We start from the raw sequence: 122,946 nt of genomic DNA on the forward strand, positions 1-122,946 counted from the left end.
ATTGATGGAACAGTAGTGGAGAGGGTAGCAAGTTTTAAGTTCCTCGGCATACACATCACAGACAAACTGAATTGGTCCACCCACACAGACAGCACCGTGAAGAAGGCGCAGCAGCGCCTCTTCAACCTCAGGAGGCTGAAGAAATTTGGCTTGTCATCAAAAGCACTCACTAACTTCTACAGATGCCAATCGAGAGCATCCTGGCGGGCTGTATCACCGCCTGGTACGGCAACTGCTCCGCCCACAACCGTAAGGCTCTCCAGAGGGTAGTGAGGTCTGCACAACGCATCACCGGGGGCAAACTACCTGCCCTCCAGGACACCTACACCACCCGATGTCACAGGAAGGCCATAAAGATCATCAAGGACATCAACCACCCGAGCCACTGCCTGTTCACCCCGCTATCATCCAGAAGGCGAGGTCAGTACAGGTGCATCAAAGCTGGGACCGAGAGACTGAAAAACAGCTTCTATCTCATGGCCATCAGACTGTTAAACAGCCACCACTAACATTGAGTGGCTGCTGCCAACACACTGACTCAACTCCAGCCACTTTAATAATGGGAATTGATGGGAAATGATGGGAAATATATCACTAGCCACTTTAAACAATGCTACCTAATATAATGTTTACATACCCTACATTATTCATCTCATATGTATATGTAAATACTGTACTCTATATCATCTACTGCATCTTTATGTAAACATGTATCACTAGCCACTTTAACTATGCCACTTTGTTTACATACTCATCTCATATGTATATACTGCACTCAATACCATCTACTGTATCTTGCCTGTGCCGCTCTGTACCATCACTCACTCATATATCTTTATGTACATATTCTTTATCCCCTTACACTTGTGTCTATAAGGTAGTAGTTTTGGAATTGTTAGCTAGATTACTTGTTGGTTATTACTGCGTTGTCGGAACTAGAAGCACAAGCATTTCGCTACACTCGCATTAACATCTGCAAACCATGTGTATGTGACAAATAAAATTTGATTTGATACTTCTCTGATAGGGCCTCTGTCAGTCTCTATGGGGGTGCCACAAGGTTCAATTCCTGGACCGACTCTCTTCTCTGTATACATCAATGATGTCGCTCTTGCTGCTGGTGAGTCTCTGATCCACCTCTACGCAGACAACACCATTCTGTATACTTCTGGCCCTTCTTTGGACACTTGTTAACAACCCTCCAGATGAGCTTCAATGCCATACAACTCTCCTTCCGTGGCCTCCAACTGCTCTTAAATACAAGTAAAACTAAATGCATGCTCTTCAACCGATCCTTGCCTGCACCTGCCCGCCCGTCCAACATCACTACTCTGGACGGTTCTGACTTAGAATATGTGGACAACTAAAAATACCTAGGTGTCTGGTTAGACTATAAAATCTCCTTCCAGACTCACATCAAACATCTCCAATCCAAAGTTAAATCTAGAATTGGCTTCCTATTTCGCAACAAAGCATCCTTCACTCATGCTGCCAAACATACCCTTGTAAAACTGACCATCCTACCGATCCTCGACTTCGGCGATGTCATTTACAAAATAGCCTCCAATACCGTACTCAATAAATTGGATGCAGTCTATCACAGTGCAATCCGTTTTGTCACCAAAGCCCCATATACTACCCACCACTGCGACCTGTACGGTCTCGTTGGCTGGCCCTCGCTTCATACTCGTTGCCAAACCCACTGGCTCCATGTCATCTACAAGACCCTGCTAGGTAAAGTCCCCCCTTATCTCAGGTCGCTGCTCACCATAGCAGCACCAACCTGTAGCATGCGCTCCAGCAGGTATATCTCTCTGGTCACCCCCAAAACCAATTCTTCCTTTGGCCGCCTCTCCTTCCAGTTCTCTGCTGCCAATGACTGGAACGAACTACAAAAATCTCTGAAATTGGAAACACTTATCTCCCACACTAGCTTTAAGCACCAGCTGTCAGAGCAGCTCACAGATTACTGCACCTGTACATAGCCCATTTATAATTTAGCCCAAACCACTACCTCTCCCCCTACTGTATATATTTATTTATTTAGCTCCTTTGCACCCCAATATTTCTATCTCTACTTTGCACATTCTTCCACTGCAAATCTACCATTCCAGTGTTTTACTTGATATTTTGTATTTACTTCGCCGCCATGGCCTTTTTTTACCTTTACCTCTCTTATCTCACCTCATTTGCTCACATTGTATATAGACTTATTTTTCTACTATATTATTGACTGTATGTTTGTTAATTCCATGTGTAACTCTGTGTTGTTGTATGTGTCTAACTGCTTTGCTTTATCTTGGCCAGGTCGCAATTGTAAATGAGAACTTGTTCTCAACTTGCCTACCTGGTTAAATAAAGGTGAAATAAAATAAATAAAATCTTATACGTTTTGTTCTATGAGATAATATCAGTCAGTTAACATTACCTTTATGAATTATGAAGCCTTTATGTGCATTTTTTAAAACTAAAAATCACACCACAATTCACAAAAAGTTACGTTTGCTGAAAAAGTTTATAACATAAAACTAAATGTAGGGTGAGTATTGGTTAAGAAGGACACTTAAGCTTTGTAATGAATAGCTTTGAATGTGTACAATAACACAGCCACCAATCAATGCCTGTATGTTAGTAAGGAAGTATGTGATATTATTATTATTTAAATTTTTCGTAATACAAAAATCAACAACTTACATTGCTACATCAAACATGTCAAACAAAACAAAACACAGGTATTAACAAGAAAGTACTAAAACATTTTTTTAAAGCTATAAAAATACCAAAAAATACTAAAAAATAAACATTTCTCGTGCAATTGTATTCAATCTGAAAAATCTCATTATTATGATTCAGGAAGATGTTATTCTTGCTATTATTCATGAGGGATAATGTTTTAACAAGATGATTAAATAAAATAAAAAATATGTGTAATTTTGGTATAGAATTCTGAAATGTTTGTTTGTATATAAAGTATTTGGCAACAAGAATTTAAAAAATTCACAATAATTTCAATGGTCTTGTTATCATTGCAGTAGTAACATATTATATCCTTCATGTCAAAAAACATGGGTAGTGTTCATAATGGTAAATAAGTATTCTGCAAGGTTTTCCCCAAATACTGACACAAATTTACATTCACGGAACAAGTGACTCAGATTCTCACTTTCTTTTTTAACAGATAATGCAGATATCATCAATACCCACATATTTGGACAACATAAAATTACATGGATCTATCATATGTAGAATTTTAAAGTGCACTTCCTGAAATTTGTTTGGTATACAATATTTGTAGGAAGTATACGAAAAGAAAAGGGTTCACAATGGATGTGACGTGGGTGTGGTATCCCGTGTAAAGACACGTGTCTCTATAGGGTACTGAGGTAAATAATGTCAAGGTTATACAAAACGAACAAAGGATATTCAGTGCATCATTACAACATATTTGTAATGGGATGTAATTGTAAATCAAAATGACTGTAAGTGGTTTTCTTACTACTCTCACCTTTTTAGAATATTTACAGAGAGTGTCCCAGTATGCCAATAGCCTAAAGTTACTGTCAAACTGGAACACTCCCCTGGGCAATTTTAATGCAGAAAAAATATTTGGGGGAATTATTAAATAAATGTTCTCTTAACAGAAATCCATTTTCTAAATAGGATAAAATGTTAAATTTCATATTCCTAAAATCTGCAATCAGCTAGCTTGCTAGATAGAAAAAGCTAGCACAGCTGCATTTTACTCACCAACATATTACCTCACCAACATAAAAAATTAAAACTAGCTATATTCCTAACTTGTACCCCCGCACATTGACTAAGTACTGTTACCCCCTGTATATAGAGTCATTATTGTTATTTTAATTTGTTACTTTTTGTATTTTAAAGTTTTACTAGTTTATTTAGTAAATATTTTCTTAACTCTTATTTTCATTAAAACTGCATTGTAGGTTAAGGGCTTGTAAGTAAACATTTCACAGTAAGGTCTACGCCTGTTGTATTCGCATGTGACAAATACATTTAGATTTGATTTGATTTTGGTTGATTTTGCTGTATTTGACTCTGGTGACAATAAAACAGTCATTGAAATTGTTGAGGGGTAAGGTGTTTCTGGTTTCATTCTACAAAATGTCCATTAGAGTGTATTATTGAGAATGTTGAGCTGATAGGCCAAGATTGAGTTAATTTTGTTTTATTTAAAAGCTATATAATTACATATAGCCTACATCATATAATTATAATCAAGTATGATCATCATAATAATAATAATAATAATGATAATAATACATGATAAATCTTAATGTTCCACCAAAATACAAAAGGAATGTTTTAATACATAATTTAAGTTTATCAGTTGTTTTGAGCGCAGCATTATGCAGAAAAGTGTAGTTTTATTGTCTTTTACTTTTTGTTTTGTACACCAGCTTCAAACAACTGAAAATACAATTTTTTTGAATATGGAAAATATATTTAACTTTGGTTTAGATTTATAGAGGCTGCTGAGGGGAAGATAGCTTTTAATAATGTCTGGAACAGAGTGAATGTAATGGCATCAAACCTTGTGTTTGATGTATTTGATACCATTCCACAGATTCCGCTCCAGCCATTACCACTAGCCCGTCCTCCCAAAATAAGGTGCCACCAACTTCCTGTGATTTAGATGGTACAATGATTCTCTACACTACACTTGCTTATTTTCACACATAAACTGACATTTGTATTGGTCACATGCGCCAAATACAACAGGTGTAGTAGACCTTACTGTGAAATGCTTACTGACAAGCCCTTAACCAACAATATGGTTTTAAGAAAAACAAGAGTTAAGAAAATATTTACTAAATAAACTGAAGTAAACATTTTTTAAAGGTAAGTATAAAATAACAATAACGAGGCTATATACAGGGGCCCCCGAATCAATGTGCGGGGGTACACATTAGTCAGGAGCCATGGATTACAGGCAACATCCTCACTGAGCTAAAGGGTAGAGCTGCCGCATTCAAGGAGCGGAACTCTAACCCTGAAGCTTATAAGAAATCCCGCTATACTCTCCGATGAACCATCAAACAGGCAAAGCATCAAAATAGGACTAAGATTGAATTGTACTACACCAGCTCCAACGATCTTCGGATGTGGCAAGGCTTGCAAACTATTACAGACTACAAAGGGATGCACATCTGCGAGCTGCCCAGTGACATGAGCCTACCAGATGAGCTAAATTACTTATATACTCGCTTCGAGGCAAGTAACACTGAAACATGCATGAGAGCATCAGCTGTTCCAGATGAGTGTGTGATCACGCTCTCCGTAGCCGATGTGAGTAAGACCTTTAAAGAGGTCAACATTCACAAGGCCGCAAGGCCAGACGGATTACCAGGACGTGTACTCCGAGCATGCGCTGACCAACTGAGAAGTGTCTTCACTGACATTTTAAACCTCTCCCTGACTCAGTCTGTAATACCATGATGTTTCAAGCAGACCACCATAGTCTCTGTGCCCAAGAACACAAAGGTAACCTGCCTAAATGACTACCGACCCGTAGCCCTCACGTCTGTAGCCATGAAGTGCTTTGAAAGGCTGGTCATGGCTCACATCAACACCATTATCCCAGAAACCCTAGACCCATTCCAATTTGCATACCACCCCAACAGATCCACAGATGATGCAATCTTTATTGCACTCAAAACTGCCCTTTCCCACATGGAAAAAAGAAAACCTATGTGAGAATGTTATTCATTGACTACAGCTCAACGTTCAACACCATAGTGCCCTCAAAGCTCATCACTCAGTTAAGGACCCTGGGACTAAACACATCCCTCTGCAACAGGATCCTGGACTTCCTGACGGGCCACCTTCAGGTGGTAAGGGTAGGTAACAACACATCCACCACGCTGATCCTCAACACGGGGGCCCCTCAGGGGTGCATGCTCATCCCCTCCTGTACTCTCTGTTCATTCATGACTGCACGGCCAGGCACCACTCCAACACCATCATCAAGTTTGCCGATGATACAACAGTGGTAGGCCTGATCACCAACAACGATGAGCCAGCCTATTTGGAGGAGGTCAAAGACCTGGCCGTGTGGTGCCAGGACAACAACCCCTTGCTCAACGTGATCAAGACAAAAGAGATAATTGTGGACCACGGGAAAAGGAGGACCAAGCATGCCCCCATTCTCATTGACGGGGCTGAAATGGAGCAGGTTGAGAGCTTCAAGTTCCTTGGTGTCCACATCACCATCAAACTGTCATTGTCCAAACACACTATGACAGTCGTGAAGAGGGCACGACAAAGCCTATTCCCCCTCAGGAGACTGAAAAGATTTGGCATGGGTCCTCAGATCCTCAAAAGGTTCTACAGCTGTGCCATTGGGAGCATTGTGACTGTTTGCATCACTGCCTGGTATGGCAACTGCTCGGCCTCCGACCGCAAGGCACTACAGAGGGTAGTGCATACGGCCCAGTACATCACTGGGGCCAAGCTTCCTGTCATCAAAGACCTCTATACCAGGGGGTTTCAGAGGAAGGCCCTAAAAATTGCCAAAGACTCCAGTCACCCTAGTCATGGACTGCTCCCTCTGCTACCGCATGGCTAGTGGTACCAGAGTCTAGGTCCAAAAGGCTTCTTAAAGCTTCCTGAAGACTCCTGAACAGCTTATCAAAGGGCTACCCAGACCCCTCTTTTACACTGCTGCTACTCTCTGTTTATTATCTGTGCATAGTCACTTTAACTTTACCTACATGTTACCTCAATTACCTTGACTAACCGGTGCCCCCGCACATTGACTCTGTACCTGTACCCCCTTTATATAGCCTTGCTATTGTTATTTTACTGCTGCTGTTTAATTATTTGTTACTTAAAAAAAAATGTTTTTAACTTAACTTAACTTTTACTTATTTAAAGTCAAACTTTAAGTTTTAATTTAAATTTGACCTTTATTTAAACTAGGCATGTCAGTTAAGAACAAATTCTTATTTACAATTACGGCCTACCCCGGCCAAACCTGGATGACGCTGGGCCAATTGTGCATCGCCCTATACGACACCCAATCACGGCCATATGTGATGCAGCCTAAATTCGAACCAAGGACGACATTGACCCCTCTTGCACTGAGATGCAGTGCCTTAGACCGCTGTGCCACTCGGGAGCCCTTTTCGTGTAGTCCACGATCATCTCCTTTGTCTTGATCACGTTGAGCGCGAACTAATAGAATTTTAGCAACCAGGAAATGCCGGAGCGGTTACCACATAGTGCGTTTTTAAAGTAACGGTTAATGTTAAGGTTAGGGTTTAGGATAGGGACATCCCTAGTATCCAGGATAGCGCTTACCGAACATCTTTGCCAGAGAGGCTCGTCTACTTTTACGCGCATGCGCCATTCTCTGACTAAACGAAGAAACGAAGATGGCGTCAGCTCCTGGTGGGTTTCGTTAACGGTCTTTTATTATCTGATTTTGCACGAATACATTACTTATTGTTGCATATCAAAAGAAATAATAATTCTGCATAGTTACATCAATGTTATTATCCAACATTCAAATCTAATGCGAACGTTTAAATCTGTACAGTAGTCGGTAGCTAGCTATTAAGCTAGCTAACGTTAGTAGTTAGCCAGCCGAATTGACCAGTTTGGTGAATTGACCAGTTTACTACTGTAGCTAGCTTAGCTAGAATCTAGGGCAGTAGGCCCTAACTAGCCACGTTGTCGGGCGAAGGGTACAAATTCACCACACACGTTTATCTGCGTTGTTAATTCGTGCCTGTGCGTATGCAATTCCGTTGGTCATGCGGCCTTGCTAATCTAGCCGCACGTCGTTTCTTTGTCTGCAAATTGAAACGTGTGGCTAGTTAAAAAAAAAAAACGTTTGCTAACGTTAGCTACGGTAGTTATGCAAGCAAAGGCGGGATTTCCTCCACTACACAACGCCGGAAAACGGCCTCTAGTCGGACCTTACTTAGAGGGAATTCCAGTTGTGCTTTGTCTATTTAAGGTCTGTTGAACTTGAAATACTTTCCATTGTGTGCGGTTGTTGGCAATGCAAAAGGTTTACGCGGTATTATTGTCGAGCAGTTCCATCTCACGAGTCCCAAACTGAATTTGATACTAGGACTGTTGCTGAAAGTTAAGCCTAGGCTAGTAATTTATTTTGTTATTTTCTTTTAAAGATTACAGTTCCTACAACCAGGCCAGTGCCCAGCAGGGGTAAGTCTTTCTACATGGGTATTGTGCTACCAGACTATTCAAATCAATGCAGTGGGATGGGTGTTTTGTGTAATTAGTTAAATTCATTATGATTTACTAAGACGCCAACATCAGAGATGGGTACTGTATGATTGAATGCTCTTGTGTCCCTGCAGGTATGGATCCTATGCTGCTCAGCCCTCACAGGCCTATGGACAATCTGCCCAGGTGAGTTTTATTAGAAGTAATTTATAAATTATTCAAACTGGAATAATGGTCAGTGACCCACATTATACCCAGATCTCATGACATGTTTGCATACAGCTCGATCTAAAGCACAGGAAAACTTGTACCTTGGAAAAGCAGACTTATTCTTCTATAGACTAATAGCTTATGGCCTTTTGTATTTCAACAGGGTTATAGCCAGCAAGCATATGGGTCCTATGCCCAACCAGCTGCAGCTGAGACCGGTTACCCACAGGCAGCACCCTCTGCTGGTGGCTATACACAGCAGCAGTATGGTTCCTCCTATGGGCAACCAGCATCAGGTCAGTTCCAGAAACTGTATTTTTTTGGGGGGGGGGAATTGTCCATCAAATGACTAACTATTGACCTCATGTAATGTGAACATTTTCTCCTCTATTGCTATCACGTTCCAGCTGGGAGTAAAACAGGTTTGACACAGATTCCCTTTCATGCATCTCCATCCATTTCAAGTCTTCAATGCCTTGATGGAGTGATCCATATACTGTATTTAGAATCATATGTAGTAGACTATAGTATTGTTAGTAGACTAGATGAACCCTGGACATGCTAGATTTCTTTGACATTGTATGTACTCATCCTGAATCATAATTGTAACAGACATGTTAGTGATACAATACGATAGTCCCTTCATAATATTATTTATCTAACACTTATTCTAATACTCTTAATCACACAATGGTATTCTGTGCCATAATATTCTTCATCAGTTCTCCTCATGGGCACTTTTGTTTTTGAAGTCCTGTGTATAGAGTGATCCAAATAGGCAACAGATTGCTTCATTCATTTGAGTAGTTCAGCCTCTGGTCTAAAATCCCAACAGTGTGTGCCTGGAATTATCCATCTAAAGCGTTTTAGTTAAACCATCTCCTCTTTGTCCACAGCTGGGTACCCTGCTGCCCAGCCCAGTGCCCATGCCTACTCCCAGCCCGCCGCGGGCTATGGAGCCAGTGGATATGAGAGCGCTGCTGCTGCTGCCCCCGCTGCCTCTCAGCCAACCTATGCATCCCAGCCAGGCTATGCAGCCCAGTCTGCCTACGCTGGCTACAGTCAGCAGCCTGCCTCCACTGCACCTCAGAGGTAGGCTAACTAGTGTTACATTAAGACCTAAGGGTATATTACAAAGCAGGATCAAGGAGTTGGCCATCTAACTTGCCAAAATATTCAGATAACTTTTTTATTTTATATAAATTTGTTTGAAAAGGGCATGTTCTAATTGATTGAACAATTGAACAAACTAATAGACTTCTAAGTTTAGCTATTTTAATTAATCATAAAATCTGTAGTTATTTCTGGTTGCTTAACTAATTGATTCTGCTTTGTAGTAAATCCATCTGGGTGTAATGGAGGTCGTTGTGCAGTTAGTTACACAATATTTTGTTAATGATTGTTCACATTAGAAGACAAGTTGCAGCTGGCAACTTATAAGAACCATCTACTGTGTAGAGCGTTTTTTTTCTCCCCAATTTTGTGGTATCCAATTGGTAGTAGTTAGTCTTGTCTCATCGCTGCAACTCCAGTACAGACTCGGGAGAGGCGTAGGTCAAGAGCCATGCGTCCTCTGAAACACAACCCAACCTAGCCGCACTGCTTTTTGACACAACGGACATCCAACCCGGAAGCCAGCCGCACCAATGTGTCGGAGGAAACACCGTACACCTGGCGACCTGGTCACCGTGCACTGCGCCCGGCCCGCCACAGGAGTCGCCAGTGCGCAATGAGACGAGGGTATCCCTGCCGGCCAAACCCTCCCTAACCTGTCGCCCCATGGTCCTCCCGGTCGCGGCCGGCTGCGACAGAGCCTGAGCTCGAACCCATAATCTTTCTTGGCACAGCTAGCACTGCGATGCAGTGCCTTAGACCACTGCGCCACCCGGGAGAGATGGTTATGTAGCGCTCTTTGACCTGTTCAATCCCTGCCTGTCCCTAATCACTTTAGTTACAGTGCCAGCAGCCAGCCCGCTGGCTACAGCCAGAGCAGCTACTCTCAGCCAGGGGGATATGCTGCACCGCAGAGTGGGTACCAGGCCCAGCAGGGAGGCTATGGGCAGCAGCAGAGTGGATACCAACAGCAGCAGCCCCCACCGCAGCAACAGGCTCCTGCTGCGGGCTATCCCCCTCAGGCCTCGGGCTCCTATGGGCAGCCTGCAGCCAGCCAGTATGGACAACAGAGCGGACCTCAAAGTGGTTACAACCAGTCAAGCCATTATAGTAAGAGCATCAGTCTCCTGCTATTTCAACACCCATGCCTACCTGCTATTTATTGTCATAGTCATGTGATTTTTCCCTCCTTTTCCCTAACCTTGTTGTTATGCTATTCTGTAGATAACTATGGGCAGGAGGGCAGAGGCAGCTCTGGCTACTCTGGCTCTGAGCCTGCTGGGTTCCCAGGGTCAGGGGAGAGCCGTGGGCCTCCCAGGGATGGCTATGACAGGGGCGGCATGATGCACGGTGGCCGGGGCCGTGGGGGCATGGGCCGTGGAGGCATGGGGTAAGTGAGACTCCTTATTGCTTAACTTAACCTCCATCCACTCTTACAAGTGCTTCGTCAAGGCAGAGCAGGGCTGAGTCTGAAGTTTCCCTAAAATGTAAGTGGGCCCCTGAGATAAACCCCTATAAAAGGATGACAGACAACAAATTTATTAGTGGGGGAAGTCAAACTGTTCACTTTTGTGTAAAATTAAAGATATAATGCCTACAGAAAGTTATATGAAGGGACCCTCCATAAATGAGTACTAACTCTCAGCCCTGCCATATTGGCCAAAGGTAAGAAGGGAATATGTTTTCATGAATCAAAGAGTTGGGACTGACGTGTGAACAGAGAGCTGGACTCGTAAACTATTCAATCGGATATCCTTTGTTGCTGTACCGCAGCATACCATCCATAGCATTGATTATGGTAAATCTATTCACAAGGCTTCACAGGGTCACTGCTGTGGGCACACCTCACCTTCTAAAATTATTGCTTTGATGTTAAATACATTTTAAGATGGTTTAAGAACGTATCATTTTCATGGGTATTTATTCCATCCTCTGGTTTTCCTTTTAAAAAGCTGATCCAGAAGGTACAGTATTTGAGAGTATGCACTATGGAAGTTTAGTTAAATTAACTGATAATTTTAGGTTTTGGCTTGTGTTGACTATTGTTTATATAAAGGTATTATTTCACATGAATCTATGACTTGCTTCTTCAAACCACAAAGTTCTTATCTTTAAGCTAGCAAACCTTTGCAAAAAAACACAATATTTTTTCACATTGGTGTTGGGAGGTGTGCCCCTTTCTGTCCAATGAGGTAATTTCTGGACAACATTTCTGGCCATTTAAGGGACCATTTTTGGCTCATGACCTGTGAGGAAGGTCTTTTAAAATAACTTTTTGTTTAATAAGCAAGATGCTTTGATTACTTATTCTAATAAAAAAAAATTGCATATTAAGTTGAGGTCAATGCACATTTGAGGTTTTTTGTTTGTTGGGAAAACCGATAAAATACATTTCTTCAGGGTACATCCATGCAGAACCAAAGTTATCCCCCTTATAGGTTGTTGGTACTGTACTTGCCACCTGTAGCCTTTCATGTTTAGTTAAAGCTTTCTCAGCATTATGATAGGACATCGAGAGTTTGAGTCAATGTTGATTCCATTGAGTATCAGACGGCTCAAGGTAATATTCCTGTAATAAGAAAAAACGGATCACATGTTCACTAGGTCACACTAGACTCCTATCGTGTTCAATTGTGTTTTGCCCTAGGCTTATATTACAGTAATAGGTTATTCAGTACATGGCTGTGTGTGCCCTAAAAGGATCATCAAAGTGAATAATACTGCTCTGCCAACAGCACAATATTTGATTAATTACATGTCACATTTTTTCCCCCCTCAATTAGATAATGTTATTGAATTAGCCCTGTTTTAAAGTTGAAAGTATATATCACAACCCTAGCTCTCAGCTGACATTGGTTAAAGTAGTCTAGAAATGTAGCTTCTCATCCATATGTTACTCATTCATTTACTTTCATACAGGATAGTTTTTTGTTCAAAATGTTTTGGGTCTGGTTTCCCAGACTCAGATTCAGCCTAGTCTCCTGAAAAGAATGCTGAGAATGCTTTTTAGCCTTTGGACTAGGCTTAATCTGTCTGGAAAACCACCCCCTTATGTGTGTTTTTGAAATGTGTTTTGGATTACAAATGTTTTGTTTAATCAAATGAACACCTTTTTTAACATGCTTTGTCACATTTACGCTACAGGTAACACAGTGAGAGCCATGTAAACCCAGCTTTATTCTATAAAGTGCCTGTACTCACTAAAGAGCCAGCATCTTAAACAACAAAGGGGTTAAACAACAGAGATTTTGGGTTCCGCCTTAAATCCAAGAGATGAGGATGGTGCTGTCTAAAGCGTGCTGGGAAACTCAAATTATACTATACAAATGTAACTTATTACTTTTACAGCATAACATTGTAACTTGGTCAAATTAAATTCTGTATTAGAATTGTGTAACTTCAAATCATCTTTGTAAAATGTACATGGATTTATTTTATTTTTTTCCTCCCCAAGGTGGCTATCACCTGTTTGTAATATTTCAGATCCATTGCATTTGACCACTTAAATAAAAAATGTTTTTTTAGCTGGTTTCTTCAACTGTAAAGTGGACATAATGCATAATCAACTTACATTTACAGTTAAATATGTGATCTAAGCATTGTATTATCTCCAGGCTAGACATTTAGCCTTTACTTGTCTACATATGGAATGCATCTGAAATCGTTTTCCTTTGTAACAAATACCTGGGATTATGTCCCATATTTCCCAAACGTAACAGATTTAGCACCCCTTGGCTACCTCCAAACTATCCAGTATCTGCTATTGAATGCTGTCATTAAGAAGCCATTTAGTAAAGGAGTCATGCCACGTAGTTGCTGTTAATACCTTAATTCCCAATTAACTGGATTGCATAGACTGTATAGGCATGTTGGGGGGGTTGTTAAATGAGCTAGTCAGAACTGTGTCTGTCAACCTCCCCAAACGAGCCACGAGGCTCCAGACATGGAAGTGGCTGATAAAAGGGAAATCGCCTTCATATCTCCATTTATTCCCCCATAGCGTCGCCGGAGACAGAGGTGGCTTCAATAAGCCTGGTGGTAAGTTAACGAGTATTACACTGGCTAGTCCACTCCAGACCTTTACCTACTAGAGCATGTACGCTCTGAGCATTTACCTAAGCCCTTACATTACATGTGTGTGTGTGTGTGCAGCGTTTTTTGGGTAGCCAAATATCTATATAGGTGGCTATTAGGATGGATGGAAATAGAGGAAAGGGGTACTTTTAACTCATTTTGGTTTATCACTCACTGCGGTAACCTTGAAAAGCAAGGTACTTATTTTACAATGACAAGTTAATGACAAATGCCTGCTGCTAAGAAATGTGTCGGGTTTGGAAAAATGGTTTTGCATTTACAATTTCATGGAGCAAACTCCTGGTATTTTTTTGGGACTATCTGTGGTGGCATAAGAACTTTTCTTATGGCACACATTTTTATACGGAAGGGTCTGAGGTTTTATTTTACATCATTATTAATATACACTCAGTTGCCAGTTTATTAGGTACACCCATCTAGTTTGCCCCTTTGCCTCCAGAAATGCCTGTATTCTTTGGGCCAGGGAAATGTTGCTCAGTATCAAGGGACCTAATGTGTGCCAGGAAAACATTCACGACAACTGGCACAAGCATGTACTCTTGACGGCAGGCAGGCTGGGGCCATGGACTCATGTTGATTTACACACAATCCTGACTGCCATTAGCATGATTCAACAGGAACTGGGTTTGGTCAGACCTGGTAATGTGTGGTCGTCTCCTGCTATAGCCCAGCCATGACAAGGACTCACTAGTGTGTTCCAAGATGCTGTTCTGCAGACCACTGTTGTACTGGGTTATTTGCCTGTTTGTGGCATGCCTGTCAGCTTGCATGATTCTTGCTATTCTCCTTCGACCTCAACGATCTGTTTTTGCTCACGTGACTGCCGCCAATGTTTGTTTAGTTGTCATACCAATTTCGGTAAACCCTAGACACTCGTGCGTGAAAAGCCCGATTTATGCTGGCCGTTTCTGAGGTACCGGAACCGGTGCACCTGACACCTATGATCATACCACGGTCAGTCTCTTAAGTCACTTGTTTTGCACATTTCTAACGTTCAACCGAGCAGTAACTGAATTCCTCTTTGCTTTATATAGCAGGCTACGGCCACGTGACTCACTGTCTTGTAGGAGCAAACCATTTTTTGTGAATGGGGTGGACTCCTAATATACTGGTTACTGAGTCTTCCACTTAAGAGGGGAACATGGTTTACCACAATACCATTTTCAATTTTCCCAAATGTCTGACACCTGTGTTTTTGGAGGAGTGTGTCTGGGTTGTCACTTCAAATTCTCTTCAGCAGTGGACCTGAGTGGCACAAACTGACTTTTCTTTGCCTTTTTCTCTACCTTGCCTGGTGGACAACAGGACCCATGAACAACGGGGCAGAGCGTGACATGGGTAAGTAGACACCAACTGACCATCAAACCTTCAACGTTTATCTTACTGATTGGGCAGTATTGCATCCACCTGAAAGTCTTTGTTGCGTTCATCTTGAAAGGGCTTTGCCTAATGGCGTATGCTATGAATCTGACATGAAGGACAGTATAGTGGCCGTGTGTTCAGGCTTGTTTTAAACAGTAGTTCTGTCTGTTCAGGGCGCCCTGAGGAGCAGGATGACTCTGAGAACAGCACCATCTACATCACAGGACTCACGGAAAGCGCAACTCTGGAGGAGATGGCTGTTTTCTTCAAACACCCTGGACCTATAAGGGTGAGGATATGCTCTGAAACTAAATAATTTCCATTTAAACCTGTATTAGGTCTCATACATTCCATTTGTTCCCCTGTATTCATCTAGCATCGGTATACCTCAACTGCTAAATTGTTGCCACAAAAATGTCTCTTTAAAACTCAAAATTGTTTGCATAGTCAACTTACACACACACTTACCCCACCAGACATGTCACCAGGGGTCTTTTCACAGTCCCCAGGTCCGGAACAAATTCAATGAAACGTATAGTATTATAGAGAGCCATGAGTGCATGCAACTCCCTGCTATCATATAACACAAGTGAACAGAGAACCTGGTTTCAAAAAACATAGGAACACCTCACAGCACAATGCCTCTCTCCTATACTTGTTGTGTGTATGTACACATACACTACATGTTAATGTTTTTAAATGTATGTAAATTCTTCTGTCTTTTCGTGTTCAGGCCCCAGTAAGACTAGATGTCGCAAATGGATCCTAATAAATTAAAACCACACTTTTTTTTTTATAAAAAAAAGTATAATTTGGGATGGAAAAACAGTGTAAATTACGATTACTGACGCAAGGTACATGCCCGGGGGCCCCGATTGGGGTCCCCATTGGATGTTTAATAATATTTAAGCAAAATGCATAGAATTGTAGAAAATTATCTTTCACACTACAGAATTCTCAGCTCCATGGAGAAATTTATAGAACTGCAGGAAATTGTCCAAGAAAAGGCACATTTTGCTCTCGGCTGCCAATTCCGGACAGATTCAAGTTGTGCCCTCCCCCTTTCACAACCGTTGCCGCCACGGCATTAATAAATAGGGGAAACACGGCATTCCTTCAGTCTTTCCCAAAGAATGCTTTTATAAATGGACACTGCTAATCTCTTGTATTGTTCTCATTTTAATTGGAGGATTGAACAGTTTTAGAAATGCTATAAAAAAGAAAAATACAACTGCAGATAGTTGTCAATGGTGTGGTAGTTTGACTTGAGTGATTCATTCCTCTGTTAATGTTCAGATGAACCGGAGGTTGGGCAAGCCTGCCATCAACATCTACACAGACAATGATTCGGGGAAGCCTAAGGGAGACGCCACTCTGTCCTACGAGGAGCCCCTCTGTGCCAAAGCTGCTGTGGAGTACTTCGATGGTTAGTCTCACTGGCCCTGTTAAACCTACATCAGCCTATTCTCTGATGTTACCCTTGAACTGTCCAGATTAATGCATACATGTACTGTAGAATACAAGAAATGACCAGTAACCCAAGCCTCTCTCCATTTTCTATTTATTCCTGTTTCCTTCTGTTCATGATCTCCACAGGGAAAGAGTACCAGGGAAAGAGGCTGAAGGTGTCCATGGCTCGCCGTAAGCCCATGATGGGTGGGATGAGAGGGGGCATGCCCATGAGGGGTGACATGATGGGCCGTGGAGGACCTGGAGGTAAATGTCCAACTTTCTTTTGTGGGACTTAAATTTTCAGTTTTGAACAAGAAGGTATTGTCCCACGTTGCCATGACCATTAAGTGAAATACTGAAACGACCTCTGGTGTTAGGCATGATGGGCCGTGGAGGGGAGCGTGGAGGTTTTGTCCCACGAGGAGGACCACGTGGCATGGGCAGAGGTGGACCAGGGGGGCCGGGTGGCAACATACAGCAGAGAGCTGGAGACTGGGAGTGCCCCAGCCAGTAAGTACCTCAAGAAAAATGTATTTTCCCATTCCCCTTTCTTAAATGTACAGTTTTTGTGTATAACGTGTAATGACTGAGTGGTTGTCTTCCTCAGGGGCTGTGGCAACCAGAACTTTTCCTGGAGGATGGAGTGTAACCAGTGCAAAGCTCCCAAACCAGAGGGCTTTGGGCCCCCTTCAGGTACGGCTCTCACCGGCACAGCAGCGCTATTGTCAGGGCCTGATTCATAACTAGACAGGAATCATTATAAGTGTTATTTGAGCAACACGGGCTGATTCCTATTTCATATCTTAATGCTTGAAATGTAAACAGACAAATCAAACCGGTTTATCACCTTGACTTCGGGGTCCATGCTTAGCAGTTGTACTTGATTCGTGTCAACTCTGGGGAAACATGGAATCATCTATGTGCAGCAGTCAGCTCACTGTAATGAAACGCTTTGGCATTGGAGGACTTGTTCTGTGTTCACTTGGAATGCCACTTATGTTTAGTCATATTTCCCTCCCTGTGAAGTACTCCATGATATGAAGTTCAGTTGTCTTTGGATGTTTGGAATTTCCTGGTACTATCATTACCAGCAGCCCAAATTCTATCAACAGCGATCTACACTGTGTAGCATACAATATGTCTACAATAGTCTGTGGTGGCAAGCTAAACTGGGCCTTGTGTGGTTTTGTTCAGGTGGTGAGCGAGGCAGGGGTGGCATGGGGATGCGTGGGGGCAGAGGGATGGACCGTGGCGGACCAGGAGGGCCCGGTGGTCCTGGCGGCTTCCGTGGAGGATGGGGAGGTGACCGTGGCGGTGGCTTCAGAGGGCGTGGTGGAATGGACCGGGGGGGATTCCGAGGGGGTAGCAGGGGAGGACCACCGATGGACAGAGGAAGAGGAATGGGGAGAGGAGGAATGGGCGGGCCCCCAGGCAAGATGGATATGAGGTAAGGGGATATGTTGGACTGCTTTCATCATACTCAAATATTATTTGCTTACTTAATGCATGTTTGTTAGACACTAAATTATGTTTTTTCCTCTCATAGGGACCATCGCCAGGAACGCAGAGACCGACCCTACTAAAAGAAAGCAATTAAAATGTTCCATCTGACGCAGGATTAGATTTTTAAAATGAAAATTTTAATTTATGATTCCATATTATAAATGGTTATATAACTGCTTTTGAAATACTCTGCAGTTTCATTCAACTCCTAGTTAAATGTTTTGTTTTTAGTTTTGTTTACCCTTGGTTCAGTTATTTTGACTTGTGCATGTTTATTTTTGCATTTCTTAGATGTACAGACAGATTTTTTTGGACAGTGTATTGTAAAACATGACACGTTTCTTTTTTAATTGTAATTGCTTTTCCTTCCCACAGTTGTGTAATGAACAATTTTGAAAATAAAATTTCCACTCCTATTTGATGCTAAAAGAAGTTCAGATCCATTGCTGTTATGAGGCATCGTGATTGGTTGACTGTTTGCATTTACATTTTCAACTGTTCTAGAGTGGTAGGAATTATACAGTATTTGACAGCTCTGCTCCTTCAGCAGGTTTCTCTTAATGAATTGTCCACTAGGAGGCACTATGTAGTCTGCAGCTTTGCAACAATACCAGCACGATAGATGCATCCATTTTCCCAAGAACTTTGCTAAAGATATTGGGTGTCAGGACTTCTCTAAGCCATAGAGGATATATAACTGGTCTGTGACACTTCATGTTGTATTTGTAATCATATACAGTGCATTCGGAAAGTATTTGGACCCATTTCTCCATATTTTGATGACATTACAGCCTTATTCTAAAATGGATTAAATAAATAATATCTACACAGAATACCAATACCACATAATGACAAAGTGAAAAGATTAAGTATTACAAATAAACAAAGCCTTATTTAGATAAGTACTCTGACCCGTTGGTATGGGACTTGAAATTGGGATCAGGTTTGTCCTGTTTCCATTGATTATCCTTGGTGTTTCTACAACTTGATTGGAGTCCCACCTGTGGTAAATTGGACATGATTTGGAAAAAGCACACCCATCTTTGACAGCTTGTCAGAGCAAAAACCAAGCCGTTAAGTCAAAGGAATTGTCCGTAGACCTCAGACAGGATTGGGTTGAGGCACAGGTCTGGGGAAGGGTACCAAAAAATGTCTGCAGCATTGAAGGTCCCCAAGAACACGGCCTCCATCGTTCTTAAATGGAAGAAGTTTGGAACCACAAAAAGAGCTGGCAACCCGGCCAAACTGAGTAATCGGGGGAGAAGTGCCTTTGTCAGGGAGGTGACCAAGAACCTGATGGTCAATGACAGAGCGCCAGAGTTCTTCTGTGGAGATGATTGTCCTTTTGGAAGGTTCTCCCATCTCTGCAGCACTCCACCAATCAGGCCTTTATGGTAGAGTGGCCAGATGCAAGCCACTCCTCAGTAAAAGGCACATGACAGCCCACTTGGAGTTTGCCAAAAGCCACCTAAAGGACTCAGACCATGAGAAACATGATTCTCTGGTCTGATGAAACCAAGATTGAACTCTGGCCTGAATGCCAAGCGTTACATCTGGAGGAAACCTGGCACCATCCCTATGGTGAAGGCAGCATCATTCTGTGGGGATGTTTTTCAGAGGCAGGGACTGGGAGACTAGCCAGGATCGAGGGAAAGATGAACGGAAAAAAGTACAGAGACCTCTGATTAAAACCTGCTCCAGAGTGCTCAGGACCTTAGACTGGACAACGGCCCTAAGCACACAGCCAAGACAACGCAGGAGTGGCTTCGGGACAAGTCTCAATGTCCTTGAGTGGGCCAGCCTGAGTCCGGACTTGAACCTGATCGAACATCTCTGGAGAGACCTGAAAATAGAAGTGTAGTGACGCTCCCCATCCAACCTGACCGCTTGAGAGGATTTGCAGGGAAGAATAGGAGAAACTCCCCAAATGCAGGTACGCCCAGCTTGTAAATTCATACAAGAGGACTCGAGGCTGTAATCACTGCCAAAGGTGTTTCAACTGAGTAAAGGGTCTGAATACTTATGACATCTAAAATTAAAATTAAAAAAATGTATACATTCCCAAACATTTCTAAATATTTTTGCTTTGTCATTATGATGTATTGTGTGTAGATTGAGGGAAAACTATTTACACATTGTTACATTAGCCTAATTTTTAACAATGTGGTAAAAGTTGAGGTCTGACTACTTCCCGAATTAACTGTATAATGACTAGTGAATGAAGAGGTACTTGGTCAAAAATGACTGAACTAAATTGTACATTTGCTGGTGAGAATAGACATCGACTGCCTTCAGGCTTTTTTACAGAATTGCGATGACGTCTTTGCAAGTTATTTTCATTGTTTGAGAAACCTCTCAATCATATCAAGAGGCAATGGATGTTATTAACCAGATGTCAGCCTCCCCTGGCTGTGACTTATACCACATTTCTTAATGCATCTGTTCAGCATATGTCCAGACATTCTCAGAGCACTTTTGATAATCACTCTTCACTTCCCAATGAGAATGAATTGAGCTTTGTTTAAATTTAACAGTTGGGTCCGCTTTTATAATCCAGTCTGTTTGTATACCTGTAATCACTTTTGACATCACAGACAGGGTGCATTCATTGTACTTTGTTGTACGGTGTCCTGGTTATCAAATTAAATATGAACGCTCTAAATGCTCCAGCCCTAACTTCTCAAATGTCTAATTTCCAGTTAAAGAGCAAAGCCCAGTGTTTTGTGTGCGGGTGAAGTCCGGTCACAGCTGATGAGAGCTCTCTGATGACTGGGAGCCAGTTGCTCATGCTGGGGAACTGAGCACGGTGTGTGAGTTGTCTGTGTCACAGAAAAGCTGATTCATCCCGGCCCAGAAAATGATGTCATCCCACCAGTCTCTTTCTCCTCCCTCCACCACCCTCTCTCTCTTAAAGAAACAACTGTATTTTTCAAATCAAAACAAGGCCCTCCTTTTTCCATACTGAAATTCAAATCATCACATAACAGCAGAGCAGCATGTGCAGAGACAAAAATGGTGCAGCTGTTGTTTCAGACAGTGCTTGTCTGGCTCTGCCTGTGAACTGGAATAGCAGTGGGATTCCAAAATGAAGTTTGAATATAAACAGGCTAGGTATCAAAGTGTAACTACTAGGCTTATTTCATATTGACACAGAGCGACCAATACTATAGGTCTTCTATATTGAGATGCAACTTGGGAAGGAACTTTTTTCCCCCTGCCCTGACACTTCGTCTGATGGATGTGTATGTGGATACCTGCTCGACAAACATCTCATTCCAAAATTATGGGCATTATTATGGAGTTTACTTACTGCTATAACAGCCTCCACTCTTCTGGGAAGGCTTGCCACTAGATGTTGGAACATTGCTGCAGGAACTTGCTTCCATTCAGCCACAAGCATTAATCGAGGTCGGACACTGATGTTGGTTGATTAGGCCTGGTTCGCAGTCGGCGTTCCAATTCATCCCAAAAGTGCTCAATGGGGTTGAGGTCAAGGCTCTGTGCAGGCCAGTCAAGTTCTTCCACACCAATCTCGATAAACCATTTCTGTATGGATCTCGCTTTGTGCACAGGGGCATTGTCAAACTATTGCCACAAAGTTGGAAGCACAGAATTATCTAGAATGTCATTGTATGTTGTAGTGTTGATTTCCCTTCACTGGAACTAAGGGGCCTAGACCAAACCATGAAAAACAGCCCCAGACCATTGTTCCTCCTCCACCAAACTTTACGGTTGGCACTATGCATTGGGGCAGGTAGTGGTGTTCTCGCATCTCCCAAACAAAAATTACTCTGTCGGACTCTGAGATGGTGAAGTGTGATTCATCACTCCAGAGAATGAGTTTCCACTGTTCCGGAGTCCAATGACGACGACCTTTACACCACTTCAGCCAATGCTTGGCATTGCGCATGGTGATCTTAGGCTTGTGTGTGGCTGCTTGGCCATGGAAACCCATTTCATGAAGCTCCCGACGAACAGTTATTGTGCTGATGTTGCTTCCAGAGGCAGTTTTGAACTCGGTAGTGAGTGTTGCAACCGAGGACAGACGATTTTTACGCACTCGGCGGCCCCGTTCTGTGAACTTATGTGGCCTACCACTTCGAGGCTGAGCTGTTGTTTCTCCTAGAAGTTTCAACTTCACAATAAAACCACTTACAGTTGACAGGGGGAGCTCTAGCATGGCAGAAATTTGATGACCTGACTTGATGGAAAGGTGACATCCTATGACTGTGCCACGTTGAAAGTCACTGAGCTCTTCAGTAAGGCCATTCAACTGCCAATGTTTGTCTATAGAGATTTCATGGCTGTGTGCTCGATTTTATACACTTGTCAGCAACGGGTGTGTTTAAAATAGCCGAATCCACTCATTTGAATGGGTGTCCGTGTGTGTATGTATGTATGTGTAATAGATATATATCTCACTGATTTCCCCAGAATGCTTAATGCACATGCTCGTCTGAGGGACGGATTACATCACTGGTAGAGAGGACTTCCCTTATACTGCTTTCTCCTCCTCACCCGGTTTTACATTCAGCTTTCAATTCTACATAATGAACCACAGCTAAAATTATTAGCCCAACACAATCTGCCTAAATAGAATTACTTTCGCCTCCCGCCAAAGATCTCGAAGGCACAGCAAAACTAAAGTGGAGTTAGTGTGTTGATAATCTTTGAAGGCTAAACTGTAGACTTTTCTTGGTCGTTACATTGTAATATTAATTTCTGCTTCCTTTGGAGTAATCTGGATACTAATTTGGACCAATTTGTCCTGTAGTAAAATGGGCATGCCTGAATTTGATGCAGTCTTCAGACGTAAGCTGCCTGATGACCTGCTAATGTTTCCTTGGCAGGTTTTGTCTGCCTTTTCAAGCCGGAGGAAATAGACTCGCCTCCCTCTCTTTTTTTCTTGCCCCGTGTCCTGGTGTTGAAAGTGATTTGGTGTTTTAGCAATGTCATAAACAAGTGTAAGGACAGATGGTGAGGGTGTGTTTTTTAAAACGACTAGGGTGTCATTAATTCTACACTTTTGAACTCGTTCAAAGTGTAGGCAATATTACAGCTCTTGTTCTGGGGGATGGTTTCGATTTGTTTCTTTCGACAAACGTCGTCCTTGACAGAAAATTTAGACAGGTCAAAGGTATGTAAGAATGAAAATGTTTTTTATGAGAATGAAGTTGTATAATTGAGTAAATCTTGGTCAGGAACATTAACCACTCAGTGAGGTCATTGCGTCATTTGAAATATTGTCAAGATAGTATAATGATGGTATTTTCTTTGACGGCTTATGATGTGCATTTAAAGACGGTGATCGCTTACCCGTGGTCCGTTAATTCTCGATGTCATGTTTTTTCTCACCATGTCAACACTTATGTTCTTTATCTTCTTATGATAGCTGTAGCCTAATGTAAACATGCGTTCCACCCTTTTATCAGTACACTAACTTCACGAGCTGATATTACATTATTATAGGCTACTGCAGGTAATAATGTAGGCCTTTGTAGCCTAACAACCTACTTGATCTTAAATGCCCACAGCTCATGTGCCATATCCAACGTATTAATGCGCATCTGCATGGTACAGTGTGACAGGTTGTCAATTGTCAACTCTGCAATTGAAGGCTATATCCTACGCAATAGGTGTTTCATTCAAAAAGAATGGCTACCGTTTTTCAGTGGTATAAACCCTAGGCTATGCTATATTATTGTCAAGCGGTGGATACAGGGTTAAGTTTTTTCCCCCTTCTACCGGCGCTTATCCCTCATAATGGGATATGCCACTGTATCGCTCTGCCTGTCTCTTGTCTAAGCTAGAGCCGGTCAGCATGCTTATAGCAGGAGGCGGTGCAATATGGGCTGAGCAATTAATGAGCGGGGGACGATGTTACTCGGCAAGGGAACTGTGAAGCCTGCCACTGGTCAGTGTGGAGTCTTTATATTGAGGGAGACTGCGAAGAAGTGATTTGGACCATCCAGGCAAACCAGCAACATGACTATCGCAACGCATTGTATATTCACCGGGGTAGGATCTAGGGCACCGGGAAGCTTTATGCATTGGGTGTGTATCCATCTGTAGCTAACCATACCGGTTTCTCTCTCTCCCGCAGTTGGAGTTCGGTGAGAAATAGCGATGCTATCATTATAGGAAGCTGATATCACGCAGACATCCGGAAACGCATCCACGCGCCACGGTTTTCTAGCATGATGTCAATATGCTTTAACAATACAAAGGATTCATTCAAGGACCTCGATTGAGATGCCGTATATGCGCGTTTGTCATGGGTGCGTCGACGCGGTTAATTTGCTCTGCTCCATACGGTTTTGGACTGGGTTTATGGAATGATCCAATTTGGAATGATTAAATAGCCTGCATTGATACATATTCCGACAATATGGCTGATCAGAGTAACATCCAGTCTGCTGCTTCCAAAAGCATCCGGCCGTTCAAGTCCAGCGAGGAATACCTGTATGCCATGAAAGAGGACTTGGCCGAGTGGTTTAACACGCTGTATGACCTGGATATAACGGCGGACACCTTTATGGAAGGGCTGGAGACTGGCTGTGCCCTCTGTCGGCATGCCAACAACGTGAATCGCGCAGCGCTGGACTTTCAACTGGAGTACCCAGAGGCTGCACAGTCATTGAGGATGCCAACCAAGGATGTGGTCTTTCAGTCAAGAAACGTGGTTCCTGGCTCGTTTTTGGCTCGGGACAACGTGTCCAATTTCATCGGCTGGTGTCGTCAGGAACTGTGGATCAAGGATGTTCTCATGTTCGAGACCAACGACATAGTGGAGAAATGCAACGAGAAGAACTTTGTGCTGTGCCTGCTGGAGGTGGCGAGGCGTGGCGCCAAGTTCGGCATGCTGGCCCCGATGCTGATCCAGCTAGAGGAGGAGATCGAGGAGGAGATCCGGGACCAGGAGAACCTGGGGGAGCCCAGCCCAAGCCTGCTTCCAGTAAGCAGGGCTTTTGTTCGGAAAGAGAGTGTGGTGGATGAACCCGAGCCTGCCCCCTATGCACATTGGCAACAGAAACAGAGGGTGCTGTGTGACATGAGAAACTTAGATGAGTTGGTAAGTAACACCTCTCAGGTGTATTGTTTCACTGATATACCTACAATTGAGTTTGGGAAAAGGAAAGGAAAAATGACTGCACAGAATGCCCTCCTATTACATTTCCATAAGTGTTTAGTGTGCCTAGCTGTTAAGAGCATTGGGCCAGTAACCGAAAGGTCGCTGGTTCAAATCCCCGAGCTGACTGGGGGAACAATCTGACGTGCACTTGAGCAAGGCACTTAACCCTAATTGATCCTTTAAGTCACTCTTGATAAGTGTCTGCTAAATGACTAAAATTTCAAATGTTGGATGCAGACCATTCTTAAATACACTGCTCAAAAAAATAAAGGGAACACTTAAAACAACACAATGTAACTCCAAGTCAATCACACTTCTGTGAAATCAAACTGTCCACTTAGGAAGCAACACTGATTGACAATACATTTCACATGCTGTTGTGCAAATGGAAGACACAACAGGTGGAAATTATAGGCAATTAGCAAGACACCCCCAATAAAGGAGTGGTTCTGCAGGTGGTGACCACAGTCCACTTCTCAGTTCCTATGCTTCCTGGCTGATGCTTTGGTCACTTTTGAATGCTGGCGGTGCTTTCACTCTAGTGGTAGCATGAGACGGAGTCAACAACCCACACAAGTGGCTCAGGTAGTGCAGCTCGTCCAGGATGGGACATCAATGCGAGCTGTGGCAAGAAGGTTTGCTGTATCTGTCAGCGTAGTGTCCAGAGCATGGAGGCGCTACCAGGAGACAGGCCAGTACATCAGGAGACGTGGAGGAGGCCGTAGGAGGGCAACAACCCAGCAGCAGGACCGCTACGTCCGCCTTTGTGCAAGGAGGAGCAGGAGGAGCACTGCCAGAGCCCTGCAAAATGACCTCCAGCAGGCCACAAATGTGCATGTGTGTGCTCAAACGGTACAAAACAGACTCCATGAGGGTGGTATGAGGGCCCGACGTCCACAGGTGGGGGTTGTGCTTACAGCCCAACACCGTGCAGGACGATTGGCATTTGCCAGAGAACACCAAGATTGGCAAATTCGCCACTGGCGCCCTGTGCTCTTCACAGATGAAAGCAGGTTCACACTGAGCACATGTGACAGTCTGGAGACGCCGTGGAGAACGTTCTGCTGCCTGCAACATCCTCCAGCATGACCGGTTTGGCGGTGGGTCAGTCATGGTGTGGGGTAGCATTTCTTTGGGGGGTCGCACAGCCCTCCATGTGCTCGCCAGAGGTAGCCTGACTGCCATTAGGTACCGAGATGAGATCCTCAGACCCCTTGTGAGAACATATGCTGGTGCGGTTGGCCCTGGGTTCCTCCTAATGCAAGACAATGCTAGACCTCATGTGGCTGGAGTGTGTCAGCAGTTCCTGCAAGAGGAAGGCATTGATGCTATGGACTGGCCAGCCCGTTCCCCAGACCTGAATCCAATTGAGCACATCTGTGACATCATGTCTCGAGGTCTGGGAGGAGATCCCTCAGGAGACCATTCGCCACCTCATCAGGAGCATGCCCAGGCGTTGTAGGGAGGTCATACAGGCACTTGGAGGCCACACACACTACTGAGCCTCATTTTGACTTGTTTTCAGGACATTACATCACATTTGGATCAGCCTGTAGTGTGGTTTTCCACTTTAATTTAGATTGTGACTCCAAATCCAGACCTCCATGGGTTGATAAATTTGATTTCCATTGATCATTTTTGTGTGCTTTTGTTGTCAGCACATTCAACTATGTAAAGAAAAAAGTATTTTAATAAGATTATTTCATTAATTCAGATCTAGGATGTGTTATTTTAGTGTTCCCTTTATTTTTTTGAGTAGTGTACATTCTCCCATATCGAACAAAAATAACTATCAAATTTACTAAAACAACACATCCCCAGCCCTTGTCCAAGAAAAAAACACATTCAATGTTGTTTCATGGTGCAAAAGCAACCCATGGAACAGTTGAATGCAGTCCTGACCTATAGGAATGCTCTCCCAGAGTTAAAAACATTACTGTGCCAGAAGTGAGGTCCCTTTTGTAAAAACTAATCTCCCTGATATGTTGACTCCCTGCTCTCCTGTGTGTGTTTAGAGTGCATGCTGCCTTACTGTGTGTTTGCCTCCTAATCCACACATTCTCTCACACACAGGCTCTAAAAGGCTGTGTAGGTAGGTAGCTGGTAACATTTTAAGGATTCCTCTAGGGAAATGTCACTTCAGCCCTGCCCCTACGAGGTGGTTGGCAATCAGGGGAGCTACTGCTCCTTCTTATTTGTTCATGTGCTTCTTATTTGTTCATGTGGAACAGTGCAGCTGTATGGTAAGTATTATGGTAGCTGGACACATTCTGACATCAGTGTTATACACAATCTATTATCCCTTTATAACTAACTAAGATGCTTCCATTTGCATGCAGATGGGGTGTAGTGTGTTCCCCCTGGGCTGTCTTAAAGCAGTCTTATACACCTCAACATCCAGTCCCACTGTGTGTGTGAGCATGAGAGAGGCATTGTTAGAGACAGAGAAACTAGCAGGCAGACAGGGGTTAGCTGCTGGAACGCGTGCTTAGGTTACGAGTGGAGAGGAATTCATATTTTGGTGCAGATGAGCAGAGTGAGGACAATGCCATCCTTTCACACCACAGATAGGAGTGGGAGGTAGACATAGAAAGGGAGAGCCAGTCAGCAGTCAATACTCATGCCCACTTGGCCCTCTGTAGTCCTTCTCACATGGCCAAGCACTAATTGCTTGATCACAACCATGAACACTTGCTTCTGAGGGCATACAGAGAGAGGTACTATGCTCCCAACCCCTGACCTAGTACTAGTGCCCACATACACTCACTACCATAACTGGATACGCTGATATTACTATTACAAACTTTAATCTTGGTTGACTGCTGATGTTCCTATGAGAATGTGTGAGGGCAAGGGGGTGAGACATGGTGTCTTACCTCATCACCCACCCACACCACTAAGGGATAGTGAGGGGACACAGCAAGTCAAGTGCATGTCCTTTTTCTAAGGGGCCGTATGACTCACCGTGCATGCTGAGTGAACTTCATACGATTCAGCTACCCTGAAAGCCTCTCTCTGTCTACCTGAATAAAGTGCCTGGATGCTGGAGGAAAACTGCCTGCATCAGCAACATGAGGCTCTCACAGTAAAAAACCAGGAGGGCACAGAAAGGGGAACACACCAAAGCAGCATTATTAGTTACAGTCCTGCATAGTACAAGAATATAGCATTACTATACTGCAGTGTTCCTGTAAATGTGCTCAAGCATCCTGTTCCAGTTAATGCAGCTCTTTGAAATCCCATTTGGTCTATAGATCTGCTCATACAGTATTTGATTTCTCTTTTGGAACTGACCTTGTCTGGATCATAGTGGCATTGAGGCAGGCCAGTCAATGCTGGCCCATATCTGGACTAAATGGACCAGCAGTAAATTAACTGAAATCCTACTTTTGTACAACTGGAGGTGTTTTGATCCAATAACAGTCAACAAAGCCAGCCACTGAATATCCACTAACCCGCAAGGCATTATGGGTCATCCACAACCTTAGTCACCGGTATTCTCTGCATTGCACTTGCCTCGGCCTTCCCATACTCTTGTATTTCCAATATAGATACTTCCCAGGAGATTGGTCTCTGTGTAATTACTGGAAACGTCATGAGAGCTAGATGGGGAGGGAGAGGAAGTAAGTTGAAGGGCTTAGTGATATTATCATTGGTCCACAGCTGTGTCACCAGCCGTGTTTCCAGTGTGCAGAGCAGTCAGTCATGCAGCCACGGCTGTTTTCTTGCATTGTGCTGGCCTTGTGGCGTGTCAGGAGCTTGGCCCTCTCTCTCGCAAGTCTTTTATTTTGAATAAAGGGAATTTTCATTTAAAGCTCTAAGCCCCTGGGTTTGAATAGTGTCTTTTGGCAAATCAGTGATAATCAAAACTCTATTTTTGAACGTTTGTCACTAGTTACCACAGCCACAAAATCAAAAATGTCTATTGTAAAAATTCATTAAAGCAAAAATGATAATTTTAGAAAAACAAGGTTAGGGTTAGGCATAAGGATATAGGTGTGGTTAGGTTTAAAATCAGATTAAGATTGTAGAAATAGGTGGGTTTAGCCATAATTATCGCTGTGGTAACTAATGACAACCGATAGCCTCCTTCACACTAACTTTATTGGCAAAATGTCTGTCTTGATGACAATGATTCAAAGGGTTATCATGTGAGAAATTATCAATCAATGACACTCAATTTGCTCTATTAATTAACCACCAGACGGCTAAGGACAGAAGTTCACTAACCTGGTGATCAGCTTTGCTCTATGGGTTAACTGACTTAGGCCTAAACTGTTGAAGTGCCAGCAGGAGTCTGGCTCAGGGATAGTTTTCTGATCTCTCCTATGATGCCATTCTGTCAAATTGTGGATAACAGAATGTTCTTACTGTCATCCATTACATTAAACTATTTATCAATCCAAGCAACTTCTCTTCTAAAATATATTACACCCGCACACCTGACTAGCATCACCACCCTGGATGGTTCCGACCTTGAATATGTGGACATCTATAAGTACCTAGGTGTCTGGCTAGACTGTAAACTCTCCTTCCAGACTCATATCAAACATCTCCAATCGAAAATCAAATCTAGAGTCGGCTTTCTATTCCGCAACAAAGCCTCCTTCACTCACTCTGCCAAACTTACCCTAGTAAAACTGACAATCCTACCGATCCTCGACTTCGGCGATGTCATCTACAAAATAGCTTCCAACACTCTACTCAGCAAACTGGATGCAGTTTATCACAGTGCCATCCGTTTTGTCCCTAAAGCACCTTATACCACCCACCACTGCGACCTGTATGCTCTAGTCGGCTGGCCCTTGCTACATATTCGTCGCCAGACCCACTGGCTCCAGGTCATCTACAAGTCCATGCTAGGTAAAGCTCCGCCTTATCTCAGTTCACTGGTCACGATGGCAACACCCACCCGCAGCACGCGCTCCAGCAGGTGTATCTCACTGATCATCCCTAAAGCCAACACCTCATTTGGCCGCCTTTCGTTCCAGTTCTCTGCTGCCTGTGACTGAAACGAATTGCAAAAATCGCTGAAGTTGGAGACTTTTATCTCCCTCACCAACTTCAAACATCTGCTATCTGAGCAGCTAACCGATCGCTGCAGCTGTACATAGTCTATCGGTAAATAGCCCACCCATTTTTACCTACCTCATTCCCATACTGTTTTTATTTACTTTTCTGCTCTTTTGCACACCAATATCTCTACGTGTACATGACCATCTGATCATTTATCACTCCAGTGTTAATCTGCAAAATCGTAATTATTCGCCTACCTCCTCATGCCTTTTGCACACAATGTATATATAGACTCTCTTTTTTCTACTGTGTTATTGACTTGTTAATTGTTTACTCCATGTGTAACTCTGTGTTGTCTGTTCACACTGCTATGCTTTATCTTGGCCAGGTCGCAGTTGCAAATGAGAACTTGTTCTCAACTAGCCTACCTGGTTAAATAAAGGTGAAATAAAAATAAAATAAATAGAAAACACTCTTGAATAACGCAACAATTCACCAGCATGTGCAGACAATTAAAGGGTTTATTGTCTTGTACGTACACATTAAATTAGCAGACAATTTTAAATGTTTTTATTTAACCAGGAAAAGCCCATTGAGACCTGGTCAAGAAGGCAGCAACAATCAATATATTACAGAATCAAAACATACAACATGATCCAGCCTAAAAAAAAGCATTTACACTCCTCTGTTAGTCTCCCATCAATATTTTAAATTAATTCAGTGGCACTAATATATCTAGATGAAGCATGGATTGTAGACTATTCCATGCCTCTTGTGCACAAGACGAGAAGGCAGTCTTGTCTAATACTGTACATTTCCTAGCAATCACCTAGCAGACCGGGTATGGTAACTGCTGGTGGTGAAGGAGACCAGACTAGAGAGGTAAAGAGGGAGTTTAACCAAAAGGGCTTTGTAGGTGAATCGAATCAAATCAAATTGTATTGGTCACATGCGCCTTATACAACAGGAAAATAAAAGTAACTAATAATTAAACCGCAGCATTAAAATAATAAGTAAGCCTATATACAAGGGGGTACCGGTATAGTCAATGTGCGGGGGCACCGGTTAATTTAGGTAATATATAGAGTTAGTGACTATGCAGATTATAAACAGAGTAGCAGTGTAAAAGAGGGGTCTGGGTAGCCCTTTGATTAGTTGTTCAGAAGTCTTATGGCTGGGGGTAGAAGCTGCTTAGAAGCTTTTTGGACCTAGACTTAGCGCTCCGGTACCGCTTGCTGTGCAGTAGCAGAGAGAATAGTCCATGACTAGGGTGACTGGAGTCTGACAATTTTTAGGGCCTTCCTCTGACACTGCCTGGTATAGAGGTCCTGGATGGCAGGAAGCTTGGCCCCAGTGATGTTCTGGGCCATACGCACTACCCTCTGTAGTGCCTTGCGGTCGGAGGCCGAGCTGTTGCCATTACCAGGCAGTGATGCAGCCAGTCAGGATGCGCTCGATGGTGCAGCTGTTGAGGATCTTTTCAGTCTCCTGAGGGGGAAGAGGCATTCTCGTGCCTTCTACACAACTGTCTTAGTGTATTTGGACACATACAATGTAGCTTTCATGCGCATATAAAGTGAGGTACAATCTATCATTTGGTACAAGGTACAATGGTGGGTGAGTGACTTGACATTTGAAATAAAGTGCTAGGATGCATGATAAACAGAGTCCGGAGAAGGCTGCATGCATATACAACAAGTCACCATAATCAATTACAGAGAGAAAAGTGTCCTGAACAGCCAGCTTCTTTCTAGCCATAAGCGGGAAGCAAGCCTTATTACAAAAATAAAATCCCAATTTCAATTTAGGCTTCCTCACAAGATTATCCATATGAACTTTAAAGGACTTGTCATCCAACCATATATCTAGGTATTTGTAGGATGACACTTCAATGGATAAGCTGCTAGATATGACAATGCTAACCTTCTCTGGCTGAGTGCTAGCTCTGGTAAAGGTCATGAATGTATTTTTTGTACATTCAATACCAGTTTGAGACCACAAATGGAGGCCTATAGTGACTGAAAAGCAGTCTGGAGCTCTTCAACAGCCTGAACCAGAGAAGGTGCACATGAATATATGACTATCATCTACATATAGATGCAGCTTTACTGGTTGCATCCCATTTCCCAAATCATTAATACACATTGAGAACAACAAAGGAGCTAAAATGGAACCCTGGGGCACACCTCTATTAATCTTAAGAAAGCTAGACTTGTGATTGTCAGTATATACACAGTGTTCTGTCAGAAAGATAGTTCCTAAACATATTTACTGCCCCTTCACTGAGACCAATGTTACTGAATCTAGATAGCAACAATTCATGGTCAACTGAATCAATTGCCTTTGATAAATCAACTAACAGAGCAGCACAATGTTGCTTTTCATCAAGTGCATTTATGTAATTTTCCACTGCCATAGCTGCAGTTGTGGTGCTGTGTCCTAATCTAAAGCCAGTATGTTCTTTTCAGTTAAGATGTTTTCTAACTGTGAGTTCCCTATGGATTCATAGACTTTGACCAGGATAGGGTTTGGACATGGGACGACAGTTATTAGCATCTGAGGGATCTCCAACCTTTAGCAGTGGGAGAACATAAGCTGATTTCCAAATACTGGGTATGGAATTGGTCAAGAGACTCAAGTTGAAAATGTGAACCACAGGTTCAGTAAGAATACCAGCTGCTATCTGTAGGAGGTAGGGATCCAAGTTGTCTGGACCTGCAGACTTTTTAGTGTCTATTACCTTTAGTGCTTTATAGACCTCAGCACAATACACAGCTAACTCCTGCTAGCTAGGTAACAACATGCTTACGTTAGAATATCAATAATGAACGTTTACCACTCCCATACGAATATAAAAGTACAGTAACGTTATCATGCAGTATCATTCATATTATAATATAGCTAGCTAGTCGACACCAGAGATGTTAGAGAAAGGAGATGCTAGGAATCACATTGGGCAATGAATGTTGAAACGTATAACCGCCCACCCAGCACTGTCGACCAGTCGCGTTGTCACGCGGTTGCTAACCTAATCATCACGCAATCCCTTCTCAAACTCCGGGAATATGAGTTGATAAACCTGTCTATTTTCCTTTAACGAACATAATGTGACGATTCCAAAGTTATACGATATTACTGAGAAGTTAATTATCTCACAACTCTGAAAAGTTTTGTAATGTTGTACTTCTATATGCTGATGTTGGGTTTTTGAGCTAGCACCCAATTGACTTACATTCACTCGTTGAAGGAGCGTTCTCCTTGTCCAAGAATCACCCAGAACGCAACGCGCGGACCATTGATGACGCATGGGAAACAAACATTGGACGTAAAAAAAAATAAAAAAAATAAAAGTATTTCTGGCTACATAGCTAGGTAACGTTAGCTAAACCAAATCATTTCTGCATCTTTCTCACATCAAATCAAGCTTTATTTTTACAGCACATTTCAGACATGGAATGCAACGCAATGTGCTTTACAGGAAAAAATATGAAAATAAAAGCTGAAATATTTACTACACAACAAACAAGGTTTTAAAAAAGAATGACAACTGAATGACTAAAAAGCCCCCTAAGGAAATGCAAAGCTACAAATATGTTTGAAGATCTCTTTTTAAAGAGAACGTTTCGGCCCCCCTCAGGTTCTCTGTGGCAGGCTTTCCAGAGGTTTGGGCCATAATAACTAAATGGCTGCCTCTCCATGCCTCTTGGTCCTAGGCTTTGGGAGTGTTAAAATATCAGTACTGGGCCTCCCGAGTGGCGCATTCTGTTTGTACACTTGTTTACATGGATATGCTTCTTAATTAAACCTATTTGAAACGAGCCATTACACTTCCTTATTATCATGGCATTTAATTATCATTCAGGTTATTACCTAATCAACATATGAAGAAAGGCCAAATTGGAGAGGATCTGTCGCATTTTCGTATTGACGCAACATTAATGGGTCAAAATAAAAATGCACTATACAGTACCAGTCAAAAGTTTGGACACACCTACTCATTCCAAGGTTTTTCTTTTTTTAGACTATTTTTTTTACATTGTAGAATAATAGTGAAGACATCACAACTATGAAATAACACATGGAATCATGTAGTAACCAAAAAAGTGTTAAACAAATCAAAATATGTTTTATATTTGAAATTCTTCAAAGTAGCCACCCTTTGCCTTGCTGACAGCTTTGCATACCCTTGGCATTCTCTCAACCAGCTTCATGAGGTAGTCACCTGGAATGCATTTCAATTAACAGGTGTGCCTTGTGGAATTTCTTTTCTTCTTAATGCGTTTGAGCCAGTCAGTTGTGTTGTGACAATGTATGGGTAGAATACAGAAGATTGCCCTATTTGGTAAAAAAACAAGTCCATATAATGGCAAGAACAGCTTAAATAAGCAAAGAGAAATGACAGTCCATCATTACTTTAAGACATGAAGGTCAGTCAATCCGGAAAATTGTAAGAACTTTGAAAGTTTCTCCAAGTGCAGTCGCAAAAACCATCAAGTGCTGTGATGAAACTGGCTCTCATAGGGCCGCCACTGGAAAGGAAGACCCAGAGTTACCTCTGCTGCAGAGGATAAGTTCATTGAGTGGCGCAGCGGTCTAAGGCACTGCATCTCCTTGCAAGAGGTGTCACTACAGTTCCTGGTTCGAATCCAGTCTGTCACATCTGGCCGCGATTGGGAGTCCCATAGGGCAGCGCACAATTGGCCCAGCGTGGCCCGGGTTTTGCCGGAGGTAGGCCGTCATTGTAAATAAGAATTTGTTCTTAACTGACTTGCCTAGTTAAATAAAATAAATAAATACAAATTAGAGTTACTAACCTTAGAAATCGGCAATTAACTGCACCTCAGATTGCACCTCACAGAGTTCAAGTAAATGACACATCTCAACATCAACTGTTCAGAAGAGACTGCGTGAATCAGGCCTTCATGGTCGATTTTCTGCAAAGAAACCACTACTAAAGGACACCAAAATCAAATTGATTTATATAGCCCTTCTTACTTCAGCTGATATTTCAAAGTTCTGTACAGAAACCCAGCCTAAATCCCCAAACAGCAAGCAATGCAGGTGTAGAAGCACGGTGGCTAGGAAAAACTCCCTAGAAAGGCAAAACCTAGGAAGAAACCTAGAGAGGAACCAGGCTATGAGGGGTGGCCAGTCCTCTTCTGGCTGTGCTGTGGTGGAGATTATAACAATAAGAAGAGAATTACTTGGGCAAAGAAACACGAGCAATGGACATTAGAACGGTGGGAATCTGTCCTTTGTCTGATTCCAAATTTGCGATTTTTGGTTCCAACTGACGTGTCTTTGTGAGATGCAGAGAAGGTGAATGGATGATCTCCGTAAGTGTGGTTCCCACTGTGAAGCATGGAGGTGTGGGGGTGCTTTGCTGGTGACACTATCTGTGATTTATTTAGAATTCAAGGCATGTTTAACCGGCATGGTTACCACAGCATTCTAGAGTGATACGCCATCCCATCTGGTTTGCGCTTAGTGGGACTATCATTTGTTTTTTAACAGGACAATGACCCAAAACACACGTCCAAGCCGTGTAACGGCTATTTGACCAAGAAGGAGAGTGATGGAGTGCTGCATCAGATGACCTGGCCTTCACAATCACCCAACCTCAACCCAATTGAGACTGTTTGGGATGAGTTGGAAAAACAGAGTGAAGGAAAAGCAGCCAACAAGTGCTCAGCATATGTGGGAACTCCTTCAAGACTGTTGGAAAAGTATTCCATGTGACTACCTCATGAAGCTGGTTGAGAGACTGCAAAGCTGTCATCAAGGGAAAGAGTGGCTACTTTGAAGAATCTCAAATATAAATATATTTTGATTTGTTAGACACTTTTTTGTTACTACATGATTCCATATGTGTTATTTCATAATGTTGATGTCTTAACTATTATTCTACAATGTAGAAAATAGTAAAAAATAAAGAAAAACCCTTGAATGAGTAGGTGTGTCCAAACTTTTGACTGGTGCTGTATATACAAAAGTGCCTCTGGCAGCAACGTCAGCACAATAACTGTTTGTCGGGAGCTTCATGAAATGAGTTTCCTTTGCCAAGCAGCCATACACAAGCCTAAGACCACCATGCGTAATGCCAAGCGTCGGCTGGAGTGGTGTAAAGCTCGCCGCCATTGAACTCTTGAGCAGTGGAAAAGCATTCTCTGGAGTGATTATTCAGGCTTCACCATCTGGCAGTCCATCGGACTAATCAGGTTTTGGCGAATGCCAGGAGAATGCTACCTGCCCGAATGCATAGTGCCAACTGTCAAGTTTGGTGGACAAGTATGAATGGTCTGGGGCTGTTTTTCATGATCCGGGCTAGGCCCTGGTGGGAGTGGGGCTGACGGACAGCCGGCTGACACCAGACCAGAGGTTGATGGAGGCAGAGAGATGGGACGAGGCCAACTCTGAGAAACAGAGAGCTGTGAGGAGGAGGAGAGAGGCAGAGGCCACAGATGCACTGGACAACGGTAACACACCGAGAAAGTGGGCAGGGTGGAGAGAAAGGTAAAGGGAGAGTTGATAAAGAAAAAGACTGATAGAAAGGGGCTGGGTGGAGAAGTGGGGAGAGAGGACACTTCAGACATTCCAGAAGTAGGGCTGGATTGATTGAGGGATTTCTATAAAGGTATTTTCTTCAGTCACATAACTTTGAATCATTCCTCCAGGTCCCATGACCTTTATGTAAATTATTATGAGAATAACAGTATTACCTGAAGTGACAAATGGAGGGGTAATGACAGGTCAAGTAGAGGAAAAGAACAGATTAGGATTGAAGTGAAGAGCTACTGAAGGCTACTAGGGGAAGATTGTAGAGAGAGGACACAACAGACACTTGTAATCCTGGTAACATTGTTATAGTCCAACACTCTGTGTAGCGCTGTGACCTATTGTAGGCTGTATTTGATGTACCCATGACATGTCTCTCTTTTCCTCCCTCTGTTGGTGGTCAGAGTGTGATTATGATGACTCTGGTGAGTGGGGCTGGCCTGGCCCGGTTGTGCATCACCCTCCCCCACCCCCATATCTTTACGTTGACCCTCCCATTTGTGATGGAAAAAGTACCCAGTTGTCATACTTAAGTAAAAGTAAAGATACACAATATATACAAAGTATGTGGACACCCCTTCAAATTTGTGGATTTGGCTATTTCAGCCACACCGTTGCTGACAGGTGTATAAAATAGAGCACACAGCCATGCAATCTCCATAGACAAACAGTGGCAGTAGAATGGTCTTACTGATCAGTGACTTTTATCGTGGCACTGTCATAGGATGTCACCTTTCCAACAAGTCAGTTCGTCAAATTTCTGCCCTGCTAGAGCTGTCCTGGGCAACTGTAAGTGCTGTTATTGTGAAGTGAAAATGTCTATGAGCAACAACAGCTCAGCCGCGAAGTGGTAGGCCGCATAAGCTCACTGAACGGGACTGGCGAGTGCTGACGTGCGTAACGCGTAACAATTGTCTGTCCTCAGTTTCAACACTCACTACTGAGTTCCAAATTGCCTCTGGAAGCAATGTCAGCACAGGAACTGTATGTCGGGAGCTTAATGAAATGGGTTGCCATTGCCAAGCAGGCACGCACAAGCCCAAGATCACCATGTGCAATGCCAAGCGTCTGCTGGAGTGGTGTAAAGCTCGCCACCATTGGACTCTGGAGCAGTGGAAATGCGTTTTCTGGAGTGTTGAATCACGCTTCACCATCTGGCAGTTCGACAGACAAATCTGGGTTTGGTCTGGGGCTGTTTTTCATGGTTCGGGCTAGGCCCCTTAGTTCCAGTGAGGGGAGATCTTAACGCTACAGAATACAATGACATTCTAGACAGTTTGGGGAAGGCCCTTTCCTGTTTCAGCATCACTGAGAAATAGGCTATGGACATGTTGCATGTATTTTGTATTTGTATTTTAATGATTGTCATTTTCGTCTTCATATTATAGCATAGATGTCCCCATCAGGAATAATGGGACCTATGTCATCCAAAAAGTTCAAATTTTGACTCATCTGTCCATAGAACATTCTTCTAAGAGTCTTGATGATAATCCAGGTTCTTCCAGGTGCTTTTTGGCAAACTTGAGTCAACGTTTTGGATGACATTAGTCCCATTATGTCTGGTGAAAACCAAACACTGCATTCCACAGTAAGAACCTCATACCAACGGTCAAGCATGGTGGTGGTAATGTGATGGTTTGGGAATGTAAAGTATATTTCTGTCATTGTTGTTTGTTAACTCAGGTTCCCTTTATCTAATATTAGATTTTGGTTGAAGATCTGATAATGTTCAGTATCAAAATATGCAAAAATAGAGAAAATCAGAAAGGGGCAAATCCTTTTCACGGCACTGTACACGGGGTACCAGTACCGAGTCAATGTGCAGGGGTACAAGGTAATTGAAGTAGATGCTGTATGTATGTACAGTGGGGAGAACAAGTATTTGATACACTGCCTATTTTGCAGGTTTTCCTACTTACAAAGCATGTAGAGGTCTGTAATTTTTATCATAGGTACACTTCAACTGTGAGAATCTAAAACAAAATCCAGAAAATCACATTGTATGATTTTTAAGTAATTAATTTGCATTTTATTGCATGACATAAGTATTTGATACATCAGAAAAGCAGAACTTAATATTTGGTACAGAAACCTTTGTTTGCAATTACAGAGGTCATATGTTTCCTGTAGTTCTTGACAAGGTTTGCACAACCTGCAGCAGGGATTTTGGCCCACTTCTCCATACAGACCTTCTCCAGATCCCTCAGGTTTCGGGGCTGTCGCTGGGCAATATGGACTTTCAGCTCCCTCCAAAGATTTTCTATTGGGTTCAGGTCTGGAGACTGGCTAGGCCACTCCAGGACTTCTTACGGAGCCACTTCTTAGTTGCCCTGGCTGTGTGTTTCGGGTTGTTATGCTGGAAGACCCAGCCTCCGACCCATCTTCAATGCTCTTACTGAGGGAAGGACGTTGTTGGCCAAGATCTCGCGATACATGGCCCCATCCATCCTCCCCTCAATACGGTGCAGTCATCCTGTCCCCTTTGCAGAAAAGCATCCCCAAAGAATGATCTTTCCACCTCCATGCTTCACGGTTGGGATGGTGTTCTTGGGGTTGTACTCATCCTTCTTCTTCCTCCAAACACGGCGAGTGGAGTTTAGACCAAAAAGCTCTATTTTTGTCTCATCAGACCACATGACCTTCTCCCATTCCTCCTCTGGATCATCAAGATGGTCATTGGCAAACTTCAGATGTGCCTGGACATGCGCTGGCTTGAGCAGGGGGACCTTGCCTGCGCTGCAGGATTTTAATCCATGACAGCGTAGTGTGTTACGAATGGTTTCCTTTGAGACTGTGGTCCCAGCTCTCTTCAGGTCAGTGACCAGGTCCTGCCGTGTAGTTCTGGGCTGATCCCTCACCTTCCTCATGATCATTGATGCCCCACAGGGTGAGATCTTGCATGGAGCCCCAGACCGAGGGTGATTGACCGTCATCTTGAACTTCTTTTTTTAAAAACCTTTATTTAACTAGGCAAGTCAGTTAAGAACAAATTCTTATTTTCAATGACGGCCTAGGAACAGTGGGTTAACTGCCTGTTCAGGGGCAGAACGACAGATTTGTACCTTGTCAGCTCGGGAGTTTGAACTTGCAACCTTCCGGTTATGAGTCCAACACTTTTAACCACTAGGCTACCCTGCCGCCCCTTTTCAGCCTCCTCAGGGGGAAGGGCGTTGACGTGTGTGTGTCTGTCTGTGGACCATAATAATTCCTTAGTGATGTGGACCTTGATAATTCCTTAGTGATGTGGACCTTGATAATTCCTTAGTGATGTGGACACCGAGGAACTTGAAGCTCTCAACCTGCCAAACAGACCACCATAGTCCCTGTGCCCAAGAACGCCAACGTATCCTGTCTAAATGGACTAAATCGCTCCACTACAGCCCTGTCGATATGGATGGAGGTGTGCTCGGCCCTCCGTTTCCTGTATTCCTATCAGCTCCTTTGTCTTGCTGACATTGAGAGAGAGGTCTCTGACCTCAGTGTAGACTGTCTCATTGGTGATCAGGCCTAACACTATCGTGTCATCTGCAAACATAATGATGGTGTTGGAGTCATGCACCTCCACGCAATCGTGGGTGGGAGTACAGGAGGGGACTAAGCAGGCACCCCTGAGGGGCCCCTGTGTTGAGAGTTAGCGTGGGGGATTTGTTGTTGGCTAGCCCATAGTACCTGAGGACGGCCCATCAATGAGTCCAGGATCCAGTTGTAGATGGAGGTTTTTAATCCCAGGTCCTTAGTTTAGTGAGGGCACTATGGCTTGGAGGGCACTAAGGCGTTGACCGCTGAGCAGTAGTCAATGAACAGCATGAACAGGTTGAAAATGTCAGTGAAGACACTTGCCAGCTGGTCAGCGTATGCTCGCAGTGCAGGTCCTGTCCTGGTAATCCATCTGGCCCTGCGGCCTTGTGAATGTTAACCTGTTATAAGGTCTTACTCACATCGGCTACGGAGAGCGTGATCACACAATCGCCTGGACCAGCTTGTGCTCTCATGCATGGTTCAGTGTTGCTAGCCTCGAAGTGGGCATTGGAGGTATTTAGCTCGTCTGGTAGGCTTGCGTCACTGGACAGCTCAGTGCTGGGTTTCCCGTTGCAATCCATGATAGTTTGCAAGCCCTGCCACATCCGATGAGCGTCAGAGCCAGTGTAGTAGGATTTGATCTTGGTCCTGTATTAATGCTTTGCCTGTTTGATGGTTTGTCGGAGGGTATAGCAGGATTTCTCATAAGCATCCAGATTAGTTTCCCGCTCCTTGAAAGCTGCAGCTCTATCCTCAGTGTTCAGTGCGGATGTTGTCTGTATTCCATGGCTTCTGGTTGGGATATGTATATATGGTCAATGTCGTCAATGCACTTATTAATGAAGCTGGTGACTGATGTGGTAAACTCCTCAATGCCATGGGCTGAATCCCGGAACATGTTCCAGTCTGTTCTAGTGAAATAGTCCTGTAGCTTAGCGACTGCTTAATCGGACCACTTCCATATTGAGCGAATCACTGGTAGTTCCTGTTTGAGTTTATGCTTATAAGCAAAAATCCAGAAGAGTTATTTGCCAAGTCGAGGGTGAGGGAGAGCTTTGTATTGATCTCTGTGTGTAGAGTAAATCTAGAGTTTTCACCTCTTGTTGCACAGGTGACATGCTGGTAGAAATGAGGTTAAACTGATTTCAGTTTTCCTGCATTAAGTCACTGGCCACTATGAGCGCTGCCTCTGGGTGAGCATTTTCTTGTTTGCTTATGGGCCTATACAGCACGTTGAGTGCGGTTTTACTGCCAATATCGGTTTCTGGAGGTAAACAGACAGCTACAAAAAATATAGATGAACGCTCTTGGTAAATTAGTATAGAATCATGAGGTATTCTAACTCAGGCGAGCAGAACCTCAAGATTTGCTTAATATTAGCGATCACGCACCAACTGTTGTTAACAAAGAGACAAACACCCCCTCCCCTGAGCTTCCCTGACGCTGCGGTTTTGTCCTGCCTGCCGAATATATAGTAAAAACTGAGTTATATTTAAGCAACGACTGAGAAACAGGATGTTACAGTTTTTCAGATCACGTTGATTGGATAGTCTCGAACAGAGCTCATCCAGTTAATTCTCCAGTGATTGCACATTTGCCAGTTGAATGGATGGTAGAGGCTATTTATCCACTTTAATACATGCATTAACATAAATTAATGTAACCAAATGGAAGGTATTCACAGTAAATAGCCTGTTATTCTAAAGGTAGGCTACCACATGGGCATTCATAAAATTGCATTGTGGGCTGACAGCATAGCCTAGGCTATTCATTCTACTTTGCAGGGATAGGAGGATGGCATTTTTTTTGCTGTCTTGCCTAGGGTGGCATATCGACCAGGACAGGGCCTGATCAGTGTTGATTAGTCTATAAATTAAGAAAAGATTCTGTATCAAGTTATACCATGCCAGGTTGGAGAGAATTGGGGCATTGTCCATTTGACACAACATTAGCCTCAGAGCCATAACAACCTTTTTTTTAAACCTTTATTTAACTAGGCAAGTCAGTTAAGAACAAATTCTTATTTTCAATGACAGCCTAGGAACAGTGGGTTAACTGCCTGTTCAGGTGGCAGAACGACAGATTTGTACCTTGTCAGCTCAGGGGTCTGAACTTGCAACCTTCCGATTACTAGTCCAACTCTCTAACCACTAGGCTACCCTGCTGCTAACCTTGTCGACTGCTGTTGAATAATTAATGAATAGTCCAAACTTTTTTTAAATACCTATTTATTTATTTACTAGCAAGCAATGAAAATGTACATTTGTATAAATGAAAGTTCACCTCTTGAAACTAGGGGGCACTATTTTTATTTTTGGAAAAATAACGTTCCCAAAGTAAACCGCCTATTTCTCAGGACCAGATGCTAGAATATGCATATAATTGACAGCTTAGGATAGAAAACACTCTAAAGTTTCCAAAACTGTCTGTGAGTATAACAGAACTGATATTGCAGGCGAAAGCCTAAGAAAAATCCAATCAGGAAGTGACTCATGTTTTGAAACTGTTGTGTTCCTATGCACCCCTATTGGCCAATGAAAGGGATATCAACCAGATTCCTTTTTCTACGTATTCCCTAAGGTATCTACAACATTTTGACGTAGTTTCATGCCTTTATGTTGAAGAATGAGCGTAAACGACTACATTGCGGAAGTGGCCAGCTGAGGGCTCTCAGAGTGATTCTTGCGTAAAAGACAGAGATAGTCATTTTTCCTCTCGCTCCTACTGAAAAGCCAATTGCCCCGGTTGATATATTATCAAATAGATATTTGAAAAACACCTTGAGGATTGATTATAAAAAACGTTTGCCATGTTTCTGTCGATATTATGGATATAATTTGGAATTTTTTTCTGCGTTGTCGTGACCGCTATTTCCGGTGGATTTCTCAACATAAGGTGACCAACAAATGGAGGTATTTTGGGTATAAAAATAATCTTTATGGAACAAAAGGAACATTTGCTGTCTAACTGGGAGTCTCGTGAGTGAAAACAACCGAAGCTCATCAAAGGTAAAGAAATAATTTGATTGCTTTTCTGATTTTCGTGACCAAGCTTCCTGCTGCTAGCTGGACATAATGCTATGCTAGGCTATTGATAAACTTACACAAACGCTTGTCTTGCTTAGGCTGTAAAGCATAATTTCAAAATCTGAGATGACAGGGTGATTAACAAAAGTCTAAGCTGTGTTTCACTATATTTCACTTGTGATTTCATGAATATGAATATTTTCTAGCAATATTTTTTGACCGTTGCGCTATGCTAATTAGTGTAGTTGATGACAATTCTCCCGGATCCGGGATGGGTAGTTCATGCATTCATTTTTTGCTGAAGTGCCATAGCCTATAGTGCTCTACACCCCTGTACATCTAGCAGATTAGCTGCTCCTGCATCAAAGATGTATTTTACCTTTATTTAACAAGGCAAGTCAGTTAAGAACAAATTCTTATTTTCAATGATGGAACAGTGGGTTAACTGCCTTGTTCAGGGGCAGAACCGCAGATTTGTACCTTGTCACCTCGGAGATTCAATCTTGTAACCTTTCAGTCCAATGCTCTAACCACTAGGCTACGCGGCCGCCACTTTGAAGAAGAGATGTAGAACGTTTAACCTCAACAGACAGTTTAAGTTAGCTTAAAAATGTCTTATAATCATTTAGCAAACACTCCCACTAATAGGTAAATTTAATCTACATGAAAAGAAAGTTAATTAAACAAAAATCCTAAAATGAATGTAGGCCTATTTTAAATGGTTTTGACAGTTATTTTATTTTCAGAACTGTCAGTGACACAGTTATTCAATTACTGTCACAGGCCTACCTGCAGTGTGTTGTTCTCTCAGCTGTGGGCTTGGAAAGCACTCAGGCCCTAGAGTTAGTGGCCTACATAGAACTCTAATACAGGCTCATATACAATAACACATACATAACATACTTGGCCACTGATGCACTTACACAGCCATTAAAACTGTCCCTGCTTAAATCAAATTAGCATAATAAAAAAATGACTGTCAAAATCTGAATATAAAAATATGTTTTTTGCATGGGCTGCATCTCAATCCACCACATGCGCTGATGTCAGCCTTCCGCATCTGCGGTGGAAGGTGGCAGAGCTACATCGATGTTTGTCAGACCAGGAGACATCCTGAAAATTGGTCTTCTCATGAAAACGTTGGTAGCTTCCCAACGGTTTAGCTTAAAAACTGATATGACCCCCTCTATGGAAACATCACCAACATGATGGTGTTTTTCTCTTCGACCCCCATAAGCGTCACGAGACTGAAGTCGGTACAGCCGATCTGCCAACTTCTGTCTGCAGCGTCCAAACAGTTTGGGGTACACACTAATATGAGCCACCATCAATAAATAGTAGGCTACATGTCGTTTTTTTATTCTCGCACAACCACAAGACTCATCTGAAGGTAGCCCGGTACCAGTATAAAAAAAATATGAGAGTATATATGGAAGTAGTTTAGTGCCCTTACACCTTAGGGTTGCACATTCACTTACTACATTCAGGTTTTACACACACATACCGACACATACATTTTGCTGGCCAGCATGCACCCTCAAGGACAATAATGGCAGACGCTGGGAGCTCTGCCTGCGTTCTAAAAGGATGCCTTTTTGATTCTTTCTCCCTCTCTCTCTCTCTCTTTCTCTCTCTCTCTCTCTCTCTCTCGTTGTTTCCGCAAAATTGTTTGTGTCTACTCCTCACCCTCAGGCTTAAATACTCGGCCTCTGGTTTATTTCATAAACGCACAACTACCCCCCACAGCCCCCATCCCCCAACTTCTTCCCTTGGAGACGATAAGGCAACAAAGAAAGTATGATTTGTTGGTGGCAGGAGAGAGGAGAAGGGAAGAGACTGCCAGTGATGCCAACGCTGTAATCTATGGCGGTCATCTCACACTGAGATGGTCTGATGGGCCCTGGTGGTCTGGTGGTCTGGGAGTAGACACAGGAAGAGGAGCAGGCACTGGGGGGGGAGGGGGCTGCTGTATGACCACTTATGGTACAGTTCATGCATTCAGAAAACAAGGAGAAACACAACAACAGATAGTATGCCTGGAGTGTCTTTACTGTACACTCTGCTACACCCGACTAATGAATTTTAGACACAGGGAAAGATAGAGGGAGGGTGAGAAAGAGAGGAAAAGTAGGTCATCATGGCTTGCAGTGTGTCAGGCTCATGGGCTTTGCTGGGAGAGCATGTCTCTGTTTCTGTTTGCAGCGTCACACACACACACACTTCTTGGGATAGTATTCTACATGAGATCAGTGTGCAGACTGACTGGGCCCGAAGTGTTTTATCATTTTATGGTGATTTATTAGTTCAGCTGACTCTAATACAGAACAGACCTCTGTCTCTTCTGCTCTCCATCATGTGACAGGACACAGACCAAAGGGCTGACTTCACAGATTGGTGTTGGTTATATGTCAATATTGTAGTGTCTAGCTACATTGACAGTTGAAACTGTGTACTTGTGCATGTGCTTAACATTCATGTGTGTTTTTGTTTGGGTGAGTAGTCTGGTTTTGATGCACCTCCCCCAGCTGAGCCTTGCTTGGAGTCTCAGGTGTAGACTGGCAGAATCACGAATCACTGTCTATTGCCAGTCACTCATATAACATTGGCTGACAACAGACAACAGTCTAGTCTGATGATAAAATAGTAAAGCACTGTTCCATAGTAAGCTATGGACTGAGATTAGAGTGGTCTGGCTCCTCAATGGTGATCAGAACAACTAACCAATTCAAGCATCCCTCCTTTATTTGATTTTGAACTGGAAATGACTCCAACCCTGTTTCTGAAATTGTTAGTTTCTCCTAAAGTCAGATACACATTCCTATTTCTGCACAAGGAATAAACATTTTTCTGTTTGAATTGTAAAGAGTCCAGTTACATACAGTAATACTAGGTCTGTCACTGTGTCCTCTGCATGGCAATGTGATGTGTTAAGATGGAGGCAGTGCAGTGTTGTTATCACGGATGGTTTCAACCCCTCCCCCAGACACTTGTTTTTTATTTTGTCACACAGCGCTAAGCAGAAGGGCTGGCATGTAGTTTTTTTCGGGAAACCTATCTTGAAATTCTAGGTAGGCCGTCCCCTTTAAGCAACGTTACTAATACAATTCACCTTACTAAAATACAGAGCTGTTTATTGTTGTGACTGATCGTTTTTATAAAGGTTGCAGCATCAACCAAGAACCAATTATAATTGTACACTTCATTTCTAAGTAACAGTGTTGCCATTCTTTCCATAGTCCCAAACTAAATGTTCTTGGTTTTAGTTGACATTTTTAGTCCCTGTTCTCACCATCCTCAGCTGGTCTAGTCTGTTGGTGTAGCATACAGTAGGGAATAGTGTTCTTACAAGTACCCACATCAAATCAAACTTTATTTGTCACATGCACCGAGTACAACAAGTGTAGACTTTACCGTGAAATGCTTACTTACAAGCCCTTAACCAACAGTGCAGTTCAAGAAGAAGAAAATATTTACCAAGTAGACTAAAATAAAAAGTAACACCATTAGAATAACAATATCGAGGCTATATACAGGGGGTACCGGTACCGAGTCAGTGTGCAGGGGTAAAGGATAGTTGAGGTAATCTGCACATGTAGGTGGGGGCGAAGTGAGTATGCATAGGTAACAAACAAACAGCGAGAAGCAGCAGTTTACAAAAGGGAGGGGGGGATCAATGTCGATTGTCCAGTGGCGATTTTATGAATTGTTCAGCAGTCTTAAGGCTTGAGGGTAGAAGCTGTTGAGGAGCCTTTTGGTGTACATGATCACTCCAACAATGCTGCTTTCCTCAGGGTATTGGTTCAATAGCACATTTTCGTCACCGTAAACACAAACATTTGGTTATTCCTTTCTATTTAGATGAACACATTTTTTCTTAACCTGTCCAGCATAAATTAGGCTCAATTGGAGAAAAATGGCTGGCTGAGAAGGCCAATTAAATGTACCTTGATTGCACCCACAACTGTTTGTCTTTTGAGAAAAGGGGATTGCATAAGAAGATATGGTTTCTGTGTCCAGTGTTTTTAGTCCAGAGTTACGTGAGAGGCTAAAAGAGTAATCCTCCCTGAAATTCCAAATATGCTCCTCCCTGCCAAGAACCCCCTGTGGCCTAGATTCAACTCGAAGAAGATTCCATTACTCATCTGATTGTATGGTTTGGGTTGGGACACGTCCAGTCATTTCTAGAGACCCCCAGCAGGAAGCAGATTAACTCAATGTCCCTCCTGTTCTTCTTTTTTATGTCATTTATTAGAGAGCTGCTCATTATGGTAGATAATCTATTCACTCTCTCCCATTTCCACAAGGATTTTATCTTTCTGGGCCAGAAATCAAACCCTGAAAATGCCTGAAACGTAACATCCCCTTTGGTGTAAGGTGTTACATCACTCAGTTGGATTGTTGTTGAGGCTGGGACACAGTCATCACAGTCATCCCTTTATTGAACATAAAAACAAGCAAAAGCAGATTAGCACGTCTGTGGTCAATCACAATGTACCAAACTACTGCAAAGCTTTGTGGCTAAAGGAACAATCAATTACTCTTGTTTCAAAATTCAGCTAGACAGTCATTAACTGTCAAATTTCCTTTCACATGCCAATAACTGCTACATTCCAAACTGTTGAAAATATTACCTGAAGAGTGAACTTTGACATACACAAATCACTCTCTCACCCCCACTCCCATTTCCTCTGTTTCCCAATTACATATGTCTATGGTGTGTCTCCGGGGGTTGGACGAGCCTCACCCCTCACCTTATCTCCTACATGGCCTACCTTGTGCTTTCCTCCGTCCCTATGTAGGACAGGAAGGAAGGCAATAAAGAGTCGATTACCTCAATCTCTGTTGGAGGTGGAGTATCAGAAACCACAGATATGGTGTGTGGACTCAATTATCAAAGGAGGGAAATATATCCTGCAAATACTCCCTGTTCGAAGGCAAACCAGGGAACACTAATTCATTTCACAACACTTTCTCTAGTTGTTCATGACTGAACAAAGCAGATGGTGTTTACGTAACATTCCTCCAGATACATGAACATTCTCCAGCTTGAGATGATTACAGAATTCCTTCAAAGTATAGGGGTGTTCTGTGGGGCTGTCTGATTCTTGCTGCAGATGTAGGGCATTGGGTTTCTCCCTTTCTCTCTCTCTCTCTCTCTCTCTTTCTCTCTTTTTTTCTCTCTCTTTTTCTCTCTCTCTTTCCATAATTCATCTCCATAATTCTTCCACTAGCTCTCACACATCACTCCAGTTCCATTTCCACATGCTTCCTGTGTGACCTTGCGGCCCCTAGCACGGTTCAATATCTTACACGTATGTGTTTGCACAGTGTATGTGTGTTAGTGAATCTTTGAGCTTGTTGTGTTGTACAAGGTTTGTTTTTGATTTTGCTAAAACACAGCTGTCACAGAAATGTATATTAAATTATGTTAACTAATATTTAACCAAAAAAGCTCAATGGTGTCATTGATTGGGTTAACAAGTACAGTGAGGAATGTCTTAGACCATTTGAATGATCTTTTTGTAACACGGTTGTTATGTTCTCTGTATATTTACAACTCTCAACTCACTAACCTCTTCTCCTTCTCTGGAGGCAAACAATCCCAAAGGGGTTATGGGAGGTGTTGTCTGGGGCAGCAAGGAGAGACAGTTGACAGGCTGTCCTAAGGCTGTACAAAAGAAAGAAAACAAACTGTAAGGCTGTGTGTGTCTGTAACCAGGTTGATGTTTATATTAACTCACTGGATGGGGTTTTTCCAAAGAGGGCTTGTCTACCTAGTGAAAAACGACTTTGAGAAAGAAAGAGACTCGGGAAGAGACTGAGGACAAATGATAGAATGAGATGAAGAGGGACTGATAGACTGGCAAATGGAGAAGGAGAGTGGGAGAACGAAAACAGGAAAGAGACAGTAGAGAGAGTGGGAAGACTGTGGTAGACTAATGAAAATGATTTAGCATGTATTCCTTTGGAGGCAGGTGAGATGTGTAGACTTAGCACTGATTCCACCATCACTTTAATTAGTATGGGGAATAAAGATATCTTTTTTAGGAAGAAAAAAAATCTCCCTAATCTCCTGAATAAACCATAATCTGGAATATGAGCCTTTCAGCACTGAGCACAGCCCCACCGGTGGCCAGTTATAACCTGAACCAATGTTCCCTCTTTTTTGGCACAGAGCAAATTTCAGGTCTGCTGAACGCAAATTTGAACATTGTGAAAATTCTGTGTAACTTCCAGCATGCGTTTACTGTCAACAGTTACAGTTTTAACAGTGGCCAAGTAGGCTACTGTGGCTATTTGATCATAATGTAGGCCTGCCAGGGTGGCCTACCATCAAAAACAATGGAGAAAATGCATCCCATAACATTTTAACATAGAAATAGCTGTTCTATCATTCAGCCTACAGAAGCAACTAATGTGTGGTGTTCAATGTAGGCATACATTCCATGAGACTTTTGAAAAAAACATGCAGGGCTTGACATAACTGTTTATCCACTTTATCCACAAGACTGAAAGTGACTGAACATGTCCTTGTGTTGTTTGATGCAAAGACACCACTTTACAAAATAAAATGCATTATTATTCCTATACCATTATTACAGAGAATCAGACAAATTATGCTACCCTCTGCCTATTGGCTAGTTAACTTATTCAAGCCTGTCTCAAAATACATCACTGCCCCTTTTTAAGACAAAAAAAAAGCTCTTTACCCGACTAGCTTTTCAAAGGTATTTAGAAATGTAAACATTTTGTGCTCTTGTAGGAATCAACTGCCAACTACAAATCATCTATAACTAGGCTAATAACTCACTAACTAGCAAAAGATATGAACAAAATGTGCAGATGTGGCTACATGCAACTGTTGCTTTGATCTGAAAACAAGTGCGTCTGAAGTTCCGAATACCTGTGTTCCGCGCAGGTCGAGTAATAACAGCAACAAAGTCATGCCGGTTCATATTAAATCGTACGTTAGACCACCCACTGTCTCTGAGAATCTTATCGCCCAGAAAACTCAGATTGACAGGAAAGTACTGGCACTCATCCAGGTATTCGTAGAACCATAGTTACAGTCGTAACTTCCATTCTACTTCATACCTTTCAGACCGTCAGTACGGTGGAAAGTATGGATGACTCATACCAACAAGGTCACGAGGAATAGCACTACTAACCTCTGATTAATGCAACAGTGCCACTGGAAAAATGGTAGTGCCCATGGTGTGTCAGGATGCGACGTTGACCTTGTAAAATCTTGAGAACGTGCGGGGCCATGACCAGGTAGCAGCTGAGCATATCTTGTTCAGGGGGACGTCACTCAGCGTAGCCCAGGATGTGGCGACACTTCTGGTCGAGTGACATATCACACCTTCTGGGACAGGGAGCCATACACCCTTGTAGGTCTGAGTGATGACATCCACAACCTAGTGTGAAAGCCTCTGCTTGGACAATTCAAGGCCTTTTGACTTCCCACCGAAGACCAGCTGTTTCTGTGCCAACTTCCGAGGTTTGCATATCGCGTTTGAGGGCATGGACTGGACACAGGAGATTTTCTCGCTCTTCCTCCGTATTCTGGAAAGGAGGGGGACAGTAGGCCGCCAGTTCGATGGCTTGATTGATGTGAAGGTATGATGAAATCTTAGGCAAAAAGGCTGGATTGGGCCATAAAGTCTCGTCTAGGTTGTCTGCCTTCCATTGTAGTCAGACAGGGCTCATAGAGAGCACGTGGATCTCACTCACACGTTTTGTAGCTAAGAGGAAAGCCGTTTTCAGAGAGAACCATTTTATGTCTGGCTCCTCTGTATGCTCGAAAGGAGGTTTTGTCAAAGCCTCCAATACTAGTGGCAGGATGCCGCGCAGACGGCCCTAGGGGAATGCAGCCGGCGGACACCTTGTAAGAATTGGCAGATGAGGTAGTGGGCCGCTGACGATTTTCCAACGATGCATAAATGGTTAGCCAATATGGCTGAGGCATACACCTTCAAGGTAGAGGCAGAGCGACCAGAGTCCAATAGTTTCTGAAGGATACTCAGTATAACAGGTACAAAGTAGGACACCGGTTCCTCTGCCCTGGTAGAGCACCATTCGGTAAACAGCTTCCAGCGACCAGCATTCATTATCCTGGTTGATGGGGCTCTGGCTTTCTGTAACGTCTCAATAATAGCAGGATCGCTCTTCTGAGGCCACACCTATAGCTGTAGTTAGTCTGGGCTGGGATGCCATATCCTGCCGTACAACTGTGAGAGCAGATCCTGTCTGTTAGGGAGCTGCCATGGCTCTCCCCCCAGAAGACTGAGGAGGGTTGGAAACCAGGGTCTCGCTGGCCATCTGGTGGCTACAAGCAGCAGCTTGTGCTGAGCCTGAGAGACCCTTTGCAGCGTTGCTAAGATCAGGGGGGTCGGAGGGAAAGCATACAGTAAGCCCTCTGGCCATGTGTGGGCTAAGGCGTCCATGCCCAGGGGCCTCTTGGACTCTGCTAGAGAGAACCAGTGGGATATTTGCTCTGAGGCGAACAGGTACATGTGCTGTTCCGAACCGCTGCCATATCATCTTCACTACTTGTGGGTGAAGTCTCCATTCCCCCTGGGACGGTTTCTGTCGCGACAAGAAGTCTGCCACCTCGTTCACATTGCCTGGAAGATGAATGGCTCATAGGCTGGCCAGATGTGGTAGGGCCCTTATCAAGAGGTGTTGGGCCACCTGTATGGACCATACAGACCTCGTTCCCCCTTGATGGTTGATGTGGAACACTATCTATGTATTGTCTGATCGTATCAGGGCATGTTTGTGGTTGAAAACTGGCAAAAAGTGATTCAGCGCTAGGTAAACTGTCTGAATTTCTAGTACATTGATGTGCTCTTTCCTCCAGCAGGGGAGCGGCAGGGTAGCCTAGTGGTTAGAGCATTGGACTAGTAACCGAAAGGTTGCAAGTTCGAATCCCTGAGCTGACAAGGTACAAATCTGTCGTTCTGCCCCTGAACAGGCAGTTAACCCACTGTTCCTAGGCCGTCATTGAAAATAAGAATTTGTTCTTAACTGACTTGCCTAGTAAAATAAAGGTAAAATTTTAAAAAAGGGGGCACCACTCTCGCCGTACAACCTGTGTTGCCACACTGCTCCCCAGCCTGTTAGTGAAGCGTCGGTCATCACTACTTCCCGCCTTGCCATAATTGATCCAAGATGGACACATGTAGTCAGGTAGACTGTCTTCCTCCACGGCCGCAGAGTAGAGTAGCACACCCATGTCACTTGTATTTTGGTGTTTCTGTCCTGCTTGGGGTCCAAGCGGAGGTCGTTGAACCACACTTGTAATGGCCTTAAAGACTGCAGACCTAATGGTATCACCGTGTAGGCCGCCATGAGCCACCCATCAGTTGTTGGAACGTTCGTACCTTCACCAATTCATTCAACTGGAATTGTTGCAGAAGAAGAATACTGTCAACGTGCAGAGGTGTTATATGTGCCCTCATAGTGCGGGAGTTCAGAGCCATGCCAATAAAGGTGACCTTTTGGCTTGGTTTGTAGTTGCTCTTTTCATTGTTCACGGGAAGACCCACTGCGGTGACATGGGTCAGTGTCAGCACTGTGCTCTCGTCCGCACACTCGCAAGAGGGGGTGCAGATGAGCCAGTCGCCGAGGTAAGGAAGGATCTTGATCCCCTGTAGGTAGAAGGAGCTCAGGGATGCGCTCACGCATCTTGTGAAGACGCAAGAATCCAGGGAGAGACCAAAGGGTAATACCGAAAAACTGGTATGTTTGGCCCTGGAAGGCGAACCGTAGAAAACTCCTGAAAGAAAGCATCCTGTACATGAACCATTCCCCTGCGGTTAACCCTTAAAGAACGGGTTAGCTGCAGGGGCCTTCTTAAAGAACGGGTTAGCTGCTGGGGCCTTCTTAAAGAACGGGTTAGCTGCAGGGGCCACCTTAAAGAACGGGTTAGCTGCTGGGGCCTTCTTAAAGAGCGGGTTAGCTGCTGGGGCCTTCTTAAAGAACAGGTTAGCTGCCGGAGCCTTCTTAAAGAACGGGTTAGCTGCAGGGGCTGTGGCTTGAGGGTCATCAAGCTCTAGCCTAGCAAAGGCCGCACGTAGGAAAGCACGTAGTGAGGCAGAGCTTTCTTCTGATGGGTCCACAACACTGGTTGGCACCTCCTTCATGTTGGGTGTGTCATCATCCTGGTCACTAAAGTGCCAGTTGGCTGCCTGAGTGGGTAGCCAGTTGGCTGCCTGAGTGAGTAGCAGGTCATCATCACGGCTATCTGAGTCCTCTGTTGCGTCCCCCATGTATGAAGGAAGTGCTTGAGAAGGAACACAAAAGCGGAACACAAAAGCGTTTTTAGCTGCTCTATCTCAGAGGATAAGTAATCGACCTTCACGGGTGAAGCTCTTACGTTTTTACCAGGGGGGCGCCATCGGCTTTGTGGGTTTTCCCTCTTTCAGTGGACCTGGGTGGGTCCTGGCAACAACGTCTGACACTGGTAAATTATATTTGAAAACCAGGCCCTCAACTCTGGCTAGCCGCGCTTCCCTCACCTTCACAGGCAGGATGGCGCAGTTAATGCAGGTGTCAGAAAGGGCCTCACGCATGTGGCCAACACCTAGGCAGTGGGGGCACAGGTCATGACCATGACTTGTAGTTTAGCTTCACAAGAAGAGAAGCCATGCATGCCCAGCATCATGGTGATGCGGTGTTGTCTCAGCTCAGAATGTGAAGAAAATGTATAAAACAAATAAATATAAAATATTTCTTATGCTAATTACGGATTCATCAAATGAACTAATATAATAGTAACCGGAGACTGTATAGAACAGCTACGACAATACACAGTAAAGGTAGAGAGCTACAACAGTCTGGTGGGAGCTGTACAGCACCCACAAAATTATTTAGGGTGTGCCTAGCTATGACCACACAGCTGGAGCAGGAGAGATATCATGTGTTCTGCCTACAACAAAATCTCTTCCGTAGTTTTTTTTGTTTCGGTATGTTGCATTGAAAGTGGCTAATATTGAGTTGATTCGATCACAATTGCCACAGTAAAGGGAAACGTTGATAGTGTTAACTAACAGGGAAAACTCTAGAAAGTTGATAGTGTTAACTAACAGGGAAAACTCTAGAAAGTTGATAGTGTTAACTAACAGGGAAAACTCTAGAAAGTTGATAGTGTTAACTAACAGGGAAAACTCTAGAAAGTTGATAGTGTTAACTAACAGGGAAAACTCTAGAAAGTTGAGTGAAGTTCAATCTCTTGCTTCTTTCCATGGGCTGATATTTCTTCTGCGCTCTGTGTGGCAATCCTGGGGAGCTGCGCAGCAGTCTCTGGGCTACTGCACACCCACGCATGCACACAGTTTAGAGGGAACACAGTTTAGGGGGAACACTGTTTAGCGGGAACATTGCCTGCAACATTGATACAACTTCCAGCTAAATATATACTGTACATGGATGGTAACTGTCTTCAATCGATACCTGACAGTCTCACATTTCATCTATTTTGATCTAATTCAATCTCTCTTCATCTGATTTATGTTCTTAATGTGATTCATTCCTTGGGAGACTACTGAGAGCCTTTCCCTTGTTTCACTGTGTTTGTACTGTACATGTGCTTTCTCTGCATTGTTGGGCCCGTAAGTAGTCTACACCTGTTGTTTATGAAGCATGTGACGAATAACATTTGATTTAATTGATTTGCTGCTGTATATACAGTACATATGGAGTACAGGAGTCCCTGTTTCTTTGTCCTTGCTCAGCTCGCCTATTTTTGTCCTCTGTGATGTTGTTTCTCTCTTTCTCTTGGTCGACAAGTGTGCACACGCCTTTGTCTGAGAGAGCTGCCAAGAATATCATCAAAGCTGGCCAATCCCAGGCGAGAGAGAGAGAGCCCACACAACACAGGCCTCTCTCGCCCCACCCTAGAGTTCTGTCTGACTCCAATGTGCTAAATAAGCACCCCCAACTGCACAGTACAGGACCGGAGAGTGTCTCTCTCTCAACCCAAAACGCATCTGGAACCACAGACTCAGATGAACGTCATCCCTCTGGCTTTAGTTAGGGCCTCACCTTATTGCTGCAGTTCGGAGGTCTTCACAGCAGTGTGTGTGTGTTTGTGCGTGTGTGTGCTGTGATGTTTATTTGTGTGCCTTTTATGACTTTTTGCACTGCAGCAATGAGCTGGACTAAGCGTTCCAGGCAGATGAGGCAATATTTGGTGAGGCAGGGAGAGATGGGCCCTCCATTACACAGGTACTCAGAGGGACATCTGCTCTGCTTGAAGCTAAGACACACACAGACAGCCAGGGCTAGCCATGTCTCACCCTAATGTAATATAATCACTGTGCTGTTGACACACACACACACACACACACAGAGAACTCAGGACCAGAGGGGATTTTGTCATGGATATGAGTAAGCATGATGTCATAGGAAGAGTTGAAATGAAATGAAGAAGACGGTAGGTTGAACAGAGAATGAACAGTTTATGCCTGTTGTTCCTTTCTGTAGATTTGTGAATGTCAATTGTCATGTTTCGTAGGCTGTGGGTGGTAACCAGGGTTCTGTTATGTCTCTGTAGGTGCGGGAGATCCTGGGCCGCTGCTCCTGCCCTGCCCAGTTCCCCATGACCAAGGTGTCTGAAGGGAAATACAAAGTGGGAGACTCCAGCGCTCTGATCTTCATACGGGTATGAACCGACCATCAACATCAACCCCATCCACTAAACCAGACCATAAGAATAGTCAACAATCAGCCTTGAGTGTAGTGTGTGTGTGTCTGCGTGCATGCATGTGTGAGTATGTCTTAAACCTGTGGATGCATTAGTAACCAGGTTAACCAAACAGGTTAACCATTACACCTTTACACAGTCCAAGAGTCCATAGATAGGTTCTTTTGTCTTTTTCAACGCTCATGGACGTGACTTTGGATTACTCTAATATCACTTAGATTGCATTGCAGTTTAATAGTAGGCTACAGTTAATATTTTGGATAAATGCAAATATTATGCCCAGGAGAAATTAGATTGTCAAATGTTCATATGCTGCTGTTGTGATGACTGCTTACACAGTATTACAATGGAGGCATGCAGTGTGTATATTTAGCTAAATTTGTTGCTGCAAGGAAAACCAGAACAGGGTCAAACAAACCAACTATTCTGTAGATATAATAAATGTCCCCTGAACTACAGTATGTACAGTGATCTCACTCTCCCCAGTCCAGGCTGCATATTGTTTATAATTTGAACTGATCTGACCTATTCCAAGTCCACTGCTCTGCCTCTTGGTACCTCCCTACTGGCTGGCCCAGACCTCCCAACTCCCATACACACTGGCCCAGCGTGACACAAATAGAGTTTTGGGTCATTTCCTGTATGGGCCCTTATCTGTCCTGCTCTGCTGCTTGCTTCTGCTAGGCTGTGTGCCTCAGTCTGGGCTCTGCCTGGTGTCGCCACTGAAACTTTATCTTGCCCTCCGGGCCTCTGCCTGCAGGAAGGCTCCGTGCCAGATAGATCGATTCTGTTTCTTACTTCCCATGTACCTCCGCCCAATTAATGGACTCAACGGATGCCAGTCCGAATCGTATCCATTTCCAGGATGTCTGCCTCAATATTTCCACTCTTCTTATGAGCAGCTCAAACTTTCCCCGAGTTTAAAATGGCTAGTCATGTAGGTCCGTTAAAAGCACAGTGTGTATGTTCGGATCTGTGGTATGCTTACACCTCAGTGAGATGTTTCTGTTAAAAGTTTCTTAAAGATTGGATGACTGACTGTGTGTTTGACTGTATGGTATGTAGTGGAGTGCCAGTTTTAGTAGGGTCTTACTTGTGTAGTATGTTATAGTGTAGTGGCTGTTTTGGAATCAGATAACGTAGAATTGTTAACTTTAGTGTCGTGGCTTTGTTGGAAGCAAATAAAGTGTTAAAACTAAAGTGTAGTGGCTTTTGAAGCAGGTAAAGTGTTAAACTCAAGTGTAGTAGTTGCAGTGTGTTTGAAGCGTGTCACACATCTTAGTGTAAAGCCTGTCTGGAGATTGTATGTAGGAGCCATTTCTCTGGCAGATTACCCTCCCCCCGCACTGTCCGCATTCTCCTCCATTCACTGAGGAGGACAGTGATTATACATATCCCCCAGCAGCCACTAGTGCAGCCCAGCCAACACGCTTCCATATTTATCTTCAGGGAGGAAGCTAGCCCGCTGGCTGCCACCATCAAAGCCAACAGGCCTCATTCAGCTGCCAAAGCCTGACTAAGAGTGCAGGCTAGAGGATGAGGTGTAGGAGAGAAGGAGGAAGTGAGGGGAAAAAGGGGGATAAATAAATGGAGGAGAGTGACTGGGGGGGGACTCTGGGAGGTCGCCCATGTTCAAGGGAAGGGTGCTTGGGGTTGTAGTACAGTGTCAGCTGACCATGAGCTTAAAACTTCAAGCCTGATTTGGGAGGGAATTGGTTTACTCCACTCCCATCGTGATTACAAGGAGTCTCTGTTCGTCGTTGACATAGAAACAGGGGTAGGCGCTATGGAGTTGTGGAGTGTGGGATACCCCATCACTGATGGAGTGGCTGCTGAGGCAGAGGGCTGGAGCATCACTGGTTCCAGGGAATCAACTAATCCTTATCATGGTACTCACAGCACAGAGGCTGGGTCAGGCATAGTGGGACTCCACTAGTGGACCAGACAATAGACAATAGGCCAACAGTTTACCATCACATAGCCTCTCTGCTAGGAACAAGACCAAAAGTTTCAGGAGTAGAGTGGCAGCAGTAAAGGACTAGAGCTAGAAAAGAAGAAGGAAGGCAGAGGACAGCTGTTTTGCAGACAGGCAGTGTGCTGTGTTGGCGGTGTGGTGGGCATGTTGAAGAGCAGCAAAGGACAGGTGGTAGATGTCCTGAGTCAGTGTGGGAGACCTTGCATGGCCACGTTATTTAGTGCAGTATGGCTCCCCGCAATATCCAGCTCACCCAGAGCACCCTCATGGTCCTGCCTGGCCTGACCACAGAGACACGGGCCCAGCCCCTGAATGAAACATGTGGCTGGCAGCAGTGACTACACAACCCAGAGAGGAGGCAGACTGGTGAGGCTGCCTGCATCCACAGGACTTTCACATCAAGCTAAATATACAGCCTCTCTCTCCCTGCTGTGAGGAATGCATCCGCCTGCAGGGGAAAGAGAGCGACAGAGAGAAAACGACTCTGTCTGGGGTTCATACTCTGGGTCTGTTTGCCTCAATGAACAACCCCCTCTCCTCTCTTCTCCTTTCCCCCTCTCTTCTCGCTCAACCCCATCTCCTCTCTTCTAGCTGAAATTGTAGGAGAGGACGGGAAGGATGAGTTGTTACCATGCTAATTCACCCCCGCTCTCTAAAAGCATGGTTACGCCAGCTGAGAGGGAGAGAAAAGGAGTGTCTTTCATAGCAGTGTGCATGTTTATTCTTCTCCCCTCTCTTTTTAATTGTGTGTTGGCATGGCGATGAAAAGTGCTCATAATGGCGGCAGCTGGGGGGTCATGTGGGAGGAGGCGGAGGCATGGGCACCGGCAGGGGTGCATCTGATGGGAGTGTTACGTCAGTTTTGGGGAAGGGGGAGGGACTCCAGGCCAAGCACTCAGCATTCTGCTCCACTTGTCAGATTTGTATATCTATTGACTTGATCTGCAGTTTGTGTGGTATCGCACCGTGTCACTGGGTTTAAACATCACTTTAGTTTTTTTAAACAGTGTGTGTGCGTGAGCGGTTGTGTGTGTACGCAGGGTTTGGTTTTGTACGTGTGTGCTAAGCTTCATAGTATATAGTCTCCCGCTAGTCTTCATTATGAGAGTGAATTTGTGAATTGATGCCATGTTTGTCAGGGTTGTAACCTTGTCTCCTTTCTCTCTCTCTCTCCACAGGTCCTTCGTACTCATGTGATGGTGCGTGTGGGTGGGGGATGGGACACATTAGAACACTATCTGGACAAGCATGACCCCTGCCGCTGTGCCGCCTTCGGTGAGGTCACCTCTACCAAAACAACCAGCCCTTTGCCCTTTATAGTCACTGAGTTGTATTGTATTATATTGTACTGTATTGTATCTAATTCTGATCAGTCTCCACAGTTCACAATTGTTTTACAATTGTATCCATTTGAACCGCTTATCTGATACAAGTCAGGTCAGGAGTTGTACAGCTCACACTGTGGTACCATAGTGTTACCACAAAGTTACCACAGTCTTACCACAGTGCTACCATAGTCTTACCACAGTGCTACCATAGTCTTACCATGGTGTTACCATAGTAGTGTTACCACAGTGTTACCACAGTGCTACCACAGTCTTACCACAGTGCTACAATCATCTTACCACGGTGTTACCACAGTGTTACCACAGTACTACCACAGTCTTACCATAGTGTTACATTGTGTTACAACAGTGCCACCATAGTGTTACAACAGTGCTAGCATAGTGTTACCACATTGCTACCATAGTGGTATTGGTATTTTATTAGGATCCCCATTAGCTGTTTTTGAAACCAGGTTTGCTGTTCATTTGAGCAATATGAGATGGAAGGGAGTTCCATACAATAATGGCTTTATATAATACTGTACTGATTCTTGAATTTGTTCTGGATTTGGTGACTGTGAAAAGACCCCTGGTGGCTTGTTTGGTGGGGTAAGTGTGTGTGTCAGTGCTGTAAGTTGAATGTACAAACAATTTGGAATTTTTAACACGTTAATGTTTCTTATAAAAATAAGTGATGCAGTCAGTCTCTCCTTTACCCTTAGCCAAGAGAGATTTATATTAGCTCTCTGATTACAATGAAGAGCAAGATGTGCCGCTCTGTTTTGGGCCAGCTGCAGCTTAACTTTGTCTTTCTTTGCAGCACTTGGCGCACAGCTTCAGGATAGTCCTCGTTGAAGAAGATGTATGTTCCTCTCAAGTTCTTGGATCTTTCCAGAACAGCTACCTTGTCCTTGAACCTCAGGAACTTGACCACTATCGGCCTGTGCCTGTCAACTGTGCCAGTGGTGGTTTTTACAGTCCTGTGGGCGTGCTTCACATCAATCTTCCTGTGGTCCATCTTCAGTTGCTTCAAAATAATTTCCCTCCCTTTGTCCTCAGACTCTGTCCAAGTCTCATGCGGAGATTCTGCAATTCCGTCCATAACAATTTTGTTCTGCCTTGTTTGTGCCTTGAGATAATCTGATTTCTCCGTCATTGTTATCATGGATTCATATACAGAACTGATGTTCTCTCTCAATGACTTACAGATTCAAATCAAATCAAATGTATTTATATAGCCCTTCGTACATCAGCTGATATCTCAAAGTGCTGTACAGAAACCCAGCCTAATAAAACCCCAAACAGCAAGCAATGCAGGTGTAGAAGCACGGTCGCTAGGAAAAACTCCCTAAAAATGCCAAAATCTAGGAAGAAACCTAGAGAGGAACCAGGCTATGTGGGGTGGCCAGTCCTCTTCTGGCTGTGCCGGGTGGAGATTGTAACAGGACATGGCCAAGATGTTCAAATGTTCATAAATGACCAGCATGGTCAAATAATAATAATCACAGGCAGAACAGTTGAAACTGGAGCAGCAGCACGGCCAGGTGGACTGGGGACAGCAAGGAGTCATCATGTCAGATAGTCCTGAGGCATGGTCCTAAGGCTCAGGTCCTCCGAGAGAGAGAAAGAAAGAGAAAAAGAGAGAATTAGAGAGAGCATACTTAAATTCACACAGGACACCGGATAGGACAGGAGAAGTACTCCAGATATAACAAACTGACCCTAGCCCCCCGACACATAAACTACTGCAGCATAAATACTGGAGGCTGAGACAGGAGGGGTCAGGAGACACTGTGGCTCCATCCGAGGACACCCCCGGACAGGGCCAAACAGGAAGGATATAACCCCACCCACTTTGCCAAAGCACAGCCCCCACACCACTAGAGGGATATCTTCAACCACCAACTTACCATCCTGAGACAAGGCTGAGTATAGCCCACAAAGTTCTCCGCCACGGCACAACCCAAGGGGGGGCGCCAACCCAGACGGAAGATCACATCAGTGACTCAACCCACTCAAGTGACGCACCCCTCCTAGGGACGGTATGAAAGAGCCCTAGTAAGCCAGTGACTCAGCCCCTGTAATAGAGTTAGAGGCAGAGAATCCCAGTGGAAAGAGGAGAACCGGCCAGGCAGAGACAGCAAGGGCGGTTCGTTGCTCCAGAGCCTTTCCGTTCACCTTCACACTCCTGGGCCAGACTACACTCAATCATATGACCCACTGAAGAGATGAGTCTTCAGTAAAGACTTGAGACCGAGTTTGCGTTTCTCACATGGGTAGGCAGACCATTCCATACAAATGGAGCTCTATAGGAGAAAGCCCTGCCTCCAGCTGTTTGCTTAGACATTGTAGGGACAATTGTGAGGCCTGCGTCTTGTGACCGTAGCGTACGTGTACGTATGTACGGCAGGACCAAATCAGAGAGATAGGTAGGAGCAAGCCCATGTAATGCTTTGTAGGTTAGCAGTAAAACCTTGAAATCAGCCCTTGCCTTGACAGGAAGCCAGTGTAGGGAGGCTAGCACTGGAGTAATATGATCAAATTTTTTGGTTCTAGTCAGGATTCTAGCAGCCGTATTTAGCACTAACTGAAGTTTATTTAGTGCTTTATCTGGGTAGCCGGAAGGTAGAGCATTGCAGTAGTCTAATCTAGAAGTGACAAAAGCATGGATTAATTTTTCTGCATCATTTTTGGACAGAAATTTTCAGATTTTTGCAATGTTACATAGATGGAAAAAAGCTGTCCTTGAAACAGTCTTGATATGTTCTTCAAAAGAGAGATCAGGGTCCAGAGTAACACCGAGGTCCTTCACAGATTTATTTGAGACGACTGTACAACCATTAAGCTTAATTGTCAGATTCAACAGAAGATCTCTTTGTTTCTTGGGACCTAGCACAAGCATCTCTGTTTTGTCCGAGTTTAAAAGTAGAAAGTTTGCAGCCATCCACTTCCTTATTTCTGAAACACATGCTTCTAGCGAGGGCAATTTTGGGGCTTCACCATGTTTCATTGAAATCTACAGCTGTGTGTCATCCGAATAGCAGTGAAAGTTAACAATATGTTTGCTGTCATCTTGGCGTTTACCTGTTTAAACTTATCAAGCTGACCCTGGGAGAACTGCAAACTGTTCTTCAGGTCCTAGACCTCTCTGGTCAGGTTGTCTGTTTTTTTATTAGTTGATTCCACCAGTATTTGGACAATTTTATTGTTGTAATAGCTGCTTGTAGAACTATTTTTGTTCATTTAAATGATCCTTCACCTGTGACACCATTGTCCTCAACAGTACTCCCACCAGCCTTGGTCTTTGTCATGGTAGCAATGTAGGCTACGCTGTTACTCCTTGCAGTTCCAGACAGGGCAGGTCGCAGGGAAGATGGAAACAGAAACAAACAGCAGGGATCTAGACAGACACAACCCAGGGACAATCCGCTGTCCCAGCCACAAGGGCTAACTGTGTCACGGGCTGCATTCAAGCCCTCAAGGAAACCCTGCTAGCTTGATAGGCAGCTAACAGTGGCAGCTAGGCTAGCTGCTACGCTAAGCAGCTCACCAGACCCTTGGTCGGCAAGAACCAAGTAGCAGCGGTCCCAGCAACTGATGCCAACCGCATCACGGGATCCAAACTCAAAAGGTAGCTAGCGAGTAACCAAAGCTTGTAACCAAACTAGTGCAACCACAGGTACAACCCCAAATCCGTAAACACAGGCACCCTCATAGATATCATCCTAACCAACCTGCCCTCTAAATAAACCTCTGCTGTCTTCAACCAGGATCTCAGCGATCACTGCCTCATTGCCTGCATCCGTAATGGGTCTGCGGTCAAACGACTACCCCTCATCACTGTCAAACGCTCCCTAAAGCACTTCAGCGAGCAGGCCTTTCTAATCGACCTAGCCCGGGTATCCTGGAAGGATATTGACCTCATTTAGTCAGTAGAAGATGCCTGGTTATTCTTTAAAAGTGCTTTCCTCACCATCTTAAATAAGCACGCCCCATTCAAAAAATTTAGAACCAGGAACAGATATAACCCCTGGTTCACCCCAGACCTGACTGCCCTTGACCAGCACAAAAACATCCTGTGCCGTACTGCATTAGAATCGAATAGCCCCCACGATATGCAACTTTTCAGGGAAATTAGGAACCAATATACACAGGCGGTTAGGAAAACAAAGGCTAGCTGTTTCAAACAGAAATTTGCATCCTGCAGCACAAACTCCCAAAAGTTCTGGGACACTGTAAAGTCTATGGAGAATAAGAGCACCTCATCCCAGCTGCCCACTGCACTGAGGTCAGGAAATACTGTCACCACTGATAAATCTACGATAATCGAGAATTTCAATAAGCATTTTTCTACGGCTGGCCATGCTTTCCACCTGGCCACCCCTAACCTGGTCAACAGCCCTGCACCCCCCACAGCAACTTACCCCAGCCTCCCCCATTTCTCCTTCACGCAAATCCAGATAGCTGATGTTCTGAAAGAGCTGCAAAATCTGGACCCTCTCTTTCTGAAATTATCTGCCGAAATTGTTGCAACCCCTATTACTAGCCTGTTCAACCTCTCTTTCGTGTCGTTTCAGATCCCCAAAGATTGGAAAGCTGCTGCGGTCATCCCCCTCTTCAAAGGGGGAGACACTCTAGACCCAAACTGCTACAGACCTATATCTATCCTACCCTGCCTTTCGAAGGTCTTCGAAAGCCAAGTTATAACAAACAGATCACCGACCATTTCGAATCCCACCGTACCTTCTCCGCTATGCAATCTGGTTTGCGAACTGGTCATGGGTGCACCTCAGCTACACTCAAGGTCCTAAACGATATCATAACCGCCATCAACAAGAGACAATACTGTGCAGCTTTATTCATCGACCTGGCCAAGGCTTTCGACTCTGTCAATCACCGCATTCTTATCGTCAGACTCAACAGCCTTGGGTTCTCAAATGACTGCCTCGCCTGGTTCACCAACTACTTCTCTGACAGAGTTCAATGTGTCAAATCGGAGGGCCTGTTGTCCGGACCTCTGGCAGTCTCTATGGGGGTGCCACAGGGTTCAATTCTCGGGCCGACTCTTTTCTCTGCATACATCAATGATGTCACTCTTACTGCTGGTGATACTCTGATCCACCTCTACGCAGACGATACCATTCTGTATACTTCTGGCCCTTCTTTGGACACTGTGTTAACTAACTTCCAGACGAGCTTCAATGCCATACAACTCTCCTTCCGTGACCTCCAACTGCTCTTAAATGCAAGTAAAACTAAATGCATGATCTTCAACCGATTGCTGCCAGCACCTACCCACCCGTTCAGCATTACTACTCTGGACAGTTCTGAATTAGAATATGTGGACATCTACAAATACCTAGGTGTCTGTTTAGACTGTAAACTCTCCTTCCAGACTCACAACAAAAATATCCAATCCAAAATTAAGTCTAGAATCAGCTTCCTATTTCGCAACAAAGCATCCTTCACTCATGCTGCCAAACATACCCTCGTAAAACTGACTATCCTATCGATCCTTGACTTCGGCGATGTCATTTACAAAATAGCCTCCAACACTCTACTCATCAAATTGGATGTAGTCTATCACAGTGCCATCCGTTTTGTCACCAAAGCCCCATATTTTACCCACCACTGCGACCTGTATGCTCTTGTTGGCTGGCCCTTGCTTCATATTCATCGCCAAACCCACTGGCTCCATGTCATCTACAAGTCTCTGCTAGGTAAAGCCCCGCCTTATCTCAGCTCTCTGGTCACCATAGCAGCACCCACCCATAGCACGTGCTCCAGCAGGTATATTTCACTGGTCACCCCCAAAGCCAATTCCTACTTTGGCCGCCTTTCCTTCCAGTTCTTTGCTGCCAATGACTGGAACAAATTTTTACTCCTTTGCACCCCAGTATCTCTACTTGCACATTAATCTTCTGCACATCTATCACTCCAGTGTTTAATTTCTAAATTGTAATTATTTCGCCACTATGGTCTATTCATTGCCTTACCTTATCTTACCTAATTTGCACACACTGTTTTTATAGACTTTTTTCTATTGTGTTTTTGACTTTATGTTTTGTTTATTCCATGTGTAACTCTGTGTTGTAGTTTGTGTCGCACTGCTTTGCTTTATCTTGACCAGGTCGCAGTTGTAAATGAAAACTTGTTCTCAACTGGCCTACCTGGTTAAATAAAGGTGAACTTTAAAAAAAGTGCTTCCACAATGCTATCACAGTGCTACCACAGTGTACTCATATTGCTACCATAATGCTATAATAGTGTTACCATAGTTCTACCACAGTGCTTACACAATGCAGCCACATTGCTATCACAGTGTTATCATAGTCCTACCATAATGCTATCATAGTGTTACCATAGTGCTACAACAGTGCAACCATAGTGCTACCTCATTCAATATCATGTCAATGGCCTTTCAGACAACACTACACTTCACTCATAAAGCCCTCATCACGCTGTCATAAACATGACATGACGGCTGCCATAACCATTCATATCGGTTAATGTTTAACCTTGTGTGTGATAGCCAGGCCTGGGGCTGGTGTTACTCTGTGCTGTGGGTAGAATAGCTCTTCACTCTCCATGAGTCCACACTGCTGCCAGACCAATGATGTCAGTGGCCTTGTGTCTGGACAACTGACATGGGCTGAATTAATGCTTGGTGTTGCATGTCTAACCCATGAACTCATATGAAAGGGTTTTTACAGGTCTCCAGGTTTTTATGAGCTGTACGCCAGCCCTACACTAATGTCAGCCCTACACTAATGTCAAGCTCATGCTTTAAATCATTCATCTGATTGCATCAGTTGCTTCATCTCTTGCAGTCATAAGACATGCATATGCGCTGTGACTGCCACCAGTTGTGAGGGGCTGTTGCAATGTGTGCTCTGCTATGTTGATCCTTGGATCTACCCTGGATCTATTCTATTTCTACACTGACTGTTGTCTGTCTGATGCCAGAGTCAACTGCACAGTTGTTCTGGTTCTCCATGGTATATAACCCATCCCTCTACTAATATTGTGGCTTCCTGTGCTTATTCCCTGCAGCTCACCGGTACCACCAGGCCAAAGCCAGCGGGCAGGGTGCCCACAGCAAGTCCTCCAGTGCCCACTCCTCCCGCTCCACCAGCCCAGGCCCACACTGGCGTAACGAGGGCATTGCCCCATATAAGCCCCCTGACAGACGCACCCAGGGCCTGGAGCCTCCATCATGTACCCCCTCCTCCTCCACCCGGCCTGGCCGCTCCCACCACCCCTCCCTCCCTACAGAGCTTGACTCAAACGCAGGACGCACCCCCCTGTTACCACGACCACCGCGGGAACGCTCGGAACCCCGCCACTTCAACCCTGTCAGGTGAGTGAGTGTGTGTGTGTGTGTGTGTGTGTGTTGTGCTAATGACACTTCGTCTTTGTCTACATCACCAGCACGGATCCACTTTTCACCACAAACACACACACACACACACACACAAACACAAACACAAAAACACACACGCACAGCACAGCGCACAAAACTGGGAAGCGACAGATTATACAAAGCAGAGTGAGATTTTCCTAATCTCAGGTGACATTCCAATGAGACCTTGCGCTGACACTGTCCTGCTGTCCCGGCCGTTCCACTCTGCCTCCTGGTGGCTAGACTGGACACACACCTTGATTGCTGCTGTCGCCTCACTCCCTCTCTTCCCCCTGTCCTCCTTCCCTCCCCCTCACTCTCCCTTCCCCTCCCCCCTCTCCCCCCTCTCCTCCTTCCTCTCCTTTGGTTCTGTTAATTACACTAATGACTGTCTGAATTCAGATGGGATTCAACATCCAAGTGTTGCTGTTTGCTGTTGGTGATGTTACTGTTCTCTCTCCAAGGCCCGGAGCTGATGGATTGAATTAGGCTACATGTTGACTATACTAGAGGAAAAACATGTCTCTCCTTTTTTCTGCTGTCTCTCACTGAAGTGGCATGACAGTCAGAGTACTGGTTTTCATTGGCTATAAAACTATTTTCTGGATAGTAAAGAGAATGCATTCCCTCAGCTCTCCACATAAGGTCCCGTTGAGTTGGTCTCACATACCTCCCTCATACGTCAGAGTCGCCATTGTTCAACACAATTAAGGGCTGTGGGCTCGTTTACTTTGGCTCCCAGCCAATGAGTGGCTCAGTATCCGGAGTGAGTGATGGCTCAGGCCCGGTGTCACGGCAACAGGCCTCAGGACAGGTTAACCCCTTCAAGGTCGGCACCTCCAAATGCACCAGACTAGATAAGGGTTAATCTGACTGACAACTGCTGCACCCCTAGGCCCTGCTGCTCCCCTTAGGAAGTAGGTCACAGTTGGGCTAACCTGTGAAGGAAAACACCATGTGCTTCGTTATGGCAAGCCGTCAGAATGCAGTCAATCTGAGTCAATATTGGTTTGCCTACGTCATTATTTTAAAAGGCAATATTTGATTAACATTTCAACCTTGTCACTAATTTATTTTGCCCTGTTTATATAGTGTAGAATAATCTTTTCTTGGTTGTTTGTTCTGGTTACTCAGAGCATTATAGAAGTGGTTACATAAAGAATGTCAGCAAAGAAAGCGGATATAGTTAATTCTTCTTACAGGATATTGCCAGAGAGCACATGATTCTGAAAGACATGTCTATCAGGTTGTTGTTTTGGCCACTGATACAGAGCTCTACTGATTATGCTCTATCTTGCTGTAAGTCATTAGTTGTATCCTGTCTTGGATGGTACGTTGTCCCGAGGGGCCCCACCAGTGCGTGTCAGTGGAGTGGTGTGGTGAGCTCTGGGAAAGAAGGGCAGGCAGCGCTCTCTGCGGCTGTGTGTGGGGTCAGTAAATCCACAGGGCCTATAATCCTGCCCCCACTTGCTCTCATCTTCCCTGTAATCCCTGATCCAGCCCAATGTTCTGAGAAGCACCCGGCCCTACGTGTGTCCGTCAGGGTAGGCAGCAGCAGAAGCCTGCAGGGAGGTTCCTCATGATCACTGGAGGTCACAGATCCCATCATGAACTGGAGGTGGATGGTGTTTACTATAAACCTTTGTGGGCCAGAGGAGTGGGGTGAGGCATAGGCACTATGGTGTGCTGGGTTGGAGAATGGGCTCTGAGCAAGTTGTTTTTCTCAAACTAGTATGAATGTAAAAAAACATTATTTATTTTTATTTATTTTATTCCAATGATACAATTTCAGGCCAGAAATAAATAAAAGATACTGCAACTATAATTAACTCCTTGTCTGTCTTCCTCTGTGTTCTGCAGGTCTAAGGACTCGTCATTGTTGCCAGTGACCCGCCGTCTATCAGGGGACAGCGACTCCTCTACAGCCTCCTCTAAGGGAGGAGGAGGAGGGGCAGGGGGAGGCCGCTTCTCTCTGGGGGGCACCCGTCGCTCCGGAGAGGAGGTGGTGCTGCTGGTTAACAGGAAGGAGGGGAAGCATATAATCGAGAGGCCTGGAGAAGGCGGACAGGGCCCATCCCTGTGCCCCCCAATGCCCCGCACACGCAGCCACTCCCGGGATCGCCTTGCCCCCGCCTCCATCCTCAAACCCAGCCCCCCACAGGGCCCCTCTGACGGGCTCAGGAGCAGCCATGGGGAGAGGGGCCGCTCTCTCGGGCCCGAAAGTCCCCGCAGGCTCCAGGCCCTGCGCTCCCACAGCCAGGGGAAGATGCCCAGCCGGAGTCGGACCAGCGATGCCAGCCCTGGACCCTCTCCCCGTCACGGGGCCTTGCAGCCCCCATCCTCTGACAGACGAGAGGAGCTCAGGACCAAACAACTGCCCCCCGCCTCCCCCAGAATCAATGGAGGTTTCTCCAGGAGACAATCGTCCTCCTGCTCTAATTCACCTATCAAAGGGCTTCAGAGCAGCAGCCTCAGTAAGAAGACTATAGTGGCTCCCCGGCCCCCCGCTCCACGCTCCCCCTCGGTGGGGAGGAGTAGGCTGCTGCCCACAGTCACCCAGGCAGGACGGCGCTCTCCTCACTCCTCCTCCCCCCGCTCCCCTCACCACCATGGGCATGGATCCCGCTCCCCTCGAACCTCCCACGGCCCTCGCTCCAATGGGCATGGCCACAGGGGGTGGGCCAGCTCTGAGCGACAGGAACCTGAGGAGGAGGGGCTAGGCTATAACTTCCAGATCCTGCCCAACCTGGACCCCCAGAAAGAGCAGGACCTGTACCGCAGCTTCGAGGCTGAGTTCCTAGCTAACACAGGGCAGCGCAGAGGGGGGCCTAGTAGACCCATAGGGGGGGGGGCCCTTCAGCTTCCTGCCTCTTCACACCCACAGCAGGGGGTTGGGCCCCAAACCCTGCCCACGCCTGCCTCTGCTGACCCTAACGTCACTGACTCGGCCTACTCCTCCTCCAACTCCTCCAACTCCTCACTCAACGTGGGGGGTAAGGTAGGAGTTCTGCCTGACCTCCGGGAGTCTAAAAGAACTAACCCACGTTCCTCTGGAGGCCTGGAGGATACCCTGGCCCCACTGCATGGCCATAGCCCTGGCAGACTATCCAACGGTGGGCACGCAGAACCAGAGCGCTGGGGCGGGCGAGGTGGAGGTCTCAGGAAGCTCCCTGCCATCTCCAGTTCCATAGACGAAGGGGAGCTCCTGTCCTCCTTGCCCGGCCGGAGAGACTCGGAGCTGGGCATATCTCTCAGCCATGCCCCCTCACAACTTTCTTTCCACCGCAGGAGCATGAATGGAGGGGGCCATGTCAGTGGTGCTCTAGTAGAGGTGCTGATGGAGAGCCAGCAGGGTCAGCTGGGCTGGGGCTCAGGGCCTGAGGGAGACGTCCCTCTGGAGGATCACCAACCAAGCTTCCCCTACGACCTGGAGGGTGGAGACCCCAACGATGACCTCCCTCCCCCAGAGTCTTGTCCCTCGCCCATCCCCCTGCCCCCCTCTGAGGACTGCTCCTTCCAGGAAGACTCCTCCAGTGAGAGCTCCTCCATGTGCTTCAGCCTGAGTGAATCACGCTCAGAGTACTCTCCCCCACCTCCTCCCCTGGCCAATGGGGATGCAGTTGATGGGGGTGTAGTCTTCCGGCCCAAGAGGGCAGGGAAAAAGGCTGACAGGGTGCCCTCTATCTACAAGCTCAAGCTGAGGCCCAGGATCAGACCCCGTACAGACAACCGGCCAGGGAACAGCCCGTCACGTATCCCCACCCCAGTCAGCTACAGAGACCTTCAGGCCAGGGGCAACCATACTCCCCTCCAGACCTCTACCCCGCCACAGTCCCCTCAGAGCTCCCATTCCAACGACCATTCACCCTCACGAAAGGCCATGCACCAGGCCTTTGCCGAACTGATCCACCCCCAGTCACGCTCCCCTGCCATGGGCAACAGGGACCGCTCCTACTCTGTGGAGTCAGAGAGCGGCTTGGACACTGAGGCCTGGATGTAACACACGACTAACTAATCCTGATGATGCTGATATAGAAGAGTCTGTTGTCAAATGAAACTGACTACTGTCTAAAATAGACTGGAGACTGGGCTACAGACTATTTTTTATAGAGCATGTCACACACTCCCTCCTTTTATCATGCAGTCATGCCCTTTCCTACCTATAACGGTCAGGGTTTCAGTATCCAATTATATTCTTTGCACTCTAAGCCTAATTATTTATTACCAAAGGATCGATCCCGAATCGAATACTATTGTTTAAGTTGAATGGATTTATTGGCATTATATGGGGATGCTTTGTTCAATCATAAAGTGTCTAATACAAAGCAGGCACTGTCTTGAAAGCCCCATGCTATACGCATCGCTGAAGAAGTGTCAGGGCTGAGGGGGAGGAAAGAACCCCAGGCAGGAGCAGTGAATCACAAGCATCATCATCAAGTCAACTGGACTGGCTCCCTCTAGTGGGCAGTGTATGCCACAGCATCTCTGTGTGCTTTGATTGTCAAAATACTGGTGTGGAGAGCGTGCTGTAACAAATACTTTCTCTCATTCTCCATACTGCCACTCACCCTCTGCTCGTTACCTTCTGTGGATCTTTACACATCTAATCTGTATTGGACTTATATATCAATACAATACTCTACAATAATTTACTGTACAATGTTCACATCTAACAGTCCTTTGGACTTCGTATTCCATATGTGCACTTCTACTCACCTTCCCCCACCAACCCTCTGCATCCTGACTTGTTCATTGTCATACATGTATGATGTCACTTTCTCACTGCCAATCCACATGGCCACATGATTGAGTGATGTCTTCTGATTCGTTTTTGAGCTTTTATTGTGGAAATATACAAATTAGTATTTTTCACATTATGTTCTGTGTTAACTGCAGTCTGGGGCAAGAGTAAGATAATATGTCATTGTCACTGAAACATACTTCCAATGATCAAGAGTTATCTCAACTTGAAAATCAACACTAAAATATGTGTACAAAAGAGTAAGTTAAGTGGATGAATGTGTTTATATATGTACATGTGTATATACAGTGCCAGTTAAAATTTTGGACACACCTACTCATTCCAGGGTTTCTCTTAATTTTTACTATGTTCTACATTGTAGAATAATGTTGAAGACATCAAAACTACAAAATAACACATATGGAATCATGTAGTAACCAAAAAAGTGTTGAACAATTCAAAATATATTTTATATTTAAAATTCTTTGAAGTAGTCACCCTTTGCCTTGATGACAGCTTTGCACACTCTTCTCTCAACCAGCTTCATGAGGTAGTCACCTGGAATTAATTTCAATTAAGAGGTGTGCCTTGTTAAAAGTTAATTTGTGGAATTTCTTTCCTTAATGCGTTTGAGCCAATCAGTTGTGTTGTGACAAGGTAGGGGTGGTATACAGAAGATAGCCCTATTTGGTAAAAGACCAAGTCCATATTATGGCAAGAACAGCTCAAATAAGCAAAGAGAAATGACAGTCCATCCTTTCTTTTAAGACATGAAGGTCAGTCCATACAGAAATGTCAAGAACTTTCAACGTTTCTTCAAATGCAGTCGCAAAAACCATCAAGCGCTATGATGAAACTGGCTCTCATGAGGAACGCCACAGGAAAGGAAAACCCAGAGTTACATCTGCTCCACAGGATAAGTTCATTAGGAGTTACCAGCGTCAGAAATTGCAACCCAAATAAATGCTTCAGAGTTCAAGTAACAGACACATCTCAACATTAACTGTTCAGAGGAGACTGTGTGAATCAGGGCTTCATGGTTGAATTGCTGCAAAGAAACCACTACTAAAGGACACCAATAATGAGAAGAGAGTTGCTTGGGCCAAGAAACACGAGCAATGGACATTAGACCGGTGGAAATCTGTCCTTTGGTCTGATGAGTCCAAATTTGAGATTTTTGGCCACCATGTCTTTGTGAAACGCAGAGTAGATGAACGGATGATATCCGCATGTGTGGTTCCCACCGTGAAGCATGGAGGAGGAGGTGTGATGGTGTGGGGGTGCTTTGCTGGTGACACTGTCAGTTATTTATTTTCATATTCAAGGCACACTTAACCAGCATGGTTACCACAGCATTCTGCAGCCATACGCCATCCACATCTGGTTTGCGTTTAGTGGGACTATCATTTGTCTTTCAACAGGACAATGACCCAAAACACCTCCAGGCTGTGTAAGGGCAATTTGACCAAGGAGAGTGATGGAGTGCTGCATCAGATGACCTGGCCTCCATATTCACCCAACCTCAATCCAATTGAGATGGTTTGGGATGAGTTGGACTGCAGAGTGAAGGAAAAAGAGCCAACAAGTGCTCAGCATATGTGGGAAGTCCTTCAAGACTTGTGGAAAAGCATTCATCATGACGTTGGTTGAGAGAATGCCAAGAGTGTGCAAAGCTCTCATCAAGGCAAAGGGTGGCTACTTTGAAGAATCTCAAATATAAAATATATGTTTCCAACTTTTTTGGTTACTACATGATTCCATATGTGTTATTTCATAGTTTTGATGTCAGCACTATTATTCTACAATGTAGATTAAAGTAAAAAAGAAAAGCCTTGGAATGAGTAGCTGTGTCCAAACGTTTGACTGGTACTGTACATGTATATGTATACTTGCATAAAGATGTGGTTATAGTGTATATAACAAGACATAATTATGAAATGTGTAAATATTTGCTGTATGGGGTTATATGCTGCCTTAGCTATGCAATTTTGCTGTTGGAAATGCCTTGACAATTCCCTTTGCCTTAAAATGTGTGTTTGAGTGTGGTTTGAGAATGTTAGTACCCAACAACAACACCCATCCAACGTGAGTGTCATTGCCATCACCATCAATTTGTTTCTCAGTGTAGAATTGTTCAACGACACTAAATTAAAAGAACCACTTTTTTTGAGATGGATTATAATCTATTTGTATAATAGATACATAGACAAACCAATCTCTCGTGAAAGTGTCTTCAGTGACATCTAGTGGTTGTAAAAAGTGTCATATTTGGATGAAATTCCTTCACATATTGAGTTTTGAATCATGTGCATGCTTTGCTGGATTGGTTTGGAGTAGATGATTGTTCATCGTGATGTATTCTGTGGTGTATTGAAATGGCTTAAGAATATGTGTAGGTTTTTCTTGAGTGCTTTTATGTGGAGAATGGACATGAATAATTGATAGTGTAATGGTTATGTCTGTCCCCTGTTATGGACTCTGCCTTATTGGCAATATCAATAACAGAGCAGGCCAGGGATCTGACTGTGGGGTTGACACTTTAACAAGGCTTTAGAGCCTGTAAAACTACTATGAATGGTTTTACAGTGGAATGACAGGGACCTTTGCTGCAGTGGGTTTTCAGTAATCGGATTGCACAAGCAGAGGTGGTGTGTGCACATCCGTCAGCAATCTGAATCTGAGTACGTACTGTATAGGAATATGTACCAGGTGTTCTGGTGTCAATGGGAACATAGGTAGCATTGCTGATGAAAAGAAGGGAGGGATGTAGTTGGTCTTATTTATTTATTTATGAATTGGTCTCGAGTTACAGGTATGGCTCGAAGTGAAAAACAATGATGTATGTCGAGTCTGAAGATGAGGGCCCAGAATAAGTCATAAAAGGAAAATAAAAAATGCTGTTAGAACTGTGGCTCTCCATTATCCTAATGGCTTTAGCCAGAGCCCATAGTTCAGTAATGCACAGGGTTCCAGGGACCTTATCAATTCTCTGCAGACACTTTTTAATTTTTATTTCACCTTCATTTAACCAGGTAGGCAAGTTGAGAAGAAGTTCTCATTTACAATTGCGACCTGGCCAAGATAAAGCAAAGCAGTTCGACACATACAACAACACAGAGTTACACATGGAGTAAAACAAACATACAGTCAATAATACAGTAGGAAAATAAGTCTATATACAATGTGAGCAAATGAGGTGAGAAGGGAGGTAAAGGCATAAAAAAGGCCATGGCGGCAAAGTAAATACAATATAGCAAGTAAAACACTGGAATGGTTGATTTGCAGTGGAATAATGTGCAAAGTAGAGATAGAAATAATGGGGTGCAAAGAAGCAAAATAAATAAAGTAGGGAAAGAGGTAGTTGTTTGGGCTAAATTATAGATGGGCTATGTACAGGTGCAGTAATCTGTGAGCTGCTCTGACAGCTGGTGCTTAAAGCTAGTGAGGGAGATAAGTGTTTCCAGTTTCAGAGATTTTTGTAGTTCGTTCCAGTCATTGGCAGCAGAGAACTGGAAGGAGAGGCGGCCAAAGGAAGAATTGGTTTTGGTGGTGACCAGAGCGATATACCTGCTGGAGCGCGTGCTACAGGTGGGTTCTGCTATGGTAACCAGTGAGCTGATAAGGGGGGACTTTACCTAACAGGGTCTTGTAGATGACCTGGAGCCAGTGGGTATGGCGACGAGTATGAAGTGAGGGCTAGCCAACGAGAGCGTACAGGTTGCAGTGGTGGGTAGTATATGGGGCTTTGGTGACATAACGGAATGCACTGTGATAGACTGCATCCAATTTATCGAGTAGGGTATTGTAGGCTATTTTGTAAATGACATCGCCGAAGTCGAGGATTGGTAGGATGGTCAGTTTTACGAGGGTATGTTTGGCAGCATGAGTGAAGGATGCTTTGTTGCGAAATAGGAAGCCAATTCTAGATTTAACTTGGATTGGATATGTTTGATGTGAGTCTGGAAGGAGAGTTTACAGTCTAACCAGACACCTAGGTATTTGTAGATGTCCACATATTCTAAGTCAGAGCCATCCAGAGTAGTGATGTTGGACAGGCGGGCAGGTGCAGGCAGCGATCGGTTGAAGAGCATGCATTTAGTTTTACTTGTATTTAAGAGCAATTGGAGGCCACGGAAGGAGAGTTGTATGGCATTGAAGCTCGCCTGGAGGGTTGTTAACACAGTGTCCAAAGAAGGGACAGAAGTATACAGAATGGTATCGTCTGCGTAGAGGTGGATCAGAGACTCACCAGCAGCAAGAGCGACATCATTGATTTATACAGAGAAGAGAGTCGGTCCAAGAATTGAACCCTGTGGCACCCCCATAGAGACTGACAGAGGCCCGGACAACAGACCCTCCGATTTGACACACTGAACTCTATCAGAGAAGTAGTTGGTGAACCAGGTGAGGCAATCATTTGAGAAACCAAGGCTATCGAGTCTGCCGATGAGGATGTGGTTACTGACAGAGTCGAAGGCCTTGGCCAGGTCAATGAATACGGCTGCACAGTATTATTTCTTATTGATGGCGGTTAAGATATCGTTTAGGACCTTGAGCGTGGCTGACGTGCACCCATGACCAGCTCAGAAACCAGATTGCATAGCGGAGAAGGTATGGTGGGATTCGAAATGGTCGGTAATCTGTTTGTTGACTTGGCATTCGAAGACCTTAGAAAGGCAGGGTAGGATAGATATAGGTCTGTAACAGTTTGGGTCAAGAGTGTCCCCCCTTTGAAGAGGGGGATGACCGCAGCTGCTTTCCAATCTTTGGGAATCTCAGACGACACGAAAGAGAGGTTGAACAGGCTAGTAATAGGGATGGCAACAATTTAGGCAGATCATTTTAGAAAGAGAGGGTCCAGATTGTCTAGCCCGGCTGATTTGTAGGGGTCCAGATTTTGCAGCTCTTTCAGAACATCAGCTGACTGGATTTGGGAGAAGAAGAAATGGGGAAGGCTTGGGCGAGTTGCTGTGGGGGGTGCAGTGCTGTTGACCGGGGTAGGGGTAGCCAGGTGGAGAGCATGGCCAGCCGTAGAAAAATGCTTATTGAAATGACCAATTATAGTGGATTTATCGGTGGTGACAGTGTTTCCTATCTTCAGTGCAGTGGGCAGCTGGGAGGAGGTGTACTTATTGTCCATGGACTTTACAGTGTCCCAGAACTTTTTTGAGTTTGTGGTGCAGGAAGCAAATTTCTGCTTGACAAAGCTAGCCTTGGCTTTTCTAACTGCCTGTGTATATTGGTTTCTATCCTCTACTTGAGGCCATAGGCAGTGTTCTACTATTTCTGAGAATGTTTTCATGTATTTTTGTGTCTTTGACTTGAGGATTTTGGTTGTTAAAATGTTTGCTTTTAACATGTTTTATCATGCCAATTAATGTCCACACATCAACCAAATAGTCACAGATGCTGTTATGCTTTTGCTGTATTAAGGGAACACTCCAGCAATGGATATAGCCAATCCAAGAGGGTCACTGGTTTTGTTGATAACTACACAGGGAGGAGCCAACCTACACACTGCTCAAAGATACCGTTGCATTTTTATTTGACCCCCCACTGGCATAAGTAGGCTCTGTTTGCATTATTAGCCAATATACATTTTCTCTCTTCACTGACCCAATGAAAAGTTGGGTCAGTGAAGAATACCATTTCATTATATTGCTTTTACATGTAGCTGTCTTTTTAAAAAAGTACTATTTAAATATTTGTTTTTGATACATTTTCAATTAAAATGTTCAATTATCAGATGGGTTTGAAATATTAAAACATGCATGATGGGTAAGCAAGTGACAGATGTTTTCCAGTAAACATGTTGAAAACCATGGTCTAATGATTGAGTTTGGCAATTTAACTGTAATTGCAAAATTATTTTCCAGTTTAACTTTCTCCTTAGGGTGCAATATTTTTTTTGATTGTCAAACACTGCTTTTAAAATAACTAATTATCTCTCGCTCGTTCTCCCTTTTATCTCTATCTCTGTCTAAATGGTATAATAAAAAGTAATGAAATGAAACGGATCGTCACATCAATTTTGAATGTCCATTTGAATTTATTTTTGTGTTTAAGTGTCATTTGCTGATGTTATTTTCTATCAAATAATGACAATTAAATGTACTGAAAATGAGTACTTAACATTTGTGGAATTTGTCTGTATTAAATAGCAATACTGCAATACCAAGACCTCACTCTTCCTTGAAAAATCAATTGCTGTCAAGCTGTTCTTGTAATAAAATATGTTCCTCTGATTTGTCTCTTATCAACTGTTTTTATTGTTGAAACTTTTAGTGAGATGATGATGAGAGGACCTCTAATCATGCCAATGGTGACTGAGGTTAGTCTATGCACTAGGTTTTGAAGCAACTTTTTAAATGAGACTAGAAAGTCCATAGGCCCTATAACCAAAAGTCATTAAAAACCATTTTCCCAGTGCTAACCACCATAAAATCCAGGGAAGATGAAGAGGATGAAGCGGAAGCATTCTTATATCTCACATTTCTGACCTTATTGACATGGCACATTATGTTTCTATTTAGCATACACATTTCTTTAGTTTTATACAGGTGCCTGCGTGTTTGTGTGTGACACAGAGAGAGAGAGACATTTTGGTATTCAGATAAATGTTTTCATCTTTTTAAATAAGACTGTGATCAAGCTCCATCTCAGTTTTGGCATAATATAGCTAGTTGACATTTTTGTCTGAACATTCAAGAAAAAGGCTTGATTGGTCTATTTACGATGTGAAAAAAAATGTGATCTGAAACCCACTTAATGATAATCTTCTCACCAAATTAGTCATTTTCATAACTATTATCCACCTAAAATGACCTTATTGCGGAAGTCGGAAGTAAAAAAACACCATGATCGATGATAGCTATTCAAGTGGGAGGGAACGAAGGCCAAGTAAAACACACACTTCGCAACGGTAAGCTGCTTTTGATTTTCTCTGCTGTTTTATTCTGTGTCGTGTCTAATTTTAACTTCAGTAGGCACGTTCATTCTGTGGGGTTGGATTTGAAAATAGGTCGATAGATTAAGAGCTTTACTATCCCGGCAAAGGCTCCCTAAGCCTCTACTTTAGAAGGTAATTTCTTTAGACAACAGCATAGCATCAGCTACAGTACCTAGCTGAGCAGCAGGTTCATTCATCAAGCAAATATGGAGTGGGCTAATCAATTATGCGTGAGTAATCAGTCGAAGTTAGAAAGAGCAGTTTTAAATCTGATTTGTGCCATTCGATTTGGCTTGATATAATTTTAGCTTTAAAAATGAACGAGAGCAAAGCCGATGAAGTGCTAACCATTCTGGCTAACTAACGTTAGCTAGCAGTTGTTGGCTATTACTGTTTGCTAGCGATGCTAGGAATGACGAGGAAGTGTGAACATGTGTAGCTAGTTAGTTATGATAACAATAGTTTGCCAGGGTTTTTAACACTACCGTAACCACATAGGTCATAGCTAAGTAGCTAGCTAAGTTACAGGGTATTCAAATAGTTTAGTGGGGCCCCGCGTTAAACTAGCATTGGATATTGATTAGTACTAGGTTAGCTACTGTACATTGTTGGGTTTAACTAGAGCTGGCAAGAAAGGGATTTCACTGTACTTGCACGTGACATTGAAACTTGAAACTGTTTTAACTAAGTTGCCAGCCAAGTAGTTAACACTTAGTAACCTAGCAGTTTGCTAACTAATAACAATCTGTCAATAGCTTTTGACTGCTGTCAGAGATACCACTCAGTTTGTCAATTTCAGCTCATTTACTAGACCTTGACAAATTTGCTAACTAGGTAGCTGTTGAAAATATTGATTCATTTACAGAAAATTGTCTTTGGGGAAGTAACGTTATTTACTTTATGCTAGATGCAGTCAGTCAGTGTTTTAGGCTACATTTGCGTTATGACAGCTGGCCGTTGCCTGCCAGTTATTGCCATAACACAGAAATTAATGTAGTCTTACTGTTAGTTGATAATTCTTCACAAAGAGCTACAGATCTGATTGCCATGATACAGTTAGTTTATACCTACACTTTTGATGTAGGCAACACCTTTTATTCATGCACCTCAAGTCAATAAAATGTTAACTAGCATAACTATTTAGGCTTAACCTAAATATATTTCTCTAGCTTCTGAATCAGATTGACTGACCACTGCTCTTGCCTGCGTTGTAGCCAAGCTAGTGACTAGGTAGTCAGCAATGACAACTTCCCATTAGCAAGGAGTCTAACATTGTGCATTTTTTTGTTCTGGTGAGAGCATGAGATTGGGAAGAGAGTAGTGGGGGGGGAAGAAGAAGAGTATCGAGTTTAGTCCCAGGGAATTTGATGAGGGTCCTGTCTATTGAACCACCACAGCACTGTAATTTACGAACTTGTCCAGCCAGTGTGGTGCGCAGCAACATTGTTATCAATGCCTGACCAGACAGCCTCTCAACAGGCATTGTGCTTTCTGCACTATCACTTTGGGAGCAGGGTGTGATAACATGGTAGTCATTTGTACCATTTTTCTAGTACTCTGGTTGTTTTGTATGTCTAAATTATTTTTCATATACTGTCAATACTTTTGATATCTATAAGACTACCTCATGCAGAAAAAAAAGTATGTACTAGAATTGGGTTAATGTTGATGGCTGAAATACTCAAGAGTCAATACACTGACTACTCGCAGCATAATTTATATTGCATTATATCAACATATGAGGCCCAATCTCATCCTGAAGTGCTAAAGTTGGGCGTGGAAGGGGGGGTGTTAATCCAGTGAAATAAGAGACAAATGTTTTTAATTTCGCAGGAGCTTTGTTACTTTCAAGGCCTGCTACTTTGCAGTGTTTTTTTTAGTGCGGAGGACAGTCAGTTTTTTTCTTAGTGGGAAGATCCATCACATGAAGGTGGTGGATCGAGTGTGGTATTCAACAGCAGGAAAGGGATAATGCTGTGTGCTACAGACTGAGATTCCGTGGACCCCAAACGACAGGTCCAGTCAGAGGCCGGCTGATTAAGTAGGCCTATGTGCTGACTAGGAGGGGTTTGTCGGCCAATGTATTTTAACACAATGGACAATGTGTAATCCCGTAAAAAAACATCAAAGCCAAGTGTCCAAGTGATGAAGACTTCCTCCTATTTTTCCTGCACTTGCACTTCTACAATTTCCTGTCTTCTTTGCAGATCCCTCTCCTTCTAGGAAAAATATACCTTGGTGCCTGTTTTTCATTAATTATTTCGCGCTCTCTCTCTTGCAGGAGAACCGGCAATTTGGATCCAAGATGACGGACTCTAAGTATTTCACCACTACCAAGAAAGGTCTGGCCCACTTTGACTTTCAAAAGTGAATTTTAAATATATAAATAAAAAAATTACAGTATCAAAATTCATTCAGAGCTGCTGTTTTTAGGCTACTCTTATCATATTAGTCATGACTTGATTTTAGGCCCTAATCTAAATGGTGTGTAGGCTTAATCAAAATATGGAAACAGGCTTCATGACCCCGCTGATGGAAAGAGCCACCATGTGTAACAATGGTTGACTTAGAGAATGTTATATCGAGAATGTTCTAGAAATGAATTGCTCCCAACCACATACTGTCACAAAAAATACATGTCAAGTTCAGAGTATTTACAGCCAAGAGAAAGCAACATCAACAAAAGGAGTAGAAAACCGGGCTCAGCAGCAGCCTGGCTATGTGTGTTTTGTGTGTTTGGCTGATGAAAGCAGGAATAGAACAGCTGAGGTTGTCCTCTAAATAAGATTAGGGCCTCAGGCTTTAGCACTCCTTAAGTTAGCCCTCCTGCTGTCCCTCTGGCTTTCCCCGGCTCTCTGTTTCGCTCTGCATCCCCTCTCACCTCTTCAAAAACAGCCCCCAAACAGCCAGCCAATCACTACCATTCAAACTGATATAGTGCTTATGAAGGAGACTTGTCTCTTCATGTCTGTTTGCCTTGTATGAGACATTGGAGTCAGAAGTGCTGCATAAGCAACCCTATGCTTTGATTTATTGTCCTTCAGGCAGATCATCACTACTCTGTGTGTAGGTGTGAGGGAGGCTCATTAATGGGTTTTCTACCCTTGGAACCAGGGGGAAGTTGTGCTCAAGGTTAAGCCCACAGACAGTGGTGTTTGAGAGTAAGCACTCCTATCCAAGCCCAGAGAGAAGCTGAACTGATCTGTAGTGTTACCTGAGGACAGGCTGCACTGCGGAGAGGTTGAAGTCCAGCCTCTGCTCTGTCTGTGTTTGTCTTTGCACCTATTGCACATGCAGTGGTGGAAAAAGTACCCAATTGTTATACTTGAGTAAAAGTATAGATACCTTAATAAAAGTTACTCAAGTAAAAGTCACCCAGTAAAATACTACTTGAGTAAATGTCTAAAAGTATTTGTGCAAATATACTTAAGTATGTAAAGTATAAATCATTTCAAATTCCTTATATTAAGCAAAGCAGATGGCACCATTTTCTTGTTTTTTTAAATTTACAGACAGCCAGGTGCACACTCCAACACTCAGACATAATTTACAAAAGATGCATTTGTGTTTAGTGAGTCTGCTAGGCCAGAGGCAGTAGAGATCACCATGTGTTCTCTTGATAAGTACATGAATTGGACCATTTTCCTGTCCTGATAAGCATTCAACATTTAATGAGTACTTTTGGGTGTCAGGAAAAATCGAGTAAAAAGTACATCATTTTCTTTAGTAATGTAGTAAAGTTAAAGTTGTCAAGTACAGATACCCCCCCAAAAAATGACTTAAGTAAAAATATTTTAAAGTACTACTTAAGTACTTTACACCACTGCCTACATGTACAGTAGGCCCTTCAAATAGAACAAGTCTGCAGATGTATCTTGGAGATGTGCATGGTTTAACTAACTTTAAAAAATATATAAATATATTTTTTTATTAACCCATCCACCACCACCCCCCTCTTCAGAGGACCCATCTTTTTTTGGTTTTTCAGCTTTTCTGCTACGTATACATACATTTGACATACATGGTACTTTTATATGCAATAATACATTACTGGACATGAGCTCTTTAATCCCACCCCTCAACCACTCTGTCCATCCCACCTATCAATATAGACCAGCCTCTATGGAGTGTTGTTTAACCAAGCTTCGTCCAGTGTTTAAGCAATTCTAGGTCAACCGTATCTCTATAACTATACATGTGTTCCTGTCATGAAATTAATTGTAATCAAAGTAACAGTAGTGTGTGCAGTGCACCCTTCACTGACTGGTTATAATACACGCCCCGGTCTTGATCTAAAGAATTAAGCATGACTACTCCACATACACACACTTTTGCTATCTGTTTTAATGGTATGTTCTGTTTCCATCTGTGCAGGAGAGATCTTTGAGCTGAAAGCTGAGCTGAACAGCGATAAGAAGGAGAAGAAGAAGGAGGCTGTGAAGAAGGTCATTGCCTCCATGACCGTTGGGAAGGATGTCAGGTGAGTCGTGTTAGACCCGCGCTCTGGTGTCACCTCTGAACATGTGACAATGCGGTGGATAGTCATGGCCCATACTGACTCTGCTCCCTCCATAGGGAACCTATATTTCACGAGTGGCTGCTGTCATACCTTCATGATTTTATATGTAATTATCTGGCACCCCTCCCCCAGTGCCCTGTTTCCAGATGTGGTGAACTGCATGCAGACTGACAACCTGGAGCTGAAGAAGCTGGTCTACCTGTACCTGATGAACTATGCCAAGAGCCAGCCTGACATGGCCATCATGGCTGTCAACACCTTCGTCAAGGTAAAGCACAACACCAGGGCAGGTCAGACAGACGGCACTGACCTATACAAAATATTGTCTCACTGACAAGTGAGAGAACTGGGGTAGCTACATCTCAATACTCTTCAGTATGTAAAACTAACATAGAGAGACTCTCCTCCACTTTCAGGACTGTGAGGACGCTAACCCCCTGATCCGGGCCCTGGCTGTGCGTACTATGGGCTGCATCCGCGTGGACAAGATCACTGAGTACCTGTGTGAGCCTCTGAGGAAGTGTTTGAAGGACGAGGACCCCTACGTGAGGAAGACTGCAGCTGTGTGTGTGGCCAAGCTCCACGACATAAACGCCCAGCTGGTGGAGGACCAGGGCTTCCTGGATACCCTCAAGGACCTCATCTCTGACTCCAACCCCATGGTGAGGCTCCCACGGCAGGCTGACCAGACTGCTAGACTACCTCCCCCTGGGCGAGACTACTGGCTCTTGGGCTGTAGTACTACTTTTCATGAATGGGAGGTTTATCCCAGTATAGGAAAAAGGCCACTTGCGGTATCAGATTTGTATTGCTGTTTGGAAATGAATTCCTTCCGTCATCTCATTGCCGCCTACTAGGTTATGTGTTCTTGCAGTCTAACTTACCCTCTCCTTCTGTCAGGTGGTAGCGAATGCCGTGGCAGCCCTGTCTGAGATTGCAGAGTCCCACCCCAACAGCAACCTGCTGGACCTGAACCCCCAGTCCATCAACAAACTGCTGACGGCCCTCAACGAGTGCACAGAGTGGGGTCAGATCTTCATCCTGGACTGCCTGGCCAACTACACCCCCCGTGACGACCGCGAGTCCCAGAGGTCAGAAAGCACAGGATGCCACCTCATTCATCACATTCATTAATTGTCTATGACGCACTGATTCTCCCTGTCAGTTTCCACATCATCTGCTGTATATGAAGTGTAATGTATATCAATTTCCCCATAATCTGTACTCGTCCCTTGTATCACTTCTGCCCTTTTCTCCCTCCCTTCCGCTGTAGTATCTGTGAGCGGGTGACCCCCCGTCTGTCCCATGCCAACTCTGCGGTGGTGCTGTCGGCAGTCAAGGTGCTGATGAAGTTCATGGAGATGCTTCCTAAGGACCTGGACTACTATAGCACCCTGCTGAAGAAGCTGGCCCCGCCCCTGGTCACCCTGCTGTCTGCAGAGCCCGAGCTGCAGTACGTGGCCCTGAGGAACATCAACCTGATCGTACAGAAACGGTAGGAAGGCCTGGAGATAAATAGGGGGCCTACCAACAGAAATTAGTCACAGATAATTACAGCTGTTCAGTGTGTGCAGTCCAAATGGCACTCTATTCCCTATATAGTGTGCTACCTGGGCCCTGGTCAAAAGTAGTGCACTCTATAGGGATTAGGGTGCCATTTGGGACTCTACCCGTGCTTCCTCAGCACATTCAAAGTATTTAATGTGTTGGCTGTATTCTACTAATTTATTGAAATTGCTAGTTACTTTTCTTTTGACATCGACTGTACCGGTTTCTCTGTGCAGCCCAGAGATCCTGAAGCATGAGATGAAGGTGTTCTTTGTGAAGTACAACGACCCCATCTATGTCAAGCTGGAGAAACTGGACATCATGATCCGCCTGGCGTCTCAAGCCAACATCGCCCAGGTGACCCACACACACCACAATCTCATTACAGTTAGAACATTTACTTCCAATGGAAGCCATGATGTTTGATTGTAAGTAACATTTGGTAGGTAACATGGACAAGCAGTAATGTGTGATTCCTAGACAACATAAAAGCCAGTATCAATGACCTCATGCTGGGGGTTTCATAGGTGCTGGCAGAGCTGAAGGAGTATGCCACTGAGGTGGATGTGGACTTTGTGCGGAAGGCAGTCCGAGCCATCGGCCGCTGTGCCATCAAAGTGGAGGTGAGAGCGAGGAGATGATGGAACGCTGTCATGATCTACTGTACACTGGTCATACACTGTAGTATAATGTTTCAAGTCAAGTACAACAAACTGTCAAGCTAACTGTAGTGTTTTTACTGCTAGCCTTATGACTGTGTGTCATGTGTTTACTGCAGTATGTGTAGTATAAATGTCTATGAAAGGTTGGAGCTTTTTCATGCATCTAATAACAAAAGCCTGAATAATGCCAATTGTTACTGTAGTGTCTCCCTTGACTGCTCTGTGTTTGGCTGACAGTCTCTTCTGTCTCTGTCTGTCAGCAATCAGCGGAGCGCTGTGTGAGCACCCTGCTGGACCTAATCCAGACCAAGGTCAACTATGTGGTGCAGGAGGCCATCGTGGTCATCAAGGACATTTTCCGCAAGTACCCCAACAAGTAGGTCACCTGTTGATGGCCCCATGTCAGGTCTAGGCCTTTTTATAACACAGTGGCATAGGGCTCTGGTCAAAAGTAGCGCACTACAGTGCATTTGGAAAGTATTCAGACTTTTTCCACATTTTGTTACGTTACAACATTATTCTAAAATACCCCATAATGACAAAGCAAAAACGGGTAGTAGAATGTTTTGCAAATGTATTTAAAAAAATAAACTGTCAAATTTACAGAAGTATTCAGACCCTTTACTCAGTACTTTGTTGAAGCACCTTTGGCAGTGATTACAGCCTTGAGTCTTCTTGGGTATGACACTACAAGCTTGGCACACCTGTATTTGGGGAGTTTCTCCCCTTCTCTGCAGATTCTCTCAAGTTCTGTCAGGTCGGATGGGGAGCGTCGCTGCACAACTATTTTCAGGTCTCTCCAGAGATGTTAGATCGGGTTCAAGTCCGGGCCCTGACTGGGCCACTCAAGGACATGCCGAGACATGGCTTGGCTGTCGCTTAGGGTCGTTGTCCTGTTGGAAGGTGAACCTGCGCCCCAGTCTCATCAAGGATCTCTCTGTACTTTGCTCTATTCATCTTTTCCTCGGTCCTGACTAGTCCCTGCCGCTGAAAAACATCCCCACAGCATGATGCTGCCACCACCATGCTTCACTGTAGGTATGGTGCCAGGTTTCTTCCAGACATGACGCTTGGCATTCAGGCCATATAGTTCAATCTTGGTTTCATCAGAACTCTAGGTAGAGTCTTGGTGGTTCCAGACGTCTTTAATTTAAGAATGATGGAGGCCACTGTGGGACCTTCAATGCTGCAGAAGTTTCTTGGTACCCTTCCCCAGATCTGTGTATCAACACAATCCTGTCTCCGAGCTCTACAGACAATTAATTCGACCTCGTGGCTTTGTTTTTGCTCTGACATGTACAGTACTGTCAACTGTGGGACCTTATAGACAGGTACATGCCTTTCCAAATGATTTCCAATCAATTGAATTTACCACATGTGGACTTGAAAGTGGAGGACATATTAACTTCATCACTATTTGTATGTGTGAGAAGTATTGACATGTTGAATGCACCAAGCTGTTTGTTTGAACTACTGGCACACAGCTCAAACACCCATACACTCCCCACAAGACATGCCACCAGAGGTCTCTTCACAGTCCCCAAGTCCAGAACAGACTACATACTGTAGAGCCATGACTACATGTAACTCTATTCCACATCAAGTAACATCAAGTTAAAAAGATGATAATACACCTTATGGAACAGCGGCGACTGAAAAGCAACACAAACATGCAGTGACAAGGTATGTAAACCCTTTGGAATTACCTGGATTTCTGCATAAATTGGGCATCAAATTTGATCTGATCATCTAAGTCACAACAGACAGTGTGCTTAAACTAATAACACACAAATTATTGTATTTTTCTTGTCTATATTGAATACATCATTTAAACATTCACAGTGTAGGTTGGAAAAAGTATGTGAACCCCTAGGCTAATGATTTCTCCAAAAGCTAATTGGAGTCAGGAGTCGGCTAACCTGGAGTCCAATCACTGAGATGAGATTGGAGATGGTTAGAGCTGCCCTGCCCTATTTAAAATAAAATAAAAATACAAAATAGAAAAAAAACGTTTTTGTTGGCTATTCACAAAACGTTGCCCGACGTGAACCATGCCTTGAACAAAATACATCTCGGAAGACCCAAGATTAAGAATGGTTGACTTGCATAGAGCTGTAAATGGTTACACAATTATCTCTAAAAGCCTTGATGTTCATCGGTCCACGGTAAGACAAATAGTTTATAAATGGAAAGTTCAGCACTGTTGCTACTTTCCCTAGAAGTGGCCGTCCTGCAAAGATGACTGCAAGAGCACAGCGCAGAATGCTCAATGAGGTTAAGAAGAATCCTAAGGTGTCAGCTAAAGACTTACAGAAATCTCTGGAACATGCTAACATCTCAGTTGACGAGTCTACAATACGTAAAACACTAAACAAGAATGGTGTTCATGGGAGGACACCACGGAAGAAGCCACTGCTGTCCAAAAAAAACATTGCTGCGTGTCTGAAGTTTGCAAAAGTGCACCTGGATGTTCCACAGCGCTATTGGACAAATATTCTGTGGACAGATGAAACTGAAGTTGAGTTGTTTGAAAGGAACACACAGCACTATGTGTGGAGATAAAAAGGCACAGTACACCAACATCAACCTCATCCCAACTGTAAAGTATGGTGGAGGGAGCATCATGGTTTGCGGATGCCTCAGGGCCTGGACAGCTTGCTATCATAAACTTAGGAATGCATTTTTCCATTGATCAATACATTTTTCAGGAGAATGGTAGGCTATCTATCCGCCAATTGAAGATCAACCGAAGTTGGGTGACGCAACAGGACAATGACCCAAAACACAGAAGTAAATCAACAACAGAAGAAAATACGCCTTCTGGAGTGGCCCAGTCAGAGTCCTGACCTCATCCCGATTGAGATGCTGTGGCATGGCCTCGAGCAGTTCACACCAGACATCCCAAGAATATTGCTGAACTGAAACCGGTTTGAAGAGGAATGGTCCAAAAATCCTCCTGACCGTGGTGAAGGTCTGATCCGCAACTACAGAAAACGTTTGGTTGAGGTTATTGTTGCCAAAGGAGGGTCAACCAGTTATTAAATCCAAGGGTTCACATACTTTTCCCACCCTGCACTGTGAATGTTTACACAGTGTTCAATAAAGACATGAAAATGTATAATTGTTTGTGTTAGTTTTAAGCAGACTGTTTGTCTATTGTTGTGATATAGATGAAGATCAGATCAAATTTGGTGACCAATTTATGCAGAAATCCAGGTAATTCAAAGGGTTCACATACTTTTTCTTGCCACTGTAGGGACAGACACATGCATACAAACACACACACACACATACAGTGGGGCAAAAAAGTATTTAGTCAGCCACCAATTGTGCAAGTTCTCCCACTTAAAAAGATGAGAGAGGCCTGTAATTTTCATCATAGGTACACTCAATCTATGACAGACAAAATTAGGGGGAAAAATCCAGAAAATCACATTGTAGAATTTTTCATGAATTTATTTACAAATTATGGTGGAAAATACGTATTTGGTGACCTACAAACAAGCAAGATTTCTGGCTCTCACAGACCTGTAACTTCTTTAAGAGGCTCCTCTGTCCTCCACTCGTTACCTGTATTAATGGCACCTGTCCACAACCTCAAACAGTCACACTCCAAACTCCACTATGGCCAAGACCAAAGAGCTGTCAAAGGACACCAGAAGCAAAATTGTAGACCTGCACCAGGCTGGGAAGACTGAATCTGCAATATGTAAGCAGCTTGGTTTGAAGAAATCAACTGTGGGAGCAATTATTAGGAAATGGAAGACATACAAGACCACTGATAATCTCCCTCGATCTGGGGCTCCACGCAAGAGCTCACTCCGTGGGGTCAAAATGATCACAAGAACGGTGAGCAAAAATCCCAGAACCACACAGGGGGACCTAGTGAATGACCTGCAGAGAGCTGGGATCAAAGTAACAAAGCCTACCATCAGTAATACACTACGCCGCCCGGGACTCAAATCCTGCAGTGCCAGACGTGTCCCCCTGCTTAAGCCAGTACATGTCCAGGCCCGTCTGAAGTTTGCTAGAGTGCATTTGGATGATCCAGAAGAAGATTGGGAGAATGTCATATGGTCAGATGAAACCAAAATATAACTTTTTGGTAAAAACTCAATTTGTCGTGTTTGGAGGACAAAGAATACTGAGTTGCATCCAAAGAACACCATACCTACTGTGAAGCATGGGGGTGGAAACATGCTTTGGGGCTGTTTTTCTGCAAAGGGACCAGGATGACTGATCAGTGTAAAGGAAAGAATGAATGGGGCCATGTATCGTGAGATTTTGAGTGAAAACCTCCTTCCATCAGCAAGGGCATTGAAGATGAAACGTGGCTGGGTCTTTCAGCATGACAATGATCCCAAACACACCGCCCGGGCAACTAAGGAGTGGCTTCGTAAGAAGCATTTCAAGGTCCTGGAGTGGCCTAGCCAGTCTCCAGATCTCAACCCCAAAGAACATCTTTGGAGGGAGTTGAAAGTCCATGTTGCCCAGAAACAGCTCCAAAACATCACTGCTCTAGAGGAGATCTGCATGGAGGAATGGGCCAAAATACCAGCAACAGTGTGTGAAAACCTTGTGAAGACTTACAGAAAACGTTTGACCTCTGTCATTGCCAACAAAGGGTATATAACAAAGTATTGAGAAACTTTTGTTATTGACCAAATACTTATTTTCCACCATAATTTGCAAATAAATTGATTAAAAATCCTACGATGTGATTTTCTGGATTTCTCATTTTGTCTGTCATAGTTGAAGTGTAAATTACAGGCCTCATCTTTTTAAGTGGGAGAACTTGCACAATTGGTTTCTGACTAAGTACTTTTTTGCCCCACTGTACACATTTTGTGTTGTAGGGGCCTGAGGGCACAAACTTAATGTGTTGTGAATGTATTCTAATGTTTTTAAAATTGCATAGCTACCTTAATTTTTCTGGACCCAGGAAGAGTATCTGCTGTCTTGGCAGCAGCTAATGGGGATCCTTAATAAATACAAATAAATTTGTAGAAACATCTCAAGGATGATCAATGGAAACGGGATGCACCTGAGCTCAATTTCAAGTCTCATATCAAAGGGTCTGAATAGTTATGTAAATACGTTTTTTTAATTTTTTTTTTTTATATATTTGCTAACATTTGTTTTTGTTATTATGGTGTATTGTGTGTAGACTGAGGATTTTTATTTAATCCATTTTAAAATGAGTCTGTAACGTAACAAAATGTGGGATGAACATGTGGCGCAATCCTAGTAATCCAGTTTAGTGTTTTGTTTTCCTATAAATGGATTTTCAAATGGTTTAGAAGTGAATGACTTTGATGGAAGAGGCACTGCATATATCACAATTTTAATGAATCGGGGAATGAGTCTACTCAGGAAGCCAGTATAGTTCTAAATAGGCTTGTTATTTTTCTGTGGGTGAGGTGTTTACCGGTAAACCATTCCATCCATCAAAATGGATTGTCTGTCAAATTTTCACAGCCGTATCCGTAGTGATCAATGCAAACAGGGATATAGTGCAGTAGTAAACCAACCATGGATGATTGTGATGGAGATTGATATTCAATTTGTCATAGTGGCTGTATTGCACATCAGCAGAGCTTGCTATGCTTGTTAAAATGGCCTATGCTCTCCCGTTGTCACTTAGTATGCTCTGTGTTAATGCAAGCAAATGCATTCGAACTTGCACAAATTCGCACCCACACCCTGGAGCCCTGTCTGTTCCAGCTCACTGCCCCCAGATCACATTTTATTGTCTGGAAGAGGCAGGGAGAAAGCTCATTACCATGACACAGAGGGTTTTCTGCTTGTCTTTCATCGTGAAAGGTATGAAGATAAGCTTTTGAGGCGAGTGAACGCTCCTCTAACCTCTCCCCCACACATGCAGGGTGTCGGTCCTTGAGAATGGCGTAGCACTGAAACCCTTCCCCAGATAACTCTCAAGCAGTCCCAGTCAGAAAAGAGGACAGGCTGAGGCAGCCACAGCTTGACTCCGGCTCTATTTATGCCCAGGAGACTGGATCCATATGCTGCACAGACCGACAGTAACGTATACCCTCAGGCAGCCCAGTCCACGTTGCCCTGTGCTTAAGTTACTGTGCTGCTGTTTCGCAACAGCGAAACAGTGCCTTTTTCTTTCTTTTTTTACTGGCCCAATGCTCTTAAGCGCTAGGCTACCTGCCGCCTCCTTGCCCTCGCATTACTGCTTCAGCACATCCTGTTTTAAATGCTATGTTGGCATTTAACCAATTTCCCATTTGGGACTAATGAAGTACTTCAACTATTTGTAGTCCCCTTTTGAAAATGTTTTTCTGTCTGTTAGTTCCTGACCGTGGTATCTGTTCCCAGGTATGAGAGTGTGATCGCCACGCTGTGTGAGAACCTGGACTCTCTGGATGAGCCGGAGGCACGGGCGGCCATGATCTGGATCGTAGGAGAGTACGCGGAGAGGATTGACAACGCTGATGAGCTGCTGGAGAGCTTCCTGGAGGGCTTCCACGACGAGAGCACCCAGGTCTGACTCTCACACATGGCTTTTGTCCCAAATGGCACCCTATTCCCTGTATGGGTCCTAGTCAAACATAGTGCTCTACATGGGGAATAGGGTGAAATTTGGGACACAGACACGATTCCATTTACCTCTCACTGTCTAAACAGGGATTCAATGGAACCATTCTGTGTACACTGGAAGAGATTGGGGGGGGGGGCTGCATTTAGCAGCCTATACGCAGAGAGAGTAGTCCTATACTTGACTGGCCACTCTGTTCTTTCATATGATAACTGTTTTGGCTCTCGAGAGACAGCAGCAGGTCTGTGCAAATGCTGACTGGCTGTTTATGGAACGCTGAAAGGCACTGCTTGTGAAAGAGCTTTGATTTGATTTACTTTAGGAATTCAACCTGTTTGTGATGAAGATAAAAAATAAAACTGAACAATTCTGGAGAGACACTTAAATGCCTAGTTTTTGTTTCCTTAAAACGTCAGAGTCCAGATGATGATGTAAAAAACCACTTTAATTGGAGCACTTCAGTAACAATTGAAGTATGGAGCGGTTGGTATTCATTTACACATTTTCCTCAGTGGCTCTGTGTATACAGAGTAGTCTTCAGTCCAGAGTAGTCTTTGTTAGGTGTGCAAATGTTTTGTCCATAAGGCTTTTCTGTACTGTAAGGATGTAGCTGTGAGCTGAGTTGATGTGAATAGTACGACTGAGTTTAACCTGGTCTCGTCTACTCTTGGTTCCCAGGTGCAGCTGCAGCTGCTGACAGCCATAGTGAAGCTGTTCCTCAAGAAACCCACTGAGACCCAGGAGCTGGTGCAGCAGGTGCTCAGCCTGGCCACACAGGTGAGTGCCCCGGGACACATACATACACAGTGAACAACTTGGATCTAATTAACAAGTCTCACAACAGCACTCCTTATGCCAGGGCCTTCAGGCCATGTCAGATGTCACTCCAACTGCCCAATAGAAGAACAGAAACCAGCATGTTATGATTGTCTTGTCTTAGAATTGCTCAAATTAAGTTGGAGAGGTGGGACGTTTATTGTCCAATCTTGCAACAACTAGGGTACCCAATTCCCAGAAAGCGTGGAACACCTCCAAGTGTTATCCTAAATAGACCAATAAGCCAAGCAACACAACAGGAAGAAGGGAAGGTCAAAATTAAGAAAGATTAAGAATTTGATTCTATTCTGCTCAAAGTCATTGGGAACAACACAGTTTAAAAGTGGACTGTGATCTAAATACTTGTAGCCTTTCATTGGTCTAGTTACTGTGGGATGTGCTTGACTAAACATGACAACGAGGGCACATGAGTTATTACATATGGGTGTTATTAGTTTGGGTGTTTATTAGTTTTTCTGTTTTGCAGAGTGTTTTATGAGTAGTTAATCTCCCTCCACAGGCTCCTCAGACTGTCTAACTTTGGAGTTTAGTTTCAACACTGCCAGGAAGCTACCAGGACCAGAAATATTTAATATTTTCCCCACGTTCTAGTTTTATGCCTTTGTTCCTCATGTCTTACTTCTAAGACTTTCTTATGCTGTTCCCTAGGATTGTCTTATTGTTATTGACTGACAGACTGGGTAAATTATTCTAGCTCTACCCCTAAGGGAACCGAACCTAAACTGACCCTTAGATTATTTGCTTAGTATCTGACTTGACATGAGTGAGAAGAACAGACTGAGTAGCAGAGAGAAGAGTCTGAAGCTGCAGTTAGTATTTATTATGCCACACATCAGTCATCCTGTCCATCTGTTGTCTGCAGGACTCTGACAACCCGGACCTGCGAGACCGTGGCTACATCTACTGGCGCCTGCTCTCCACTGACCCCGTGGCTGCCAAGGAGGTGGTACTGGCTGAGAAGCCCCTGATCTCAGAGGAGACTGACCTGATTGAGCCCACCCTGCTGGAGGAGCTCATCTGCCACATCGGCACGCTGGCTTCCGTCTACCATAAACCCCCCAGCGCCTTCGTGGAGGGCAGCCGCGGTGTGATGCACAAGAGGCTCCCCGCCCGCACTGGGTCGTGAGTCTCATACACAAGGATCACTTAGGGCCCACTTGATGTGACCCAGAGCAGTCAGAACGATCTCATATGAGGCTGTGTTCCAAGCAGACATCAAGTGCAGCCCACTGCACAGAGCAGATTAAGTTTACTGCCATTTAATTGTTATTTTCATTAGATTTAAGATGTGCCTGTGGTGTTCCCTAAAATTACTTTAGGATCCATTTTAAGCAGGTTTGGTTTATTGAATAGAGTTCCAGATAATTTAGCTTGGCTTGGACTAGGCCTATATGTATTTTGGCACAAAACACTGCATTTATGAATTTAAACAAGTTAAAAAAACTTCTTAAATGCCCCTTTTTATTGTGTGAATCTTAGTTCTATCTAACTCCCTCTGTCATTGTCTCTCCACCCCCCAGAGGAGAGAGTACGGAGAGCCCAGACGTGGGCACTGCTGCTGGGGGCTCTGCTCCTGAGGCTGCGCCCTCTATCATCCCCTCCCAGGGAGACCTCTTGGGGGACCTTCTCAACCTGGACATGGCACCCCCCACCACCAGTGGCCCCCCACCCCCCACCACCGGCATGCAGATGGGGGGCATGGACCTCCTGGGTGGAGGTCTGGACAGCCTGGTAGGTATTTCACATAGTGTAGACCCCTATGCTGCTACTCCTGGTCAACCAGTGAACCCTTTCTGGGTCAAATGGTCTCTGCAAACAGTCATTGTAGCCAGAGGTTATGGTTATTATACCCCTCCCTCTCTCTTTTTTTCCCCCCAAATTCTTCTCTTTTCTTTTTTTGACTGAGTGTTTTCCTCTGTTTATTTGATGCCACACCTGCAGATGGGGGATGAGTCTGAACCGGTAACTACATGGAGGGAGAGGGCGTAGCTCTATAGTCACACATCGCATTGTATCATCATTAGTTAGATGTAGTAGCTCACTTTTATTTCTGTGTCTACAAGTATATACTATACGTATCATACTGTGTGCTGTATTCACCTCTTCAATATTCTTTCTCTGTGCTTCATGCATCCTGATTGTTACATGTCAATGAATACATCTGACAACCCTACATTATCCTGCCATCAGCCCCACGTTCCCCCGCGGACGGACACTCCTCGCTCTCCGTCACCTCAGCCCCCGTCGCCAGTGTACACCCACACTGACTACACCTACACTGACTACAGTCACACTGACAGCCCTCCTGACCACAGCCCTACTGAGCACAGCCCCCCTGCAGAGGTTGGTTGAGGGGCATCAGTAGAGGCTGCGAAACAGTCTAGATTAGAGTCCCCCTCTGGTACCCTGTGCTTCCCTGTGACCTGTGACCTCTCACCATCTTTAGCAGCAGTGTCACGGTCGATTTCCTCTCGTCTCAAAATGTTTCTTTCAGGGCTCTTAAATTCTTGTAGGTCCTGTTCTTTTTGTTTGTTGTTCCAAAAGCCCTTACTTACTCTAGCTAGCTATATTTTTATAATTTGATGATTTTTACATGCTACTCTAGACTTTTGCTCTGCTCTCTTCATGAAATGTTTGGGAGTAATATGTATTTCAATACTGAATTCTCTGTGAAACCACTTAACGGACCACTGTGCTGGCAAACAGTTGGCGTTTAGTTTCAGAGGGATGTCAGAATGAACCTGAATACATGATGCTCATTCTGCGCTCTTCAATCTCCCTCCTTTCATCCACAGTTATAGAACACTGTTATATTGTCTCTGCTCTCAACCCCTCATCACACCCCCCCCCTCCTCCTTCAGTCTTCCTCTAGCATCTCCCTCTCAACCTGCTGGGAATAAGGTGTAACATTCTAGTAATGTAAAACCTGAACCTCTCTCTCTCTCTCCCCTCAGCTTGGAGGAGATATTGGTGGGAGTCCTGCGGTAAGTCTACTTGCCTGGTTGTTTAAACGTATACATTTTGAAGGTTGATATTTCAATGCAGTTTTTGGATGCTCATGTCTTACATGTTAAACATGATCTCTCATCCACAGATGGGGGCAGGTTTTGGGGCGGCTCCTGCTGTGATGCCAGCCTCGCTCAACGCCCCAGTGGGGGGTGGCCTAGGAGACCTGTTTGACCTGGGTGGGGTTGGCATGCCGATGGGAGCATATATTCCTCCCAAAATAGTAAGTCTCTCTCTGTACAGTATTAGTATGATAGTATATTATTGCAGTGTCAGATTAGTATGCAGAATAGAATAAGTGTTTTGTATTTATATGATGGCCTTGTCCTCTGCAACAAGCAGTTAGATGGATATAGCTGCTATATGATACTGCTGCAGTGCTGTAGAGGCGTTCTGATGGCGTCCTGTCTCTTCAGGTGTGGCTCCCGGCCATGAAGGCTAAAGGTCTGGAGATTTCTGGGACCTTCGCTCGGCGTGCTGGAGTCATCCAGATGGAGCTGATCCTCACCAACAAGGCCATGAGCGTCATGACTGACTTTGCCATCCAGTTCAACAGGAACAGGTGAGAGGACCACACTGTGACTGATGTGAGCTCACATTCTGAATGACTGTCATTGAACCCATCAATCTCTGATCTGAATGTGATTTCCTCTTGGGTGGTTTCTGGTTCTGACTCGGTCTCATCTTTCTCTAGTTTTGGACTGGCCCCTGCCGGCCCTCTCCAGGTCCTCACCCCCCTCGGCCCAAACCAGACAATTGAAGTCAGCCTCCCCCTCAGCACTGTCGGGCCAGTCATGAAGATGGATCCTCTCAACAACCTGCAGGTAACCTTCCCACAACATTATTGTACAGGATGATTCAGAAAACTAGGCTGTGTGAAGAGTTAATTGTTTTAAATGTCAGCTTGACATATTGTTACCACATGTGATGTCAGCTTTGGCCTTGACATACAGTTCCTTCAGAAAGTATTCACACTCCTGGACTTTTTCCACATTTTGTTGTTACAGCCTGAATTTAAATGGAGTACATTGAGATTTTGTCACTGGCCTACACGCAATACCCCATAATGTCAAAGTGGAGTTATGTTTTTAGTAATGTTTACAAATTAATGAATTAAAGTCAATACAAATTACATCCTTTTGTTATGGCAAGCCACATAAGTTGCATGGACTCTGTGTGCAAAGTAGTGTTTAACATGATTTTTGAATGACTACCTCATCTCTGTACCCCACACATACATTTATCTGTAAGGTCCCTCAGTTGAGCAGTGAAATTCAACCACAAAGACCAGCGATGTTTTCGAATGTCTCACAAAGAAGGCCATCTATTGGTACAAAAAAAAGACATTCTAAATTATTTTGAGCATTGTGAAGTTATTAATAATACTTTAAATGGTGTATTAATACACTCAGTCCCTACAAGATACAGGTGTCCTTCCTAATTTAGTTGCTGTAGAGGAAGGAAACCGCTCAGGGATTTCACTGAGGCCAATGGTGACTTTTTAAAACAGTTATAGAGTTCAATGCCTGTGATAGGAGAACTAAGGGAGGATCAACAAAATTGTAGTTACTCCACAATACTAACCTAAATGACAGAGTGAAAAGAAGAGAGCCTGTACAGAATAAAAAATATTCTCAAAACATGCATCCGGTTTGCAATAATGCACTAAAGTAAAACAGCAAAAATGTGGCAAAGAAATTAACTTGTAGTACCACTCTTAATATCTTTAATGCATGGTGGTGGCTGCATCATGTTATATGACTGCTTTTCATCGGCAAGGACTAGGGAGTATTTTTAGGATAAAACTAAATGTAATCGCGTTAAGCACAGGCAAAATCCTAGAAAACCTGGTTGTCTGCTTTCCAACAGACATGGGGAGATCAATTCACCTTTCAGCAGGACAATAACCAAAAACACAAGGCCAAATATACACTGGAGTTGCTTACCAAGACGACATTGAATGTTCTGGAGTGGCCTAGTTACTGTTTGGACTTAAATTGTCTTGAAAATCAATGGCACGACTTGAAAATGGTTGTCTAGCAATGATCAACAACCAACTTGACAGAGCTTGAAGAATTTGAAAAGGTGTGCAAATATTGCACAATCCAGGTCTGTAACGCTCTTAGAGACTTACCCAGAAAGACTTACAGCTGCCAAAGCTCATTCTACTTATGTAAATTACATTTCTGTATTTAATTTTCAATAAATTAGCAAACATTTCTAAAAACATGTTTTTACTTGTCATTATGGGGTGTTCTGTAGATGGGTGAGAAATCTATTGAATCCATTTTGAATTCATGCTGTAACAAAAAAAAGTTGAATAAGTCAAGGTGTATGAATACTTTGAAGGAACTGTATGCCTTGTTAAATTATACAGTACAGCCCCCAGTTGATGTTATTCGCTTCACATTGTCTTAGCTAGGGCTGGGCAGTATACTGTATTGTATTGATGCAGGGACCGGTTTGGGTTTTTACTTTACCTTCTATATCTGTATTTGAATGTTTAGGTTTGTTAAATGTGATGTGCCATGTGTAATGTCAATTTGTATAGTTTGTTACTTGAGTCATCTCTCAGCTCTTTCTCCCGGTGCCACTTTCCACACAGACCTAGCCACGCCCCCTGTCACTCAAGGCGCGCATTTGATGTTACTCAACCACGAGACACTTGTGTTCAGTCTGCATGGTCAATGCAACAATACTGTTTTCACTTTGCTTCTTAATATAAAACCACTAGTGTTCAATAATGACACTATTAGTTTGTGTTTCTTACATCAGCAAACAGCTAATTTATTTTCTTGGCAAGTTGCCCTAAATCTTGTGACGCTAATTGTTAGCCGCTAATAAATGTACAGAGTAAGACAAACGTAGCTCGCTAATACAGCCTGATAATACCAGTGATGGTGTAGACCTGAATCGGCATGTTGTTTCTGCAACAGTAGCTTTTAAATCAAAGAGGAATATGCTAAGCAAGAATATGTTAGCTACATGAAGTAGCTAAGAGAGAACATGCAATGTAGCCAAAGCTTTTATAGGGTCCCCTAGGAAACATGTATCAACACTTTAGTTCCTACCCTGTCACAATAAATCCTCCCTGGCATTTTAATTCGTTGTCATCTCAAACAACACTGTATTCAAAGTGCCCACTATTCTATTCTAACTATATATTAGAATAGTCATTCCATTTCCACGATTCCAACAGTTTTGCTCAATTCGCAAGTCAAATCGCAATTGCAACATTTGGTTAAATATAAGTCCTAGATTATTACATTCCTAAATAAAATACTGTACTTTTTACTCCATACATTTTCCCTAACACCCAAAAGTACTCATTACATTTTGAATGCTTAGCAGGACAGGAAAATGGTCCAATTCACGCACTTGTCAAGAGAACATCCCTGGTCATCTACTGCCTCTGATCTGGAGGACTCACTAAACACATGTTTTGTTTGTAAATTATGTCTGACTGTTGGAGTGTGCCCCTGGCGATCTGTAAAAAAATAAAATGGTGACATTTACTTAAGTATATTTAAAACCAAATACTTTAGACTTTAACTCTAGTAGTATTTTACTGGGTGACTTTCACTTTTGAGTAATTTTCTATTAATGTATCTTTTACTCAAGTATGACAATTGGGTACTTTTTCCACCACTGCAATTGAGTGCAGGAAATGCAGAAATCATAAAAGTGCTGAAATTTATTTTGGTTAAATTGAACAGTATAAAACAATCAGAATGGAGAAACATTCTAAGTGATTTCAAAGAGTCTGTGTTGCCACCCTAGGATCACTCACTACTCATAAAGCACCCTAGGTTCACTCACTACTCATAAAGCACCCTAGGATCACTCACTACTCATAAAGCAAATGTACAACTTGTTAGTCAACAACTAAAAATACCGTCAAACAGTCTTCCTGTCCATTTCTTTTTTTTAAATACTGTGATATAATATTTTGGACATATCGCCCAGCCCTAGTCTTAGCTGTGTCATAGCTTCACCTCAAACCATGCTCAAATAATGTCAGGTTATTTAAATTCCTGTGCTACAGAAACTAAGGATGAAATATGACCTAAGAAAGTCTCTGGAACTAGTTTTTAGTTTAGAACCATAACTGAGACTGGGCCTCTTTTGGATCAGAGCAGTCCGACGACTTAGAGGGACGAGAGGCTGGAACGAGGGTGGAAGAATGCAACGTTGTGCACCTGGTGAGAGGAGATGAGAGTCCAGGAGAAATGAGCGAGAGGTGGGGGATAGTCATTAGAGGTCACCCCACTCTGTGGTATTAGTCTACACCACGGCTCTGCTCTGTTTCCCTTGGCGCCAACACTGCTCCTCCCAGCCGGCTGTATTCCTACAGGAGGAGGATGAGCTGTGGCCTCTGTACTGTACCTGCTGACAGTTATTTAGCCAACAGTCACGTTCTCGTATCAGCTGATGGAAATGCTTTACTCATCACTGCTAAACTATTTGATCCATACAGGCCCAGGACTTGTATGATGGTACTGTAGGCTATAAAAACAAATAGTTTAGTGATAATAAAACGGTTTCCATTATTATCCAGTCAGTTGTGGGAAGGTCCGAGAGAGACGTAGGGCGACCGAGGGATACAGAATAGCTGTATTTTTTATAGCATGCTTTCTTTATTCTCAAGTTGTCAGAGGAAGAACAGAATGGATCAACGTTGAGGGAGGAATAAAAGATGTTGCCTTAGCAAATGGGCCTCACAAATACAGAGAAAGGGATCGAGAGATCACTTTGTGTAGTAGAATACAGAGTGCAGTGGATGCTATCGTGTGTGTGTTGTCGTCTCCACAGGACAGTAACCTCTTGTTCAATAACCCCACACATGCCCTGCAGTGTCTGTCCTTTCAGACCACTTGAAAACAATGAGTCATGGATTGCCCTCTTCATCTCTCCGTCCTTTCCCTCCTCTCTCTCCCCCTCGCCTCTGTATGATCACTCTCACAGGTGGCTGTGAAGAACAACATTGACGTCTTCTACTTCAGCTGCCAATACCCCATCAGCATGCTGTTTGTGGAAGATGGAAAGATGGGTGAGTGTCTGAATAAACTACTCAGTGAATCAGTGCGTCACTGTTGATTTTAGAGTTTTGATTTATTAGGATCCCCATTGGCCGACGCCAATGGCGACAGCTAGTCTTACTGGGGACCGACAAATCAAAAAATACATTACAAATCAAAAAATACATTACAGACAAGACTTTACAATTGACATGCATTTAAAAACATGAACATATTGTGTCACCTGTCAATAGCCTCAAACCAGGATAAGGTTCTCCTAGAAGCTGTGTTTGTGTGCACACAAGTATCTTGTCATGCATTTGCTCTCAGATCACACAATTATGACGTTGGGTCCAATTTGCCCTGTTCTTTTCCTGCTCTGGTTCATTGGTTCTGGAGGAATGTGGGGGTGTCTGTCCCCCTGTGGAGACTGCAGATGGGGGAGCAGTAGGAACGCTGCTGGGAGCTAATGTTCCGGATCCTAAAAGCGCAGCAGGGACCGCACTGTTCAGCCCCGCAACAAATTGTTTACCTTTCATTTGTTTTTTATTTCCATTTGCTTTCTCGTCCTCGGTCTCCCTTGTATTTTTCTTTCTTTCACCCTTTCTCTATTTTTCCCACCACCTGAACTCTTTGTATCTCTCCCCAGAGCGTCAGGTGTTCCTGGCCACATGGAAAGACATTCCTAATGACAACGAGTCTCAGTTCCAGATCAAAGACTGTCATCTCAACTCAGGTGAGACAGACAAACACGGAGGGATAAAAGGAGAGGGGAGAGGAGGAGAATGTGTACCTCTACATGCTATATGTGTTAAGACAGCTTGACATGTAACCTGGGATGTGGGCTGTGGAAACAGAACCATGTCCGGTCAGAGCTCCAGTCTATCTATTTAATGGATACACAGTGCATTTTGAAAATATTAAGGCCCCTTGAATTTTTCTACGTTTTGTTACAGCGCTGGTCTAAAATGTATTCAATAGCTTTTTTCCCCTCATCGATCTACACTCAATACCTCATAATGACAAGGTGAAAACATGTTTTTAGAAATGTTGGCAAATTTGTTCAAAATGAAAAACAGAAATAACTTATCTACATAAGTATTCAGACCCTTTGCTATGAGACTCAAAATTGAGCTCCGGTGCATCCTGTTTCTATTGATCATCCTTGATGTTTCTACAACTTGATTGGAGTCCACCTGTGGTAAATTCAATTGATTGTACTTGATTTGGGAAGGCACACCTGTCTATTTAAGATCTCACAGTTGACAGTGCATGTCAGTGTAAAAACCAAGCCATGAGGTCAAAGGAATTGTCCTTGGAGCTCCGAGACAGGATTGTGTCGTGGCACAGATCTGGAGAAGAGTACCAAAAAATGTCTGCAGTATTGAAGGTCCCCAAGAACACAGTGGCATCCATCATTCTTAAATGGAAGCAGTTTGAAACCATCAAGACTCTTTCTACAGCTGGCCTTCCGGTCAACCGGAGCAAGGGTCTTGGTCAGGGAGGTGACAAAGAACCTGATGGTCACTCTGACAGAGCTCCGGAGTTCCTCTGTGGAGATGGGAGAACCTTCCAGAAGGACAACCATCTCTGCAGTATTCATCCTGCCAAAAGGCACCTAAAGACACTTGGGTCATGAGAAACAAGATTCTTTGGTCTGAAGAAACCAAGATTGAACTCTTTGGCCTGAATGCCAAGCGTCACGTCTGAAAGAAACCTGGCACCATCCCTACGGTGAAGCATGGTGGTGGCAGCAGCATCATGCTTTGGGGATATTTTTCAGCAGCAGGGACATGGGAGACTTTTCAGGATCGAGGGAAAGATGAAGGGAGCGAAGTACAGAGAGATCCTTGATGAAAATCTGCTCCAGAGTGCTCAGGACCTCAGACTGGGGCGGAGGTTCACCTTCCAACAGGACAACGACCCTAAGCACACAGCCAAGCCATGTCTCTGAATGTCCTTGAGTGGCCCAGCCAGAGCCCGCACTTGAACCTGATCGAACATCTCTGGAGAGACCTGAAAATAGCTGTGCAGCAACGCTCCCCATCCAACCTGACAGAACTTGAGAAGATCCGCAAAGAAGAATGGGACAAACTCTCAAACTCCAAATACAGGTGTGTCAAGCTTGTAGCGTCATACCCAAGAAGACCTTAGGTTAATCGCTGCCAAAGGTGCTTCAACAAAGTATTGAGTAAAGAGTCTGAATACTTATGTAAATGTGATATTTCAGTTTTTTTATTTGTAATAAATTTTCTACAATTTCTACACCTGTTTTTTGCTTTGTCATTATGTGGTATTGTGTGTGTGTGTGTGTGTGTGTGTGTGTGTAGATTGAGGGGGAAAAAACATTTCAATCCATTTTAGAATAAGGCTGTAACGTAACAAAAAGTAGAACAAATCTAGAGGTCTGAATACTTCCTCAATGCACTTTTTTTTGTTAGGTAACCTGCTGACCTTATTTACATGTGATAATTAGATTTTACACAAGCATGAAAACAGCTGGGTCTGAGCTAAATGACTAATGCCAGCTTACAGTATATTTTCCTGAATAGATTTAATTTCCTGTAGAGTGAAAATGGATGGTTTAGACCTTCCTGTAGTATGACAGAGAGACAAGGGCAAGTTAATTAAGGACTATATCTTTGCTATGCAAGGTAGTTTAAACAGAGTGACTGTAATTGAAAATTAAGAGTTTAGCTTTTGAATGAAAAAGCAAGAGCTTAGTTAGACTATGGCAGAGTTTTATCAGTGCTCTGCAGAGGAATAAAGCCACAGACATGAAAAGAGACTTGTGTTTCAGAAAGCTCCATTTCTCTGAATTCTTTCTATGCCTGTTATACACTATATATACAAAAGTATGTGGACACCCCTTGAAATGAGTGGATTTGGCCGTTTCAGCCACACCCGTTGCTGACAGGTGTATAAAATCGAGCACACAGCCATGCAATCTCCATAGACAAACATTGGCAGTAGAATGGCCTTACTGAAGAGCTCAGGGATGCCACCTTTCCATCAAGTCAGTTTTTCGTGGTTCGGGCTAGGCCCCTTAGTTCCAGCGAGGGGAGATCTTAACGCTACAGCATACAATGACATACTAGACTATTCTGTGCTTCCAACTTTGTGGCACCTGTTTGGGGAAGGCCCTTTCCTATTTCAGCATGATAATGCCCCTGTGGAAAAGAAACGCGAGGTCAATAGAGAAATGGTTTGTCAAGATCGGTGTGGAAGAACTTGACTGGCCTGCACAGAGCCCTGACCTCAACCCCATCCAGCACCTTTTGGGATGAATTGGAACGCCGACTGCGAGCCAGACCTAATTGCTCAACATCAGTGCCCGACCTCACTAATGCTCTTGTGGCTGAATTTTCCAACATCTAGTGGAAAGCTCCCAGAAAAGTGGATGCTGTTATATCCTCAAAAGGGGGACCAACTCCGTATTAATGCCCGTGATTTTGGAATGAAATGTTTGACGAGGCAGTTGGTCGTGTGTGTATTAGCCGAAGAACTGAAAGAGTATGGTTTATGGACTGAGAAGGAAAAGCTCCACTAGGACCCAGAGCAGATGATGGACAACCGCCTGGTTCCATTATGGTTCTGATTGCAATGCTGTCCCCAAACCCCTTCACATTTTAAAGTTGAACAGTAAAATAGCTGAAGGTCCAGGCCTCTGCATAGAGGCCTATTAGATAGCCATCATATTGCTTCATTCTGATTCCCTCAGTTATAGTAGATTGTTTTAAATACAGGAGCTGGCGCACGCCCAGAATAATAGTTTGTGTGGAGGTGCTGACTGACGGCAAATAAACATCAAAATCATGTCGCACACTCCATGTATTGTCTCCAAGAAATGTAATGGGTATTTACCGTTTCGGCATCACTGTGCCTTCCTCAGGTTAATGTCATGAATACTTGAACCAGGTTATGTATGCACAGTGCAATTAGTGTAACCAATGACAGTAGTGAGGGGTGTGTCATATTAAGTTAATTAAAATTAATTAGTGAAACTGTTAAAAAAATAGTATATGGCGTATTAAATATTATGCTATTATCATACAGAAACATAATGGAATATTGTCCATCATATTAGCATCAACCTACATTATTGTTTCATTAAATTTCACGATTTTGTATTTCATTTGTTACATGTAATCTTTTGGTTCAACCTTAATATATAATGTACATCAACAGGGGGAACAAATTAGGTGTACGCTAATAAGCTGTAAAAATAATTTTTCAATTTACAAGACTTGTTTATAAGATGGGTCTGAGATCAAAGTCAATATTCAGACCACTAGGGGTCAATGTTTTTAGATAGGATATCCAGTAAGCCTCCCTTTTGAGGTAGTAGGATCTCGATGTTACCACCTCTCCTTGGTAGAGCAACATGCTCAATGCCTGTGTATTTGAGGGAGGAGATGGGATGGTTAGCTTCAACAAAGTGAGCTGCTACTGGATAGTCAATGTTCTTACACCTGATTGAGCTGCGGTGTTCAGCTATGCGTTGTTTTAATTGTCTTTTCGTTTGTCCTACGTTGGCTTTTCTACATGAACAGGTGATGAGGTAGATTACTCCCTTGGTCTTGCATGAGATGATACTCCTAAAAGGGATCTTTCGACCTGTATGTGGGTGTCTGAAGAAAGATGTTTTTATGGTGCTATTGCACTGTGTGCGTGAGCCACATTTGTAGTTCCCATTTGGGATAGGTGTCAAGAGTGTCTGAGTGGGCTCAGGGGGAATGTCAGATCTCACCAAACTATCTCCTATATTGCGACCTGTTGATGATGTACATTATATATTAAGGTTGAACCAAAGGATTGCATGTAACAAAAATGAAATACGAAATTATTTTGTTAAATTCAATGAAACAACAATGTATGTTGATGCTAATATGATGTACAATATTCCATTGTTTCTATATGGTAACAATAGCATAATGTATTTAATATGCTATACACCATTTTTTTAAAGTTTCACTCATTCATTTTAATTGAATCATTATGACACACCCCTCACTACTGTCATTGGTTACACTAATTGCACTGTGCATACATAACCTGGTTCAAGTATTCATGACATTACCCTGAGGAAGGCACAGTGATGCAGAAACGTTGGTAAATACACATTAAATTGCTGGGAGACTGTACATGGATTGTGTGACTTTCTTTATTTTGATAGTTTATAGTAGACAACCTGTAACACAAGCCTAACAACACCCAGGGGCTACTTATCAATGTTTTATTTAGTGAACATGTGGCAATGAACCAGTGTTTGCCTGGGAGAAAATGATTGGAGAAAAAAATATATATATACATTTTTTTCAATCATTTTCTCCCAGGTACATACTGGTTCATATATACACTACCGGTCAAACGTTTTAGAACACCTACTTGTTAAAAGGTTTTTCTTTATTTTTACTATTTTCTACATTATAGAATAATAATGATGCCATCGAAACTATGAAATAACTCGCATGGAATCATGTAGTAACCAGAAAAGTGTTAAACAAATCAAAATATATTGTGTTTCAGTTTCTTCAAGTAGCCACCCTTTGCCTTGATTACAACTTTGCACACTCTTTCATTCTCTCAACCAGCTTCATGAGGTAGTCACCTGGGATGCATTTCAATTAACATGTGTGCCTTGTTAAAAGTTAATTTGTGGAATTTCTTAGTGTTTGAGCCAATCAGTTGTGTTGCGACAAAGTAGGGGGGTATACAGGAGATCGGGCTATTTGGTAAAAGACCAAGTCCATATTATGCCAAGAACAGCTCGAATAAGCAAAAAGCAATGACAGTCCATCATTACTTTAAGACATGGTCAGTTAATCCGGAAAATGTAAAGGACTTTGAAAGTTTCTTCAAGCGCTATGATGAAACTGGCTCTCATGAGGACCGCCACAGGAAAGGAAGACCCAGAGCTACCTCTGCTGCAGAGGATAAGTTCATTAGAGTTACCAGCCTCAGAAATTGCAGCCCAAATAAATGCTTCAGAGTTCAAGTAACAGACACATCTCAACATCAACTGTTCTGAGGAGACTGTGCATCAGGCCTTCATGGTTGAATTGCTGCAAATAAACCACTACTAAAAAGGACACCAATAAGAAGAAGAGACTTGCTTGGGCCAAGAAACACGAGAAATGGACATTAGACCGGTGGAAATTTGAATTTTGGTGGAGTCCAAATTTGAGATTTTTGGTTCCAACTGCCGTGTCTTTGTGAGATGCGGTGTAGGTGAACGGATTATCTCTGCATGTGTTTTTCTCACAGTAAAGCATGGAGGAGGTGTGATGGTGTCGGGGTGTTTTGCTGGTGACACTGTCTGGGATTTATTTAGAATTCTAGACACACTTAACCAGCATGGCTACCACAGCATTCTGCAGCAATACGGCATCCCATCTGGTTTGCGCTTAGTGGGACTATCATTTGTTTTTCAACAGGACAATGACCCAAAACACACCTCCAGGCTGTGTAAGGGCTATTTGACAAAGGAGAGTGATGGAGTGCTACGTCAGATGACCTGGCGCCACAATCCCTGACCTCAAACCAATTGAGATGGTTTGGGATGAGTTGGACCACAGTGAATGAAAAGCAGCCAACAAGGGCTCTGCATATGTGGGAACTCTTTCAAGACTGTTGGAAAAGCATTCCAGGTGTAGCTCTTTGAGAGAATGCCAAGAGTGTGCAAGGCTGTCAAGGCAAAGGGTGGCTTTTTAAAGAACCTCAAATATAAATAAGTGTTTAACACTTTTGGTTACTACATGTGATATGTCCATAGTTTTGATGTCTTCATTATTATTTTATACCATAGAAAATAGTGAAAATAAAGAAACCCTCACAACGTTGATAATAGCAAACCGCTCTCCCACACGGTTGGACGTACTGCCAAATGATTTTACAGGTGGCTTATGGTAGAGAAATTAACATTAAATTATCTGGCAACCGCTCTGGTGGACATTCCTGCAGTCAGCATGAGAATTGCACACTCCCTCAACTTGAGACATCTGTGGCATTGTGCTGTGTGACAAAACTGCCCCCAGAAGAAGGTTCACCTGTTTAATGATCATGCTGTTTAATCAGCTTCTTGATATGCCAGACCTGTCAGGTGGATGGATTATCTTGGCAAAGGAGAAATGCTCACTAACAGGGATGTAATTTGTGTACAACATTTGAGAGAAATAAGCTTTTTCCTCATCAATCTACACCCAATACCCCATAATGACAAAGCAAAAACAGGATTTTATAAATTGTACAAATTTATTAACTGTTACAATTAAATTTGACAAGTATTCAGACCCTTTACTCAGTACTTTGTTGAAGCACCTTTGGCAGCGATTTTAGCATAGTCTTCATGGGTAGGACTCTATAAGCTTGGCACACCTGTATTTGGGGGGTTTCTCACATTCTTCTCTGCAGATCCTCTGAAGCTCTTTCAGTTTGGATGGGGAGTGTTGCTGCACAGCTATTTTCAGGTCTCTCCAGAGACGTTTGATCAGGTTCAAGTCCGGGCACTGGCTGGGCCACTCAAGGACATTCAGAGACTTGTCCTGAAGCCACTCCTGCGTTGTCTTGGCTGTGTGCTTAGGGTCATTGTCCTGTTGGAAGGTGAACATTCGCCCCAGTCTGAGGTCCTGAGCACTCTGGAGCAGGATCTCTCTGTACTTTGCTCCATTAATCTTTTCCTCGATCCTGACTAGTCTTCCAGTCACTGTAAAACATCCCCAAAGCATGATGCTGACACCACTGTGCTTCACCGTAGGGATGGTGCCAGGTTTCCTCCAGGCGTGACGGTTGGCATTCAGGCCAAAGAGTTCGATCTTGGTTTCATCAGACCAGAGAATCTTGTTTCTCATGGTCTGAGTCTTTAGGTGCCTTTTGGCAAACTCCAAACAGGCTGTCGTACCTTTTACTGAGGCGTGGCTTCCATCTGGCCACTCTACCATAAATGATTGGTGGAGGGCTGCAGAGATAGAGAACCTTCCAGAAATACAGCTGTCTCCACAGAAGAACTCTGGAGCTCTGGAGAGGTCTGGGAGGTGACCAAGACCCTGATGGTCACTCTGACAAAGGCCCTTCTCCCCCCCCAATTGCTCAGTTTGGCCGGGTGGCCAGCTCTCTGAAAAGTGTTGGTGGTTCCAGTCTTCCATTTAAGAATGGTGGATGCCACTGTGTTCTTGGGGACCTTCAGTGCTGCAGAAATGTTTTGTTACCCTTCCCCAGATCTGTGCCTTGACACAATCCTGCCTCGGAGCTCTACGGACAATTCCTTCGACCTCAGGGCTTGGTTTTTGCTCTGACATTAACAGTCAACTGTTGGACCTTTTTTTGATGATAGGTGTGTGCCTTTACAAACTATTGCTTCTCTTTTGACCCAATGATCACTCGGCTACACAGCTGATGCCAACTGGACTTTTCAATAACACGGTACCTCATTTTGTTTACCTGTCGGCCCAAGCCTCAATCTCCGGTCCTCTATGTACCTAACTGACCCGCTCTGCCCATTCATCGCCATTTACTCGTTGTTGTCTTAGCTCTCCTGATCAACACCTCTGATTGCTTTATGCCTCTCTGTCAATATGCCTTGTCTACTGCTGTCTTGGCTAGTTCTTAATGTTGTATTTCACTGTAGAGCCCTCTGTCTAGCTCCAAAATGCCTTAGATAGCTCTTTTGTCCCACCCCACACACATGCGGAGACCTCACCTGGCTTACGCGTCTCATCGTCACTCAATGCCTAGGTTTACCTCCACTGTACTCACATCCTACCATACCCTTCTCTGTACATTAGGCCTTGAATCTATTCTACCACTCCCAGAAATCTGTTCCTTTTATTCTGTCCCCAACACACTAGATGACCAGTTCTTATATCCTTTAGCCGTACCCTTATCCTACTCTTCCCCTGTTCCTCTGGTGATGTAGAGGTTAACCCAGGCTCTGTAGCAGCCAGTTCCACTCCTATTCCCCAGGCGCTATCATTTGTTGACTTCTGTAACCGTAAAAGCCTTGGTTTCATGCATGTTACCATCAGAAGCCCTCTCCCTATGTTTGTTTTATTCACTGCTTTAGCACACCGCCAACCCTGATGTCCTAGCCGTGTCTGAATCCTGGCTTAGGAAGCCCACCAAAAATTCTGAAGTTTCCATCCCTAACTACAACATTTTCCACCAAGTTAAAACTGCCAAAGGGGGTGGTTAGCCTGTAGAGTTCTGTCATGCTATCCAGGTCTGTGCCCAAAAAGTTCGAGCTTCTACTTTTAAAAATACACTTTTCCAGAAACAAGTCTCTCACGGATGCCACTTGTTATAGACCCACCCCCCCACCCCCCTCGCCGTGCCCTGGACATCATATGTTGAGAGTTTGTACTGTTAGGTGACCTAAACTGGAACATGCTTAACACCCCGGCCGTCCGTCCTACAATCTAAACTAGATGCCCTCAATCTCACACAAATTATCACGGAACCTACCAACCCTAAATATGTAACCATGGGCACCCTCTTAGATATAATCCTGACCAACCTGCCCTATAAATACACCTCTGCTGTCTTCAACCAGGATCTCAGCAATCACTGCCTCATTGCCTCATTGTAATGGGTCCGCGGTCAAAGGACCAACCCTCATCACTGTCAATTGCTCCCTAAAACACTTCAGCAAGCAGGCCTTTCTAATCGACCTGGCCCGGGTATCCTGGAAGGATATTGACCTTATTCCATCAGTAGAGGATGCCTGGTTATTCTTTAAAAGTGCTTTCCTCACCATCTTAAATAAGCATGCCCCGTTCAAAAACATTTAGAACTATCAACAGATATAGCCCTTGGTTCACTCCAGACCGGACTGCCCTTGACCAGCACAAAAACATCCTGTGGCGTACTACATTAGAATAGAATAGCCCCCACGATATGCAACTTTTCTACGGCTGGCCATGCTTTCCACCTGGCTACCCCTACCCCGGTCAACAGCTCTGCACCCCCCCACAGCAACTTGCCCAAGCCTCCCCCATTTCTCCTTCACCCAAATCCAGATAGCTGATGTTCTGAAAGAGCTGCAAAATCTGGACCCCTACAAATCAGCAGGGCTAAACAATCTGGACCCTCTTTTTCTAAAATGATCTGCCGCAATTGTTGCAACCCCTATTACTAGTCTGTTCAACCTCTCTCTCGTATTGTCTGATATCCCTAAAGATGGGAAAGCTTCCGCGGTCATCGGAGACACTCTAGACCCAAACTGTTACAGACCTATATCTATCCTACCCTGCCTTTTGCCTTCGAAAGCCAAGTTAAACAGATCACCGACCATTTCAAATCTCACAGTACCTTCTCCGCTATGCAAGCTGGTTTCCGAGCTGGTGCACCTCAGTCACGCTCAAGGTCCTAAACGATATCATAACCGCCATCGATAAAAGACAGTACTGTGCAGCTGTCTTCATCGACCTGGCCAAGGATTTCTACTGTCAATCACCCCATTCTTATCGACAGACTCAACAGCCTTGGTTTCTCAAATGACTGCCTTGCCTGGTTCACCAACTACTTATCTGACAGAGTTCAGTGTGTCAAATCGGAGGGCCTGTGGTCCGGACCTCTGGCAGTCTCTATGGGAGTGCCAAAGGGTTCAATTCTCGGGCCAACTCTTTTCTCTGTACACAAATGATGTCGCTTTTGCTGCTGGTGAGTCTCTGATCCACCTCTACACAGACGAAACCGTTCTGTATACATCTGGCCCTTCTTTGGACGCTGTGTTAACTAACCTCCAGACGAGCTTCAATACCATGCAACACTCCTTCCGTGGCCTCCAACTGCTCTTAAATGCAAGTAAAACTAAATGCAACTCATCCTTTGGCCGCCTTTCCAGTTCTTTGCTGCCAATGACAGGAATGAATTGCAGAAATCACTGAAGCTGGAGACTCATCTCCCTCACTAACTTTATGCATCAGCTGTCAGAGCAGCATACCGATCATTGCACCTGTATATAGCCCATCTGTAAATAGCCCACCCAACTACCTCATCCCCATGCTATTTTTTGTTGTTGTTGCTCCTTTGCACCCCAGTATCTCTACTTGCACATTCATCTTTTGCACATCTACTACTCCAGTGTTTAATTGCTAAATTGTAATTATTTCGCCACTATGGAATATTTATTGCCTTACCTCCCTAATCTTACTACATTTGCACACACTGTATATAGATTTTTCTATTGTGTTATTGACTGTACGTTTGTTTATCCCATGTGTAACTCTGTGTCGCACTGCTTTGCTGTATCTTGTCCAGGTCGCAGTTGTAAATGAGAACTTGTTATCAACTGTCCTACCTGGTTAAATAAAGGTGAAATAAATAAATAAAATGTCCAGTCAATTGAATTTACCACAGGTGAACTCCCAGGTTGTAGATACATCTCAAGGATGATCAATGGAAACAGATGCGCCTAAGCTCAATTTTGAGTCTCATAGCAAAGGGTCTGAATACTTATGTAAATAAGGTATTTCTGTTTTTATTTTTAATAAATGTGCACATATTTCTAAACCCATGTTTTTCTTTGTCATTATAGGTATTTTGTGTAGATTGCAAAAAATATATATTTAATACATTTTAGAATAAGGCTGTATAGTAACAAAATGTGGAAAAGGTCTGGGGTTTGAACTTTCTGAAGTCACTGACAATATAACGTTTTAAAATGTGAACTGTGTATTTCAAGTTTAAGAAGTGACACAGATTGTGTTTGAGGGTTATTCTCTTATCCCCCAAAACAGATGCAGCCAGCAGCAAGCTGCAGGGCAGTAACATCTTCACCATAGCCAAGCGCACGGTGGAGGGCCAGGACATGCTTTACATGTCCATCAAACTGTCCAATGGCATCTGGGTGCTGGCTGAACTGAGGGTGCAGGCTGGAAATCCCAACTACACGGTGAGCACAGGGGAGGGACTGAGAACAACTTTTTATTAAAGGAGAGAAATCTAGGAAAGACGGGTGGATAAGAATCACTTCAATGACAGCAGAGCGGAGTGTAGGGATGGAGTGGGGATGAATAGAGATGGGCATGATCTGGAGTGTAGGGATAAATAGAGATGGGCATGATCTGGAGTGTCGGGATAAATAGAGATGGGCATGATCTGGAGTGTCGGGATGAATAGAGATGGGCATGATCTGGAGTGTCGGGATGAATAGAGATGGGCATGATCTGGAGTGTCGGGATGAATAGAGATGGGCATGATCTGGAGTGTCGGGATGAATAGAGATGGGCATGATCTGGAGTGTCGGGATGAATAGAGATGGGCATGATCTGGAGTGTCGGGATGAATAGAGATGGGCAGTGTCGGGATGAATAGAGATGGGCATGATCTGGAGTGTCGGGATGAATAGAGATGGGCATGATCTGGAGTGTCGGGATGAATAGAGATGGGCATGATCTGGAGTGTCGGGATGAATGGAGGTGGGCATGATCTGGAGTGTAGGGATGGAGTGGGGATGAATAGAGATGGGGATGATCTGGAGTGTAGGGATGAATAGAGATGGGCATGATCTGGAGTGTAGGGATGAATGGAGATGGGCATGATCTGGAGTGTAGGGATGGAGTGGGGATGAATAGAGATGGGGATGATCTGGAGTGTGGGGATGAATAGAGATGGGCATGATCTGAAGTGTAGGGATGAATAGAGATGGGCATGATCTGAAGTGTAGGGATGAATAGAGATGGGCATGATCTGGAGTGTAGGGATGGAGTGGGGATGAATAGAGATGGGGGTGATCTGGAGTGTAGGGATGAATAGAGATGGGCATGATCTGGAGTGTCGGGATGGAGTGGGGATGAATAGAGATGGGGATGATCTGAAGTGTAGGGATGAATGGAGGTGGGCATGATCTGGAGTGTAGGGATGGAGTGGGGATGAATAGAGATGGGGATGATCTGGAGTGGGGATGAATAGAGATGGGCATGATCTGGAGTGTAGGGATGAATGGAGATGGGCATGATCTGGAGTGTAGGGATGGAGTGGGGATGAATAGAGATGGGGATGATCTGGAGTGTGGGGATGAATAGAGATGGGCATGATCTGAAGTGTAGGGATGAATAGAGATGGGCATGATCTGAAGTGTAGGGATGAATAGAGATGGGCATGATCTGGAGTGTAGGGATGGAGTGGGGATGAATAGAGATGGGCATGATCTGGAGTGTGAGGATGATCTGGAGTGTGAGGATGATCTGGAGTGTGAGGATGATCTGGAGTGTAGGGATGAATAGAGATGGGGATGATCTGGAGTGTAGGGATGAATAGAGATGGGCAGGATCTGGAGTGTGGGGATGAATAGAGATGGGGATGATCTGGAGTGTGCGGGTGAATAGAGATGGGGATGATCTGGAGTGTGCGGGTGAATAGAGATGGGGATGATCTGGAGTGTGCGGGTGAATAGAGATGGGGATGATCTGGAGTGTGTATGGGTGAGTGAGTCATCATCACCAACCCTGCTGGCTAAGAGTATTTCACCTGAGGGGGGGTGTCTGTGGGTATTGTTTCATTTGTGACGCATTGTGTGTCAGTGTACTGTTGTCTGCTTACTTGGTTATTAGCAGTAGCCCAGGACATTGTGCATGAGTATTTCAGAACAGTGACCTTGACGTGACTCCTCAGCCCATCTCGTTTGTCAATGTGCTTTATGATCATGTTTTTATTCATTATACATGCATTTACTGTATTCTTTCCCCAGCCCAAATGAGTCCATTTCAGTCAGTCAATCTGTTTTATCCATCTCGCTCAAATGTAGCATTTTAAATGTAATTCCTCCACAGTTCATTGTGCATTCAGCTTGACTCATCTGTCAGTGGTTGAAGCCTCTGTATTTGTTGGTCTATTGGTATTTTCGTTCAGGAGATGAATGAGTTTTCAGTCTGTGAAATGACTCAACTGAGGTGTTTGATCAGCCCTTGACTTGTTTGTCTTGTTCTGTTAGTATGTCTGTAGTCATTTTTGTAGTTGATGTGTTTTTGTCTCCACTTGTGCTGTTCTTAATTTGTCTAGGATTTTGAGTTTTTTTTTCTTCTTTTCATATATATATCTCAGCCTGAACACCTGTCAGGATATGCCCTCTTTCTGTTGCTTTCTCCTATTCCTACTACCCCTTAAGGCTCTCTTCCTCCCTACAGATGACTACCATCAGAAGATCTGGATCTTCACTGAAGATGCTAACATTTTTCACATGTGCAGCATGCACTCTCACATCTCTGTGCTGCTGCTGCATGGATCTGATGCTCTCTCAGTACAACACGTGAAAGTCAACCTGACACATGCTTGTGTTGAGCAGTTATTTTTAGCATGAGAAAAGAACACTGTGGATCGTACTCAGCCTGTGGGAAGATTCCACAGCTCCCTGTAGAAAGGCAGTAAAGCTGACATCAGTTAAGAAATGATGCCATCCTAACTCTATATATTGGCTAGCTGACAACGTCACAAGCGATGCGCGTGATTCAGTGGGGCAAAAGTCTGTTGTAATTCTGGATGGCCAGATAGCTAACAATAATGCCAAGAAGCTGCCATGTGGGGAGTCGTAAGTGGCTCGTTTCAGCTAGTTGTGTCTTGTTCTTGATACCATTTTGAGGTGTCTTGACTGATGTCATGTCTATGCTAATATGGCAAAAATTTGCTGGGTAACCAACAACTGTAATAATGTATTTGAGAGAAGTTGCTAAACAACCAAACCTTCTATACTAACTGGGTCTACTCTAATGTAACGTTGCTAACCCCAATGCTCCTCCATCACCCCACCTATTTGGTGCCAGTTATCCCATGATTCTCAGCTTCTTAGCTCTGTCTTTTTAAAGTGGAGCACTGGGCCCTCACCTCTTGTCCCCATGGCAACAGCATGACCAATGGCAAGGGCTGGTTCACTCCCCCCACCCCAAGAGTGGCTAATTGCAGGGGTTTGTGGGAGAATGGTGCTCTGGTACAGCCAGCGCCATGACCGTGCCACCATACACAACTTCTATGTACTCAACTTTCAGCTCTCCTTCTTCCCCCACTCATCGTTCAATCTCGGATATCCTTATATGGTGCAGAAATCACAGCATCTTTACATCTTCCTACATCTTCTTCCATTCTCCTAAAACACTACCACCACCCACCTGCACTGTTTCTACCAGTCACTGTTTTCTACAGCTAGTTATTTTTCTCCTCTGTCCTTTATTCTCTCACTCTCTCCTTCACACGCCACCCTCATATTGACTCACAGGCAGATTATTCAGCAGCATTTTACAAAGCCTTAAGCAAAATGCCCACACACCATGTAAGCCTAGTTGATCAGAGCTTTTCTACAACCTGGTTTAATAAGCTGATCCTTATGACAGCCAGCTAGGCCTCATTTTCTCCAACTTGGCCTAGGTTGTGTGTTTCTGACTAATCATGCCAGCACCATTATGCATTAGTAAAGAGCCAGCAGTACACAGAGCAGCGGCAGCCCTGGAGGGAGGAGTTGTGTAGTGTTCCCACTCGTCTAGCGCAGCATTGTGGAATGTACCAATGCAGTGCTGGGGGACACTCTGTCACCATGGTACAGCAGTGTGATCTCCTGTCCCATGGGTCAGAGAGGGACCTGGTGTGAACCTCTGTCTAATGGGACTTCAAATGCTTCTGGCCAGTTAATGACAATTGCTATTAGAACTGCTAAGCACGAGCCAGCCGGGACTGTCAATCACCACACAATCACCCTGGCACCGCAAACGCACGGCTACAGTAGTACTGCTGCAAACGCACGGCTACAGTAGTACTGCTGCAAACGCACGGCTACAGTAGTACTGCTGCAAACGCACGGCTACAGTAGTACTGCTGCAAACGCACGAAGTAGTACTGCTGCAAACGCACGGCTACAGTAGTACTGCTGCAAACGGCTACAGTAGTACTGCTGCAAACGCACGGCTACAGTAGTACTGCTGCAAACGCACGGCTACAGTAGTACACAGAAGTTTTGAGCTTTTCCTGCATGACTGCAAAAACGGCTACAGTAGTACTGCTAATGAAAAGCTACACACAGAATTTTGAGCTTTTCCTGCATGACTCTAATGAAAAGGAAACCGCCTCTAAGAGCTCTATTAGTTCCTGCAGCAACACTCAACTTCACAAGGAAAGAAGGAATGAGACATTTTTTTTTTTCTGCTCCAAGCTGATAAGATTGAATAAAGGCAGCATTTATAATGCTAATAAATTCTCCCCCGCAAATAAAATGAAACAAAATGCCTCTGCTGAAATGGTGGGAATAGAGGAGGTTGGGAGCTATTCACTCTTCAGTCATGAGTCAGTGAAGCTGCTGAAATAATTACCATGCTTATTAAACAGACGGTGCTTAAAGTCCTGCCATTACAGTTGCATTGCACTAACTGACTAGACTATCGAAAGGAGCTTTTCTTGAAGGTATGAAAAAGTGGCCCGGCGAATTAGCCTTCATCCCGTCCATACAGCTTCCTCATCCCTGAAAAGGCTCTCTCAAGGATGTTCGGTCAAATGATGACCAGGAAAGGTGTGATTCTGTTTTAGATCACTGAACTATAGTTCATCTCTCATAGCACTTGACTCCTGAGATAAAGACGAGGGCAGCAGCTGCTCCACATGAGAGATTATATTTGTTGTTTATGAAGAAATGACACTGAGCTGTTTTGTTGATTTGAGTTATTAAATAATCATGTACTGTATATTGTTGACTGCTTCGCTAGCTTGTCCATGTCTTTCTAAAACAATAGCTTCTACCTGACGTTTGTTCTCCATGTCACGCTGGCTTTTGAAACTGTTTTGCTTTGGCTGAACATCTGAACTAGTGTTCTTCTTGACCAGGTGCTCTCAACACCTAACACCTGCTAACAGAAAGACGACTATCTCCTTGCCCAGCCAGACCATGTAGTAACTAACTCTCTCTTCTCTCTCCTCAGATCTCTCTGAAGTGCAGAGCACCAGAGGTGTCCCAGTGTGTGTTCCAGTGCTACGAGGCAGTGCTGAAGAACTGAACCCCTGACAGGGCTGAAGTAGGGGGCGCAACCTGAGGCATGGAGACTGGAGACTGGCCCTGACTGGAGGGACCTCCTGGACCCCCAACCGTCCTGACCCTCTCCTCCCCCTTCTCCTGACATACAGGCTTTTGAAAGACCCTTCCCTTGTAGAATCTCCAACTTTGCTGTCTGTCTGTGTGCCTCCCTGGGGACTCTGGTTTCTATCTGTTCTTTCTGTCAAGCACTAACCCTCCACTCTACAAGTCCTTATCTGATTTAAGTCTGAAGTCTCTAGCCCTCATGGTCCCAAAGCTTTCTATAGACCAATCCTGTCACCCACATCAATAGTTGGAATGGCCTTTGTCTTCTTCACCTTGAACATGGTTGGGGTTGTGTTTCCCATAACCCACCAAGTCTAGTCGGTCTTCAATGAGAGCTCACTACCATGTCAGATCTCCCTTGCATGATGGCCTAACTCCAGTCCAGCCCGTGCTGATCTGATTCAGTTCACCCTTCTCCCATGAGCCTCTAATCTGGGACACACCTGGTAGGGATTTTCAGCTAGTGCTGCTGGGGGAGACTGATGCGATCCTTGTGATCCTTGTGACTGTTTCTCCATACCCCCCTGATGTCTTCTCTTTTCACGATTATCTCACCTCGCGTCTCTGCAAATTAGTACCTATATTTAGTGTGTGTAATCAGCAGTTAAATCTCTACTGTCAGCATACCTTTTGGTGCTTCACATTAAAATGTGGCAGTACAGACACATTGTTTCCCCATATCTTGGGGCTGTGAAGCACCTGCTGTGTTCCTGTTCTCACTTCACTCACCCCTCAGCCCCCCCCGCCACCCCTCTCGATGTCTTCACTTCTCTCTCACAAACACTCTCCTCCTTTTTCTTTTAAAGGGATGTGATGTCCCAGCTAGTAAGAGACACTAAATGTTTTGGAACACACCATGTCACACATGTGTTTAGTTTGTTGTTTGCTCTTGATGTGCCCATTGGGCTTGTTTATTGTTGTTGTACTCAATCTCTGCTGTCTCTTGGAGCAGGTCTCTCTCTCCCGTGTGTGTGTGTGTGTGCATGTATTTGTGTGTTGGGGTGCCTGTGTGCTATTTGTTATTAGAGATGGTTGGAGCAACTAAGGCTACATTAACACAGGCAGCCCAATTCTGATATTTTGCCCAATTATTGGCGAAAGATCTGATCTGATTCGTCAAAAGACCAATTATTGCCAAATAGATCAGAATTGGGCTGCCTGTGTAAACTCAGCAATATACGCCTCACTACTACATACAATACCTTTTCTTTTCCTAATTCTTGCCCCTTTTCTTCTTTAAAGTAATTCCATTATGTATTCCCAGGTTTGTGTTTGCAGTGTGATTGAAGTTTTAACTCTGGGCATGCAGGCGGGCGAGGGCCACAGATGTTTGGATGTTGTTTCTGCTGTGTGCGCTCTGTTAATCAGGGCTGCTTGGGCTCCCTGCCAGGTTGTTGCATTCTCCTCCCCTCTTAGTTGGTCAAGTACCTCTGCCACCTGTCATAGAGGCTTCAAACCACCTGTATGTTCTATACTTTATCTGTATAGGAAACTAACTGTAGAGGTAGCACACATCATGAAGTCTTTTGTATGAAGAAAATCTGACCAACTCAACTTCACCATTCTGTTTTACCTAGTCTCTTTGGAAAATGAATTGGTTATTTAAACTTTTGAGTCATTGAATCAGAACCCTCTGGAACATCTCCACAGTGAGCACTTTCACTACTTGGAGATGAGTGGATTTACTTGGTCTGTGTGTGGTGAAAACTGACTAGTGTGTATGTGATGAAGCTGTAAAGGAGAAATCTAATGTTTTTTTGATTGACCGTTTGTGTGTACATCATTTGAAACAGAACTATTAAAAATCAGATATATTCACAAATGCCACAAGTGCATTTTATGAATTGACTTGAATCATCAATTAGGAATGGTATACCACGTTTAGTTCCATCCAATAAGGATTCCATAAGATATACACTGAGTGTACAAAACATTAGGAACACCTGCTCTTGCCATGAGACTGATCAAGGGAATCCAGGTGAAAGCTATGATTCATTATTGATGTCACCTGTTAAATCCACTTCAATCAGTGTAGATTGAGGGGTTAAAGAAGGATTTTTAATCCTTGAGACATGGATTGTGTGTGTGCAACTAAGAGGGTGAATGGGCAAGACAAAAGGTTTAAATGCCTTTGAACGGAGTATAGTAGTAGGTGCCAGGTGCACTGGTTTGAGTTTGTCAAGAACTGCAACGCTGTTGGGTTTTTCACGCTCAACAGTTTCCCATGTTTATCAAGAACGGTCCACCACCCAAAGGACATCCAGCCAACTTGTGGGAAGCGTTAGAGTCAACATGGGCCAGCATCCCTGTGGAACGCTTTCCACACCTTGTAGAGTCCATGCCCCAACGCATTGAGGCTGTTCTGAGGGCAAAGGAGGGTGCAACTCAATATTAGGAAGGTGTTGCTAATGTTTTGTACACTGAGATCTTACATTATTATATATATATATATATATATATATATATATACAGTAATATAAAGGGCTAAGCCAATCGCAACACTGGTTAGTATTGTACTCGTAGAATTTACAATCTGATGAGTAACTCTTCTTCCACACTTGGCCACATATGCAGACACTGCTTGATGGACAGGGAGAACATGTCTGCTTTATAAGTCTCTGAAGTAGGGAAGATGATCAGAAGTTGTTTTAAATAATTTGTCCTTTTATGTAATATGTACATACAGATTCCATATTAACAAATGGGTTCATGTTGTATATTATAGGCATATCTACAGTTCTCTTTACAATGACCTTCGGAAGGGCTGTCCACACTCGGTTGAGTGAGCTGTCATTTTTTTTACAGTATTGTTGGGCAGCCTTAAACAGCTTTGCATACTAATTTGATGTTCCCTCTCCCCTCATCCCTGTTCTCCTCTACCCTAATCCCTTCACACATCTGCTCTCCTCTCCTTTCATCCCTGCTCCTCTCTCTCTGTCCTCACCCCTTCTTTCTCCATGAGTCCAGAGTGAAACCCAAGGTTTATCTGGAGCTCAGGGCTTTATTTATCCCTATGACAGACTGGGAGCAAGAAGAGGGTGAGGTTTTGAAGTGCTAGTAGATCGACGCTTTACATTCTCTGAGCTGTACCCACTCAATCTAGCAGTTGCCAAGAGTGACTGGGGTGGGTGGATAAGCTAAACTGCTCAATTTTGTGGTTGGTTTGTTGACTGGAACCCAAATCTTGTTACCAGCAGTGGGTTGAATTAATATTCCTCAGCACCATACACAGTATATGCTACTACAGTACATGGAACAGCCTGTGGATCAAGGTGTGAATTACGGGGGTGGGGGGCTTGGCTCCCCTGAATGAGATGTTAGCTTTTTGTTGCATTTAGGAGAGCTAACTTTAGGAGGGTTTCTAAATAATGCTAATTGAACCATTCTCTATTTGTTTGAAATGTAGTGGTAAATATGAAAATTAAAGCATCCAAATTAAATCAACGCCCCCACCTCTCTGTCATGGTTTAAAATAGGGGTGTCAAACTCATTCCATGGATGGCCTACTGTCTGCTGGTTTTTGGTTTGTCCTTTCAATTAAGACCTAGACAACCATGTGAGGAGATTTCCTTACTAGTTAGTGACCTTAATTCATCAATCAAGTACAAGGTAGGAATGACAACCTGCAGACACTCAGCCCTCCTTGGAATGAGTTTGACATTGTGGTTTAAACCATTTATTTCTATGTGGCGGTGCTGTCCACTCAGCAGTGCTGAATTTCGGCCTCAGCTGAGCTCCTGTACGTATAGACTTTCCTTTGTACGTGCTCATTTCTGCCATTTGTTTGCAATTTGTCCTTGTTTTGTTTTTTTAAAGCCTTCATTCCAAATTCATTTGATTTATTCGTTGATTTTATCATTGTTTGCTTTAGTCAATCATTTGTTTAGAGCGCTCATTGCGTTGTTTTTCAGGTGCGCACAGGTACTGGTGCTCTCCGTGCCATCCTAGGCCAGAAGAAGTAGACCATTTATTTAGCTTTGTAATTTTTGTTTGCTTTCATGGATCAGATGATGATAGTCGACAATATCAGTAGACAACTACCCTACAGCAAGACACCCATACGCATCCAATCTATCCAACAAGTAGGCTGGCTCTACATGAATGACAGTAGGACTACTATAAGGTGATTGTTTCGGTAAGAAGAGGTTTTAACGTTCGGTTAAAAGCATTCGATTTTGCAAAGCCATAGGCCTACATTATTGTGGATTTGTCTCCCCATGATAACTGTTTTCAAGGCAAAATGTTATGTAGGCATAGTTACTTACAGCGCATTTTCCCAGACCTCCAAGATCCATGATTCGTGCAGGGGTTAAGTTCAATGTTAAATGCTTCATAATGACAAATAACCCTGTCATAACTGTCATTAATAACCCTTTCCTGCCTGGTGGGAATTGTACATATTTTTACTGAATCATGACCTCTGTGTGCATAAATTGGAATCATTTGCTGGTGTTAAACCTTATATGAAAACATGATACATATTTTAAAAGCTGAAAAACAGCTCTTTCAATTGATATGACATACAATAGCAACACATCAATCAAATTGTAAATCAGTCAAGAAAAACATGTGAAAATGTGTCTTATATGAAAATCAATGCTTTTCTCCCAAACCAAACATTCTAAATAATGATAGATAAAAGCTTGGAGGATATGGACTTTTCCTTGTTTTGTAAGGATTGATCATCTAAAATCAGAATATAAGTACCTTTTACTGTGAATTGGTTACAGACCTCTTAGTGACCGATGGAATTTTCTCATTCTATGGGATGTTCGGTGATCACACACACATCTGCACCAAAACAAATGACACACAGCATTCACTATTACATATAAGGAAAGACAAAAAAGTGATATAATAAAACTAACTTTATTGAAAGAATAATCATAGGGGAATACATTTCCTCATTCAAACCTGAAAATGAAGACACGTTTAAATCTCTATCATAACCATAACATTATACAATATTCATTTCAAGGCTACTTTCATCAAAATCCAACTGGAATTACAAATTGTTAAACAAGTAAGGCATATAACTATTATTACCTTTTACGATTTCTACATTCAACTAGCATATTGTCTATAACATAAAGAGTCAGAATGGGAATAATTCCAAAAGCACAACATTATTTTACAGTCCTTACAATTAACAAGTCCTTTACATCCCCAAGGCCATTTGAGTCATGAATGAAACATAAAGGGAGGCTGGCATGCAGGAGAATGGGTACCTGCAGGAAATGGAAACGTGCAACAGAGGTAAAATTGCTAGTGAACACCTGAGCGACATCGAAGTTTCTTTCCTGGTGCCTTTTTCCCGCAATGAGTCACACACTCACTTGAGTGCCACAACCTAAAACAATTTCGGTCCTCTACGATGCAAAAAACAATTTGCTCTTGCATTCAGATGCTACACAAACAAACCGGGTGCTGTTCTCCT

General features: G+C 43.8%; 3 protein-coding genes across 10 annotated transcripts; all 3 read left to right on the forward strand.

The window, feature by feature from the left end:
* Positions 1 to 7,270: 7,270 nt before the first annotated feature.
* On the forward strand, positions 7,271 to 18,384 carry ewsr1b (EWS RNA-binding protein 1b). Of its 3 annotated transcripts, none has more exons than XM_024417629.2 (17): positions 7,271 to 7,416; positions 8,163 to 8,199; positions 8,355 to 8,406; positions 8,594 to 8,726; positions 8,838 to 8,852; positions 9,327 to 9,522; positions 10,388 to 10,653; positions 10,768 to 10,933; positions 13,544 to 13,581; positions 14,944 to 14,976; positions 15,174 to 15,289; positions 16,297 to 16,426; positions 16,597 to 16,716; positions 16,830 to 16,962; positions 17,060 to 17,145; positions 17,647 to 17,899; positions 17,999 to 18,384. In XM_024417629.2, exons 1-17 carry the CDS (start codon positions 7,401 to 7,403, stop codon positions 18,033 to 18,035), a joined length of 1,827 nt encoding a protein of 608 aa, XP_024273397.1. In that variant the 5' UTR covers positions 7,271 to 7,400; the 3' UTR covers positions 18,036 to 18,384. The 3 variants fall into 3 exon arrangements, with proteins under 3 accessions (XP_024273397.1, XP_024273396.1, XP_024273398.1); XM_024417628.2 differs by having other exon boundaries at positions 7,272 to 7,416; positions 10,382 to 10,653; XM_024417630.2 differs by lacking the exon at positions 8,838 to 8,852 and having other exon boundaries at positions 7,275 to 7,416; positions 10,382 to 10,653.
* A 4,440-nt stretch (positions 18,385 to 22,824) lies between these two features.
* On the forward strand, positions 22,825 to 71,744 carry LOC112248513 (GAS2-like protein 2A). 2 transcript variants are annotated; one of them, XM_024417608.2, is made up of 6 exons: positions 22,825 to 23,092; positions 24,059 to 25,027; positions 55,763 to 55,870; positions 59,066 to 59,162; positions 66,266 to 66,572; positions 68,475 to 71,744. In XM_024417608.2, the coding sequence occupies exons 2-6, from the start codon at positions 24,344 to 24,346 to the stop codon at positions 70,612 to 70,614; spliced, it is 3,336 nt and encodes a 1,111-aa protein (XP_024273376.1). In that variant the 5' UTR covers positions 22,825 to 23,092; positions 24,059 to 24,343; the 3' UTR covers positions 70,615 to 71,744. The 2 variants fall into 2 exon arrangements, with proteins under 2 accessions (XP_024273376.1, XP_024273377.1); XM_024417609.2 differs by lacking the exon at positions 22,825 to 23,092 and adding an exon at positions 23,728 to 23,973.
* A 6,431-nt stretch (positions 71,745 to 78,175) lies between these two features.
* LOC112248515 (AP-1 complex subunit beta-1) lies at positions 78,176 to 119,336 on the forward strand. Of its 5 annotated transcripts, none has more exons than XM_024417611.2 (24): positions 78,176 to 78,277; positions 80,586 to 80,646; positions 82,679 to 82,784; positions 82,956 to 83,091; positions 83,240 to 83,485; positions 83,724 to 83,914; positions 84,097 to 84,318; positions 84,608 to 84,728; positions 84,899 to 84,994; positions 85,294 to 85,409; positions 91,379 to 91,544; positions 92,277 to 92,375; positions 93,298 to 93,557; positions 93,956 to 94,166; positions 94,377 to 94,397; positions 94,626 to 94,778; positions 95,390 to 95,419; positions 95,530 to 95,664; positions 95,858 to 96,003; positions 96,136 to 96,265; positions 100,407 to 100,491; positions 101,109 to 101,195; positions 112,195 to 112,349; positions 117,352 to 119,336. In XM_024417611.2, exons 2-24 carry the CDS (start codon positions 80,610 to 80,612, stop codon positions 117,424 to 117,426), a joined length of 3,024 nt encoding a protein of 1,007 aa, XP_024273379.1. In that variant the 5' UTR covers positions 78,176 to 78,277; positions 80,586 to 80,609; the 3' UTR covers positions 117,427 to 119,336. The 5 variants fall into 5 exon arrangements, with proteins under 5 accessions (XP_024273379.1, XP_024273380.1, XP_024273378.1 ...); XM_024417612.2 differs by lacking the exon at positions 78,176 to 78,277 and adding an exon at positions 78,338 to 78,436; XM_024417610.2 differs by lacking the exon at positions 78,176 to 78,277 and adding an exon at positions 78,461 to 78,534.
* The last annotated feature ends 3,610 nt before the right edge of the window (positions 119,337 to 122,946 follow it).

This window comes from Oncorhynchus tshawytscha, linkage group LG12 (genome assembly GCF_018296145.1).
Source record: "Oncorhynchus tshawytscha isolate Ot180627B linkage group LG12, Otsh_v2.0, whole genome shotgun sequence".
In the NCBI taxonomy this organism is placed as follows: Eukaryota; Metazoa; Chordata; class Actinopteri; order Salmoniformes; family Salmonidae; genus Oncorhynchus; species Oncorhynchus tshawytscha.

Bases quoted from the DNA above. Each gene is read 5' to 3' on its own strand.
- ewsr1b (XM_024417628.2), top strand. The intron at 10,934-13,543 runs GTAAGTGAGACT...ATTCCCCCATAG, and splicing joins ATGGGCCGTGGAGGCATGGG to CGTCGCCGGAGACAGAGGTG. The intron at 16,427-16,596 runs GTTAGTCTCACT...TGATCTCCACAG, and splicing joins TGCTGTGGAGTACTTCGATG to GGAAAGAGTACCAGGGAAAG.
- LOC112248513 (XM_024417608.2), top strand. From the start codon at position 24,344: ATGGCTGATCAGAGTAACATCCAGTCTGCTGCTTCCAAAAGCATCCGG. The intron at 25,028-55,762 runs GTAAGTAACACC...ATGTCTCTGTAG, and splicing joins TGAGAAACTTAGATGAGTTG to GTGCGGGAGATCCTGGGCCG. The intron at 66,573-68,474 runs GTGAGTGAGTGT...TGTGTTCTGCAG, and splicing joins CGCCACTTCAACCCTGTCAG to GTCTAAGGACTCGTCATTGT.
- LOC112248515 (XM_024417610.2), top strand. From the start codon at position 78,511: ATGGAGTGGGCTAATCAATTATGC. The intron at 83,486-83,723 runs GTGAGGCTCCCA...TCCTTCTGTCAG, and splicing joins TCTCTGACTCCAACCCCATG to GTGGTAGCGAATGCCGTGGC. The intron at 93,558-93,955 runs GTGAGTCTCATA...TCCACCCCCCAG, and splicing joins CTCCCCGCCCGCACTGGGTC to AGGAGAGAGTACGGAGAGCC.